This window comes from Crocodylus siamensis, chromosome 11, assembly GCF_052110815.1.
Source record: "Crocodylus siamensis isolate JL-2025a chromosome 11, ASM5211081v1, whole genome shotgun sequence".
NCBI lineage: Eukaryota > Metazoa > Chordata > Crocodylia > Crocodylidae > Crocodylus > Crocodylus siamensis.
The window spans coordinates 12095777-12213084 of NC_143405.1; the positions used below are offsets into that span (position 1 = coordinate 12095777).

The window sequence follows — 117308 nt, forward strand, 5'->3', positions numbered from 1 at the left end:
AGAGCTTGCTGCTGGCTACTGCCAAGCTATGTCAGTTCCAAAGATTGAACACAAGGTGCGAGTCTGGCATCGTGGCAACTGAATATTGAAAATGACAGTGCTCTATAGAAAAGATTTGGGCTGGTGTATAAGCCCCCATGGAGAATGGGTCCAACCTGTCCCAGCAACACAAAGCTGCAAGGATAGGAAGAAGGTGGAATAGGAAATAACGCTTGATGGCATCCTCTCAACTAAAATTCTGTTTAAAGTCCCACCCACCTGTCAGAGCACGACAGCAAATGAGGAGTCTGGCAAGGAGAAGTGCCAGTGCTAACATGTACAGTCATCTCTGGGTAGCTGAGGAGGAGGATGTAATTAGGCAAAGTTAATCATTATTAGTAGTAGCATACATATGCAGGCACCAGCCGAGGATCAGGACCCATTGCAGTAGGAGCTGTATAGATGCACAGTAAGGGACTGTACTTGCCTCAGTAAGATTACAATCAAAATAGAGAAAGGCAGGCTGGTTGCCTTGTATGGAGAGCTGAGACAGAGAGGGATGAAATAACTTACTGCAGCCACACAGAAATGGAGGAGCTAGTAAAAGAACTTGGACTTTCTTGAGGTTATTCCAGGGTCTTACCTGGCAGGCTTCCTTTCTAATCAGGGAGAAAATTTGAATGAGAACATAGACATTGGGGGAGAAAAATCTTTGCTGATTTTTTTTTCTTTCCGATGAAAAGCAGGCTCAGTTTTTGAATAAAAAATACCCTTTTTAGTTTTACTTTCTTCCTGTTTTCTTGCCAGCTCCAGAACTGTCTGGGAAGATATGCCAGTGAAACATAGAAGTTTTCTTTTAAGAAAAAATAATGGAGAAAAAGTTGGACCAGCTCCAAATACTAATTAATATGAAAAATAATAATTCTGCATTCTTTTTTATAGTGCTTTCTATTCAAGGTCATCAAAGCACCTTGAAAGGTAGGTGAATATTCACATCTCCATCTTACAAAAAAATCCTAATTTAACCATCCATACCTAGCAAATAAAGTGTTAAAGCACGTAAGAGGCATTAGGTGGTATCTTAGAGTTCCTGGCCTTGTAGTGGGGGGCAAATCATCCCCCCCGCCCCAGTATGTTCCCATCCACTTATATTGATTTTGGCTATGACACTAAGATCTTTGAGACCTGGGCTGTGTCTCCCTATGTGCAGTGTGGAATTTAGTGCAATGGGATTCTGGTCCCTAGGGACTTTTGCAATACCAATACTAATAAGGTGCTCAAGTTCCATTGACTTCTGTTTAGTGCTTGGCTGAATAGGAGCCAGAGAGTTTGCCAGAGATCTTTTGCTAGGAATAGTACAGAGCAAGAAACCAGACTAGTTTTCAAATGAAATTGGCTCAGTTTAGGTGGGTTATATGGGTTTAAAGGGATTAAATGAAATGGGTGCTTACTATAGCAGAGGATGATTTGATGTACCTGTGTAAGTCATGCAGCAAGTCAGGATGAAGTTACACGTTACACTTAGACCATACTAAATCTGGAACGCTAAGCAGTGTTAACATTAGAATGAGCTGTTGCACATTAGGGGTTAATACCATTTCTTGCTTGCACAGCTCTGATTTGCTTCTAGAGGGCTGGTGAGCAGGAGTATGCCTAGAAACAAAGACATCTGGGCTCTATCTCTGTTCTGGTTGAGGGGTGGGCTGGGAGTGGTGCATCCTGGGATGCTGGAGGATTGCAAATTGCTAGTTTTATATCTGTGGAACAGGCAGAAGTAACCTTAACATGAGGTACGTAATACAGCCCAGTTATCCCTCACTGGAAGTGGCATAACTATGAGATGTTCAAAGGACACTTTGCATGAGTTAATATGCTTTAATGTGTGGCCGTACATGTTTTAAGTCAGCGTTTCTCAACCTGTGAGTTGCAAAGATACATGAAAGGGTCTCAACTTTAAAAATGGATCAGCAATCTTTAAAAATGGATTCTCCTTTAAGGGAGAAAAACATGGAAAACCATAGGTTTTTCTCCCAGGCACCATATTTACACATGCACCCGGGACCATAGCATTTTGGGCTGGGTCAGAGCAGCCCTGGCTGGCAGGGGGCTCCATGGGTTCAGCCTGCCAGCCGGGGGATGCTCCCCCCAACTCAGTGTGCTGCAGAGGGGCTGGTTGGGGCACAACAGTGCTTCAGCATGGGGCTAGTCAGCAAGCCACACCCCCACTGAAGCACCCTCTTGCCCCAGCCAGCCAGGGCAGCATCTATGGGCTTTTTTACACATGCACGCATTGCAGTGCCAGGTGCTTTGAAAAGCACCTGGCACTGCAATGCATACAGTCGTGTAAGTGGTGAAATGAGCATCAATGATGCAAAAACGGTGTGGCAGCACGCTTTTCAACTAAAACACCTCAGAGGTGCTTTAGTTAAAAAATGCACCACTGCCATTTTCTGCATGCCGACACGCATCTCACTGCTTATATAACTGCACGTGGTGCAGTGCAGCCAACAAGGGGTTGCTTGGGGCCCTTCATGCCCTAGACATCCATCCCCTGCCCTACACACTGGGGAGCTGGGGTTCGGGGCAGTCAGTCAAGGGTGAGGGGCACTGAGTCGGGACTGGCCACTGGTGTTTGCAAATGGGCCTTGGTACAAAAAAGGTTGAGAACCACTTTTGTAAGTGCCCTTAGTATGGGCTAAGTGTACCATGTAGCCTCAGCCTCAGTGGCAGAACCACAGAACCCAAGAGTCCTAATTCACCCTCTTGCCTGCTCTAACCAGTATCCTGTATTGTCTGAGGGCATGTTTGTAAAGAGCTATTTGTAAAGCAGTAGGCATATGCTTCTCAACAGAGCTCCCAGAAATTGATCATGTCAACATTTTTTCCTTAACTAGATGAAAAGTCACCATTGTATGCATGGAATAGTTCTGCCCAGGGCATATGGTTACTGCACATTAACAATAACCATACTTCTCAGGGTGCTGGTATGCTTTAGCTATCAACCTTGTGACTCACTGCAGACCTGAGGCAAACTGCAGTTATCTCAGAGTAACAGCAAGCTCTGAAACATGTCCTTCCACAGTTATATTCAAATTTGTTTCAAATAATAAATAACACCAGAGAAAAATGTTATATTTTCTCCTTTCTCCTGTTTTCAACTATTCCCAGGTATATTGGTTTGTGGGAGGGTAATGATGCTAGTTAGTTGTTAGCTACATAGTTGACATTGAAAAATTGCATGGATTGCAACTCTGGCTTTATAAACCTCAGAGTTTATTTAGTCCTCGTGCAATACTAAACTGGCAGCCCTGGAGACTCAGATCCTCTGTCTGCAGGAGCTGAAATTCATTCCTCTGCAGTGGACTGGAATAAGGCCTCAGTACCATTTAAACTTCATTTAAGTCCTGCTTTGAAGGATCAAATAGGACTTACATGCTCATGGCTCTTGGCACCCAGGTGAATTTTACCCACAACAGTTACAACATAACTGTTACAGGGTACATCGACATGTGCATATTAATGCGATGCAATAAACTCAGGCTCTTATCACACTGGAGTTTATTAGAGCAACCCCAGCTGGCAGGAAGCCCCATGCGGTCAGCCTGCCAGCCCAGGGATGCTCCTCCCAGCTCAGTGGGCTGCAGAGGGACTGGCTGGGGCATAAGGGTGCTTCAGCATGGGGCTAGTTAGCAAGCAGCACCTGCACTGAAGCACCCTTGTGCTCCAGCCAGCCAGGGCAGCATCTATGGGCATTTTTCCACATGCATGCGTCACAGTGCTGGGTGCTTTGAAAAGCACCAGGCACTGAGTTGCATACAGTTGTATAAGTAGTGGAATGAGTGCCAGCACTGAGGAAATGGCAGCGGCACACTTCTGAATCAAAACACCTTGGAGGTGTTTTAGTTCAAAAGCACACCACCGCCATTTTCTGCATGCACCGCTTGTACAACTGGATGCGGGTATCTCTAAGTGTATGTGAGTATTTGAACTTGGATTCAAGGTGCTAGCATAATGCTGGCAGTACAAGTAAGAAGAGCAGCACCGATGTCAACTTTTTGACTCTGAAAACCACCTATTACGATTCTACCAACTTGTCACATAGATCAAAGCAGACCCATCAAATGGTCATGGCAGTACATAAGTTACCACATACCAGGCTTGGAATTAGTCTAGAGAGAAAAGTCTCCATAAGCCAATCGCACCCTCTCCCCCCTGCAGCCACAGTCAAACCATGGCATACTCCCTCTCTTTTGCCTTCTTTATAAACATAAATAGAGTTACGTGCTCTGCCTCTTTCTTTGCAGGGAAAATTTTTGGTCTTTGGAAGATATGAAGCAGATGCAAGAGCACAGATATGGCAGAGTGAGCAAAAAAACGACTGAAAATTCATGTCCCCAAGTGTAGCTGAGCAAGGGTTTCATCTACCAACTTCTTTGAGTGGTCTGAAGTGATGAGTGATTGCTGATAGAGGCAGAGTGAGGCTTGAAACCTTCTATTCAGTCAGTGTACAGCTTATGAATGGTTTGGGAGTTACATGTAGTTTCCATTTAAAAGCCAGTGTCCAAGTGCAGAAGGAAACTAAGTTGCAGAGTATGTTGTATGCTGATGATTGGTGCTTTTATCAGGCAACAGTAACAACAGTGAATATTAATAATACTAAATATTGCCAATAGAAAGAGAGAGTAGGGTTGTGATTAAGATTTCTAATAAGGAGATCCCAATTTAGTTCCCAACTCTGCTATACTTTCCTTGTGTGACTTGGGTAAATGACTTAGGACAGATTTAACTCCCTTTGACTTTGATGGGCTTTGGATCAGAAACTTGAAGTTCTTTGTGCCTTGGTTCTGTATTTTTAAGTGAGGGAAACAACATCCCTTCCTTTCACCTTAGTCTGTCTTATCTATCTATCTATCTAGCCATCCAAAAAACAGTCAGGGCAGGGACTGTCTTTTCCTGTGTTTCTGCAAAAGGCAATCTGAAAAAGTCTCCAGAACAAGACCTGGCCACAGTTGGAGTCTGTTGGTGCTACTACTAATAAACTAACGATAAAATTATGGACTGCAATTTAAAAGATTTTTTTCACAACTCAGATCACAAAACAAAGTGGACCAGATCCTCAACTTGTGTCACTCGCTGATCTACATCAGCTGGGGGTGCAACCCAACAGCATTATATTTGTCTTAAGTTGCATGAAACTCTTGGGTAAGTTGAATGTAAATCAACAGCTATGTATTGAATCAACTGGAGCTGCCAGTCCTCTTCATTGTGGCTGAAGTTTCACTGCAGCTAAGTTTATAGCTGCATTTCTCTTTAGGTATACTTTATACAGAACACACCAGAAATCAATGAAACCTACGGCTTCTGGCATGGAAAAAATAGTTTGCAAAAGCAAGCAGATAGGATCCTTCCTTCTTTCTACCACCAAACTTTGCACCTTCATAGAACTGACCTGGTGCCCTCTTGAAGGGCATCATGTGTTAAAACTTCTTTCTTTCTTTTGCATTCACACCTTGGCATAGAACCAGCAACTGAAATGCCAGGATTTTCATCAGGAAAGTCTGTTCTCACAAGATGTGATTTTGTGGCCTCATAAATTCGTAATAACTCACCAATAGCAGCCAAAATGTTAGGGTTGATACAAAGTGAAGATGAAGCCTGAATCCACGGAGTTTCATCCACCACTGGCTGGACTATCTAGAAAGAGATCCATTCCAAATATCAGACCAACATTAATTTAAGAGTAGAGAAGTGATGGTACCCTGCTGAAGACTTTGACAACCTCAATCTTCCATACCATCCATGTTGATTTGTAAATGGCTGTGATCCCCATCTGCATTTGTGGGGACTCAACCAGCAAATAAATATGAGCAGTCCTTGGAAGACTGATAGCTATCCGATGAGCACAGCGCACAGCCTAAATAAGATCACTAGTTAGCGTGGCATTGTTTGCTGAGGAGAAAGAGGAAACACATTTCACAAGAGACTGGGAGAGCACCAGAATATCAATACAGCACTTACAAAGCATGTTTAATCCATTTTTAGCCTGTTATAAACAATGAGAGCTGAAAAACCTTGACAATAATACATTCCACATCCTTCAGGAGTGCAGCACAAGAGGGTATATGGAAAATGGAAGGTTTCATGATAGCAAATGAGAAGAACTTGGGGATAGGTCTGATTATATTCACTGACCCATGGGACTCAGCTGTGCTTTGCTGTTGAATCTCAAATTAAAATAAAGCGTATATAGTTTATAGAGTGCAGTCTCCCTTACATGTCTCTCTTAGAGTTTTAAAATAGAACTTAAAGTGTGCAATCTGCCCAGTCCCATCTGCCCAGCTTCCTTCCTCAGCTGTTTTGTGAACAATGTGGAGATTCTTTCTGATCTCTGGATCCTCCCTGTTTTATACTGTGTCCTTCTAATGCAAAGAACAAAAGATTTCTTTTTCCCATTATTTTTTCTTTCCCCTGCTGCTTGCAAATAGGAGAAACTATTAAGTGTGCTTTGTGCATTCATATCCCCATGTACTTCTGTTGATCAACCGCTTTCCATTTTCCCCAGGGAGAGAGGGAGAGAGAGAGAGAGAGAGACAGACAGACAGACAGACTGAGATTCCTTCCATAGGTTTTCTATAGCACAGAAAGAAGAGATCTACAAACTATTTAAGTACCCACTGGTATGTTGTGCTGTGTATATTTTAGTATAATTCTTAAAGCCAGGCTATGAACGTATCTGAATAAAACTCTGCAGACCTTGATGGCAAAAGAAAAGACTGTACTGTTCAAAATTATTGAGGTTTCAGAAACAAGCACTGAAGTAGACATTCCTGGCCAGCAGAGCTATGCTGATTTTTACACTTGCTGAGGATCTGGCCCTTCTTATTGCAGAGAGAAGGTGAATTGAAATCACACTAAGGCTAAAGAGGAGGTTCCATTGAAAGGATGAAACTACTGGAGTGAAATAATTTTGTTTTTAAAACTTGCATCTAGAAACCTTATCTTTGACACATAAGAAGAGACATAGAGCTAAATAAGCTATAACCTGCTTAGATTTCCAAAGCAGCAAATGAAACCAGTGGACTATGCACTGAGTGACCATTCAGATGAGCAAAGCTCATTGAACACAACAATGCTGTAAGAGAACAAGTTGAAGAGTCACTGCACCAAATAATCTGCTTTTGATGCATGCACAGTGGAAACTTTTTTGCAGGGATTCAGGCAAGGTAGTCCAACATTTTGGTGAAGGCCATGTGGGGCATGAACAAACTGTGGAATCCACTTTCTGTTTATCTGCATTTGTGCATGCTTGACTCCCATTTTTCCATACAGAAGTGATGGCTAATAAATAAGATTTTGTGCACCAATGTGGCTCCAAAAGTTTTCTTCTGTCCTTTTGGAAGTGGGATGGTAACTTACAGGGAACATTGGTGTGATGGTAATGGCATCTCTTTGCTTGTCATGTGAGGCCTTTAGTAGTGTTGATGTTGGATCATAGAATCACAGACAACTAGGGTTGGTAGGGACCACAGGAGGTCATCTGGTTCAACCCCCTGCTCAAAGCAGGACCAGCCCCAACTAGGTCATCCTAGCCAAGGCTTTGTCTAGCCACCTCCACCAGCCCTCTGGATAACCTGTTCAAGTGTTTTACTACCATCCTAGTGAGAAAGTTTTTCTAATATCTAACCTAAATTTCCCTTGCTACAACTTGACACCATAGCTTGTTGTTCATCTGCCACCACTGAGAATGGTTTAGCTCAGGGGCAGGCAATTATTTCAGATAGAGAGCCACTTACTGAGTTTTAGCAAGGTGTCAAGGGCTGCATGGGTAGCCCCACCCCGTGACAGGTGCCCCAACCCTTGGTCACCATCTTTTGACTAGAAGTACCACACCCTAACCCCTGAGCTTTGCCATCAGAAATTCCCTCCCCTTGCCCTCTAAAAGTACTAATTTCAGCAAGGGGTTTTGCCATCTCAGAAGCAGAAAAATACCAAATTATATTCTAAAAATCAAACATCTACACCATTCATTAACTTGATTTCAAAATATATTTTTGTCCTGATTTACATGTGTTTGTGTAGTGTATGCAGAGGTGATTGCACAATAGCTTAAATGAAATCTTACTTTTGTATATTTTGGTGGGGATGGGAGTAGAAGGAGGTGGGTATAGGTTTGTGGGGGGCTGTGGGGATGTGGGGGAAGGTGTGTGTGGGGGGTTGTGGGCAGGATAGATGTAAGGGGTGTGGGATGGGGTAAGGGAGTATGTAGGTGTGTGTGGATATGTGGGGTGTGGGTGGGTATAGGGATGTGTGTGGGGGAAGGGTGGATGGGGTGTGTGAGGGAGTGCAAGTGTCTGAATGTATGGCAGTGTGATGGAGGTGTGGGTGCATGTGTATGGTGGAGTGTGCATGCACCCTATGAACACACACACACACACACACACACACACCCCCGCACCCGGACGCGTGCTGCCATTTCCATGCTTTCCTGGCTGCTGCCGGCCACTTTGGCACCTTGTGGTTCCTGGCTGGATGGCTGCGACCACAGGACTCAGTATGAGCCACCCTGCCTGGCCCCAAGGACTGGGGTGATTGCCTGTAACCCTTCCCCACTCCCCCTGCCACATTCTTTTCTGAGTTTCCTTCTCTGGTGGAGGGAGGTGGGAACAGCCCCATGGCCCCAGGCCAAAAGGCTCTGCTGGGCATGGGCTTTTGGTTGGCGGGGGCAGTGGTAGGAGGGGGGTTGGGCTGGGAGTGGGGCAGGGCCAGGCAGGCATCACTGCTGCGCTGCAGAGTCCTGCTGCTGGCTTCCCCTGGGTCCTAATGCCTCCGACTCCTGTCATCTTTGACAGGCAGTCAGGAGCAGATAAATATTAATATTCTAATTTTTTAGGGGCCCCACAGGCTAGATAGTATGGCCTGGTGGGCTGGATCCAGCTCACAGGCCATATTTTGCTCACCCCTAGTCCATCTCCATCCTCCTTGGAACCACACTTCAAGTAATTGAAGGCTGCTATTAAATCCCCTCTCAGTCTTCTCTCTTCCAGACTGAATAAGCCCAGTTTCCTTAGCCTCTTCTCAGAAATCATGTTCCCCAGTCTCCTAACCAGTTTCATTAGCCTGAACTGGACTTTCTCTAATCTGTCCTTATCCTTTCTGTATTGGGGGGCTGAAAACTAGACACAGTACTCCAGATGTGGCCTTACCAGTGCTGAGAAGAGAGGAATAATCACTTCCCTTGATCTACTGGCAATGCTCCTACTAAAGCAGCCCAGTATGCCATTAGCCTTCTTGGCAACAAGGGCACACTGCTGGCCTATATTCAGCTTATTGTCCACTGTAACCCCCCAAGTCCTTTTCTGCAGAGCTGCTGCTTAGCTGGTCAGTCACCAGCCTGTACCAGTACATGGGATTATTCCATCCTAAGTGCAGGACTTTGCACTTCTCCTTATTGAACCTCAGTAAGGATCCTTTCTGGCAGCCCCAGTTCACCTCACGGTGACTCTGTGTTTTCACTCTTCCAGAGCCCAGAGAGAAATGAAATTCTGAGCTAAGAATTTTCAGCCATCTCTAAGGCTCAACCAGCAAAGGGCCTTCCATTGTACAGGTGGGTAATACATCCTGTCTAGTTCCCCAACCAAAAGAGCAAATCCTAAGTCATTGCTGCTAGTGAGAAGGTACCTAAAGGGATCCTCATCTTAATCTGAAGCAACTAACCATTAGGCATAAATTGGAGTCACAAGTCAAAAAATAAAATAGTCACGCCCATGGGCATTTCATTTTTCTTTCTTTCAAATGAATGCTCTGTAGATACACAACTTGTGTAGGATTTGATCTAGCAACTCTTCCTCCAACTGAGTAGTAATCCTGGGTAGACTACCCTGGGTCTTCCTGTGAGATTGGGGGAAGTCATTTAATAGATTTATGCAACTCAGTACTGAGCATGTCTGCACATGCACATTAAAGAGTCCCAGAAAACTATGCGCTTTCAGTAATGTGCATTTAAATAGGCTGATGTGCCTTTTACTAGCACCTCATAATGGAGGTACTGAATTTAATATGCATTAGCAAAAGCGCATTAATGGATGTGTAGATGTGCCCAATATGGCAGAATGAGGGACTGTTTATTAGAAAATGAGCTTTGCAGAGAGACAGCCATGGGGGGTGGGGGTGGGGTTAAAACTTTGGAGCTTTTGGCACTTTGGGAATGAGATAAGCTAAGCCTCCATCCTAGCAGATCAGCCTGGAGTTTGACCATCAAGCTGCCAGTTTCTCTCAGGAAAGATTTGCAGAAGATGTAGTTTAAGACAATGTTTTGGTGCTGGTGGGGATGGCACTAGTGAAGGTTAGAACAGCTTGTCCTTGAGTGCTGGGGAGGGTGGGGGTGTGACAGATTCCCTGCCCATATACCCTTTGCCACAGTGTGCTGAGCTGGCTGTCAGTGTGAGAGGTCACTAGGCATGAACTTTCCACAGGGATCACTAATGGCTCTTTATCAGCTGAGTAGGCTTTGCCAGACAGTGTAATATTCACAGGGACCTTCGGGGCGCATCCTGGATCCAAAGCACCAGGACGAGGTAGGTGATCTCCCCTTTGTCCTGTCTTATCTCGTTATTTTTATTTTGTTTCAATGCGGGCTAAATGGCCAAGTCCCGTTGTGCTGCTCTGAGGCTGAGAAACGCTATGAGAGAGGGAGAGAGACACCCAGAGAGAGGCAGAGACCCCCCCCCCTCCCCGCCCCAACCTCCCCAGCTCCAGCAGCTGGACTTTCGCCCAACCTTGCGAGATTGATCATGAAAGCAGACAAGCCAGAAGGCAGCAGGATTGCGGCTCAGCCTCCTGGATGCCGCTCGGCTCCGTCGCTTCGAGTACAGCAAATCTCCATCCCCAGTCGGCTGCTGTTGCCTGATGCTGCCCAAAGAGGCAGGGCTGAGCCGGAGAAGAGGCACCAGGCGGCGGCCGGCAGGCTCGGGAGGAGCCGGCGCCGGGCTGGGCGAGCCTTCAAGGCGGAGCGGGGAGCGGAGACGGCGGCGGAGCGGGCCGGCCCGGCGGCGCTGTCCGCGGTGCTGAACCGGGAGCGCCGCCGGGCCGCCGGCCGGGCTGGCTTCCCGCGTGGGCGCAGCCCCCGCCCGGAGTCGAGCCTGGGGGAGGAGGGGGTCTCTCCGTGGCAATTCGCCCCCCTGCGCCCCCTCCCCTCCCCACCCAATGCCGAGGCACCGTGGCAGCCCTGCGCCCCCCCGCCGGCCGCCGGCCAAAGCACTTCTCCGAATAAGATGCGCGGGCCGGGGCTCCGCCCTCGCCTCTCCCGGCTCCCCTTGTCCCCATTCATTTTCTCCAGGCTGCCCGAAGCCCCTCCCCCGGCCCGGGAAGCCCAGCCTCTCCGCTCCCCTCCCGGAGCCCTTCTCATTTGGATTGCAGCCCCGCTCCATTCCGCCGGCTGCCGCCGCTTCCCCCGTGGCTATGGACTGATCGGCACAGGAGAGGGGGGAGAGAGGCGGAAGGGGGAGAAAGAAAGAACGAAAGAAAGAAAAGGAAAAAAAAAAAAAAGAGAGAAAAGGGGGGAAGGATTTGGGGTTTTTTTTTTCTTTCCTATTTCTTTTTTTTTTTTTTTTTGCCTCTGCCCTTCATGCCTGCAAGCCGCATCCAGGGAAGGGATTTTCTGTCTGAGCATGAAAAGGACTGCTAGAGCCCCAGTCTTTCCACGCCTGCATCCTCAGCACAGCACCCAGTATGCGAGCTGGACACAGAAGCTCTCTCACAAGTTCCTACCGAGCCGAATAAAAGCCACGGGCGAGCCGATCTCCGCCGAAGAGGAACATTAACATCAGGTAAGGGGGAGACTGCGTTTCCTCTGCATCGACACCCCCCGCCCCCCACCCTCTTCCACCATGTCCTCCTGCCCGGCTGCGTGCACCTACGGGTCTGATTTGCAACGGATTTTTAGACCTGTGGGCAGTTGCATTCCCTCAAGCCTGGAGTCAGGGGCATTGCAAGCACGCACACACGCTCACACACACATGCACCCCCCCTCCCTCCACACACCCAACCAGATACACACACACACACACACACACACACACACACACACACTCCCCCTTGCATCCCCCCACCAGACACACACACACATACACCCCACACCCCCATTGCACCCACCCACCAACACACACACGTTTGTCTTACAGGTTCTGTGTCCCACCCCCTTCTGGGATAGCATGGAGTTCATATGGGGAGTCCATGACAAAAGTCCGGTAACCTATTGGGGGGGGGTGCGTGCATGTGTGTGCGTGCAACTAGCTTGTGGCTATGCAGGGAATTTGCACATGAAGGCAAGGGGGGGGGTTGTGGATTGGGGATGTCTCACGCAATGGCATCACGTAGCTCATGCAAGGTATGTTGTCTAATGCATGGAAAGATAGGTGCAGCCTCCTAGCTGGGTAAGGAAGCTAAATGCATGGCTCTATATATATATGTCAGAGTATTGATACAGCCCAAGACAATGTCCCCAAGGAGATGGTGTCATCTCCACTTAATCCACTGTTCCATTTGTGCAAGTGACAGGCAAATCCTGGAGGAAAAGGAGAGTCTGTCGCTTTAAATCCCACACTGGGTTGATTGCCTCTACTTCTAATGGGAATGGGAAGAAACTGAAATAGAGCAAGGAACAGAGGGAGTTGTGGAGGGGGAGGCGGTGTTGAGGGTAATGGTGATGGTGAAGGGGGAGAGTCACAGATCGGAGATCTTCAGGAGGAACTGGAGACTGATGAGAGGCTCAGCTGTGAGGCTGCTTGCTAGCTTCTGGGTAAGGAGCTCAACTTTGCCTTTCCCAGCCCATAGGGAATTAGGGGAGGTAAGGTGAGAGAGCACATCCACCCCCATTACATCATCACCTAGAGGTCCAGCACAGCTTGCATCGGTATGGAAGAGTCAAGACTGGGTTGTGTTTTGGGGGGTAAGGGGGGAAGCGGGGAAGAAGCGAAGGTGTCTGCCTGCAAATTATTTTGGGGGCTTACTTTTCAGAGGCAGAAGCATTAGAGGAAGGAAAGAAGCTGCAGACAAAATGCTGACAATCTTAATGTATAGATTTAGCCCTGTGATTGACATCTGGAGCTGATGCACTGGGCAGAACAGAATGATTCCCTGTGTTTTAGCCCAGTTAATATAATATTAATTCATTAATGGTAGTTGAGCTGCTTTTGGAAGAGTTGCAAGAGAAGTCTCAGGTTCTGCAAGTAAAGAGGAGATGAGCAAGGCTTTGGTGCAAATGTACAGATTTATTTTTCTTTTTAAAGATAGATCTGGTCTGCTAGTGACTTTGATCCCCTTAGCCTCACACACAAGATACACGGGCATAAAATATCTTGCTTTCTCTCTCTTTCTCTTACATGCAGACATACACCACACAATTATGGACACATGCAGTTCCCCCTATGAATGCACACATAATTCTCTCTCGCACGCACGCTCTCTCTCTTTCTCATACACACACACACACACACACACACACACCAACCAATTCTGGACTCTTACAATTCTCCCTATGTCCTCTCACACAGTTTTGGTCTTTCACATGCGCATTGCACATACATACACTACCAAGAACTATATTGTCATTCTCATGGTGCAGATCAAATTGAGAAGCAGTGTTTCTCTCCATCCTTCCTCCTCCCCTGCTGTTTGCAGGCCTCTAGATATGTAGTTTTCTTCCATGGCATAGATTGGGCTTTGTTTTCAGTTCTAGTCATGGGTCTGCCTCCAAAGTCCTTTGCTACACAGCATAAAATGCTTGCACCCCCTCCCCTTTTACTGCTCTTTCCATGACCTCAGCACTCAGCAATTACTTTGCTACAGGAAAGGCAGAAGAGCTTCAGCCATAGGTGTAGAGTGAATTGCACCTGAGAGGCAACAATCCCGCACCCTATAGGCTCCCGGGTAGAGCTGGAGTCTGTGGGAATGGTGAACAGGTATCTCACGTGCTCTGCTCTACTTGTGTTGCATTTGTTTTTGACTCAGCATGTGGGGATGAGAGAGAATCTGTGAGAACATTTCAGTGTGTGCATAACATACCTGCACTCAAGTTGCAGGGTCCCACTGAGCTCAAGGCAAAACCCCTGCAGCCCATCAGAGTTCACTTAGGCACTCCCCATCCCACCCTAGTTCAGGGATGAACTCACTGGTCAGGTATTTGCAGGGAAGATGATGTCACTGGTTTAAGATACACTAACCACCATCTCCCTCCCTCCCCCTCCTTTGCCTACTATTCCAAGGACCTAGTTAAGAGGTTGTGTAATCCCCCCAGGGCAGGAATCTAATGAGCCAGCTGACTGCCCTGTTAAAATTTAGGATTTCATGGATGCACTAAGACATACATTGCTGCAACTAAGAGCTGCTCCCAAGAGAGATTGAGAAGGGTTTATCCATGCTCTCCCCTACCCCCACTCATCCAGTGTTTAATATCTTGGAGGTACTCATATGGCCTAGCACGGCAGCGATGGTGAATGGTGGGTGGCACGGAACATGTCCATGAATAGTTATTATTGATTACTGGTTATTATCTTTCCTGTGCTTTATGGTCTATAAAACACAGGGTCAAATGCTGTTGTCTTTGCTCAGGCAAAACTCCCATCACCATCACCATGAGCACCACTTGAGCATTGCAGGAATTGGCTCAGACAAAAAAGCATACGTGCTCATGTGTGCCTATGTCCAGAAATAGATTTGGATTTCTAGAGTTTATCTGGGCATGTGCGTACATTGGGTATTTACATCTGATGCAACAGGGCTGAGAAATGTATGCTGAAAGAACAACAAAAAATGGATTTCTATAAAACGTCAAAAGAGGCTGTCAAGGGAGGAGAAGTGCACACAAACAAACCCCCATGCAAAAATCAAAGTTTCTACAGTCAAATAAAATAAAATAAAAATCAAGGAGCTAGCCAATATTCAGGGCAGAAAAAAAGAAAAAGAAAAAAAAAAAGCACTCAGCAGCATATATGGATCTAATTTCCCGTATGTGTGGATGGGAGGCACAAGTCTATTTGCAATGCAAAATCTTTCTGGTATTACTGAAAATGTTTGCCAGCTCAGAGCCCCTGCACCGGTATCTTCATTTGTACCAGGAGGCTGTGTCACACGATAGGATTGTGACTCCCAGAAGGGGGAGCTCTGACTCCATTCCAGTTGGTCAGGGCCTGCTTTGCAAAGCAGGAGTTCAGCTGGCTGCAAAGCAGTGAAGCTCTCATTTAGTTTAGACAGTGCAGCACTTCCCCAGAAGGGATCTGGTGTGATGCAGGCAAAGAGCTGCATACATTGCCCTTCTCTCAGTGGAACATTAACTCCTGGTATCGTTGCAGCCAATAGTCAACAACAATATTGGTGACTGATAATAGTAAATAACAGCATACCTCTCGACTCAAAGGATCCCAGGTGCACTTAGCAGGCCCCGAGCCAGGTCCTTAGCTGGTATAAATCAGCAGAGCTCAAAAGTAGGTAATGGAGGTCTGTTGAGGATCCGGACCTATACTGAAATCCCTCACCCAGTGATGAAATGTAGCCACTTCTGGGAGGGAGCTCAGCAGGTCTTCTGTGCCACGGATTTTAAAAGGGGAAGTGGAAAATAGCATCTTACATTGGAAGTACAGAGATGAAGTTAGGCAAGCAGGATGTAATTATCCACTGTTAGCTATGGTGAGTGCCCTGGGGCTTGATTAGCAGGCCTAAGCTTGCCAGAGTGCTGTGGGCCCTTAAAATCTGGGGGACTGTGCCCCAGAGCATCCCAGACCATGCAGAAAGGCCTCCTGAGGGTTTAGCAGTTAAGCCTGCCTTTTGCTGGAAAGGGAAAAGGTCTTTGCATGGCAAGTCTTGGCCCTGAATGGATTTATAGGCCACAATCTGCTCTTGTGGTTTTATACTTTTGAAAAATGGCCCCTCCTCCAAGTATTATATTGATCCATTGATCAGTTCAGAGGAAAGAGCACCTCCTGTGTCATGCCAGCTATTTTTCTACAGTGCTCTGAGTTTTCCACTGAGGTCGCCAACATGGCTATCTACCAGACTCAGTGTTGCTCTGCTTGTGAGGTCTGACAAGAACACAGGTCACTCTGGCAGGCCAAGGGGTTGTAACTTTGGCAAAAAACCAAAACCCTGTCAGCAGGGTCTGGGAAAGGACATCGGCCTTATCCCTTGGCTTCCTCTGCTGAGACTGAATTGGGTGTCTACAGAATTAGTCTGAGTTAAGCTGATGACTTCAGCCTGGCATATGAGAACCAGAGAGAAATAGCTGCTGACGTCATCTCCAGACATGATGGTCTGGGCTGTGCCCTTTCAGTTGAGGATGAATGCCAGTATAACTGGAAAAGAGAATAAGGAGATGATTCAAGGCCCATTAAAGTCAATGGGAAGATTCCCATTTGGTTCACTTGTCCCTGGAACAGAAGTTAACAGGCTGGAATAAATTGTGACATATTTCTATGAAGAGTAGATGGGAATATGGACTGGGGTTTCCTTGATATGTGGGCTGATACAGCCTACCTACATCTTTGCACTCTGGCCTTGGATGCTATTTCAGGAGATCCCTGCCCCACACTATTTCCAAGGAGAGAGGGGCCTGTTGTTTTTTATTCCAGTAGGCTGCTTGGACTAGGTGGATCTCACTGCTTCCTGCAAGGTGCAGAAGGCAGATGATAAAGCTTGCACTTGGAATGGTGTTGTGTTTGCTGTGCTCATAGGGCAGTTCAGAGGGGAGCATTGGGTGATGTTGCCAGACTCATACCACACCACGACTGGGTACTGATTCTGGGACTTACCAGAACCCTACCGAATTCTGTTGTTAGGACAATAGCTGAGACATCACTAGGGGCTGCTTCTAAAGTCTGGCACCTGAACTCTTATTCACATGATTGATTCTCTTCACTTCAGAGGAACTGCTAATTGTATTGACATCCAAATATCTGTAATAAGACCACTAGGTGCTGATTGCAGGGTTGGTCTCTAGACAGTGACTGATGATGGAGTCATGCTGTGTATCCTTTTCCAGATTTATGATGTAAGGTGCCCAGGTATCAGGAGTGCCCCTACTGCTTGTTATTCCAAAGGCAAGGACTATGTGCTTTTATTTGGGCAGGGCCTAGCAGTGGATGATGTTTGCTGGGGCTCTGTGTCCTAGTTAGAGGGGCAGGTAATAGTAATAATACCTTTCTTTCCAAAGGATTGCAAGATGCCTCACAAAGCATATCACTCATACCTGGAGTGTCACAAAGCCAGCTCTGGGGTGGAACATAGTGCATGCTTAGCAGCTACTCAACAGCTTGATGCCAGAAGCAAAAGAGGTCTCTATACATAAGCAAAATCCTACAAATACAAACCAGCAATTTCATTTGGCTCGGGGTAATAACAACAGGTGATAATAAGGTGATAACACTTAAACAGAGAGAGAAACCATGTCACAATCCATACACGTGTGCTCTCTTGCTGTCTACAGTGAAGATGTTCAGGCTATAGTCATCATGCCAGGCAGAGAGTCTCACAGGTCATGCAGCACTCAGAAAACCAAAAGGTCTTCTCAGTCCTCTGCCATCTCTCCTTTGCTACCAGGCAGAGGAAGAGAAACAGTCACCATGCGGTAGCAGCATTTGATTCTGTCCTTCTAGGTGCACTGTATTTGGTGGTATGCATTGGTGAATGTGTTCGATCTGTTTATTCTGAACTAAAGTAAGACAGAGCCTGGTGTTTTTGACATGTATTAGCAGTATTGGCTGCACCCTTATAACATGAAACAGGACAGCCAATACATGTAGTAGAGAGAATGAATATGAAAGAGCTAGATCCTTATTTGCTGTCAATCAGCATAAACTCATTGAAGCTAATGGAGCTAAGCCTACTTATACCAGAGGAGGAGCCATCCCTTAGGGTGCAATTTTGAACAACTAGTAATTTGGCCTCTATTCTGGAATCTGCTGTTTTGTGATGCTTAACGATTATGGGTGCAGTTTTGGCCTGCAGTGGTGCATGGACACAACTGATACCATTTAGACATCTTTCTGCTCAGCAGCAGCTGCATATGAGGCAGTTAGACATACCCCAGACATTAGGTACCTTTGCAGTTATTTCTACCTGCAGTTATAGGTGCTCAGATATGAAGCGAGTTGGGGGATGTTAGATATAAAAAGAAACATTCCCCACCTGTGTCCTAACAGGTGTGGCCTGTGTGCTTCAGTCACAGTTGCCAAAGTCTGCAAGAACAAACCGGGGTAGTCTGTACAGTAACTTTGAGGGTTAGTTAGGAAGACACATGGAACAGAAGCTTATCAAAAAGTGTTTAGGGAGCTGAACTGTAATACAAGTGTGAATTCAGGGACTACCGGACAGGTGGGGAGAAGGGGAACAGCTGTTGTAATGATGCAAGCATAGGACGGTTAAGATTAGTAGAATCAACATCAGGAAGGCTATGAATACTGGAGTAACAGCATCATTATCAACACATTTTTTAGAACATGTAAATGTTGCGAGAACATAAGTGAGATATCAGAAGCAAAGCAAAAGAGATGTATACATGGGTATAGACTCACAGGGTTCAGACTACTTGCTGGCATGGAGTAAAAGGGTGCTGAGGATGTATATTAGTTACAGTGATTTGTACTGTTCTATACTACGGTAGATGTACGCAGGGGCTTTTTATTCTGCAATCAGAGATGGTAACTGCAGAGGCTGAAGAGTGCACGCGACAGTCTAAGAAAGTCAAGGGCAATAAATAAAACAGATCAGATCTTGTTCATGTGAAGGGAAATAACATATAAAATAGCAGCAGTGCTGATGAGGGTGTATAATGTATCCTTAAGACAAACAGCTGTTTCTGGAGCTGCTTACGCAGAGACATATTCTTCCAATTTGCTTATGCAAAAAGTCCCCTGGGTTTCATTGTTCTGTTCACGGGAACCATGGAAGCATATCACCCAGGTGTCCTTTCACCTAAAAGGAATAAGAAGCTATGGGAAATTGCAGAGTGGAGAATCATACTCAAATGCTTGGCAAACTGACTTTTGAGTACTTTTAAAGATAAAATAACCCAGCTTTGGGTAAGTTGAAAAGATATGATTCTGACCCATACCCTGGTAAAGGGTAAGTCATACCATTGATCCTTGTTAGAAATCTTTGACAATGTTAATAAAAATAGTGGATAAAAGGAACTTGGTGATTATAATTTATTTGAGGTCTCCTAAATTTGTTGCTAAGTTCCATTTTTAGAGACATTAAAGAGAAAAATACCTGAACCCCTCCCATGAATTAAAAGGTAGCCAAGTAGAGCAGTAGAATTTAAAGAATCATCAAAAGTGCTGAAGATCAGAGGAGAGGGAAGTTAACAATGAGGAAATCAAGTGATCAATATTGGATCAACATTTCTCAGTATTTTACTTTGCGATGTGGAAGAGGGTATGACCAGAAAAGGGGGAGAAATGTGCTGCTGATGGAACAAAATCCAGTCTAGTTCCAAGTGGGAGGACTAGGAGCAATTGACAAAAGATCTAATCAGATAGAGAATCAGACCATGACACTTAATTTGTAGAAATATAAAGTTATTGCACATTGGGAAAAATAATCTTAATTGGTATGATCCTCTGTGGAGAAGCCTTGTGTCCAAGGCTAATAGCAGACCCTTAAATCAAGGTTCTGACACTATGGAGTACAGCGTAACGGTAAGTGTTATTGATAATGTCTTCACTACATGAATATTCACACAGGCCCTGGTTCAAAGTATGCAGGCAGATGCTCGAATCCATTTTTATGTATTAACATCATTAAGACATAGGCTTAATTGTAGGCATGGACTTAAATCTCCCTGACTTCAATGTGCACTAAGAGTTTGGATGAGTTGGGTCTACACTGTTCTCATGGGCTCTGATCTTGGAGTCCAAATCATGGAGGCGCATCTCTGCAGCCATCCAGAGTCTTGTAGAGCTCATAAGGGTCTGATTACAGCATGGAGGCTTGGACTCCTTAGAATGCAGCATATGTATACTTTGGGCCAGGGTGGAAAGATCCATTGGAGTTTGGTGTCTTTGTTCCTCAGTCTTGACTGAGGAAGAGGGAGGGCTATTCTCCAGGAATATTATAAAGGCTTAGATGTCATCTTACATAGAATCAATGGGGATGGATGGCAGATGATGGAAGAAATACTTGAGACTTTAAAAGGCATAGTAGAAAATAGCAGAAAAATACATTACATTTGAATTTCATAATATATCTTCAAATCAGTTTATGAATAGTAAGTAAAGAAAGAAGCCATAAATAAATAAAAAGATTATATAGCCTAGAAAAGAAGACTAAGCAGGGACATTCAGGTACCCGATACAAAATTATTTGAAGGATAGAGTAAAAAATGTTCAGAAACATTTTTACTTTATTTGATGGCACAAGAACAAGGGGACACACATCAAAATTAAAGGGCATGGCTTTTAAAGCAAATTAAAATGAAATATTTCTTTCTGCAGTGTATCATCAAGCTTCACAATTCTCTGCTGTGGGATGACATTGAGATTAAAGTGCAGCTGAATTTGAAATGTGAAGACGGCATAACTTTATGTCAATTAATGGCATTTGCAACTCTGCAATCTAGGAAAATGATAATCAAATTTCAGGCTTCAGAGCATAAGCTGACTATTTTCTGTGGTCAGGAAGGAATTTATCCTTCTGCCTAGCTAGACTATAACATGATTAGCTAGTGACTTGTCTAGCTGTAGGTTGGGTGTGCTAGGAAGCGCTCTACCCACCGTCACCAGGCAGGATACCAGACCACATGAACCAACAATCTGATCTGACAGGACAATTCCTACATTGCTCTGCGAGACACTCGCAAAGAATTGAACAGGCATTGACTCAGACCCTAAAATGAGACAGCTTGTAAATAGTTGAAATGAAGCTGAGCTGCCAATTTCAGATTTCCATGGTTAGGTATATTAGAACAAGAGAGGTCAGCGTAAAAGTGAATTATGGGACTTCCCCAAGGTTACGTGACAGGGAGTCTGTGGTAGAGGCAAGACTCAAACCTGTAATTCCAGTCTCAGTCCCGCTGCCTTTCCCATCAGAGCCAAAACTCAAGGCACTCAGAGCTCAAATCACATTCTACCCTTGTCACTGCAACTTTTTTTTTGAAGGCAAATGTGAATACTGCCACTGTCAAGATGGCACCAAGCATGGGGCATAGAAAGGAGCTACAAAGGAGATATGCAATCAGCAGTAGAGACAGATACAGCTGTGAGTGAAACAGGTAAGAGTAGAGGGTTACTTTTCAGAACAGGTGGAAAGGATGAAAGCGAAGTGGCTGCAAAGAAGGCAGCAAGCACAATCAGCCAGTAAGAGAAGTGTGATCAGGGGGATCTGACAGGCAGGAACACAGTTCATCGGCAAGGCAGGTGTAAACATTGAGATAAGCTGCCTTTTAGGGTTGAATTGACTACTCAGCGTATAGGGTAGGAAACAAGGGGGAGATGTGATGGGCAGAAACAAATCCTTGCTGTCCAGATGTGAATGATTCCTGGGTTTATAGGCCTGGCTGGAAGGATGAGGTCTAACTCAAGAAGGCTTTCTTCATTCAAAGTGTATCAGATTGGGGTGAGAAACCTGGGATTTGGTAGATTGCAGATGACCTGCATTATGAAGTGTCTTTAGTGATGAAGGGGTAAATGAGAACTGGTGAGGGTAACAATGTAAAGGCAGCCAGAATGGGCCTGTGTGCTTTACAAGTATAATCATGGAGCTGTTTTCTCAAAGGACCAGTACAGTTGTAGTGACCCCAAACCATGGGGCTAGATTCTCATTTCAGTCCTATAGGTGTAACACGGTAATAAAACTTCAGTGGAGTTATCCCAGATTTTCCTCAGGTAAATGAAAGCAGAACTCTTCCTCACTTTCTAGTAGCTTGAGTGGTTTAAGAATGAAGAGAGTGAATGTTAAATATCCAAAAGGCACGTGACTGGCAGGAATCTGCAAGGGGAGGAGGATTTTCTAGGGTTGGAAAATTCAAGTATCCATGGAACTACAGTAAAGGCTTTGATCCCGCAGCAGGTGCCCAAAAGAAATTTACTGATATATTTTGAATCGCAAGACCTGGGATAGACATGGCCATTGAAATGCTATATAATTCAAAGGTAGAAAGCACAGCTAGGGCACTGTAGTTGTGTTAGAAGACTGCGTCATTATGTAATTAAAGCGAGAGACAAGTCCATTCTGTCCTGCATGTGACCAGCAATGGGCTGTATGTAACCTGGGCAAGGTATACGATGAAGCTTAAATCTTTCACAACAGTTTCTCTAACAGTTTGTGCTTCCAGTTTTGGGTACTAAAGTTCAGGTGTCTAGAAACAGTTTCCAAAAGAGCTTAGAAGCAGTTCTCCAAGATCTCAAGACCTGTTATTATACTTATATTACTACATGAGCTCAGCTTAAATTTAGGTCCTGAACAAAGTTCCAGTGTTCAGAAAGGCTCATGACCTTCACACAGTTGTGTTGATCTCTTTTGAAACTTGGACTCCTATGACCCGATTTTTAGAACAGATGATCATTCCCAACCCCAGCAGAAACAGTGGGAGCTGAGTGTTTCCCAGGTCTATGAAAGGCAGACCAATAGTATTTTGAGTTGGCTATCCACAAATAAATAAGGACATTTTTGAAAGACTGTGCTAAGTTAATGCAGTGGCATAATGGCAGCAGAGATGAATTCCTTCACCTTTGGGGCTGAGTCGGAGCATCTGTGGAATAGGTATCCTCATTGTTACCACTCTGTCATGCATGTAGGGTTGTGAATCTTCACTAATTAATGTACAAAAAGAAAAAAAGAAAAGAAAAATGTGCTTTGAGATCCCTGGATGAAAACTGTCATGTAAGCACCAAATATTAGTATTATTTTAATGATCAGTAATAGTAGTAAATAATTAGTTAAAAGCTTCCTAAATTGAAAAAGCTATCTCTGTAAATATAGATATAGATACACACACACACACACACAAAGATTACTATATATATCTATAGTTATATGTAGCTATAGATATATTTCCTTCTGCTATAGGATTTTATTGCTGATTTATTTTATTGTGGACATTTTAATTGCCCTATTCACATTACTTTGTCTTTCCAGGCTACAAACATTGATGAGCCTTATAATTTTTAGCTTGGATAACTAAATTGGTTGAAGGAACTCAAATAAGTTGAAGGTAGCTGTACTGCCTAGCAACTAAAAGTAAGGTTTGGGCATCTATTATGATCAGCCTGTCACAAAATAAACCTGTCTGGGGCAGCTTACACTCTAAAAAGACAAGACACTACAGGTAATGGGTGGGAGGTGAGACAGAAGCAAAGTGACTCACCCGAGGTCACACAGCTGGTCGGTGGCCAAGAGATATACAGCTCAGTCCTGTTGATTTGTATTCCAGGACCAAAGGCTAATTAACAGCCCCTTTCCTATTTTTCATAGATTTTTTCACTCCTTCTCTTGCTCGCTCAGCCCATCTATTCCATCTGTCCTCAGCTCACTTCATCCCCCTGCTCTCATTCCCTTTCATCCATTTCCCTTTTAGCTCTCTTTTCTGCTCTCTCCTCCTCCTGTGGGTGCTCATTAATGCTCGAGCATGTGTTAATAAAGACCCTTACAAAGAAGGATAAAAGAAGGAGCAAGGTGGGTGGAGGGAAAGTGTAGGAGAGAGGGAGGGGATGTAGGAGGAGAAGGAAATGGATCTGTTGATGGCTTTTAACTTATTTCAGTGTCTACCATTAGATTCCACCTGAGGATTCACAGTAAAATGCAGAGCCCCGTTTTGTGAGCAGCCACAGCATAGCACCCTGCTCACTATGTTGGTGGACACAGCAGGTAACAGAAGTGTAATTAGAAGATTTATGGACTATAACCCTAGAAGGCTGGGGATTTATCCCTGGGAGTAGATAAAGGACAAAACAGATAAAAGGGTTCAAAGGAAGCGTGAGGGGATTCAAAGCTTTATATATTTTTTTTTGGTAGAGGAGGACATGGCGAGAAAAAAAAGAACCAGAAGATTCATTATTATGCAGTGAAAGGATCTAGAACTTGGCCACATTGTAAGTCTATGGGATTTTATTCGTCTGGATGAGTTTCTGCATGGGGACTTCTTCCAACGCTCAAGTAAAATCAGATGCGAGTGTGAATATTCAATCAGACAAGGGTTACGGGCGCTCTCTGCACACTGGGCTTTGCATGCTGGCAGGGATTAGACTACCATCTGGTTTGTACAATGTACATCAAAGGATTAGTACCTGCATCCAAGATGCTACTGGAACTCCTGCCGACTTTCTGAAGTTCTTAAAAATGACAATTTTAAAATAATTGTTATTCTTTGGACAATAGATGGATGCAGACAAAAAGATCTGGGTGCTGGGATGAGGGGCATTTATGGGTCAGACCAATGAAGTGGCTGAAAGATGGAGGTATTTTAAAACTCAGATTGTGTGCATTGGGGTTTTGCTTATAGCTGCGTGTAAAAATGTCATGGTTGCCAGGGGGAAGACTGGAGCTAAATTCCTGGTTTCGTGCTTATACAGCGGGAATAAAGGTATTGTCCAGACAAGAATTACAGGTGTGTAAACAGAAAAAAAGGACAAAGCTGTTAGGTGTATGTCAGGAGGAGGCTTTTATCTATGGGATAGATGGTCTGTGATCCCTTGCACCACTCTATAGATGGCTTTGTAAGATACAATAAGCAAAACTGTCCTTATCTACTGGCACAGTAACTCAGCCCATTTTCCTTGGGGTATTGACAAGAGATGCACATGCGAGAAGCCTAGTGACAAAGTCATGTTCTCAGTCTGATTCATCCCATCATAAAAGAATTATTTTAGTCTTATGTTATGGCTGTGATTGGAGGAGAAGGACTTTTTTCTTCTTGGTTGTGTCTACAATTCTTGCCTGCCCAGCCTAGGACTGTCATTGAGGAAATTAGCCCCAGCAGTCACATCTGCTCAGTCCATGACCAAGCCCACAAATTTGGCTGTATATATGATTCGAAGCAAAATTTATTACGTGTCACCAGACATGTTCAGCCTCTTCGTCTCTCCTCCTTGGGGCCATGAATGGGAGCAAGTGGGTGGAACTATGCTTCTTAATGATGGTCCCCATTTAGCAGGGAGGCATCTGTAGACATGGCCTCATTTTTTAAGTTTCATCACAGGCTGAATGGGAATGAACTGGGGGGAAGTGATTGGTCAGTATTTATCTGCAGCTCAACAGGAAAGCAGCACAGATATACTTTTCATTACTGATAGAAGATGACTCCCTCTCCTTTCAATAGGACAAGGCACCAGTTTAATGTAGTGGTCTCTGGGCCATAGGACTGGAAGTGCTTCCTGGCTCAAGAAGACCAGTTTCCTTTATGGCAGGCACCACATTTATCCTCTGCTTCATAAACTTATTGCGGTTCATCTAACCGGCCCCACTACTCCCTTTGAAAGGCTGTTCAAGAACGAATTTGGGTCCTTTTCTTATTGCCAGTCTAAATTCATTTTTCTGCTTGTGCCAACATTGACCTCTAGCTTACGTTCTTTTTCCTTCCTGGTGTGTATCTCCCTAATGTATGAGGGGCGTGTGGGTGGGGGAGAGTGGTGATTTTTTTTTTAGCCTTTGTTTTTCTAGGTTAGATAAGCCATTTTTTCTACCAGGCTCTCCATTCCCCTGATCACTCTAGTAGGTTTTCTCTGCCCATGTTTCATTCATCTTTTTGGAAGATGGGTGACCAGAACTGCACACAATATTTCACTGATACTTTCCTATCTCTGCTGGACATGCCTCTCCTGATTCATCCTTGGACTGCACTTACCCTTCTTTATAGTGGCATCATACTGAGACTGACTTGCACACCCAAGCCTTCTCCATCTCATTCATTTCCAGCTGATGAGGTCCCAAGCGTATGTAGCAGGAGATTCTATTATTAAGCCCCAAGTGCATGACCTTGCATTTTGTGCTATTGTATTTCACTCCATTGCCATTAATCTAGTCCTCAAATTCATCCAGGTCTTTTTGTATGATACCCCAATCCTCCTCTATATTGACAATGCCACCTAATGTTGTGTCATCAGCAAATTTCATCAATACACTCCTAGTATCCATGCCAGGGCCATTAATGAAACATTAAAAGGAAGATTGCTCCCAAGGCTGATTCCCTGAGTAACTCCTTTAGTAGCATCTCTCCAGCCTGAAATATCCCCTTTCAACATTACACATTTCCATCTCCCTCTGAGCTCATTTTTTGCCTACTGTACATTTCCACCATTAACCCTCATCTTCTCCAGCTTAACTAGAAGTTTTCTGTGTGGCTTTGTATCACATTGGCAGTGTTACATGTTCTTGTTTTGTGCCTGATCTACAGGCTAAGTAAATCTGTTCCAGCACACAACATAGACTCTTGCTCTTTAGCTCATGCTGTAGAAAACATGCTCTTAAGGCCCCTGATTCAGTTCATTACTGTGTTGATGAGGGAGTGATTGTGAGGACCTTGCTCAGAAATAATTTTTAGATGCTGATAGTCAAGCAAATCAGTCTCCTGTTACTAATCTTCTTTGCGAGGGAAGGTTATTGAAAAGGTTGTGCTAAAGCAGTACCATTTCCATTGTGGAGTTTCTCAGCCTTCTCTGACCCCTCTCCTTTGAGTCTGGGCACAGTATAGGATGTTTCCTGCTCTTTGTGGTCAACAATTTCCTCCTGGCAATGGAGAAAAGGTCAAGTGTCCATGCTGATTCTTTTTGATCTGTCAGCAGCTTATGAGGGGTCAATGATTTGTAGCATCTGGTAGGGATGGACAGCACGGTCTTGCGGCAGTTTTGTTCTCTCCCGGAGGGCACCACAGGATGGTAATGAGTAATAGTTCAATTGTCTTTAAGACTCTCTTCTACAGGGACATCATATTCAGCTGATTACATGCATGAGTGCTATTGACAATGGTAGAGGATCAGAGCTGCTGTGTCATTAAGATACTAATGGAAGAGAATGCAATCAGAACACAAGTAAATAAGAAACTTTATCATCAAAACATATTATTTCCTTATATATTTACCATTCTTTAGGACTCAAGGAAAAAAAAAAGGATTGATGGATTTTGTTCAAACTTTCCTATTATGATTCCCTTAGGCCTGAAGCCAAGCATTCAATGTTTCAACTGAAGAGGGGAATTTGTTTTGGAAAGTTACAAGCAAGTAGAAACATTAGGGTCTAAAGGGACTCCTAGTATAAAACTTAACTACAGTGGCATTCATCATTGGGGGGAAAACTGTAATCTAGAATGACAGGCCAACTAAAGCCTGAGTTGATCAAGTGGGGAACTGTGCCTGCAAAGACAAAGTATGAGCAGCTCTCTGGGGTGATTTACAAGTGATTGGCACCTCCCCAAACCATGTTTCCCTTTTAAGACCCAAGCATGCAGGGAGTTAGTACTCCAAAACTTTCAAGGGCTTATTCCATCCGTTCTAAAGGATAAGCAGTCAGGGACAGATATGGCTGACCCCATGGCTCAGAGAGGTCACCAGCCAATTCATCCATCCCTTCTAAAAATGTACAGGTGTAGACAGAGGTTTAGGGTGGGATGTGGGCCCCCTCTGTGACAAAGGCAAACATGCTGGCAGCTTAAAGACAGCCATTATCGTATCTTTAACCCTTCTAGTGCTGAGGTGCGGGGTGGGGGAGGAGGGTGGCCATAGCAGCAACATGTCCCTGAACAGGCACGGCCATCCGTCCTCAGTACCATTGCCTCCCCTGCTTCCCCCAGCCCGGAGATTGTAGTGCCAGAGATCTCATGGCTGCTGCTATGTGTGTTGAGAAGAAGGGATGCTCTGTATCCTTTCTTCCTGCTAATACATCCACACAGTGCCATGCACAATTTAGCCCTTCATGTTGTATTAACACCCTCTCTTTTGTATACATTGTACAGTACACTTACATTTAAAATGGACTCCTTGTCTGCGCACAATTCAAGCCCTGCACACAGATGCTGGCAGCACTATAGAGCAGAGATCCCAGTACCAAGACCCTGGTGCCCTCAATCTCTTATTGAACTGCAGTAAACGCACAGGAGCTGTTGGGGACATATTCATCTCTGAAATGAAGGATCAATATAGTCGCCTCATTACAACCTCTGCTCGGAGTTTGCAGCTCTCTCCTTCCCTTTTACTTCTCTGCTGTCCTTTTTTCCAGCTCTGCTTTCACCTCCACCTACGCAGACAGGACAATGTAAACTCACTTGCATCAATGTGCCTGTGCTGAGAAGCAGAATCATGGTGTGGAAATTAAACCAAAAAGATGCAGGGTACAATTTTCAGAAGTGCCTAAGTGATTGAGAAGTCTTCTCAGTGAAAGTCAATGGGACTTAGAATCCTTAATCACTTCGACTTATGAAAGTTTTACCCACATATAGATTCTCCCCCATATAACCATGAATACTTTTTACTGAGCAATCAAGCATGTTTCATTCTGTACAAAAGATGATGAGGATGCTGTAAGCTCCTAGATCAGGAACAATAAGGGATGCTTGGAAAACGGAGCGCCTGTTTCACAGGAAAGTCTGTTGGTTTTGATATCTTGTTTGTATCCTGAATCAGAAAAGTCAAAAGTTTCCTATGAAATTAAAATTCCAAAATAAAGTATTCAAGACCATCAACGTATCCCATGTAATAACCTTGAAACTATCATAGTGCCTTTAATATACCTTTGACTTTAAAAAAGTTATATTATGTATAAAATCTAATTATATTTATACTAGAACTATTGTATAGAATATATAGAATATATTTAAAATATATTATCAAGTGGAATTAATATTCAGTACAATAGCAAAGTCAAAACAGAATGAAATGAAATGATAACGTTGAAAAAAAATCTTTTTACTGTATCAAAATGAAACATTTCAGCTTTATTGAAATGGAAAGAGAAAAAAAAAATCAAAATGATTTGTTTTGACTTTCTTTCATCGGAGATTTTTTCAAAATTTGCATATTCCCAGGGAATGTTTTGATTTCAATGGAAGTGCTTTTTTCCAGTGGAAAACTGTCCTCTGAAAAAAAAAACTGACCGCAAATGTAACTCGGCAAGTTGCACAGTTCAGGTATTGAATTACACCAAGTGGCCAGAAGATGGATTCATCACAGAGCAGAGCAAGTTCAAAGAAGAAAACAAATTAAAATCACAGCTAACAATGGGCCTATTATTTGGGTATCAAAACAGTCTAAAGATTAGGCATGTTCAGTTCTGGCTGATTTGGGTCCTGATCAAGAAGTGTAGAAAGGGCTGCACACCTTCTATTACTACACAATCCACATTACAGGATCAGTTCTCTAGTTTGGGCCATTATAAAGAGGGGGGACTTGCTGTGGGATGTGGATTCCTATTCAGATTCTGAATATCCTCAGGTTTTTTTCAGATCATTCACATCTTGTCTTTCATTTGGAGCTTGTTTCATACCAAATTTCCTTTGTTAGATTTGTATTGATAAGTAAAAGGCCAAATGTTTTTCTATATGTCCTTCCTTCGAGGTCCATAACCCATACGCTGGCCCTTAAAAGGCAAAGATGAATGAGGCTTGCCGGATAGATTGGACACCGGCTTCTTGGAGTAATGAAATTACGGCCACCATGGTCAGAAAGTCTCCCATCTCCCCACCTTTTTAACCTGTTCATCCTTTCAGGTGCATAGAAAATGTAGCAGCTGCTTTTTTTCCTCCTAGTAATTAAATAACCCTTTTAAGTCCCGAATTAATCTGAGCTTTTAATTTAATGCGCAGTTCAGTTTTAAGGGTTAACATGATATTGTACTAGACATTTGCAATTAGACCTAAACCGAGTCTTATTGATTTCAATGGGCCTTAAATCAGAGCATGTAATACTGAAAGCAGTAATTTAAGCAGTGTGGGCCTGTGGTTAGAAAAGGAAACTGGCCGTCAGGATTTCTGGCTTCTATTTCAGGCTCTGCTGCCGCAGCGGTGTTATTTTGTACAAGTCATTAAGGCCCAGCTCTTCAGACTGGCGTGATTAACACCAGGCACCTCTGTCAGTATATAGGCACGTAAGTGAATGACTTGAACTCCACAGATGTCAAGGATTCGTATCTCCCAGAGAAGCAAATGTTGTAGAGGAATCTTTATCTACTTTATTTACTTCATTATGATTATTCATATGAGTAAGTGCTCACCAATGAGAAATGGCTCCCCACTGTAGTCCTCTGCATTACTATATCTTTGTCTACAAAATGAAGCTTCATACTACTTGTATGTTCAGGTAGACGGATATTTTTCCCCCAGCAAATTGTAAATGTGCCCCCAAAAAATGAAAGGTCAGTAATTCTAAAATGATATGCAAATGATGGTTGCCTATGTCAAAATTTCCAGATGGGAAAAATAAGGGAGAGGATATATTAAAAAGGGGATGGTTGTAGTTTTCTCCTTCTTCCCCCAAATGCTCAGAGCGAGAGAACTCACCGAAGTCTAGACAACTGTGGTTCAAGTACCCTTGTCTGGTTGACAGAATTTGACCCATGTCTCCTCCTATATAGGAAAGTGCCTTAACCAGCTTCATACGGGGTCTTCTCTGATGGGGCTACCTCAGTCCCGCCCTGGTGGAGCTGTTCCACTTTGTATAAAATATGTAGTCTTTCACTCAGAGACTGAGAAAGAAGGTCCCTTTAGCTTGGTAGTTTGGCAGCTCTCGTGGAAGGTGGACATCCAGGCTCCATGTTCCAGTGAATGTTTGCTTATAAAACTAATGGGAGGGACTGAGAGTGATTCCCCACCCCAGAATATACTATAGCCTGGTGATTAGGTACTGTGCTGAAATGTGGAAGATAGCGGCTCATATCTCCTCAGAGAAGGGAAGGATTTGAACCATGGGGTTGACCTGAGCTTTGGGTGCAGGAGGAGGAATTCTCCTTGTCTGGCAGTGTTGTGAACTTAGATTTTGTTTCTTTTATTTTTTCTTCCTGGTGCTTGAAGTGACAATACTTTGTTCAGGGGTTGAATGGAATGTTTGCAGTTGAATTACCTGTAATTTTGGGGGGTTTTCTGAAGGTAAAATATTTTCTGTTCTATTTTACCTGAGCAGATTGTTTTTTTTTTTTTCATTAAAGCTGCTGCACTATGAAATTGGTGCACAGCTGTACTTGCATGGTCTCCATTACTGTACTATCCAAGCGCCTTACAGTCTTTAACACAGTTAGCTGTACAGTACCCTTCTGAGGGAGGGGAGGGCAATGTTTTCCTTTTACAGATGAGAATTAAAGTACAGAGAGGATATTGCCTAGGGCCATATAGGAAACTTGTGACCCAGTAAGGGGTTTAACTGAGGTCTCCTGAGTCCTAGCCCAAAGGCCTATCCATTACTCCATTGTACCTAAACACCAACAGTATTTCTATATAGAAGCGTTGCAGCCCTTGATGTAAAATACACGATGCCTGTTGCAGTGAATCAATGCTGATCAATACCCCCTGGAATATTGAGTGTGGGCCCAAAACACTTCATTGCCTAGTCCACATGGACTAAAATATGCCTGTGCTCCTTCTGTGGAAGGTCTCAATTAAAAAAAAGAATTTAAAATTCCTCATCTCATTTCATGAATGACTGACAAAACTATTGAATAAAGGTAGTGGCTGCAGTAGTCCTTGAGTCTAAATGCATATGGAAACTTCATAGCCATTGCAAATTATTCAGTCATTTCCTGTGGATCAGCCCTGGGCCAGAACTTGCACCAGACAACAAAATCAGGCTCTTTCTCTCCACCTCTCCTCATCTGCTTTTGGATCTGTTTGCATTGTCCAGCATGAATGGTGACAGAACCTGGTACTGTCAGGAAGTGTTGAGTTAAATGAGGCTTTTCATCCTGGCAGCCAGGGCTGTCATTATCCAAGCAGCAGTAGCTTTGCCTGGAGAAGCAATGGGCCATATATTTTTAACCCCTTGTTCTTCTCTTACCAGAAGAAGAACCAGAGAAGAACAAGCCAGTCCATTTTTTAGCAGTAATACCCCCTTTCCCACCCCCATCCCTCCGTTACCATCCAGCCTGACTTTCTAAAGGTTTTGACATCTTTAAATACATTGGTGAAAAATGTCAAAGCTACTTCGTTTTGAAACATCAGAGTGAAATGTTTACTACTTCCAATTTGTTTTCAGCACAAGTGAGTGGAACAGAGTGTGCGAAAGAGGTTAGTGTTCCTGCATCTGCATGTTGCAGTCCCATGTATAATTTTTTTTTAAAAATCCAGAAAAAAACCTTCTCCCCTCTTATTACTGGTTCAACATTGCAAAGCTGCATGGATAGTAGAATTGTTGTGATTTTTTTAACACTCACCCCTCACCATGTGAAACTCTTGAATGGTGCTATTTTCATCTTCTGCTTCTAGAAGGTGACAAATTGAGAGTCTCCGGAGACTTCACATTTGTAACACGGCATGGCCGCTCTTAGATTCAACGCAACAGCTGGATTGCAACTTCCTTCCTTCTATTGTAGATCTTACCAGTTGACCTATATGGTCATCTTTGGTAACTTATTTATTCTTTAGGACACAGAGTTGGGCAGCTCTAATTGCAGCCAGGAGCAAGGGAGTGTTCATTGAGGGTTCAGTTTTACAAGGTGAGCACACACCTAACTTTAAGCATGCAAGTAGTTTAATGGAATTTTACTTGGATTCTTTCCAGGATTAAAGTTAAGCATGGATTTAGAGATCTTGACTGAAATGAGGTCAGAGTGCTCAACACTTGGCAAGGCTAAACCCTAAACTAACATGAGCTGTCTCATCTCTCCCTTGACACTTCTGTCCTTTACTAATTCATCAGCATCTTAAAGCAGGTTGTGAAGCTGCCGCAGCACAAAAGCGTTTCAGATACAAATAGCAATTGTTCGCCTCTCCCCTCTGGTAAACTGCAGCGAGCAAAAACCTCTTGCAACCTGCCAAGAATCAAATGTGGGACGCAGGAAAGAATTATTGGTGCATGAAGCTTAAAGAGATAGGGGACTCATTTCTTTGCTGCAAATAATGTGCTCTGTAATTTCTCTTTCCTGAGTCTGCATTTCTGATGGAAATAGTTTACAGCGATGAGCCTGAAAAAACATCGGGCCTGGTGAGATAAATTTGAATCTAATATAAGGGATAAATGTGAGGTGTTGAGGTTAGAACAGAGGTCTTGTTGAAAGTCCCAAAAGGGCGAGGGTAGTATAGTATTTAAAACAGACAGCTTGGAGTCAGGATTCCTGGATTCTACTTCTCTCTCTGCAGTTGATTTAGAGCAAGTCAATTTTTTGCTCTACACAAAATAATATTGCTCTGCCTATCTTACACTGAGATTCATCTCTCACATCTTACAGCGATTCTCTTTTGAGTGGCCAAGTCCAGACCTAACTCTTCCTTATGTTCCAGAAATAAAGGGAAATTGTGGTGCTTACCTACCTCACTGGGGTGGGAAGAGCTTTAATTAATGTTTGTAACAATCTGAACTCCTGGATAACAGGTGTGCCTTATGGCAATGTAAGTATTGCCCAAATTATGTATTAATAGCTCATGGATATCAGCCACGGTGAAATGAAGTGTACATTCAACTATACATCATTTGTACTTAAAGGCAAAGTATTTGCATAGTTTTGCTTCTAAAACCCAGAATTCCAAAAGAATTAAAAGGCAAGGAATATTGTGACAAATCTTCATTTACACTAAATGTAGATCTATATTTACACCTTTGTTAAGATCCCTTATGTGGTCAAATTGGTAAAAAGGGACAAGCATAAGTGAGAGTCAGTCCCGCAACTTTGCTGTCCATCTGGTGATTACTTGTTAACTCTAATTCTGGCCCATCTCCCCAGCTCACCTCTGATTCAGGTTTGTTAAAGAACATGATGTCGACACGTTGTGCATGTTCCAATTTAACAATATGAACTCACAACGCACTGGATCAATGCACCTTGATATCTTCTATAGGATGCACCTGACGGATACTGGATTTGTTAATATTTCTACTGTAGTATTATAAACAAGGGATCACCCCTTGCTTGTGCTAGTTATTATTGTGCCCATAATTCAGAATTCATACTAAGTTAGTGCCTAGAGATCCCAGTCAATATAGTAATGTGGTTTACTATGTGTTGTACAAACACAGAGACCCAGGAGTTCGAATAGACCAATCAAGTAAAGGGTGGGAGAAGGGAAATGATGTTATCTCCAGGATACAGATGGGGGATGGAGACTTTTTATGTGACTTGGCCCACCAAGTGTCTGTGGAAGAACTGGAAACTGAATCCTATGTGTTGAATCCCTTTCCAGTACTTAAAATGAATAATTACCCTCCATCCTAAGACTGTTCTTGTGCCAGGTGTGGTGGACTGTTGTATTATTTGGGACTCCAAGACAGGGATAGACATCTGCAAATCTCCTGCCCCTTATCTCACCCTTTTCTCCCCTTTGCAGACTTTCTTGGAACATCCTCAGCATCAGTGCAGCTCCAGAATGCCGTAACAGAGTAATTCGAAATGTGCGGCTGTTAGCCATTGGATTTAATAGACCTCGCAATATTGCCTTAAACACAAAATAATCCCACTTAGTAGGTTTTACAGGTTCCACGGGGACTAGCCTTGTGGTATATATTAATGTTTAATGACAAGCAACATCTCCGCAGCAGTTATGGGCTGGGGGGAGACAGTAATAAAAAATGTAACTTGATCGTGATATAGTTGTCCAGGCTGGTAGTGGAAGTCCTGTTTTCTCTCCTTTTGACCCAAGTGCTGCTTCCGCTCTTCCCACTTGTACTTCCAGTCCATTTTCAAAGCCAAGACATCTGCTTCTTCTGACCATCTGGAATATAGCTCCTATGCTGATTAGTTTGGAAGTGATGACTGGATGGGCTTATGGATGCATGTTTAGGAATTTGGGGGGGCTAAGGGTGGCTCTTTAGGAGTGCCATCTTTGGTGAACAGAGGCTGTCAACACCATCCTTATGTGAGATCATAGACTGGTGATTTTGCTAAGACCTATTATATTCATCCCACTTAGTGTTTCAGAGAACAATTGAACTGGACAGGGAATTGGAGGTAAGGCATTGCTCTACCTTGCTACTTAACGCCATTGTCTCCTTACAATAGGAATTCAATAGAAGTCAGCATGCTTAAAGGAAAACTGATTCAGGACAGCTAATGAGGGTGGCAATTACTAAGGGGTCTAATGAACAGACAAAAGGGATACTTGGGACTGTGTGTGCAGTACAGCTGATCGTTATTGGACTCTAATGCATATACTCAACTAATGGAGAGGGAAAGTGCTGTACATAGTCTCAGAGCACAACATGAAGAAACAGAGATCTGTGCTGTACACAGGCCCAGCTGCTTTATGCTTCTGAGCTCTGATCCTGATTCTGACCCCTGGGCCAAAAGATAGTAAGGAATGCCTAAATTCTTCTCATCCACTCCCCAACATTTAATCCCACTATGCCATGGGACAACTTGTTCATTTTTCTTTTGATTCTTATTGTGGTCAGTGCTCAAAGGACCCACACTGGGTGCTGTAGGAAGATGAGACTCCTGCCTGAAGATGCATTATTAGCAGGGTTAGCAGGAACAGTGAAACAAGGATGGGGAAAGGGAATATTTTGCAAAAGAGTCAACAATATTTTGCCAAAGTTCATCAACATTTAGCAGCAATACTGACCAGCTTTATCTACAAGCTGGAAAGAGAAGTGATGGGACCAAAGAAGATAAGTGAGAGGAGAACAGGAAAACACAAGTTAAAAGACCATGTTTCGGTGATGTCTGGAGGGTACAGTATGTCTTGCTGGGATGGGAGGGATCCCCTATTATGCTGTTTGCTTTGATAATAGCTACAGTCTTTCTATTTGCTTTTTTGTTTAAGCTTCACTTATTTTCATTTTTTTAAATCAAGCATTTCCCTGCAATTGTTCCCTTATACTTTATCTGAACTGACGATTGTTTCCTGTTAACGTATGTCTACATAGCTGTATGCATAAACAGATGGTCTCTAAGTGTGGTAGCCATTGACAGCCACTGCTCCCCCACCTCTGTTTCTCCATCTGTCTTGATTTTTTAACAATCATCTATGTCACAGAGCAGTCATGTTTAGCAAGTGTTTGAAAGATCATACATAATCATACATGAGACCAAAACTGTATTTCCAACTCTGTCACCATTCTTCTGTGTGACCTCTAACAAGTCACTTCACCGCTCTCTGCCTCTGCTTCCCTACCTACCCTTTCTGTGGCCCATTTATATAGTTTGCAGTCTCTTTGGCATGTGGACTGTCCTGCAACATGTTTTTAGCATGCCTGACAGTCTAAGTACTTATAAGGTCCTCATCACTGTAGTATTATACTGTTTCACATTTAACATCATGGAGCAGGGAAAGGGATGACTTCAAGGTCAAACAATGAGGCAGTGGAACCATCAGGAATTAAATGCAGGTCTCCAGTCCAGTAACTTAAACAGTACAGAGGGCTTCCTCTTCCTTCAGGTCCCTAAGTGCTATATAATAAAATTGTTCCATTCCAGCTACTTGAAGGAGATCCATACCTGTCCAGCAAAGAAATCTATCTGGGGACAATATTAATTGCATTTCATGTAATTCCGATTTTCCTCTAAAAGCTGATTGAAAAAGGTTGAAACAATTAGATTTTTGAACGTGCTTCTAAGCTCACTATAGAAATGCAAACACATGCTGTGCACACGTGCAGACACCCACATGCTCCAGCGCACACACACACCAACACATCAACTGGCAGTCACACTCTGTATATTCATACACCCTCACAAAACACGTGTATGCTCACAATCACATGCCATAGCCTCCTCTCACTCACACAAACACCTTTATGATCTCATAAATCTGGACTCACATGTACATAGTACACAGGCACTTTGGATCTTACAAGCACAGTCACACGAGGCAGATAGACAACAGCACATGCACACTGATCTTGTAAATGTGTGGGGCACACATAAAAGAGCCCCAAGCACAATCATACACATCTAGCTACAGGCACACCCAAATACATCTTGCTTCCACAAGACCCTGTTCATCTGGGATACAAGGAATTTGATTTCTTCTACACTGAAGTCATAGAAACCAGTGAAGTACAGTGTAATGTAGAGTAGGAGTAGGAATCTGTCTATGGTGATACAGATGTTAGTGTGCCCTATCTCACCTGTTTTAAAGCTAGGTCAAGTACAGTATCTAGTACTGTCATTGCAGCATAGACAAATATTTAGGTAGTGATAGTATAGTTTGGTATTCAACTCTACACTCTTTCTTGTATATTTATCATAAAACAGAAGGGTTAAAACTGTGCTAGCAATGGGCTGATAACTCCATTCATCTTCTATCAATGTACTTGCTCAGCATCCTTCAAAAGGGAGCCTTGCCAAAGCAGTGTATAGCTATGAAAGCAGAATTAGCTAGTGACTGGGGCATTGGCTTAGGAGTCATGAGATCGGGGTCCCTTTCCATGCTCTTTTACTTGTCTGCTGTGTAACTCTTGGCAAGTTACTTCATTCACTTTCCCTTCTCATTCAAGAAGGGCAAGTCTACTCCAAAGGACTATATAATAGGGAAGCACAACAGACCTGCCCTGTCTGCTATACCCTAGGATGTAAAATAGTGCATGTCAGGTAAAGAGCTTATTGGTGGACACCCAGCACCATACTACAGATGCCCAAATAATCTTATTTTGGAGTGTCAGGCCCACGTGCTGAGGAAACGTATACAATTCACTGCAGTGCTACTTAGTGTGGCTCAGTGCTACTTAGTGATGCTCAGTGGGCGCATCTACACATACAGTTAATGTGCCTGAATTTGCTGCGCAGAAAGTTCGGGCACATTAAACTGTGTCTCTGCACACATCTGAACATGCACCTGATGGGAACAGTTCACTCTAGAGGTGCTCCTGCCCTTCTCTGCCCCCCTGCAGCAGCCAGGAGGATCTCCAGGTTCCCGTGTGCCAGCCCCAGGGCTGTCACGGGGCGTGGGGCCTGGTTCCGATCTTCACGGGGCTGGGAGACAGATGCCTGGCTGCCGGGACAGCACGCTCAGCCCTGTGGAGATCAGGAGGGGCCCAGTCTCCAAAGGGCTGGAGCTGGGACAGTTCTACCTACCCCTGTGGCCCACTTCTGCCTAGACTGACCGGGAACAATTTGCCCCTGGCCAGCAACTACACGTGCACTTTGGTGCATTAGTGTAATGTGGTGATTTCTAGTGTCTGTATCTACTAGAAAATGGCATATTAGACTAATCTACTGCATATGTGTAGACAGTGACACTTAACTGTGCATTAGATTAGTCTAATGCTCATTAAAACATCTCATGTAGATGCACCCTATGTCTTGTCTATTTAGTCTTTAAGCTCTTTAGGAGAGAAACCATCTCTCTGCAAGCCTAGTGTCTAATGCAATAAGGCCACAACCTCTAGGTAATACTGCAATACAAATAACAATAACAGTAGCATTCCCTTCACTCCCACCCATTAAGGCCTATTCTGTCAAACTAGTTGTTTAGTATATTTATCCTTCAAAGTTCTGTAGGATTTTTCTTTTCTCCTGCAAACTGGATAATTATTTTAATATCTTTCTTTTTTTGGCAACCCTTTAAAGTAAGAGCTGGGTCTTTATAGATTGCTCAGATTGCATGGAGTATGGATTACAGATCAGAGAGACATGAAAGCAGAAGACACATTTATCTGGCACAACATTAAAAGGCCAATAAATGGGTAATTGAAGCCTGGGGCACGGCCACCTTGTGCGCCCAGCCTCCTCGCTCCTCTGCAGCATTGTGGAGCACTTCCTTAGTGAAGTCATTGGGAAGTCAGGGTGTGGCGTGCCTGGGTTGTGGCCTCGTTGTTTCAGAGGGCAATGCATGCTCTGACAGAAGAGATGAAAGCCCCATAGACTCACAGATCCCTGCAAGAATGAAACATGACCAGATACCCTGAACCATAGTATAAATAGACTGAAGGCATCCAAACCCTGTTTTTAAATTTATTTTGATGTTGTGCCAGGTTTTGAAATAATTAAAAGAAAACCCTAAAACTTTTCCATGATTCAATGTTTACCCAGTACTTCTTTCTCTCTTTCTTTCTTCTTCCCTCCCTTTCCTTTTTTTTTTCCCCCTCCTCCTCCTTCCTCTCTTTCTTTACAGGACTCCACAGAATGGAGCAAGAATGAGAGGAAAAAGGCAGACAGAAAAGCATGAACTGGAGGCTTGTTGAGTTCCTCTACTTCCTGTTTATATGGGACCATATAATAATACAGCCCTCCCAGCAGGAACCAGCTGTTACCAACCAACATGTCTCCAAGGAATTTGATTGGCTTATTTCAGACAGGGGGCCTTTCCACCACTCGCGGAGCTACTTATCCTTTGTGGAAAGACATCGTCAAGGATTTACAACCAGATATAAAATATACAGGTATGTTGATTTCATGTTGTGTGTATAGCTTTGCAGTCAGGGTGAGCTTTAATATGTCCCCTGCAGTTCAGATATTTTCTAATAATTAGTTTATAACCTCCATTGTCCTCATTGAGCCTGAAAGCGTTTGATTATCTGCCGCCTTTGGTTCATGACAATTGCTTCAAAAGATTTAGGTATAGTTGATGTAAAGCTCTGATGTGAGAGATGGAGGCATTCAGGTACCATGGTGATATACAATCAAGATAGAGCAAGAGGAGCTCTGTGTGTGTGTGTGTGTGTGTGTGTGTGTGTGTGTGTGTGTGAGAATAAGTGAGTGAGTTAGTGAGAGGGGGAGAGAGAGAGAGAGAGAGAGAGAGAGAGAGAGAGAGAGTGTTATTTAATCTACCGGAAAAGATCATCAACATTAATCTACGAGCACACAAACCTAAGTAAAAATCTATGGTTGTGCACAGACTTCTCTTGTCTATTTATACATGCAAAAGCTGATATCTGTACATGTGTAGACAAATACCAGTACTCTGGGTGTCACACAGCAATATACACACATACTGATATTTACCTCTAGCAGTATTGCCTTGCCAATGCGTACAAAACCCACAAATCAGTTTCTTGCCTGCAAAATCATGAGATTAGCTTAAAGATCATGATATTAAATACCATAACAGTAGATGTTGGGCTTCTTCCTTTTTGCTTCCTGATTTGCAAGGCTGTACACGTCACATTTGCAAGAACTTCTTTGCAGACAGATGGCTATAAAGTTAGGGGTTTTTTTGTTTTGTTTTGTTTTGTTTTTTAACATGAAAGCTGAAATTCTTGTGCAATCTTTTGATTGCAGCAGCTGGGGCAGTAGGGGAAAAACGACCAAATCCCATAAAACTTTTTTTAAAAAAGCATGCTAGATGGCAATGCTTCTAAACACTGGCATATCCACCACATACCTGTGTAAGCCTTAGCATACCACTAAGTACAACACCTTTAAGCACGCCTATACAAACAAATAAGTAGGAATGCAACACTGACACAAGGATGGTTCAATGGCTCATTTTAACTGTGTATGCACAAAGAGGATTTTTTTTTAAAGGAGTGCATACAGGAACTGTTTTGTAACAGGCACAGATCCAGAGACATCTGCAGATCTATAGTAACATGAACACACTTTCTAAATATACATGAATGTATGGATGTTGGCTGAGCTTGCTTGCTGTGCTTCCAGGAACTACAGCAGGAAAAAAGGCGCAGCTCACAGCAGGGTGGAAGCTCAGATAGCTTTAAGATATACTTCTGCCCTTTCTACTTGGCACTTGTGTTGGAGGAAGAAACAGGACCAGCTCCTCCATTGTATGTCATCCCATGCCCCCTTTATAACCTTCCCTATATATTTCTTTCCTGCTCCTGGAACACCTTCAACTCCCTTAAATTCATCAGGACCCACAACGGAGAACCTATATATGTCCCCAGCAGTCTTTCCTGCCAAGTGCAGGAGGGCTGGACCCGATGATCTGTAAGGTCCCTTCCAGCCCCTAGCAACTATGAAACTATGTCCAGTGCAGTACTCTATGCCAGGGAAATTCTCCCCTGACCAGGTAAGAAGACTTTATGGCCCTCTGCACTACAGACTGGCTTATAGAGGCTATAGCAGGAAGGAGAATGCATCCCACTGTGCATGTGATGCCTCTGCTCACTCACACATATGCACATGCATACCTGTAATAAATACACAGACCCGTTCAGTAGAAATATGCAGTGCAAATCAGATACGTGTTATTCAGGAAGTGACTCATGAAATTAAATAATGTAAAATGAAAAAAGAAGTAGTAATGGGGACAGCATTAAAAGGTTTCTCGAGAATATGTGAGTTACATAATCAGATCATATATGAGATGAGGTAGAAATCCACTGAAGGACATAGGAAGAGATGAGAGGACTTTTGTGATGGGAAGAGCTGCAATGGAGAAGAATTTTGTCCCGAGAACAGACCAGTTGTGAATGAAACGATTGGAAATAGCAGGAAGGAGAATTGCAAGAGAAATCAAATCTGTAGGAGACACCACAAGTCCACATATGGTTAACAAAAGTGAGATACCGGCATTTCAAACAAGCTCTTAAAAGGAGTAGGTGAGGAGCGGTAATAGATTTGCTTGTCTTTCTGTCTATGATATCTTTAAAGCATTTATGACAGCAGTATCTAGCAGAATAAAATTGATATTGCCCTGCCTCTTTGTACCAATGAGCAACAACATTGTGGCCAGACTGGAGCTTGGAGGCCACAGTCAAGCCAGCTGTGAGGAGATGGAGACCCAGATGAACACTTTAATTGAGGAGCATGTGAAACAAAGCCACAGAGGGGTAGTTAGGGAGATCCGGATTCACAGGCTCAGGAAACATGAGACAAAGTGCTCAGAGTTGAGGTTGATGCCAAAGTTTTGTTCAGTGAAGGTCATGAGTCAAGAAAAGATGTACAAAGTTTGGAGGTATATTTGTGGATTCTCCGCTTGGCCATATATCCTGCCTTGATCCCCAGGACATATATATATAATCTTATGGGCAAGTTTTCAGAATGAGTAACCAGAGCACACCAAATCATAGGTCCAGGTTTTCATGTGTCTGTGATACAGGTATCTAGGAAGGAACTGAGCTTTTTTTTTGACAATCCAGTCACGTGCCAGATGGAGCTGCTGGAAGCTGAGCAGTTTTTAAAGTTTGCTTCCTTTGGACTGGATTCGGTGCCCATTCAAGTCAGTAGAAGGAAAAAAAAAGCCCTATTGATTTTCATGGAAGAGGACAAAGACAGTATTTAAGCGTGCAGACAGAAGTGACAATTTTTGCCCAATCTGGCCACAGAAAGCAGTCTATATCTGTGACCAAACACAAGTGCATGGCTGCAAACAGCTTTAAAAATGGCTGATCCCACGAAATCTGAACTCCATTATATGACAGGTGAGATGCAGACGCTTCAAAACAGAATGTCTTCTGTAACTTCTGTCTTCTTGCCTGCCAGCCTCTAGCTATTTTCCAAATGGGAGGGGGGAAAGGGAGTGCAAGGAGTTTAGTCTAGGGGTTTTTTCAGCCCCTCCTGGAGCATGGGGTGGGTGTATTGGAGACCTCCCATCTCAGGGGGTCTCCAATACACCCACCCACCCTCCAGCAGGGGTTGAAAGACCCCCAGACTGAACCCCCTCCACTCCCTTTCCCCTCGTCCCATTCTGAAAACTTTGCAGCCCTGCAGGGTGGAGGGGCCATTGCTATGGGAAATGGGTGGCAGGCTGCAGCTAGATTCCCCTCCCCCTAGAACAAACAGTGAACTTCTGGTCGGTCTGGGGGATTGCTGTAACTCAGAACGCTTCCTGCGAAGCGCGCTTACAGAAGTGCAGTTACAGCAGGGAGCTGCACTTCTGTCTGCACCAGTGCTTGGCTGGGTGCTGAGCTGTGTTTGAAAAGGTGGCCTCAACAGCAGGTGCTGATCAGAAAGGAAATTCTGGCCCACGTTGCTACATCTTCAAGTAGCGTAAGGCAGCATAGTGTTCTTGAAATTGTGGAGTCTTGCCAGTCTGTACCGGCTAAGGATCTGACTCACAGCCCTCAAGCCACCCAGAACATTTTGCTTTGCTGGAATTTTGGGTGGAATTATGCTGTTTTGTGGGCTCAGCATATGACTTCCAAGCTAGCTGAAGTTTGCCTATTATTTAATTGCTATTTAAAGCTAACTTTTCTCTCAAAGGACAACCCTCTATTACCCATACTCATGTAGCTTCAGGGGGATGCCAGTGCTCTGAGTTAAACGTAGAAGACCCTCCCTTAGAAGTTAGGCTGAGCTGGCATGGTGGGGTGGGGGGCAGTGTGGCTCATGCAAATCTTACCTCTTTGTACTTCTTGTTTCCGGGGGGTGGGAGAGGGGGGAGCTGGTCCCCCCCCCCGCCCCAATCTCTGTTGCCTTTGTCATCAGGTGTGACACCACTGCTCCTTTCTCTACAGCTTCACCAAAGCCAGATAATGTTAGAATTTGAATCAGTCATTGCATCTTGTGAACTTTGAATGGATTTGGAATTAGGCAAAAGGACCTCACCCATCCCTAATTGGAACACTGTAACTTGTTTAGTGGTGATTTCCCCAGAGTGTCTTGCTGTGAGGAAACATGGACACAGCACATTACAACCGTGTCATTTACATTAAAAACCCGCAGCGATAAAGCCACTGCCAATGTTACACAGCAACATACAGTAAAATACAGCATTTTCAAGTGTTTGCAACCAGCCTTACAAAAACAACTCTTCCGCCTCTTTCTTTCTGCCACAGCTGAAGTTCACACATCCATTGGCAGAAGGCTAAACGCCTTACTCCTTTTCCATTGAGTGCTTTCACTAACCAAAGTATTTACTCATGGAGGATTATGCAAAAACAGAATAACTGCTGATACCATTTAAACTAGGCTCCTGCATCCATGGGGATATAATTCCCTATGATATTCTATAGGTTGGGAGAATGGTTTTCTCTTTACTACAGTCCAGAAGATTTTAGGGTGATTTTCCCAGAACACTGAAATGATTCTTTTGCTTTATGCCTCTCAGTTCAGGTTTGCCATAGACATGGTCTTAGGTGATAGCAAGAAGCAGGGGGGAAATGGATAGCATTGATAAAGTCAGTAGATGAAGAATGAGCATTTATCAGACTTGCCTCATGATCATGAAACTGCTTTATAGTAGGGTTTGGAGGTAGGAAACCCTGTAAGACATGATCCCTGTCTTACGCACTGTGATTGTAATAGAGATGAGATGATGGGTACTGTGGGCTGCCTGGATATTACAATTATTACTATTGTTGTTGATATGATTACTGTTGCTATTAATTTTTGCACCTAGGAGTCATCATCTTGGCTCCAGATTGGGGAATAAAAGGAAATAATGAGACAATATTCTTCAAGACAATATATGATGAACTTAACATGCCCACAGCCTAACCATGAAGAAAGTATAGTCAGTATGGTGAAAGGAAACCTGGCATAAAGTTAAATTCTAAGACTAGAAGAAATATAGGTTCTCATGCATAGTTGTGTCACAGACTTACAGTATTGCCTTTGGCCAAGTCGTTTGATTTCTTTGTGACTCAGTTTCTATTTCTGTAAAAAGGAGATAACAATAGTTGCCTAGAATTATGAGACTTAATTCATTACTTTCCCATAAGTTGCTCTGAGATCCTTGGATATGTGGTTCTGTAGTGGCCCAGGAAGAGATAGTCACTTTAAGTGACCATAGCTCACCATCCACCTTGGCCAATATAGATCTCTGTGCCAATGGACAGAATTACTATAGAGAATCTCACCTGTCCTTAGTGGTTATAGTGAGAATAGCTGTGATTTTAGAAACCACAGGATAAATTCCTGTTCTAGGTTAAGAGGACAAATGAAAAACCTTGAGGTGTGAGATGTGTCTAGCTCTAGCTAACTTGCAGTTCTGAGCTGATACACACTTTTTAAACATGTCGTTCCCCCTGGCAATAGAGAATTACAGTGAAAGAATGATCTTTATTGTTCATGTAGCATGGGCTCCAATTGACTTAGAAATATATAGATTTTATACTTAAATTTCCCTTGGAGGAAACAAAATGAAACAGGGCTGGGCTTATTGAAAGGGGGAATAAGACTTCAGTTTGTCTCTCTTGAGGCACATCTACATGAAACATTTACTGCACAGCTGACTAATTATGTGTGCAGTAAACATCTCAGCATCTACACGTGTGTCCCTATTATGGCACACAAAACCGATACACTGCATAGCAGGGTAGTATTTGTACCTTGCTGTGAGGAAACTTGTAAATGCGAGTACTATCCTGCTGCAGAGTTTTTTCACACACAGTGGTACAGGTGTAGATACTGGCCTGCTGGCTGGGGCACAAGGGTGCTTCAGTGCAGGAGCTGCAGACTGGCTAGCCCCATGTTGAAGCACCCTTGTGCCCCAGCCAGCCCCTCTGCAGCGTGTTGAGCCCAACTGGAGTGGCCCTGGGCTGGCAGGCTGACCCCTGGGGCCCCAGGCAGCCATGGCTGTCCTAACTGGGCTCCACAGGCCCATCAATGAAGTCCAGAGCTAATTTTTGAAACAGTATACCTGGGAGTAAAAAACTCCAGAGCTTATTCATGTGCACTAATTGCACATGTAGATCCATGCACTGTGTAGAAAAAAAAAGCATCTCACAAAAGTTTAAGTGGTTTGACAAATCACAAATGGGTAGCCACAAGCTGGACACACACGCCATGCATCACAAGCCATGTGTCACATTGATTTAACTATTGACACTCATCTCAATGCTCTAGGGCTTCCAAAGAGTAAAACCACACTGAGAGGCAGGTGAGAGAGTGGCCAACACTTCCCAGGATGGTAGCCCAGGTAGTTTGATGGGAGCGTGGCACGTGCTCAGTATTTCTGCAATTGGATAGGAACTTGGATCCCTGGCCTGACTATTTTGGTCAGTGCATGAGAGTGTCTGGAAAAAAAAAATACTGAGTCCTACTCACAATTTTGCCAACTTTTTGATCCATTCATATTTGTCATGTCTCTACTTTTAGAAACTCTTTTCTGGTTCTCTTGAATGCACCCAATTTAAACTCTGGGTCATCACTTGTAACTATTCACCAATATTTAAATGAACTGGCAAAGAGCAGTGGTCTTCTTGAAATGACTTTTTTTTTTGAAGATAGGCAAAGAAACTATTTACCAAAAGTGTCACATGGCTTCTACCTCTTTGATGGAGAAATGTCCAGGAGCCTATTGGTGTATCAGGATTAAGGCATGCCAGTTTCTGTAGACCACATGCGGCTAGACTTTGACTATCCATCCTGAAGGACCAAGTGCTCCTTTTACAGCTGGGCTTATTGAAAGGGGGAATAAGACTTCAGTTTGTCTCTCTTGAGGTATAACAAGTCCCCTTTACTGCTCTGACAACACAGTCATGTGCTCATCGTGAACAAATCTTAACCTCTCTAGTGTTCAGCTTCCTGTTGCTCCCCCAGCCCCCTGTAGTCCATCACTTCCAGCCTTTCTGAGTCTAGTGATGTGATGTCTATACTGCAGACACTTGCCAGTGCAGCTGCAGCAGTTGTAGTATGAAGCATGATCTCTACCTGATCTAGCTGCGCAAGCAGAAGCCCGCAGCTAAGACCAGTGACACTGTGTTTTAACTAACATAGCTCATTGGGGTGGGTGTTTTCAGTGCTTTCAGTATACTTATATGAAAAGTATTCCTAGTGCAGGCATGGCTTAATGTCCCTGTTCATCCATTTCATCCCTGTATGCACATGCATGATGTGACATACCCAAACTCATCCCCAAAGCCCTTCTCTCCTCTTCAATCTTTCCTTAAACCTGCTTCTACTGTGCTGTCTATAGTTGCTGATTTGCCCAGAAAAAAATCCTTGTTATTGTTCCTCTTCTCTCACCTCTGCCTATTTGCCTGTCCATCCATCTTTAGTCACAAGTTCCTCATGACAGTGGCTGTCCTTTCTTATATGTCAGAAAGTCTAGCACAACACGGATTTTACTGCAAATAGAACAAAAAAATTGACGATCTATTGTAAGTAATGCTAAGTGAGTCACCTTACTGCTCTGTGCCTCATGTTTCCTATCCATATGTAGCATGCTGCCAGTCCATGAGGCACTCCATCTGCCTCTAGCGGTAACAGGACCACAGAGAGAGGTTGACAAAAAACCTACTACCACTTTTATCTCAAGCAGTAGAAGTGCATGCTTTTCAAAGTGTAAGATGTAGATTCATCCTCCATTGCTGACAGACCATCTAAGAGCATGGTCTGGCACATTGAAGAGTTAATGATACCCAGCTTTGTAAAACAATGGGAATTTTTTGCCTGAAAGGTGCCACATGGGGATAAGGCAATTCTGTCCTTAATTTGCAGTGTCAAGCATGGACTTGGGAAGTATGTGGATGTCTAGGATAGGAGAGCAACGACCCATTCAAGTAGTCAGCTTTGTGTCCTTTCATAGAGATAAGCATCAGAGCACCAAGAACTTGATTCACATGTAAAGTCAGACCCTTCTATGTCCTCCTGGCACTGCAAAAGGTTCATAACACAGGGGAAATATAGTCTACTTCCCTTATGAGTGTCAGGGTAGTGTAAAAGGGCCTCAGTATAAATAAGAATTGAGCATCATTTTTTCACATGGGTTATGGGTGAGTGATAGAGTGAACTGAAGCCAAAGCTACAGCTCTGTCCTGTCAGAGCGTGCCCATTCCCCACTCCACCATAGGTTTCATTTTCACTCCTGTACACAAACCATCTGGATTTGCAAGAGTCATTAAAGGGTGACTATAAAATGCAGACTCTGCTCTGCTGAGAATATACACACCCCAGGCAAGTCTGCAAGATAATGCTTGTCAGTTCAGACACCTTCCCCCCCCCCCGCCTTTTTTTTTTTTTTGGTCACTTCCCTGTCACATGAGTGCCTGTAGCATTGCTGCTCCCTGAACAAGCTGCAGGAAGGATAACACTGTCATTCTTCAATAGTAACGTTTGACACCAACAACACCCCAGGCTCCTGCCCATGCCTAAATAACCACATCTCACCCTGAGGTCTGTCCTGTTCCATGTTCCTGACCTCATCAATTCCTCATCCACTGCAGCACAGCACAAGGCAATGGGAGGGATTCAGAGATGTTGAAAAGAAGTGGACTTTACTTTGATCTGAAACTCCAGGACAAAAGTTTGGACCCTCTCAAACTGGTAGGTTAGAAAGTACCCCATACCTACCTACCTCATTGGCTCCCTTGTCCTGTTACAGGTTGAGAGTTGGATGCAGTTCCTACTTTGACACTACCTGAAAGTCTCATCCCCAGCTGCCATGTCCTATCTTAGGGTATGTTTATACCACTTAGACATTCCTGGGCTTTAACCCATATTCTAGACTTATCTCGCTCCAATGGTCTAAACAGAGCCTCTGACCTCTGAAGTGTTTAAACACAACTAGCTTCCCTAGCTGGGGCAGAGGTTGGTGTCTGGACTCTACTTTAACTTGGCTTAGAACTTGCTGGCTTTGCAGGCTAAACTCCTCCTCTGAGTTCTGGTGGTCCTCCACAACCCTCCCCACATTGCATCTAGAGACACAGACGTGTTCCTTGCAACAGACACAAAGAACCATAGGTCCTTCACAACAGAGTTGTGGGCGCTGGTTCCTCTATGGCATGCAAGGAAGCCCAGTAATGATGAGGGCACAGCAATGCAAGCACATCTTTGCTGTGAGGATGCTCACATTCAGCCAAAACTACTTGGATGGCCAAGATTGGCACTTGCCAATCACATGGAGTAACTGTGCAGGACAGTTACTGTGTCATGTCCTCCCCACAAGGTTTCTGTCTGCTGTAGCAGGTTAGATGCTGTCCACCTCCAAAGATATATTGTGAACTATAGTATTAAAAAGACCATTTCCTGGTATGAATGGATAGGCTCAGTTTGGTTTTTTAGTCTTTGCTTTGCTTCAGCTTTTTAGTTCTGCTGAAATTCTGACAAAGAATAGGTTTTCATATTAAGGTTTTACTCTACCTGTTTAAAGGGGACATCAACCTTTATGTTTCTTAGTCAGAGCTGAGGCTTTTTAGAAGAGGTAATATAGCAGTTGAAGGACAGAGGGAGAAGAGATGAAAAGAGGTTCTTGTTGACTCTGTGTAGAATAAGTAATGGGAATCCGCATAGCACTGCATGTGAAAAAATGAAATTTCCATAGTTTACATTATGCATGTAAACTAGCAGTGTACATTGGTTTGTAATCAGTAAACACCTTGTAAATAAGTGTGTGTAAACCAAAAAATTTAAATCAGTTTACATAATGCATGTAAACAATGAAACCTCCCAGTGTTCTCTTCCATGTAAATGCTAATCTAAAAATGACATTCATACAAGTTGACGTAACTTTACGAGGGAACCTCGATTTACATTCCTGTCTCACCGGCTCTAACACTGCAGCTTGGCAAATGCTACGCATTCAAGAGATGGGCGTAAACCAGCCAATTACATCACGTAGACGCTCATTTATCCACAACCTTCATTCTTTATGCAGTTCAGGGACCAATGTTGTTACATTCTCCGCATAATGTATTCCCATGCATATGGATATCCTTTAATGTATTTGCATAGAGAGAACAAAGGAGGGGGTGGCAAATGGTGGGACCTTCTCTGGCCTGCATAAAATTCTGCAAAATCCTGGTGATTGATGGGTTGCACAGTTGAAGAGCTTGGCCTTCATCTGGGCTTGACAAACAGCTGTTCTGGCTATGTTTGGATTTAGATGCCAAGAGTTTCCGAACATCAGTGGCAGCTGCAGTATCTGACAGAAAGTTACAGTCCTCCTCCTCTTTTATATTCTTGAGCCTAGAGGATGATTAATGGATAATTTGGGATGAAAAGTGATCGGTTTAAAATGGTTCCAGGCTAAAATCTTGGATCTGAACATCCTGCCCAACTTTGGGGGAAATCATTCTTCATCTGAACTTTGCAGCCTGTGATGGTGCCAGAGGGGGCATGATAGAAACATCGTAGATAAGACATGTTAATCCTTGAACACTTCAAAGAGAAGCACGTGTTCTTGGGCAGAATTCTCCACATCACCCCCGGCAGGAAACACCTTCTAACGGCGAAACGGGAGATCCGTTCTCCTCCATGTGTATTGTGTTTTGGGCTTCTCTATGCTTCTCTAGCTACCAGTCTTCTCCCTACCATTCCTAAGTAGACTTCTCCAGCATGTGTGCTGGACTGTGCACATCTCAGCAAGTCCACTCACTTGCTTGAACATTTGAAGGGCTAACAAGCCAAAGCGAAGCTGTCACTCAACTGTACGAGTAGCTTTTTAATTCTGCTTTTAGGACAGGCAGATGCTTACTTCTTCAGAAGCAGTTATGTAAAAAAAAAAAAAAAGAGGGAGAGAGAGAGAGAGTCATCCTATTCCCAATGCAAGGAATAATTCTGTTCTGGCACCAGTGGTGCACTGAGGGATGTCATGACTATACCTATTATAGTTGTTTTCTATTTCTGGATTCCCATATAATTTCTCTCTCCCGTGTTCCAACATTTACTTTTTTTGGCTCACTACCACCTACCAGCTACTGCAAGTGGAGGAAGATGAGCCCCACAGAAACGACTGAACGCATTCAAGCTGGTTTTCTTATGGGCCCACAACTGGACAACACAGATTCAGTCAGAACAAAGACACATGTCTCTTGGAAAGCAGGAATGGGGACTCAGCCCCACCTGAAGTCAGAGCTGAATGGGAGAAGTTTTTTTAAGCCATCCTTCAGCAAAGAAGCACTGGCACTACTTATGTGAAATGGCATCTAGGCAGCAATAGGAGGAACCGTCACTCCATATTGGTACTGCTTGCATATCTACTAAGGAGCTGATTATGGTTTCTGTTGAAGGTATGGGCAGGGGTATTATATGGCAAGTATCTTGTGCCAGTGTTCTGTATTAGGACCTTTGTTAGCTACTGACCAAGGCCTGTATAACTGAACGTGCCCTGCCAGCTGTCTGTCGCCAGCACTCGGACACAATTTCACATGCATCTTGCTTCAAAGAGTTTCACACCAACACAGTCATTTACAATACAATATTTTTAAGAGGCTGCAATGACGCTGACTTCACCAGGGAGTCATTTTTGCTGGTTAAATAAATCCCATCAGGTGAGAAATGTTGACTGGGGGGGGGGAGAGAGTCAGAGCTGGCAGATCTGAGCCCATTTGCATTCCCTGAGCCTGCCTCATATGGAAGCAGACTGCAGTGCAGTGCAGACTGCAGGAGGCTGCTGGGTCCTTCTCCCTACCAACCTCTTTGTAGCTGTCCTGGCTGAGATGCCAGCCAGGGTGTTTAACAGAGAGGCAGTTACTCCATTTTTGCCCTGTATAGGAGAATTCTCTTTTTCCCTGACCTAATAGAGGTCTCTCTTGTTAGGTGATTCTCATGGCCTGGCATAAAGTAGGTGTGAGCAAGGCTGGTTTAAGGTACGGGATTTGTAAAAAAGCCTAAATGATTTACAACCACAAGCATGACTGAAAACAGAAAACAATGAGTATTTGCTTAATGACCCTGTTTAGAGTTGTGTGATGACATCAGACTGAGTTTTCATTAAACCGCCACAGAATAACAACAAACCCTATTTGTAGCCCTGAGGATTCAAAGGGAAGCACGGAGGCATGACCCAGTTGTAACTAATGGACCATGCGTCTGAGTTTGCAGATGGCTTTCAGCGGTGGAAGGGACAGCAGGTTTTGGAACCAAGGAGGAAACATTATGTCCATCCACCACTTGAACAAGCCTCCTCCCTGGGAAGAAATGGGAACCTTTTGGCAGATGCTGAAGCGGGAGGGAGTTTCTGCCATAGGTTCACCCTTATCTGGGAATCCCAGATACAGATGTGTCTTCCTCCTCCTACAGGTACATACCATACCTGTCTTTGAGGAGGAGAATTAAGCCAGTGAAAATGCATGCTGAATATTTGGCAAGGAAATCAAGTAAGAAAAGAAGTCCTTTTCCCACCGAACAGCAGTATTAGGGGGTAGAAGTCATCCTGGAGAACAGTCATTGGGAGAACAGAGTTTAGCAACAATCCTGCCTCGGCCAAGTTGTGATGAATGAAGTTTATATTCCAACTGGCCTTTCCATCTTGAACCCGTCTGATTTGTAATCTTCAATAAAACAGATTCTATAATTGTGTGCGACTGCCTCCCATGAGCTTTCCTTCCGCAGCTGGCCCAGAGTGACTCCAGGATCTATGCTCAGTCAGCCAGGGTGGGTGTCTTTGCTGCACACCAAACACTGCTAAATCATTCAGCCACTAATCACCAAAATACCAGGCCTTCCTCCCCTGCTGTACATGACTCACAAGTTGCCTTGGTGGCCCACAGGACTTCTGATAATATAGCTTGGGTAAGAGCTCAGCAATTAGTTAGCGATACCAAGCATTGGTTTCCTACTAATACATTCTTCAAGGCAATAGGCTGGTTAGATAGAGACCATTATAAACAGGGGTGTGGAAATGCACTGTTTCAGAGGGAAGAAGTGGGAAAAGCAGCTTTTCTGGAGTTAGCTAGCTCAGGAAAGGAGATGAATTTGCTCTGCCTTTTTATGGCTGGAGCATACACCCCTCACCACTTCTACTGGCTGGTGTTCAGAGAGCTGATGGACCCGTACCTAGGCAAACACCGGGAAACAGCAAGGCATTTCCAAGAGGGACTAGCGAGATAACACTCCCTGCATTCTTGCAAGCTCAAAGGGACAGGACAGGACTTCTGTAAGAGACAGAGAGGCTCCACCGTCTTGGATGGCACACCAAGTACTGAACTGGGAACCTCCAAAGATAAAACCATCAGCAATTAAAATTTCATCTAAAGACCCAGACCCCATAGCTGGTGGCTGACTGTAGTAGATTCATCCTCTGTGGGTCAAGCACAGGAGACAGCCCTATACCATGACCACTAGGTTACACTTATTCCTTCCCTCCAGTCTCTCTCACAACAACCATGATTCAGTGTTGAGTTGAGGTGGAGGGGCAGGAAGAAAAGGGAGCATGAATTTGGCCAAGAGATCTAATCCCACATGCAGCACAGCACATTCCCTTTTTATCTCCCTTTCCTACTGGTTCCTTTCCACTCAGCAATTGAGAACCTGCCAATTGAGTAACCAGCATTAAATATTTCAATATTAGCTTCCAGCTCTTGAGCAAAAAACAGAAAGAACATTACTTTTTACTCTCCTCCAAATGTCTGGGCTCTCCCTTGGGAGTTCAGCCTTACAGTCTGAGCAACACTAATAAGAGAGCTTTGTGTAGAGAGGGAAATGTGTTGTGTGGTTGAGAGTGAGGTGGAGAGGCTGAGAAAGAGAAGGCGGTTGTTAGCTTTGTCCCTGGTAAAGCTGAAAGAATAATCCCTAGCCAAAATAAAACACACTCCTTGCCTTTTGCCTTTTTTTCTCTCCGTGAGCAGAATATGAAATTGTCAGATTTATTCACTAAGCAAAATGACAAGCCAGTTTCTTTCCAGTTCTTTTCCCCTCCATGAAAGACTTCTAATAGTTCATTGTTAGCATCTAACATTTGAAATCTGCTCTGTGGTGGTTCACTCTACCAGCCAAGCCAACTCTCTTAATTTCATTGAGATTTGCATAGTTGATGTCTTCACTGAAGCCCCAGCTCAGGGGAGTTCTGTAATTATGTGAGACTCTAAACTCTTATTATTTTTTTTCCAAGTAACTTAAAAGAACTTGTATTTGCAGAGAAACAATTTGAAAATGTGACCTTTACAGTCTCTGAAACCAAATGGCAAATAAGATCTCAGGATGTGTTATCTTTTAAAAGTCTCCTGAATGTTAAGGCACTCTCTTAATTTTTTAGATCCTGACTTATGATTAGTTTTGAACACTTGAGGTTGATCATAATGCTGCAAAGATTACCTAACAAGGTAAAAATAACCCAACCTCATAATTTTTATAAACCAGCTTTTTTATAAGCTTCATAAAAAAAAAGAAGCTTCCTTTGAGTTTTGGGATTTCTTCCTACCCCAAATTCCAAATAGCGATGCAAGGAGACAAAAGATAGTTGGGGGTATAGTTCAAAGATAGTTGAAATTTTGTCCAAATATTCTGTTTGTAATCAGTAAAAAGTGTCATGGAGATATGTTGTTTCCAACAAGTTGCCATCAGAATGGGGTTTTGAAACCCTGGGCTCTCCAGTCACTCTTAACTGGAGGGGGGAGAGGGAGAGGGGAGGGGGAGAGAGAGAGTGTGCGAGCAGACACGCACGTGAGCAAGAGCACATGAATGTGTTTCAAAAAGCATCGTTTTGACACAATTCATTAAGTGGAAGCTTTTAAATTTCTGTTCTCATCCCAATGCGAGGCCAAAACAGATATGAAAACCCAGGAAAAATGCTGCAAAATGGGATGCTCATAGCCCGGACAGCTTTGCTCACAACTTAGATTTGCCTTCTTCTGAATGTCCAGGTTGCAAGCTTTCACTAACTCTGGGAACAGGCAACAATGAGGTCCTATGTACCCACAGACTTGTTGCCATAAAAGGCATTGAGGAGAGAGGCATGAAGGGGCTGGGAATAAAGAAGCAGCCAGCATGTATAGTAGAGGTTTTTAGTGGCTCACCACTGCCTCCAATTCTTCTTGCGCCAGTGGAAATCTCTCTGAACGTGGCATTTTATATTTGATTTTTAAGAGCCCTCCATTTTTTATTTAGGAAGGAAAATTGGAGCTGCTTCCAACCTGCAATCAATCAGTCTGCCTTTGCAGAAAAGCTACAAGGAAGCTCACATGCTCTGAGGGTCCTTTATCTTCTCTGTGAACTCACAGAAGTTATTATATTTCTGAATGGAAAGAGGAGCAGGGGGAGGAACAGAAGGAGCGAATGTGCAGCCAACTCGGTGCTGAACTAAACATTTCAAACTCTTGTTGTTAAAGGTGACCTACACAACCAGTTCAGAAGAGCAGCAAACACTACACGCCACCCAACAAGATGTGGTTTAAATGGAGTAAGAGCCAGTTTTAAAAGATATCTGCAGACATAACAGCTCATATAGGTGCCTACTGAGATTTTCAGTGGTGCCCAAAAGCCAAGAATTACTGATTTCAATGGGAGTTAAGCACCTGAGCACTTCTGAAAATTGTGCCGGGCACCTTTCTCAATGGCCTGGTAAAAGAATAAGGACTAGAACCAGAGTTTGACAAGCTTATGGTTTCTGATAAGGGTTGATAAGGTCATGGAAGCAATAGTGTGAGAGGCTAGGGGTGGTGGAGTAGTAACTGGACTACATTATACGTGGCTTTGTGAGTTTTCTATACTCATGAATGGAATGATTTTTTTTTTTTAAATACTCCCTACGTGACCTCCAGGAAGACTGCTTGCATGTCACAGGTGCCTGGTAATCCCACACTTCAGGGTTTTGCTGGTCAACTGCTGTGACAAGAAGGAGAAATCCTCCTCCCCCCTCTTTAATCCATTGCTGTTTTTTTATGGCCCTTTACCATCTCTGATACACTGGTATTGGCTTGGGTTTGCTGGTGCTCCTAATGATACTGGTCTTGCTGGTGGATACTTCTTAAACACTCAGGGTTGAACTTCTCACCAGGTTTGGGGTCAGGAATGAGTTTTCCTCCATCATGGCTTGACAAGGACTAGTGGGGAGGATATGTTTCATGGAAGCATGGGGTGAGGCCCAGTTCCTAGGATTATCGAAGCATATTGCATACTGCACCTGAGTATATAATCAAATTCGACATTGGAGGTGTCTCTCCTGTTCACTTCTTGCAGTACAAAGTATGGTCCTTTCTATCAGGTGCTTGCTGGTTGTGATGTGCAGCAGGGGCTGGAGGGGATGGTCTTGTGGACTCCTTTGAAGGGATTTGGACTTGATAGGTTGGAAATTCCCTTATTCCTATATAGCCCAGTGAAGCATTTCAGTCCCTTCCAGCTGGAGATTGTCTTCATTCTGTTTCTGTACAGCACCTGTAATGACGGCACGCCCATCTCAAAATGGGTCTTTTGGATGCTACCGTAATATAAGTATTTATCACTGTTAATACCAATTAATCACCGGTGACACACACACAGAAAGGAATAATGAAGGCATTTTATGGCATCTTTCATCTGAAGATCTCAAAGCACTTAACAAATGTTAATTATGGTTCCTTATGATAGCTGAGGGAAGAATTTTTTTAATGAATAATTTATTAGTAAAATATAATGTGATTCATCAGATTTATTATTCACAAATATATTTGTCAATGTAGCAATTTGGCTCCGTAGCTGGGCAAATAATTTATAATGTGCATATATTCAAATGTTTTATTGCAAAAATATTTTGGCTCTTAGAAAATAGGTTATTCACTGTAGATTACAGGCCAGTTTATTCTACAGTTCCCAGTTAGGCAGGACACTACCAGATGATTGTTTTCTTCAAGGGGCTAGGATTACATCATGTTATGTCTTTATACAGCACTTAGGAAAGAAAGATCCTGATCTATGATTGGCTCTTCCCAGCCACTGCCAGTGTACTAACAATAAATATTACTAATAATTCCCATTTTACATGAGATTCAACAGAGAAAGGTCAAATGACCTTTCCAAGGTCATACAGCAATTTAGCAGCAGAACAAGGAGAAGGGTTGAAGCAGCCTTGCTCTTACTGCCAGGCCACACTACCTGTATGGAGTCAGGAAAAGAACCCAGCACTTTGCCCACCTGGCATCTATTAAAGTCCCTATACACATGCAGGGAGGCTGCTCCAACAGCACGTTGGGGCAGACTTGATTAATCGAGTCTGCTGGAGCATAGCAATTACTGTGCTCCAACAGACTCCAGTGTCACTTGTATCAGTGTCCCTCCACCGACAAATGGTGGTAGGGCACTTTGAGCTAAAGCTCATCAGACGAGTTTTAGTTCAAAGCACCCCGCCGCCATTTTCCGGTGTGGGGATGTGATGCTCAAGGTGCTATTAATTAGTATGGCTCTCAGAGCTATGCTAATTAAAGCCCCCTTCCTCCCCCTTTGAGTATGTCTGTAATCACCCACAGAGCAAGGACGAGACCCTGGAAAGCAAATTCCCACAGCCCGCCTCTAATTACCAGATCACACTCTTTTCGGTATAGGGAAGAGAACCAAGGAGTTCTCATATTCAGGCCCCATCTAGTTCCCTTTTCTTTGAGAGGACATTTCTATGAGCTGGTAGCATTCAAAAGGCTCATCAGCAATGAGAAATTACAAGACTGATGCTTCTGCTGACTTCCACTGTCATTCGTGACCAGCATCCCCGAAGACTGCAGCTCCTTCCTTGCCTTTTATTGGTGTCAAACATTGCAGCCTCTCCCTCGGGTTTTATTAGGAAAGCTGATGCCAAATCACCCAGCTTCCTCCTACTCGATAAAAAATGTTTATAACCCTGTAAATTCCAACATATCAGCAGCTTGTTATGGAGAAAAAAGGTCATTGGGAGGGGGGGGGAAAAAAGGGTGTCGTTCCATCGGAAATTCTGGCTTAATATATATGAGGGAGTCGGTGCCAGGAAGATATCTTTTGATACGATAAAGTCTCATAATAGAAAACGTTGCTGCAATACAGGGCTCATTTCTTCAGATAAATATTTAATATAGATCACTAAAGATTAATCGAGTACAGAAAATAATCTCTCCTATGGTTGGTGTAAAGAAAACATCTTCTCGTTAATTTATTATGGACCCTGAAATGAGAAAAAATCCTATAGAGAGAAACACAAGTTACGGTTTCCATAGAGAAAGAGAGCATCACACTAGAATTTATTTAGTGTGTAGGCAGAGGCCTTCCCATGACCAGCTGCAGCAGAGTTTGCATGACAAAAAATCCCAGTGTAGGAAGAAGTGGGTAGGGAGAAAATCTCACTTAATAGACTAATATGATTTTATTGGGAGTAATTTGATTCCTGAAGACACCTAGTTTTCTAGAAGTAGGAAACTACTAGAGGGAAAAATCTTACCAAAGTAGTCCAGGTACAGTCTAATGTAATGGTGTTTCTAGTTCATTTGAGTCTTCACATAGTTATGCCATAAGAATGGGTTTCAGTCCAGAATGACAAGGGTGGTAGATGGGAGAAGTCATCAGCGTCTCTCCCTATTTGTGCATTCATGGTATTAGGAGCAACAATTTCTGAGCTGGGGGTGGCCAAAGCAGTGGACCGTGTTAAAAATGCCTCTCCAGTGGGGCCTGAAATTGTTCAGACCATGCGGTCTACAAGTTTTGGCGTTCACGATCCATCTTGATCCCAGTGGCCCCAAGACACCATACAATGGAATATATGGAATTTATAGCAATTAGCTTTTCTCCTGGACTTTGTGCCAAGTTGCTCGCAAAACTCGCTTGGGCAAAGTTCGGGCACCTTGCTCCGCTCCCTGAGGCACAGGGAATTATTCTTGTCAGACTTACAAAGCAGCAAAGGCCAGCTGGCAGGGAAAGGGGTCTCAGTCTGATCTTAAAGACTTGTTTTGGTTTTAGACTGAGGTCTATACAAGCTTTTTACTGGCAGTTTCTTCAGGGAGTTGTGTACAATGTGTGGGGCTCATTTCATTCAAGGCTGCACTCTCTGGAGTCTTCCTGACCTTCTTGGGCTACAAAAGAAAAATCCAGTGCCCTGAGGCTTGAGGGGTAGCAAGCTTTTTGTGTAACATAGAACAGGTCTGAGTTCAGTCAGCCCCACTGTGATAGATACAAGACAATAGCACTGTACTTTTCTATAGCATCTTTCATACCAACTGCATCCATGAACACTTCACAGCATTAAATAGGGTTGTTACAGAGATAAATCATAAATAAGAGCAGAGGGAGCGCGAGGGAGAAAATAAGAGGTGCAGGCAAGGGAGCAGAAAGATATGATTTCAGCTGAGATTGAAACAGGATGATGAGTCCATGAGACTCAGAAATACATGAAAGCTGTTTTGGGAGGCCAGACTTGGCTCCCCAAACAGCCAGGTGACTGCTTTTGTAGCAACAGTGTATACCAGGGGCAAGCAATTATTTGGGGCAGATGGCCACTTACTGAGTTTTGGCAAGCCATCGAGGGCCACATGACAGGTAGTCGGGGCAGATAAATATTAATTTTCTAAATTTTTTAGGGGCCCCATGGGCTGGATAGAATGGCCTGGCGGGCCGCATCCAGCCCACCCCTGGTGTATACCATGGGAGTGAAGAGGGAGACAGCTGGTACTTATATGAGTAATACACGTGGGGGTGGAGGGGGGGCAGGGAGGACCCCGTGTCTTGAACATGTATGCCTTGGAGATTAGAATCAGCTTTCTGGAGTGAGACTCTGCCAGGACAACCCCACCTTCCCATGGGACTGTTGGCTTATTAGGTGCTGCTTCCTCCCCTCCCTTGACTCGGTTTGCCCACTGGACAGCCTGTCGTTTTGGGGAGTGCATATGCCAGATGCTCCACAGAATACTCACCTCCATCCGCATGTTACTTGTATTGCTCAGAGCTTTACTGGAAGGGTCACAAGCACTGTGATGATGGGGAAAATATGAGCACATGAACAGAAGAAATGCATGGATAGTTGCAACGCCCAGATTTTGTCATAGGGTAACATCCTGCTTGTGGCACTGCAGTCCATATGTCAATGGTGTTTCAGCAGCAGTAGCAGATATGTGAAGGATTTGGTCATCCCAGTTCCCACCACTGATTACATAATCCTTGATTAGCCATGGATCTTCTTCTGTCATGACCATCCAAGTGCCTCTGCCATACTGCCTCTATGACTAGAGCTCCTTTCCTCTTTGGATTAAGTCAGGAGAGTATGAAACAAGTTTTTTTTTCTTTTTTGTGAACTTGGCAAGTTCTTTCCCAGGCTCTTGCCCGAGGTCCTGTTCCTGAAAAACATAACAGTGCAGGTGGGCTGCTGTACCTGAATAGAGGTCCATTGTCTTCAGTGGAGCTTAGAGTGTCATAGATGATACATTTGCTGCCATTTGCAAGAGAGAGATCCTAAACTGGCAACTCTTGCAGGCTAGGAAAAGGTACTGTGCTGTGCAGATAATGCCTGCCATGCTGTTAGCAGCATACAAATAAGCATGTGATAACAGCATGCCTTACCCCAACTACAGGAGTTGAGTCTGATTGCAGGAGTGACTGAATGCAATTTGGTTGCCTGGATTCAGCAAAAGTCTCTCAATACCTATTAATCTACAAGTAACAGGTTCTGGGGAATACATTGATATGTGGATGCCCATAAGCCTAGGATGATATGATACCAAGAGACTGATACCTGTTTTCAGCCTATGGGTACTGTAGCAGATCTCTGGGATAGTAACACAGTCTGACCCAGTTAAATACAGCATCATGCTGCTGCCTCTAACCCCTTGACCGTGTGTTAGTCCTCTTACCCTTTCACTTTGCTATGACGTGTTCTTGCCTTTGCCGTCCTCACTCCCACTGGAGTGAGTCACAAATATAATCTACGGAACATGGAAATTATTTTATAATAAGTTTTCTATGCAGCCAGGATAACATGCCAAACAAAATCAGAAAACAGTCAGTCAAAGAAACTCAATACAGTTGAGGAACGTGTGGGTTGCAGTGGTTCAGCAAGCAGGGAGATTAAAAGCTCTAAATACAGCCACTCCTTGCCTTTGCACATACCATGACATGAAGAGGAGAAGAGACAGACAGACAGACATATGGAAAGGTGAGACAGCCGGGTGTAATATCTGACCCTGCTCCTTCTGAAAGTTAGTGTGTATCTGCCATTATCTATAATGGGAGTAGACTGAGTGCTAGAAAGGCACTCAGGACAAAACACCCAGGTTTTTTTATAACACAGCAATGGCTGGAGAGGATGGACTACCTTAGTAGCTGGATTTGCTAAGTATTTATTTAGTTGCCAGGAGTGGGAAATCTGATATTTAAATTGCAGCTGGAATGAGATAATGTTCTTACGCTGGGAGCCAGCAGATGGTGCTGTCACACAGGGTCTTACCACTTTTTTTTTTAACCTTGCAAGCGATATAGATAAGTTTTATGATGCTATTTCTTGCCCCGGGAGCCATTGCAAGCAGGATGAGAGTTTGATCTCTGCCTTAATCCCCTTAAGGTACAGCCAGTTCTTAAGGCAAAGTAGTTCCCTGGAAACAAGGTGTGTTTTAGCAAAGGTTCTTGAGAAGCAAATGACAGCATGCTGTTGTGGTCACCTTTGTTCGAGGACTGGTGCATACTGTGTACCTGAAGCAAGCTCATTAAGATCATACCTAGAGTCCACATCGATTTGTTCATTCTGTAGCAGGAAGCAGGTCAGTAAGGCGCCCACAACTGTACCACTCAGCAGAAGGAGTCAAAAATGACATGTGATGAGAAGAAGGAGCAAGTCCAATATAGCATCGTCACAAGATGAGGGAAACGAGAGAAGAGAATTGAAATGACTGTTTTAGGGTTGGTGGGAACGTGAAAAATCATAGCAACTCAGTAGCTCTCATTTATTCTAGTATCTCCTCGCTAATGGCAGCCTGCAGCAGATATTTCAGGAGAAGGTGCAACACCCTCTAGACACTACTTAACTCTTGTCATTAATTAGAAGGACGCTGTGATGAGACTATGAATTTCCCTCTTCCCCCATTCTCACTGGCCCACTTCCAAATACACAGAACCATGTGGTTTCCAATGAGTCTCTAGAAGGTTAGACTGCCTGATATAGCCCATACAATTCATAGCATTGCTGCCTCCCCCCTTTTTATTGTGTGGCTCATGAGATTTAATGGGATTATTTTTTTTAAAGCTCCAGCTCCTGGGAGTCATGTGATTATGCAAGAACTTTAGTTTTTCTTTTAAAAAAATAAAATAAAATCTGTCCCTTACGGTTGCAGAAAGAGCCTGAAAATATGAACCCTAAACTCCCCCAACCTGTAAAGCAAACAACACCCCCCCCCCACAATTTATTACAGACAATTTTTTTTAGGATTTCATGAATTTTGGGGGCCTGACTCATCATTGTTGACCACTAAAGGTTACGTCTACTGTGTATACTACCCTTTGTTCAACCAGCCAGCTGCACATTGGTGTGTGGGCAGTAGTAGACAATACCACAATTCTGTGCTTGTTCTTCTATACCCTCTTGTGGCCTCAGCAGGAATCTCTGCTGGGTAGTTAGTTAATAGTTATTAAGGCTACCTTCCTGTCAGAGAGATTGCACTTAACCTTAGTACTCGTGTAGCATCTTGTTCTACAGGTCACATTCCCAAAGCCTCAATACAAGCACAAAGGACCCGTTGCTTTACTGGGAGAACATAATGGTAAGAAACAGGCTGCAGGGAGAGAGGGGGAGAAACAATGTCCCTTAAAGGCTCAAGCCTAACACAGCAGGATGCTCTTGAGCCAAAGTGAAGGCAGAGGAAGTGGTTCACTCGAGCTGAGCTCAAACGAAATGTCTGGAAAGAATGATTCCCCCCACCGTAAGCCCAGCTGTGTCCTCCTAACCATCATTTCTCACTGGCAAATGCAACCAGCAGCACCATCTAATATAGTGTGCTGGATTCATTGATTCCTCACAGCTGGCCCAACCCTACTCACAGTCTGACAAAATTCCAGTAATCAGGGCAGGTAACTGTGCTCCATCTAGCAGAGGGAGAGAACTAATTCCCATCCTGGAAAACCTCTGCACCTTACCACTATGAATACACAAGCAGCCCAGAGCCCCATTGCACTGTTTGGATGTCTGTGTTTGCATACCTGGGGACTAATCCTCACCCCGCTGAAGTCAAGGAGAGGTTACCACTTATTTTACTGGAGCCAGGATTTCATGCCTGGATATTAGTATATGCATGCATTTCCCTTTTCCCTCCAGTGATTACGGTGGTTTGTATAGATGGATGCCTAGCCTGATGACTTGCATTTTGCATGTGTGGCAATCTTTCGGCAACAAGTGATGGAACCTCTCTGTGCCTCAGTTTCCCCACCTGCAAAAGGAGCACAGTAGTGTTTTTCTGCCATCCTAGAGATGCTGGGGGAGTCAGTTGGTTAATGAAGTCCTTTGTAATCTCAGACAAACAGACACCTGTGAAGATTAAAATATGAATATTATAGCAATGTATTCATACATAAGATGGACAGACACAAATAGAAATGACTGTACATCCATATAATATAGCATCCATGTATCTAGAAACCACTCTTCCTATTACCCTGCATGACAGAAAATCTCATCCAACCCTTTTGCCTACATTCATGAACAGAACGGGCTTCACAACCAGCAAAGCACCTCAAAGGAAGGGACTTGCATGTCATTTGATTGATTCCCCCATTTCTGGAAGCACATTACCTTGTGGTAAATAAATGATGTGGTACATGTGCAGACTCTCTCTCCCACTCATGGAAGAACAAATCCAAGACATTTCCATTGGCCAGACTCCAGCAGACTCTGCTTCACAGCCTTCCACAGCATGTGTAGTGCTGACTTACCCTCCCAGAAGTACTGGGCTTTTTGAATAACAGTTGCATGGTGGTCTTAAAGGGACACTATTACAGGTCTCATCTGCCTCTGCCCTCCATTAGTGTCACTGAGTTATATCATCATTATTCCCAGCTCTGTGAATCAGATGAAGGTAGCAATGTGAGCTGAGGAATAGGGCATTGCATTGGGACCTAGGTGGGTTCTATTTCTGGCTTTGCTATAGTCTGTGTTACCTGGACAAATGGCTTCAATTCTTTGTCTCTTAGTTTCCCTCTATGAAAAATAGACTTAATGCTGCTTCCTTTTTAGAGCAATTTGAATTTTATGGATTAAAATTGTAACATAATCATTTTGAAATGGCTGAGCACCTGGTCCAAATATCAGGACTCTATAAGGTATTTCCAATTGTTCACACAAAACTGAGGCATTCCTCCCCCCCATTTTTCACCCTCGTTCCTTGGATCAAAAAGACAGGATTATGCCCTATGCAATTTTGCAAGAGAAGACTAGCTTTGCTGCAAGCCATGTTGCAGTGTGCAGAACATGGCCCTACTAACAATGCTTGTTTTTATTGACTTCTTTGCACCAAAACTTGCAAAATTTTGAAATAAAAAATGTTATGGCTCTTAATTCAGGCAACTGACCTTTGCTAAAAGAAAAATATGGTTTGAGAAATATGGGGAATGCCAAGTTCTCCTTGCTAGAAATATGACTCTGTTTCTGAGTGAAGCCGAGCCAAATTTTTCCCAACAAACATCTCTTCGTTCATGTTGGGAGTCTGAAATTTCACAGAATTCTTGGGGCTGTTTCCCAAACATGAACTATATGCAGACACCTGTGATGGCAAATGACTTGAACCCTGTTGCACATATTCCTCAGAACCTATTCTGCCCATTATGCATCATGCCATTGCCTACAGCTAGTAATTTCAGACACAGCTGTCGAAATTCCATGCCAGGAGGAGATGACCTATATGTGCAGACTTCATTCTTTGTTCACCGAAGGCATTTAGATTGATCACTTATCTCTGTGGCACTGGTCCCTCTTGAATCTTGGAAGGGACTGTCTTCAGGGCAAAGGGCCTGAAAATGGAGTGAGAGAAGTCCTGGCACATGCACACATATACATCAGCCACTCTCCACGTTGTGGTCTTCTTGGTTCATAGGCACAAAATCTGGTTTTCCAGTACCCCTGATTTTTCAGGAAAAACCTTTTCCCTCCTAACTTCGCTCTCTTCACAAATATACCTGCATGGCCCCAGCAGAAAACTCTGTGTGGAACCTCATTGGTTGTGCCCTTGGTGGCCTTTCCATAGCAGGATTAACCAAGCTCACCATCTAAATTATCCAGCATAGAATCCCTTGAGCATGTCTTGAATCACCAGCTCCCTGACTCAAGCAGGTGACTCTGCCAGTTGGCTTTTTGAAGCATCAAAGCCATGTGCAAAGCCTGCTTTGTAGATGTGCTAGTTTCTCTGTCACCTCTGAATGACTCAGAAGTCATGGGGGTGGTGGTTACAGGGGGGCAGGCTTGTTGTCACGATATGCATGCTGCTGCCAAGCTTGTGGGGTGGGTATGCCCAGATGGCTTGGCATGCTTGTTTTTGCAGGCACAGCTGGGAGGAGGAGAGAGAAGGGAGGATGGGGAGCACTACAGGCAGGACTTAGCAACATCCATGACGTGGTCTTTAAAAATGCAGTCTCTGCTAAGTGGAAGCGTACAAGTGTAAACAACTGGCAGATTAATAAAGGTTGACCAGAAGAGCCTTGGTAAGGTGCACAACAACTCTGGAGGTTTCAAAACCTGATTTTATTCTTCATTGGAATAGATCAAAACTCTCCTAACGTGTTTATAAACACGGAGCTGTGGCAAAGATTCCAAGTTGGGGTCAAAACACAAGTTTCTTGAGTCGGGAAGGTGTCTTCAAGCCAGATATACTGCCCTGAGAGGCGGCATTCAAGACCCTACTTGGTCTGCATCAAAGAAAGATTTTCATTATCTATCCTGGGAGTCGTGAAGGAAAGGAGCTTGAACTTGGGTCTCTTCTACTGCAGACCAAAGGCCTAACCAGCAGGCTCTGGAGAGAGATACTCTTCAAATACCTTCCTAAGATTGGTTCTGCTCTCACAAAATGAAATTTGCTCTTCCGCTTAACTTTTTTGTGACCCTTGGCTAATGACGTTGCCCTCAAGAGCAAACAAAAGGTTCCTGATGGTGCACTCCTAATGTCATATGTTTCAGCATGGGGTGGGGAAGCCCTGGCTCTATGAATAACAGACTCCTTGACTAAAGAGAAGTTACTTGCAAGATAAGGGGGTTTTCACTGGGTGGAAGCATCCAGCCCTGGAAAAAACACTGGATGCTGCAAAAATTAACTTTCTGCCAGAAATTAATGGTCTGCGTGGTTTCCCCTCCATACTTTTTCATACACAATGTATTGAACAACAGAAATACTTTCAAATACCATTAAGACACATGAGGATGGATTTGAGTGAAGCCCTAATCATCTGACCCACCTTTGATTTGCCTATTTAGACTCTTTGAAGCATGGGCTTTCTCTTATTCTGTGTGTGCATATGCTTGTGCCTTTGGAGTGTATGTTTGTGTGTGTGTGTTGACAGTACCTAGCAACATAGTACTTCTAGGTGCAATAATACCTTGGATTTACCAAAGCCAGAAGAAGGACGGGGTTATGGACCAAGCAATCACAGGTTATTCTGCCACATATATTTTAACCAAGCACTCTTTGGCTGCTTCTGGTGTGATTTTCATTGCACAAATTCCTTTGTTGGAGGAATTTTGTGTATTGTTTATTCCCTCTTTCTTGGAGCTGGAATGGCACACCTAAAAATGCATCATAATATCACCAATAGCTTAATAAACCCTGTGTACATAATAAAATTGGCTAATACTAGTTTAGTTGCAAGAGTACCAGCAATGCTGGGAGCCCTGGTGTACATATCATTCTAGCTTCTACCAGCAACTTGCACCAGTTCAGAGCAAATGCAATCAGCATTTTGCTGAAGAGACATGAAATGGTGTTAGCACTGATGGCGACCATTTACAGTCTTTCTCTAATGCAGACACAGATAGAGTGAAGCTTAGAGTTACAAAGGGCAAACCCAGGGTCCAGCATTTGTGTTGCTGGGGATGAAATGTGCTTAAAGAACAATGCCGGAAAAACTTCTGAGCCAAGTTGACAGAAGAAAATATCTTTTTAGAAAATCTTATTATGGTTATATAGTCCTGGTGAGAGGGAATGAATTCTGGTTGAATTTGTTTAACACAGTGTGAGAGTGCCAATAATAAAAGCTCAGAAAGTATAAGTCAAAGAGACCACTGTGTGTCTACACTGTAGTTGTAGTGTGTCTTTCTGGAATACTCCCCGCCAGCCCACTGCAACTAGGACAACTCAAATCCTGATATGTCTTAGTGAAGCAGCGCCAGGGAGGTCCCTGTGGTTGTTTTTGAGACCTTAGTTTCTAGTGTATTTGAGAAAAGTTGCTGGGAATGTCATCAGTAGCGTATTTCTGGGTTTGAAGAAATGTCCCATGATGGAGAATCTGCTGCAACCTTGGTAAGTTGTTTCTGTAGCTAATTACTCTCTATATTGAAAATCTGTCCATGGATTCTACTTTGAATTTGTCTAGCTTCCACTTCCAGCCATTGGAGCCTGTTCTGCCTTTATCTGCTAGATGGAGGAGGCCTCTATTATTGAAGTTTCTGTTCCCCAGACAGGGTACTTTCAGACTGTGATGATGCCCCCTGTGAGTTTCCCATGTTAAACGAGACACACTGAGCTCCTTGTGTTTCACAATGAGGCATATTTTCCAATCTTTTCATCACTCTTACAGCTCTTCTCTAAATCCTCTTAAAATTATCAACAGCCTTCTGCAATGGACTTAATGCACCAGAACTAGACAAGTAATACGCCGTGAGTAATCCAGAATTGTGCTTTCTCTTGCTTGTCCTAAAAAATAAAACAATACTAAAAACAATACAAATGAAAAGATCAATTCCTGTATTGTGTAAATCGTTGTACCTTCCTTGGCTAGTGGATCTGATGACCTGTTCCTTCAGAATCTAGCAAAATCTGTTCATATCTATGAATGAAACATTTTCACTCCCATGATGCAGCATACCCCGGTCTTTGCAAATCCTGTCAAGCAAAAATGAGGAATCAGGCATGTTACAACATATTTTATCTAACTTTTAAAACTAAACAGCTGCATTTTTAAAAGTGGCTTTTCTGATTATTGGATTTTTCACAATGCATGTGCTCCCAGTTTAAGATAATGCATGGGTTCCCATTTACAGAGTCTCTGATCGCTCAATGACTTCAGTGTGACTTTTGGATAGCTGGCAGGTTTGGACAGTCCTGTCTGAATGTCTCAAGTGGTTCACCTGCCTCCCAGTCTCCTCTTCCCCGCCCCCCCCTTCCCCTTCCCTGAAACTGAGGTGCACAGTTTTGAAAACAAATGGGATCTTTGCTGTTGCCTTCAACTGAAATCTGGCTCCATGATGAAGTCTCGAGGATCTGGGATCTGCTTCTGCAAGGTTCTGAGTATCTCATCATGAATTACGAGCCAAAATCTAAGGGACTAACAATTTACCTTGTGAGGTATAAGGATCTCATCATTGTAGAAGCTAAGATCCTGAACATAAAAAATCAGTTTTAGCCTGGCCGTACCCTTATCATTATGGCTAGGGACAGACATTTAAAAAGCCTGAGCCTGAATTGATTCAATCTTTGCAGGTTAGTCTGACCTGGTTTGAAACTGGACAGATATTCTCTCTGGACTGAGGAAATTCAGGCACATGCCTGCAGTGGCTCAAGCTAGAAGCCGGGGAGCGCTAGAGCAGTCCTCCTTTCCGTTCTTCAGGGAGCTGAGCCGAGGGAGGCATGGCCAAGCCCTGGCAGGACTCTTTCATTAGGGAGCTCTGCCTGCACAGTCCCAGGTTTTTCCCTACTGGCTGCTCAAGGGGCGGGAGTGTTGCCACCCCCCAGCCCCGGGCCAGCACTCTGAGGCAAGGCAGGGGAAGGCAGTGAATGCCTCTGTTGATAGTACAGAGCTTTTCAATCTCCCTCCCTGCTTCATCATACTGTCTGCAGCAAACTGACAGGCAAGCAAGCCAGCTGGGGGGCTGGTAACAGTCTTTATCACCCGATTAGAAAAACAATAGCCTCTCTCCATTACTTCAGACTTCTTAAACAGCTTACTGGCTGACCTGTTGATTAGCTCCAAAAGCTCTAAGCAGTCACTGTTCTGTCTGCCTGTCCCAGTGAAATTGGAGACACGCACACATAGACACCTCTCAGCATTAGCTAGCATACCATATGCTGGCTATGGTCTCTGCTGCGGCAGAGAGGAAGAAGGGATCTCTAAAGCAGTGAGAGGTGGGGCGTGGGGGATGGGATAGGGGGCACAGGGAAGCCAGCAGAACCTGCTGTGCCTGCAAGTCTGTGCTGAGCTGAAGTCAGGGAGCAGAGGGGAGGGGCCGGCTCTGCTGTGGAGCAGTGAGGCCCACCCAGCCCAGAGAGCATGCCGGGATGCTGGGGGTATCTGGTTTATCTTAAACGAGCAAGGGGTCTGCGACAGACATTGCATAAACTGGTTTGAGCCAAATCAGTTAAGTCTGATACCACATTTAACCAGCTTTATCTCAAACTGGTTTCGGCCATTTTCAGACTGGTTTATATGCACTGAACATCTGTTCTGTTACAGGGTTAAACCAGTTTCTGATCACTTAAACCTATTTATGTGTAATGTCTGTCCCTAGCCAAGTTGGTTCACCTCTCTCTCACTCTCCTCTTCAAAACTGAGGTGCACCATTTTGAAAACAAACGGGATCCTTGCTGTTGCCTTCAACTGAAGGCAGGCTCCATGATGAATCCCTGAGGATCTGGGATCTGCTTCTGCAAGGTTCTGAATACCTCATTATGAAATACGAGCCAAAATCTAAGGGACTAACAATTTACCTTGTGAGGAATAAGGGTCTCATCATTGTAGAAGCCAAGATCCTTAAAATAAATAATTGATTTGAGCTTGGCTGTACCCCTTTCATTATAACGGCATCTGCCTGTCATTTTACAGATGAGATAGGGAAGTACAGAAGAGGTTAAATGACCTACTTTAGGTCGCTAGGAAATCTGAGTTGGCAATCAAACCCACTTATTCTAACTCCAAATCCAGTGACCTTTCTATTACAGTTAATTGATCTACCCACCCAATAATTAGGTCTCACTCATAAACAGAGGTAGACAGAGTCTGATCCTAATAGACAGCACTAGACTCAGAGTCATGTTTGTTTGATTGGTTTTTAATTCAGTGCTGGAACAATCTACTTACTGAGATACTCTCAAGGTCACATGAAATCCACCTAAGTTTTGAAGCAATTTCTTCGTAAGCGCTGTTTACAAAGCTGTTTTCATTCTTTGTGCTTCCTCCCCTGCTCTTCTTCTATCAGAACAAATACTGGTTTTCAGCAAAACTTTGGGAAGATGAAAACAAAAACAAAACAAAAAGGCTCTTTGTAGTGATGCAACCAAGAAACATGGGAGCAATCACTCAGGGAAGTAGGAGGTCTTCTTACTTAAAATACTTAAAGTGAGGCAAGGAGAATGGAGAATGGAACACAGGAAACCACCTACCACTAGCTATGGGGCTGGGGGCATGACGGTGTCATCTGGAAAGTGTCTATTTCACATACTGATGATTTTTTGGAATTGTTCTAAACCTTGTGTACAGTGTGAACACCCCTACAGTAACAAGCCAGTCTACTGCTCTACCTTGATCAATCTAGAGTGAACCTATCTTCCTTACCAGCATACTAGTTGTTACCAGTATGCTTGTCTGTCTGTCTGCTAGACAGGTAGTAAATTAAATCTATCTGTCTACAATTTGAGGCTGATCAGTACGGGCTGTTTAACTAGGTGCTAGGTGGAGGCTGTGGACTAGAATGTCAATAGGAGAGAAAGAGAGAGAGGTGCCCATTTACTATGGACACCTAATTCCCTTAGACTCCTTTGGGAACCTTGGCCATAAACAGCAAACTGCATCATGCTGACATAGAAGGGGAGAGGACACAGGGCAGAGGAAATCCCTTGAGGAACATTATAGTGTTCAGCTTGAATTCTTTCTGGGGGAATCAGTAGCTGAGAAGAGGATCTCTGCAACCTTAGAAAGGGGGCAAGGAGGCTTCTTCATTCTGTGTTAGGTCAACTTTGCTTGTGGGTCTTATATGGCACAGGACTCTTAGCTGCCTCTCAGGACACCTTTTAGGGCTACCTAGTGCATGCATCCATTTGGAAGAGTCTGCATACTCTAGACTTAGGCCAGCCATGGTTGTATCTAGCCCCTCACCAGGAACAATGGCTGGAGAAAGGATGAATGCTTTGGCTGTGGAAGCATGCATAGGGACACAGGAAACCTTTTGGTTTCACTCCTTGCTTCTGCCACGGATTCTGCCCACGACCTTAGGTAGGTCAAAGACTCTCTTCATGCCTCAGCTTCCCATTAATATCAGCGGACCAGTAATACTTCCCTACATCACAGGGTCTCCATGTTGATATATTAATTTGCTCTGTGGTACCGTGGTAATGAATGCTGGCTAAGATCTAGATAGAAGTCTCCTGCTCCTACATGAACAAAGCAAGCCACAATTCTGCAGAAGAGAAGATTGTTGAAGAAGGGTGGTTGTCTCATCCTCCAGATGGCACTGACCTCACTCGGTCAGTTATTGAAGCTGTGGAAATGTTAGGTATGGAATGTGTTGGAGTTTGTGGAGGGGCAAGGAGTCATGACTAATAGACCTTTGTTAAATTTGGGAGGCATGGGGGAGGCACTGGCTGATGATCTATTGGCTGGGGGCAGCACAGAGGAGGTGATAGCTTCTGAGCTGAGGTCTAAAAATGGATGGCGGAGTTAAAGAGCCAGAAAGGATGTGGCAAGTATAAATGGTTTTATTTGGGCAGCTCCAGAGGAGTCACTCTACCCTTTAGACCCCAGTTCATGGAGTGTAGGTCATTCTTGGGATCCAGTTGCTGTACTGCAGGACCTATAAGCACCAACTTGCACTGTGGATGGAAAATAGAGCAGCGAGGGCCTAGTTAACTTAGCATTTCTGGCCTTCACTCAGAATCTTCCTACTTTTCCCCCCCTATCATACTGTCTCATTCCTTGTTTAATGCATTTAATTTCTCTTTGGTTTCAAGCAACAGCCCCTGAGGTCTGTACTGAACTTGTTTCTTCACTGATATCTTTTGGTAGTCTTGGCAGTTTGAAGATGGAGAATTTAATTTGCTCTGATAGCCTCTTTAAATCCTTCAGTCCCTGGATAGAGGTGTACATGCCCTTGGATTCTCTGAGCCTCCATACCAACTTAGTGGGAGCTCTGAGTAGAGTCCCTGTTCCATGCTTTCATCCCACCCTCCCTCCTTAGCAATTTTCCCTTCTGTGTTTCCCCTTGGGGGAAGGTACCGCTAATGAGCATTGAGACAGTGACTCCCTCCATCCCCAGTGACTCCCTCCATCTCTCTGACATGCGCAGCTTTGACGGCTTGCTCGTTAGTGATACCTTAGAAGGGGTGCAGCCTCCCACAGATATATCACTCACAGATTATTTTTATATATATCCTGTTACTGTGACAGAGAAGAAGGTCTAACTCATGAGCTTCTGCCTTCCCCTAGGCTGTAGCACGTAGGCTGTCCGTCTCTACTAATTCTTCTCACTATGTCCCTGTCAGGAATTAAAATCTAAACTTCCCCTACCTCTTCTGGCTATTAAAGTGTTGACTCTTCAGTCCTTTCATCAGACATTAAAGGCAGATTTCCTTCCCTGTGACCTGGCAGGCATTTTTCCTGCACGCACATTAATGTGGTCTGTCTTGTATGGCCAGATATTCTTGTGTAAACAGCTTCTCCCCATTCTGAAACCTAAGGTGATAATTTGTTCTTATCCCCATCTGGCTGTAGGCATTACAGAGAGAACCTGCTCTCAAAATAATTCTTTCTTAACCTTTAGTACTCAAAGAGTGGCTAAAGTCCTGACATGGGAGGGTTTATATGCCTACCAAAACTCATTGTTTTGTAGAATAGCTATAATAAATCTGGATGTATTTATTATCTGTACTAATGCAAATCCTTTTCCTGAATCCTGCCAAGCTCTTGTCCTCATTAGTATCTTGTGGCAATGAGTTCCACCAGCCCATTGCATATTGGATAAAAAGTACTACTATTTACGAGATGGGGAGGTGGCTGGGAAATGCACAAAAATGTTCATGGAAAGCCAATTCTGAAGTCATATGTGCAGGCATTGAGGAAACCAAGCTTTACATTTGGATATAAAAGTGTTGATTCTTGTTCATCAATGAATAGAAGCAGTATCATATGACTTATCTGAGCAAACCCAACTAAGCAGATCTTGAAAAGCAGATACTAAATCCCACACCAAGTAATATGAAGAATTGGAGACATATAACCAAGTAAATTCAAGTAATGCATAAATTAGAGGAAATTGCAACTGGCTCATGGATATTCTATGAGCTGAAGATAAACATCTAAGTTAGTTGTATAAATTATTCATGGTAAAGTATTTGTTCAGCTTTATTCATCAGTATTTGAAAGCCGTGCATGGAGACATGTGGGGAGGCAAATAGAGACATGGCTTTCACTTCCAGTGCGATACTTTGGAATCTGAGGCCTCTGGGGAGATATAAAATGCAAAATGATCAGTTGGAGCCAACTCTCCTACTGGAGCCAACCCTCCTATACTTTGATCACTGTCATTTTGGATGAGAGCATGGGTTCTCATGGGGCCCTCACTGTCATGCCACTGGGACCTGTAATAACCCCTTTCCTATCTTAACTTGCCAAACCAGTGAAATCAGGGCACCATTTTTTTCCTCATTATTCAGCTTGTCCCCATCATGGGAACCCAGCCATTGCTTCGCTTTGGTCTGTGGGGTTCTAAACTTAATCCCAAACACATATTGGCAGGGGTTTTTTCTACTGCATTTGATTTGAAGCAGGATCCTTGCTGTTGGCTCAAACAAAGGACTTACCCTAGAGGGACATGGTGAGATCTCCAGAGAGACTGATAAAACCCTTAGTCCCTTCCAAAGGAGATTAGCTTGTGTGAGTAGTTCACTGTACAGAGCAGGAGTTGGATATATGATTCATCTTCCTTCACTATGTTGGGTCACAAAGGCAATGGATGCAGGTGTCGCTGTGGAGGTAGTCTTTCCAGACTTCAGCAAGGCCTTTGACACCGTCTCCCACCCCATCTTCATTAAAAAACTAGGTGACTGTGGCACTGATGCCTACACAGTCAGATGGATTGCAGATTGGCTCAAGGGTTGTACTCAGAGGGTGGTGGTGGACAGGTCATATTCAACCTGGGGGAAGTGGGCAGTGGAGTCCTCCAGGGCTCAGTCCTTGGGCCTGTGCTGTTCAATTTCTTTATCAGTGATTTGGACGATGGGGTGAAATGCAACCTGTTTAAATTTGCTGATGATACCAAAATTTGGGGTGAGGTGAGCATGCTAGTAGGGAGGGAAAGATTGCAGCAAGATCTGGATAGGTTACAGGAGTGGGCTAACATAAACAGGATGCGTTTCAATATTGACAAGTGCAGGATCCTGCACTTGGGCAATAGAAACCAGCAGCACACTTATAGAATGGGAAACTCCCTTCTTCAGAGCATGGAGGCAGAAAGGGATCTTGAAGTCATTATTGACTCCAAGATGAACATGGGCTGACAATGCGAGGTCACGGTTGGCAGGGCTAACCAGACCTTGTCGTGCATCCACAGGTGCATCTCAAGTAGAGCCAGGGAGGTGATCCTCCCCCTCTATGCGACGCTGGTCAGGCCAGAGCTGGAGTACTGCTTCTAGTTCTGTGCACCCCATTTCAGGAGGGATGTGGACGACATTGAAAGGGTCCAGAGGGGGGCCACCCGCATGATCCGGGGACAACAGGGCAGACCCTACAATGAAAGACTGCGGGACCTAAACCTGTTCAGCCTTCACAAGAGAAGGCTGAGGGGGGACCTGGTGACTGTCTATAAACTCACTAGGGGGGACCAGAAAGGTTTAGGGGAGACCTTGTTTCCCCTAGCGCCCCCTGGCATGACAAGGAACAATGGACACAAATTATTAGAGAGTAGGTTTAGATTAGACATCCACAAGAACTACTTCATAGTTAGGGTGGCTAGGAGCTGGACCCAACTTCCTAGGGAAGTGGTGCTGGCTCCTACCATGGGGATCTTTAAGAAGAGGCTCGATGACTACCTGGCTGGACTCATTTGAGTCCAGTCATTTCTCCCGCCCAGGCGGGGGGGTCGGACTTGAAGATCTACAAGGTCCCTTCGACCCGACTTCTATGATTCTATGAAAGACAAGATAGCAAATCCCATAAGTACATAGACCCAGAACTTGGGTCTTGTTGCCAGGCTTGTTGCCTTTTGGAGATACAATTTTGGAGATACAATTAAAACTAAGAATATAAGTAATGAGATGAAATGTAACTGCTGTGTGATCCATTGTCCCCTCTCCCTATCCATAGTTCTTTGAGGGAGAACTATAGATGGCTGCCATAGATCATGTGGTTAGCTAGAGGCCCATGGGATTGGGGAGTAGGATTTTCTTTATTCTCCTAATATAGGGGAAGGTTTTGCTTGTACCCCTTCAAGGGTGGATATGCCTTTGAGGATGAATTTCCTGATGTGTTTTGCAGCACTGGGGTCAATCTGGTCATGGCAACCTGTAGGCTGGCCCAAAAGATGAGGCTATTTCTCTGTAAGAGGATCTTTTCAACACTTCCCTCAGGACCAGTTGGCTTTGAAAAAGACTCAGACAGCTCAACTATCTGACCTCCTGTTGTGAAAGCCTTGAGAGTATTGGAGAACATATTGCACCTGTAGAACAGCCTCAGAACGGCTGATCCAAAGCTCACTGAAATCACTGAGCTCAGATTAGGTCTCATGCTTACAGCACAACACACCTGTATCCCAAATTATGCGCCCTGTGCATGTCAGCTTTGCAATCCATCTTGTATGAGCAAATGACACCCAGACTTCCTGCTGTGTTCGATGAGCACCTGTCTATTTCTGGAGGCAATTCTTGGTGCTCACTGTGATCTGCCGAGGAGTCTTGGAGCCAATAATTCAACTCTGTGTGTGTCCCTGCATGGCTCTTAGGATCCATTGCTTTGTTCTCATTGTTTACTCCCAAGGAAGATACTCTGAGATTGGAGGCAGAGTATTTTTGGTGCAAAGTCCCTAATTTTGGGATCTGTTACCCTAACATGTGAATTTAGTGAGTTTTATGGCACAGTGGAGGGTTGGGTGTTACTTTTACTTAGATTTTTGCAAACTGTTGGGTAAAGAGTGAGGGTTAGTTCTGGAACAGGAATTTTAAGATGAAAGGTTGGTAGGTTGATGTTTTGATTGATGTTAGTACCATCAGGCACCCTAGTGAGTGGTGATGGGATCCAATCAAAATAAATGCATGCATAATTACATTAATTAAAATAATTTAACAGGCAGAAACATGTAATGGATATAGAACCAGACTGGGAGCAAAGAGATATGGGTTCTGATGCTGGCTTTACCACTGTTTTGTTCTGTGCCCTAAATCTTTGTGGGTGTCGTTTTCTTCACCATAAACTGAGGCTGCCCGTGTTTATCAATGCACCCTGATGAAAATTTCTGTGTAAGCCCTGGCTATTGTTATTGCCATTATTAAAACTCATGTTTTATCTGATTTACGGGAATGGAGAAATAAAAAGGAACAGAGGCTTGAGACTTGATTAGACATGCAGTTGCTGAAGACAGTACCGTGTTTATTGCAAGAAAATTGTTTTCAGTGTTGGCTGCCCTCTTAGGGATGCTCAGTCAGGATTTTTCTGAAGATGCCCAGGATTTTGTATGACAGTTTTTGGTGCCCAATTCAAAATGTCTTAAGAACCCTGGTTTCTAAAGAGGATGTGCTCAGGACTTTCTTAAAACAGTTCCCTTCAAGGTATCTCGAAGTGAGACCATAAATTCACTAGATGCTCTTGAAAAACTTAGCCTGTATTTTTTCCAACTTGCTGCCTAGTTCAGAGTTGAAATTTGGGACCCACATTGCATAAGATCAAGGAAAACAACCTGCATTTTCACCCAGGACAAAATCAATCTTTTCAGCAGGTTCAGGAAAAGTTGCTCTTATTTTTCCTATGCTGTTTTTCTATGTTCACATTCAACTGCACTCTCTAGGGATTGGTGAAAACTTGTTCTTCTGAACCCTGTTTGGCAGAACTACAGGCTTTGTGTGCTACGGAAATAAAAAGACATTGGAACATAGTAATCAGACACAAGGCCTGTGTAGTCCGGTGTATTGGCTGTGGCAGGTCCCCAAACCACCTGTTTTAGAGGAACATGGACGAACAGTGCACTAGGCAACTCTGGGATAAGCTACCCTCTACAGAGGTAGGGCATGCATAGTTCTGGAAGCTTATCTGAGATTTACCTATGCATTGCATATGTGGAGGTTAATCCACCTGTTGCTCAGACCCTGGTCCTTAAGGTGCTGTGGTATTGTGCAGTAATATCTCCCCTGTTTCCTCTTCTTCCCCTTAGATCTAGCCTCTGAGTTTCATCTGTGTATCCATTTAAGGGCACCCTATATCATTTTCCTCTTTTCTCTCATCTTGCCCTTTCCTCAGTGGTCCTCCCCCCCGTCCAAACTCAGAGCCTTACCCCCATTGTGTTCCTGTGTTGTCTCATAGGGAGTTTGCCCGTTGGAAGGTGAGGAACACAGCCATCGAACGGAGAGACCTACTCCGCAATCCAGTGCCCCTGATGCCTGAATTTCAAAGAAGCATCCGCCTGCTGGGCAGGAGACCCACCACGCAGCAGTTCATTGATACCATCATCAAAAAGTACGGCACCCACATCCTCATCTCTGCTACCCTGGGAGGTAGGTGACAACCAGGACTATTTTTTTATGCAGGTACCTGTGACGTGGAAGTGTGGGGATGAAACATGCTCTTCGTGTCCTCTGCCATTTGGTTTGTATGGTGGTGAACCACAGCTGCTGATTTTCCCCCATGGAGTCCTTGATGTCCTGTTGGTCTTTTGAGAAGCCCAGACTAACTATACACGAGCTCCTTGGCCTAACAGTGGAATATGTGAACATGGTGTTTGTATGATGTGCACGTACCTGTTCTTTGTTTTACAATGGCATGTGTGTCAGTACGTTTTGTGTGAAGTGCGCATAGCCATAATTGGTTTGACAATAGAGTGCATGTATTGTGATAAGGCATGCGTGTGCACACCTGCATTTATCAGCGTTTGGATGTATGAAGAAGGTTTGTGTGCTTGTATGTGTTTGTGTGCATGTGAAGGTGTGTACACACCCACTGAGTTTTGGCCTGCAAGGCCTAGGAGATATTTAACCATCTTGGCTGGGTCTGAATTGAGCCTGAATAGCACTTTATACCATAGAGTGGGTCTATTGATCTTAATGGCAGCACATCCTTGGGAAGCGCAGCTACGCAAGCATCGCAGTGTGGGTGCGTGATTCTGGGAGTGTGCAAACACCAGTATCTGAGTGAGCGAGCATGTTTTAGATAGTACAGGGATGCTAAATGTTGAACGTATATGTGTGCACCTATGTGTACAACTTCTACATCATGCTACACTTTCCATGTGAACTATTTAAAGAATCCCAAGGAAGTGTTCAGGGAGCCCTAAGCAGTTTGAAGGAGCGGGGTGTGGGGAATGAAAACACCCACCAACAGAAAAAGAAATCACGTGAGCTGAATATTCAGCTGGAGGTTTCGTCACTCAGGGACAGGAACAGTGGACTTGTTGGTTAAAAGTCTACCGTGTTACCCACACCTTAGCTTCACCCTCTGCCTTGTTTCTTGCAGCTAGATGCTCTCTTCTTTTTCCTGTCTCTGAAGCCAAACTGAATTCAGGAGGAAAGCCGGCTTCTCCCACAAAGCAATGTCACCAGACACGGAAGAATCTAAAATGTTTCATAAAGAAGACTAAGGAATTAGATAATGGTGGGAGCAGCAATTGAGAGGAGTTAGGGGGGAGAGGGGAGGCAGAAAGTCCCAAATTGAATGCAGCAGTGAAAACAATATTATAGGGCATGTTTTTGTTGAGGGAAAATAATTAGTTAAATTAAATGCAAGATATTATATGCAGGGACTGCAGACAGATCCATGTGTGGGCAGAATATGGTTGACTAAAGGATTGCAGGGGGCAGTCAGTCATTTGTATGAAGAGCTACTGGTGCTGCATGGAAAATTTCAAATGATTTGAAAGTGAATAATGGAAAAGCATTTCCAGTGGAAATATTGTTTTTTTCCCCCTCTTCTCCCACATTCCTTCCTCCCTTCCCTCTTACCAGCTCTACTTGTTACCCATTTGGGGCATGCAGTTGAATAGCTTTTATGGCAAACAGTGGTATTTGTTCTGAAAATATTGCACAGACAAACAAGGCAGCTTATCTCAGGGCTTTGTGCTGCTGCCTATCGCCGTGCTATCTGAGTGCCTTGCACATGAAATAGGTTTGCAGCATTGAAGTCCATAGTGACTTTTTGGCTATGCTTCCTATTCAGGTTGTAGAAAACTCCCTAAACCTCTTGTACATGATCAGATATGGGGGTGAGATCAGACTGACTTGCATCTCTGCAAACATTTCTGGCATGTGCAACTTTGGTGCCAGATAAACGTATATAGCGCTGCTGAAATTAAGTGCCCGTGCCTATTATTGAATTCAGACTGAAAGACTCCAAAATCCTTAACTGCCTATTCAATCCATCTGTCAAACACCATCAATGCTTAAATCTATCGTTTAATAGGAGTGGTTTGTTGAATCAGGGTCTAAATGAATCCTTTGCAGACAGTACTCTTCTCTGTTGAGGGAACATCTCCTGGGGATCACATTTTACCCGGCACAAGACAACAAAGTAAGCAGCCATGGAGGTGAACAGAGTTTTGTTTGTGGTTTTATTTTTCCCCTCCACTGACAGCCTTTCTCCCTTCTTTCTTCCTTTCAAATAACAAAGACCTTCAGTGGTGAAATATATTTTTAATTTCACCCGGGCGAGGTTGTGAATTATTCACGGTGGCTTGTTCCTTTTCCTGTTTTTACAACACAACATTTTTAAATATGCAGAGGCTTGTAACAAGAGCTGCTGGTGGAGAGAATACTAAACGTTCAGTCAGTTCAGATAGTGGGGAGTGTCCAGATTTGAGGGGAGGGGAATAAAGGCTCCATCTTCATGATGAACATGATAAAGACGATGCAGACAAAGCGACTGTGGAGCAGGCATTGTGCATGGAGTGGGACATATTCCAGGAAGAGTTTTCAGGCCAATCTGGATGCTTGTGGTATCAAACAGAGGTTCTCCTAGTAGTCACTGGGTGCATCTACATGAGAGGTTAACTGCACAGTAGCGCCTCGCAGCACAAACAGCACTAATATGCTACTGCACAGTATTATTAGGCTACTGCGCAGTAGCGACACTAGTGCCAGTGCAGTAATGCCCATTACTATACACTCATTTAGCACTTGATTATATAAGTACTCAACTTAATGCACAGTAACTACACTGCATTAATGAACATGTAGATGCGCCCACTGTCTCCCTAACTCTCTCTAGACCTCAGGCCTCATCAGAAAACTTTTATCCAGAAAACATCGCTTTTAACTAATTTAAATCTCTATGTGATTTATGACCAGTTGAGGAATGAAAGAACAACATGGGCACCACCCTTTGTTTGTACTTGCTGTTGTACGGAGTTCAGGGAGCCTGTGAGATGAGCCAGTCTGGTACAACTGTTGTCTTTTGCACCCGTCAGCGTTTCAGCTGCTTTTCAGTTACAGATCAGCTCCTTCCCCCTGGAGCCCAATAAAGAGCGAGCCCTGATGCTCCAGTTTAGTTCTGACAAAGGGATTGGTGCAGGGTCATTTCTAGGGCATACTTGCTCAGGGACAGAGAACACAGAGCTGAGAGCTAATTTGCAGGGAAAGCCCTGAAGGGAAGACAACTTTGAACATGGCATTCACTTAATAAACGAGAAATTAAGACTTAATAATGCAGCAAAATCTATTAACCCCTCTTGATCTAAGGGTTGCTTTGACGCACTCTTTTTCTGTGGGGATGCTGTGCTTTTGCTAGTCTCATGCACACAGAGGAGATTTCTAGCAGTGCATGCCCCCCCTGCCACCGTCATTCATCTCTCAGGAATGATGCTCATCTCTCAAGGCATGTGCTGAAGCTCATAGACTTTTTTCAGATTTTTTCCCCCTCCTCCTCCCAGTGGTGAGATCCCAACACTTAACAAAGGGAAAAATAGCAACAACTTTGGGGGCAGAATACAGATCTCCAGGCACCCTAAAAACTTTGGTTTCTTGTAACTCTGCCTGGGGACACCACCAGCTTCGCAAAGTTTACTTAACAGGGTATATCTGGGGCTATCCTTCCAACCCTCAGCTGGGCTGGTGACTGAAATCCTGGTTTTCTACCACCTGGATTTCTGTTTACTGCCTGGTTTTTGTCTAAATGTTCTCTGCTTTGACAACATTGAGTGGAGACCTGGACAAGCACCCTTTATGTCTGTGTATGGACAATATAAATGAGGGCATGGGACTTTCTGAAGAATTTAAGCGAGGTGTGAGTTTGATAAAATCCAGGTGCCTACCTCTCTCATGGTTGTTGAATATCTCATGCAGGAAATACAGTTCAAGTCCCTCCTGGGCCATACTGCACTACACATAGCAGCCTAGTCTGGAAATGGACACAAAGCAGCTAATTTATCTCAGGCGTATCCCTAGGAGGTGCAGTGCATTCATTTCAATGACAAATTTAACCCCAAAATACAACCTGTATTTCTGATTCATCCCATCTTCCCAGAAATATCTGTGCTCTTCCTTCCCTGCTTCCACTTATGCCTGGGAGGAGCTCCCTTGCAAAAATATCCACAAAGCCCAATGCATTTTCCTCCTTCAAATCTATTTTTAAAACTCACCTGTGCCATGAAACCTGCAAAGCACTCAACAATGGCCAGGCAGCTGGTATGCTATATGACCGCTGCTTATCCCGCTAATCATAATCAGCTCATTACCTTGTGCTTCTTCCGTCTGTTTGTTGTCTACACCTGTTGTCTCTCATCATATACTTAGATTGTAAACCCTTTGGGCCAGAAAACATCTTTCTGCTATTTGCGACTGTAGTGCTTAATGCCATGGATCCCTGGATCCCTGGCAGAGGTCTCTTGACACTACTGTCAACATTATTCTGGTCAGAAAACAAGTTATTTTACAGCATCCATGAAGCAAATGAAGAGATTTAAATTAACTTGTTGTTGGTTCCCCCCCTCCTTCCCCCCCCCCCCAAAAAAAAGAAAAAGGATGATTCTGCCTTGGAAAATGTCTTTTTTTCTATGAGGCAAATGATCCAAACCCCAAATATTTATCTGTAAAACAAACAAATCAAAGCAAAATATTCCATGACATTTTTTGTTTTCAGGAATTTGGCTTTTAGATAAAGAAACAAAGGAAAGCTTCCACAGAAAGTAGATTTTTGGTGAAGTTTTGATTTTAACTAACCGGGGGGGGGGGGGGTGTTCCACAAAAAAATGTCAGCTTTCCTTTTCTTCATTTAAAAAAAAAATGCTCAAAATGCAAAGTATTTATTTATCAGAAAACTGTTTGGATACATTTGTGACCAGACCTGTTATTATCATCCTCATCAGCAGCATATTTATTAATGGCTCTCCCATGGAATTACAGCAGGTGTCACTTACTTCTTCGCTAATTAAAGTTCAGTCTCCTCTTAAAGCTAGCGATATAGAAATGGGATCTTCTTACTCTGAGGATCTGCTCTCTGTGTATATCTAGAATTAGATTTCTTGGTGTTAGTGCTGAAAATAGTTGCTTCTACTCTTTATTTTTTTCAGCCTGCCAAGCCAGCACCGGTACCAGAGAGCGAGATGGATTTCTTTGTGGTTCATATGTCATTAATACAATTTTTAAGCAAACTCCACTTGTAAACTTGGCAGTCTCTGTTTTTCATCTTTCTTTTCTTTGGCTACAAAATTTAGCAAATATTCCTTAATATTTGTTGCTGCTGATGGAACTTGAACTTGCCAACACCCCTGTTCACTATGACTTCTGGGGAGGTGAAGCTCTCATTAATATGGATTCTGATTCCTTGGTATTGCACTGCACCTTTTGCTCACACAATTTTAGGCACCTGAGCTCAGCAGAAAGAGCAGATTGGGTACGGGCTGGTGGTTTATCCTGCTTCTTCCTATAATCCCAATATGCACGTTCCTCCTCGGCCGCTAATTTTTGCAAGGAGACTGGAGGAGAAATAGATGCAAATACTAATCTTTTTATCCTTTACACCCAGCTATTCATTCTATGTATTGAGCTAGATTAAGGCTTCTATGAAGTGACCTATCCCTATTGACTTTGGTGACACTATGCTGATGTACGCCAGCTGGAAATCTGGCTTATTGATTTCAGTGAAGCTGATTTACACCATTTATTGACTGCAATATAGCATGGCCAATTTATACCAGATCAAGGATCTGCCCCATTATGCTGATGAACGGAAACAGCTTTGTTAAACTACAGAGCTCCAGGAGTGATCGGTGAGACAGGCTCTTATGCATATCACAGTGTATGGCATTAAGTCTTTGGGAGCGGGCAGTGACAACCTATCTTCTTTTCTTTGCAGGGGAGGAGGCATTGACCATGTACATGGACAAAAGCCGACTTGACAGGAAGTCAGGGAATGCAACTCAGAGTGTTGAAGCGTTGCACCAGCTTGCTTCCTCCTACTTTGTAGACCGTGATGGCACTATGAGGAGACTCCACGAGATCCAGATCTCTACCGGAGCAATCAAAGTATGGTTTGTGCAGCTAAGGAGAGCCTAAGAAGGGAAGCAAAGCAGAGCAAGGCAGCTATTCCAACACAGTAGTGATATGGGACCGTTTCATGTGGTGTTGCTGTTGGATTAGCAGCAACATGTCACCTTTGCAGATCAAAAAATAAGTCATTCCCTTTTGGTCCTGAAGTTAGATGGGACAAGTAGTCCTGCTGTACCAGTCATAGGTCCTTCCAGTGTGGCAGTGATATTTGGATGGGCATGGTCCATCTAGTATGAGAGTAACTGTGGAAAGGGGATGACCACTGTAGAGTGGCTGTGATGCTGAAGAGATGTAGAAGTAGTCAGTGCAGTGTGATGGCAAGGTTGAAGAAGGGATTGCTGTTCCAGGCTGTGTGATCGGGCATAGGCAGGCAATTCTCCACTGGCAGAAATATTGGACATCATGCCACCCTTGAATATTTTCCTGTTACAGGCATTGCTGTGGTGGCTGTTGAGCAGCTCTCAGGTGAATTAACTACAAGGGAGTGAGAAAAGCCCACAGTGAGGCATTACAAAGGCATCTGAAATGAAATGGATAGCGATAGAGAGCTGGGAGTTGGGGCGGTGGGGAGGGGAACTACTGGCAGCATACAAAGGAGAGAAAATGGATCCACAAACAAAGACCTCTTCCTCTGAAAGCCATCAGCCTATATTGGGGAGGGATTTGACTGTCACGGAGTTCACTCCAGGGAAGAGAAACGGGATGAAGACATCAATACTAGCCACTTCTGAAAGGCTGCGGCTTCTGTTATTATACCATGGTGTCTTCTGGCTGAGCCTGTTCCCTCATGGACAGGATGCCAGATTGAGATACTGAAGCAGTGACAGAAAATAATTGCCCTTTGTGAATTTAGGAAGGGCAGCTCTCCTCCAGAGCTGGAAACCTCCATTCACAAAAACGGCCACACTGCAGGGGGAGGAGGATTTTCTGTCTCCCTCTAGCTAGAATATTTATAGGCTTGCTCATGTGGCTTGGGAGCATTAAGCATCACCACTGATCCATCTCCTCACTTAGGTTTCCATGCAGAGATGCCAGGGAATTATTCCTTTCTTGGCTTCTGGTCTGGTCCAACAGAGATTCCCCTATCGACTGCATCAGTGTATAGGTCCAGATTTACATGTAGCTGTATAGAAAAAGGGAAAGATCAAAGCCAGACTGGGTGTGATGGGTGGATCTTTTATCAAGTTGCTTGAATTTCAGACTTGACCACATCTGTACACTGGGGGATATTTTATTCTCAGCCATACAACATAGCCTACATCAGGTAGGATGTACTTTGGTGCATAGAGCTGGGTGCACCTGCTAGCAGAGACAGGGCGACAGGCCTGGGACTGCCTGGGAACATTGCTATTGTTGTTTTTTTTCTCTTTTGGTACAGGTAACAGAAACTCGGACTGGCCCTCTGGGCTGTAACAGCTATGACAATCTGGACTCTGTGAGTTCTGTCCTTCTGCAAAGCACTGAGAGCAAACTTCATCTGCAAGGTAGGGACAGGAAAAAGGGAATGAAGAATGTGAACGGGGGGAAGGAGAAAATTAAACCCTTTTCTCCGTCACTCTCCCTACTTGTCTCCTACTGTTTGCTGCAATCCCTTCCTCATCTTCAATTGCATTGTAAGGTCCTGGGGATGGGGACAGTGATGTCCTAAACATTTGTGCAGCGTCCAACACAATGGCATCCTAACTGTGATGGTTGGGCAGAATTGAAGAAGCATTTAGGCTTGTAAAAATGCCTTCATTCACTTTGTGTGTTACAAAAGTGCCTGAGAGAATTAGGTGTCCAACCACAACTAATTTTCAGTAGAAACTGCTTTTTATTTTTATATATGTATCACCATAAATGAACATAATAATTTCTAATGGTATTTGAGGAAGACATTAGCTAAGTATATGTATCCCTTTCTAACGCATGATCCATATAAGATACTTAGAGAGGGCAAATACTAAGTGTTAGCTCCTAGCTAGTGGACATCATCTTTTAGTGTTAGAGGGCTGTATCTTGGACCTGAAAGTCATGGGTTCAAACCCCATTGATGAGCAACTCTGGAGACTGATAGTTTAATTAGAAGAATTAATTAATTCATTAAATGTCAAATACTGATTTCATAGGGGTCAATAGGAGTCTTTCCGCTGACTTCAGTGGGAGTAGGAAATTAATTGGGCATGAAATTCATTGCAATTATTCCCATTTTCGGCAAACAGGGAAATATGAGCTTTCTTCATTTTGTCCCTATTGCCTTATTTTTGGAATACATGTACTGCAAAAACCTTAATGATTCAGATTAATGGACTACGTTACAGCTTGGCATTCCTATTTTAATTTTGCTTTCACAGAAATTGAGTTTTGATTACCAAATTGAATGGTAGATTTTTAAGATTACTTTCTTTAAAAATAAGAATATGCTATTGTAAGTCTGTTGGTGATCACCGGAATGATCCCACCCATAATTTGTATATCGAGGAATTGACTGTTTGTTTTTTTAATATACTATGGTGATCAGCACTAATCAAACCCCTCATTTGATAGGTTTAAGAGACTGATCCCTAACTGAATGGACAGAAAGGCTTTCCTGACTTCAATGGATTTTAAACCTGGTCCCAACAGATCATTTTTAAAGCTATACTTTAAAAGAAAAAGTTTTGGAAAGAAATAAAGAGAAAGCAGAGAAGTGAGGTACCTGGTCTGGAGAGTCTTCTGGGAGGCTCGGGAAATGCTTAGGCTGTTTAAACAGGAACAGCCAAGGGGAGAGGCGGGAGGCAGGAGAAGGAGGGGTAATAACAGAAGGCACACCACAAGTTTACATGATATCCCCAACACTGGTCAGCCCAGAGCACAAGGAAAGGCTGGACAGCAGGCCCGAGGGAATGATCTCCTCTTCATAAATCAAAGTGACCTTTAAAGCTATGTCTTAAGGTTATCCACCCGATCTGGAGGGTGGTTCTTGGAATAATTATCTGGGATCCTTACTCTCCTCTTCAGCTGCCTTGCGAGACCTCATTAAGAATTAGTCACAGGTAATGGATCGTGACTTAGCCTCCTCTCATCTGATTAGCAGTCGAGCATGAACTGCTGATAGAAATCCATGTTCCTGCCTTCATGTCACTCTGGTTGGGAGGCCAGTTCAATAAAAGAGCAGCATCTTCATGGCAGGAAGGATTTCTGATTCCAAACCTACCTGCCACAGCCAGATCTTAGGGACAACTTGAAAAGCGAGGGCACCTTATTTGCAAGCAAGTGCCTGAGCCAAAGTGCAGAGAGGCCCAGACCCAAAGTCCGTATCCAGAATTTGAGTGGGCCCATTCTAGGAGATAAGGGTCAGCAGGCAGATGTAATGCCAGGCCTGAGACTGTCTGCAACTCCAGTAGATAGAAACATTCAGTAGCGAAGGAGTGCACAAGGGGACCTGTATGTGTGACTATATGTATGCATGCTGATATGTCTATGCTGGGTTTTTCATGTGTGCACTCATTTGCCTTCCATGGCTTCTCATATCTGTCGTCTTCTCTTGACGTTCTAGTTCACTTCCTCAGCAGCTGTCTACTGACTGAATATCCTGCCTCTCAGAAATGAATTGTTGCTGGGATTGGGTTGCCATGTTTGTAAAGCTGGAAGTTGTAGGTAAAGCTTCCTGGCAACTGAAATTTCTGTTTCAAGGGAAATTCTGACACTGAAGTTTGTTTTCGCTTCAAACCAGAAAAAAAAGCTGAAATGTTGGAATGTTTTGTTTAAATTAAAATACTGGGTTGGGGAGTGGTGGGGGGGGGGCACAAAAAAACTTAGATATATTGAAATCTTCCTTTTGGATAATGTCAATCTGGTTTTGTTTTCATAAGGAGAAAGCTTTCTGTTGAAACTTTACAGTAGAAAACATTAAGTACTACAAACACAAAATGTACAAATTAAATATAAGGGACGTGAACATATTGACGCCGATGTCTTAACATAATGTAACATTCTCATCAAAATCAAGTGAAACAATAAAAGCAAGACTAAATACTTTAATGTTAATGGAAAAATAAAAGAGAGTGTCTACCATCAAGAACCCCATTGAAGTCAACCTGTTCCTGCAAAATTTTTAATTTAACTGAAACCGAAGGGCAATTTAAAGGTGCTTCTAATAATACAGTAGGTTTTCAAGCACCTCTCCATCAATAGCTGTCTTTCCAGATCAACTTGGAACGTAAACCCTTGCCGGCTGCCATATATCCTGCCTGCCCCTACCTCAGCTTCATCACTAGGTACCCCTAACTGCAGTGTATCAGATGCTCATAATGGACTGGATGCTGACCAATGAATTAGAGTACTCAGGAATGTCTGGTGTCTCCAAGAAGCACGTTGGGTGTAAGAGCACAGGTGTGGTATTGCTAACTGTGTGTGTTTTGTGTGATGGTATGCGCTGAAATGTAAATATGAATATAAGCCTAGGCAAGGTGGTTATAGTTGAACAACATTAGTATTTGGCCTGAAAGGGAATCCCTAGCCTGGAGGGTGAGCTCTTTACATACCATGGAGTTCCTGGAGGAAAAAAACAAATAAAAACCAGGACATTCCCCTTTTTCAGTGTATGTGGGATTTTCAAGGTGTAGGGCTGCATTTATTGGCTATACCTCCGTGTTCGTATGAGCATGCGAGTGTCTGGGCACGTGTAAAGCTGAGTGCTATATTTCTGATACAGCAAAGCAGTCAAACCCATGCTTATTTAAGCACAACAATATATAGGCGGAAGTCAATGGGGCTGCTTGTGTAGCTGAAGTTAAATATATGAATAAATACTTTGCTGGATTGGAGCTTTGTAAATAAATACTTCAATGTTAATGGAAAAATAAAAGAGAGTGTCTACCATCAAGAACCTTGATTATGAAGGCTAGAGGCCTTCTATATTGCACTGCCAATGAGAGGAGGTCTGAAAGTGAGCACAAGGGAGTTACTGTTGAGGGATCCTGGTGCCTGTGAGATTTAGGACCTATATGTGAGCATCTGTCTGGATACACATATTTATATAGATGAGCATGCATGCTTTTGGTTTGGCTGAGGAGGGAGTGTTTGTTTGAAATGTGTTTCTGCAATATGTTGGGCCATGCAGCATATGTTCTTGTTTACATGCATGGGTGTGTGCATGAATGGTCAGGAATCTGTATGTACAAGTGTAAACACACAATCATAAGGCTGTGTGCGAGTGTGAGTGTCTGTGTGTGACAAAAATAGGATGCCAAATCGGAGTGTTTTCCATATGTACAGCTAGGCCTGTCCAAGTAGGTTACCTGTGTTGTTATACATGAAACATAGTCACCATCATGTAGCAACAACTTGGAAGCACATCAACTAAATTACCATCCAGCTGAACGGAAAACTTGGTGAGCTGAAAGGAAGATAAATATTTTTAAATGTTGAAGAGGCTCTCAGGTGTCATGGTTAGCCATTTTCTAAGGCAGTGATTCTCAACCAGGTTGCTGAGGCACCCTGGGATACCTTAAGCATCTTTTAAGGGTGTCACAGGGTGCCGCACATTAAAACTGTTAGTCATGCTAATATAATTCACAAGATAAACCCAGAGGTTTCACATAGGGGTCTAAAACACTCTGACCTGCTGTGTTCTGAGTTCTTTACAACCAAAAATTTGTTCTTATTATTTTTCTGTAGTCAAAAAAAATGAGTGAAACCTAAGAGCTGCCATTTTCCAAGACTGCCTTGCGTCAAGCAAGGGGTGTCTTCAGTCGAGTAAGAGGTGCCTTGAGTCTCAAAAGGTGTAAAAGGGTTCACTGCTCTAGATGAAAGCAAAGGATAAAGTTGACTCTAAGGAACCCGGACCTTAGCGCTGGTCGTTCGGACCAAATTTGTGCAAAGTGCAGAGTCCAGCTCATTGCCTTCTACCGCCTCATAATCTTAGTACGTTTATGAACCTTCAGGGCCCTCGGGCTTATTTTCTAGGTATTTTTTAAGTCTCAAAATCCTCAACAGCTCACTTTCTATTGTCAAGGCAAGTAGCTTAAAGTCTTGGGAACTGGCAGCTGGAGGTCTTCACCTTACCTCCGTATTAAGGTTTGAAAAAGAAATGTCACTCTAAGATAGTCACCTAGGGCAAAAGCCTGCAAGAAGCTCAGTACCTGCAATCCTTGTAGTTGAAAGGAGGCACCTTGAGATTTTTATTGTGACCCATTTTAAGAAGCATCAGCGGGACTCATCTCTTGTATTTATTTAGCCTGCTGTTTTACGGAGCTCTCATCAACACCGACTTGTATTATTGAAGAGAAATGTGCATGAGGAACGCTGAATTTTCTGGGAGTTGTGGGTTCTCCACATCTGAAAATCTGAGAGGGCTAGGCGTGCTCTATGCCGCAGAAAATTTGGCCTGCGATCCATCCTCATGCATGTCACAGATATTCCCGCCAGTGGTAAACGGCACTGTATTCTCTCTGCCTGGCAGCTGCCTCCATTCTGTGCTTGGTGGAGAACTAGGTCAGACAACCGGGCAGCTCACAGCCCGTGGGCCTACTGTTCAGCAGAGACCATGCCTCATGCACAAGGGAGACAGGAGAGGTGGTCCAGCGCACCCCTGCTATACTGGCGATACCCTCATACCTGAGCAACTCCTTTGCGTGCCGCGGAAAGGACAGGCATCCTCTAAAACAAGCAGCCAGGTGGGCCCTTGGAAGCCCCCCACTGCCTTTCTATTGCCTGAAGTGCAAATGACCCATCACAGAGATGGGGGCTGAACTCCTGAATGAGATCGCAGCCCTCCTGCCCTTTCTGCACAGTTTCACCCTGTGAATTATTGTCTTATTTTCATTCCACTCCAATGAGCTGTCAGCGATGGATACTGTAATTCAGAGCAATAGAAACACAAACAGATGGGTAATTGACCCGCATGCCTTCATTACACTGGAGTTCAGCGCCGCTGTTCAAGCCATAAACTCCTTTATCTGCCAGTCTGAAATCCCTGGGCCTTTTATGAGGAAGGCGATCGGGCCAGGCTTCTTGCAAAAGGTTCACTCGTAGTTACTGTTCTCTCTGCCGCGTGCGCTTCAGAAGCTGACGGAGTCTGACAAGCAGAACTTATCAGGTACAAGGAAACAGCTGTGAATCCTAAAGGGCCCTGGGCCGTCTGCGGGGAGCCCACAGACCCGGGCTTCACCGGGAGAGCGCAGGAAAATATGTACAGCGTGTATGGGGGCAACACTTAGCCTGCCGCTCATATCCTCTTCACACACGAGCCCTCATGCCCACACCAGCACTTATGCTTATCTATCAATCAATGTGGGAAGGCTCATTCTGGTGTATATCTTCATATTTCCATTTTAGTCAGTGGAACGAAGCCAGTTTGCACCCTCGTAGGACCTGACACATAAACCATACACTGGGGATTTACAAATGAGCTGAAAGGAATCACATACTCCATTCCTGTTGAAATTCAGTGGGAATTAGGTGCATAACTCTCCTAGGCATCAGTGCAAATCTTTCTCTCCCTCTCTCTCTTTTCCCCTGAATAGTTCCTGTGTTTCTCCAGTATGCGAGCTATTTAATCTTCTATGAAATAAATTAGAATAGCCTAATACATTTCACAGACATTAGGGCTGGAAGGGACCTTGTAAGATCATTGGGTGCAGCCCCCTGCCAAAGGGGCAGGAAGTCAGCTAGGGACAAAGGACCCCAGCTGACAAGCATCCAAATGTTTCTTTAAAATGTCCAGAGTAGATGCTTGCACCACTTCTGAGGGGAGTCTATTCCAGGCCTTGGGGGTTCGGACAGTAAAGAAGTTTTTCCTTATGTCCAGCCTAAAATGGTCTTGGAGGGGTTTGTGACCATTGGATCTTGTCATCCTCTGGGGTGCTCTGGTGAACAGGCGTTCCCCCAGATCCTGATGCACATCCCTTATGTACTTATAGGCTGCCTACCTAACTACTTGCTCACTTGTAATGAAATTACACATACAACAGTATAAGTGATTGGAAACCAATTCAAATCTGTAACACGACAGATGAATGAATATTACATCTGAACAAGTAATGTCACTGAAAAAGCCACCGTATGTGGGAGACACTGGGAATAAGGAGCCCAAAGACTGTCTTCATCCCAGTGCGGGGCAAAACAAGCTGTGGAGGAATATAAAGACAAAGGCCACCTTTTCTAATGTAATGGTTATGGATTCCTAGCACCTGACAGTACAACAATGTACATTTTAAGGGACTCACACCTAATATCTCCATTCATTTTTCATATGCTGATGTATTTTCTAAGTCTCACGGGATGGTGTTTTGTGCCATAACCTCCGGAAGGCTAGCAGATGAGATCCAATCTCAGCTCGTCGGCTGTGCCGCACCTGAGGCATAAAACTCGCACCCCAAATTCCTTGCTCATCACAGTTAAGGAAGAAATCTGATAACAGCACTTAATTCCTTTGTGTCACTTTCCCAAGCTGTTAATGAAACAAGTTTTAAAAAAAGAACAGCAACCCAAACTGCTTATTTTCACGTTCCCTCCTCTTGTCTCCCTGCCAGGTCTCCAGATCATTTTCCCTCAGTATTTACAGGAGAAATTTGTCCAGTCTGCACTGAGTTACATCATGTGCAATGGAGAGGGAGAGTACGTGTGTCGGAACAGCCAGTGTAGCTGCCAGTGTGCTGAAGAATTCCCACAATGCAACTGTCCCATCACCGACATTCAGATCATGGAGTACACACTGGCAAACATGGCCAAGTCCTGGACTGAAGCCTATAAAGATCTGGAGAATTCAGGTAACTAGGCAAAAAGGCTCTGTTCTAGCTATAACTATGGCATATATATATATATATATATATATATATATATATATATGGAAACCTAGTGATAATGGTAAGAACAGCTTGGAAAAAATGGGTTTCTTTTCCGCAGAAATGTTTCTCTTCTCCTCCCCCCCCAGTTTTTTATTTTAGTGAGAGGGGAGGAATTTTTGGCAAACAAATGCTTTTGTTTTTCTGTGCATGTGTGTGTGGACAATGAAAAATGCCCATGGAAAGCAGATATTTTGTACAAAAAAAGGCTGTTTTGTCAAAAAGCCAATGTTCCATCCTCCGAGTACCTGTGTCTGATGGGTTTAAGGATGATTTTTTTAAAAGAAAAATCCTTGCCTGGACAAGGCATTTCTGCAGTAGAAATCATGAATGACAGTACTAGCCAGTCCCCTGCTACATGCACTGTGTAGTGCTTGTGGCTAAATTGTATTTGCCTCTGACATGGGAATATAAGTAGTTAGGAAGGGGCTGTCTTATCAGGTTTGTTTTGGGTTTTTTATTGGAGCTCTGTGGAAATATATGCACCCAAAGGAAAGCTGAGACACGTTTGACATTTTGCCAGTTTTGCTGTGGTTTTAAAATTAATGATTTTTTGCACAATTTTGGTCTTTAAAAGAAAAGTTTTCTGTTCAGGCCTTTGTCCAATGGGGAAACAGTGTGGCCTTAGACACACTTACAGGAAATTCTGCTGGGAGGCCTTTGCAATGTATTTTCAAACTGGTCTTTTATTGCTCATTGGTTCATAGGCCCCTGACTCCTTGTGGGGTAAGTGTAGGTGCTGCAGTGTCCCTGTGGGCTAGGGACAGAAATTACACATACAACAGTATAAGTGATTGGAAACCAATTCAAATCTGTAACACAATACATGCTCACTGCCCCATAAACCACTTTCAAAATGGCTGAAACCAGTTTAAGATAAACCTAGACAGATGTAATATCACACTTAATTGGTTTAGGTTAAATCACTTTATTGAATTTCTGTCCCAGATCCCCTCCAGATTCAAATTAACTCACAGTCCCCCAGCGTCCCAGGATGTTTTGCACCACCCTGCAAACCCCCTGCTCCCCTCACGGGGTGGGTGGGCTAGCCTTGGCCCATGCTGTCTACTCCAGTCAAGCACGGAGGCATGCTGTAGCACCCCTGGCTTCTAGCCTGGGCCACTGCAGGCGTGTGGCTGCATTTCTGGAATCAAAAGTGAATGTCTGTTCACTTGCTTATCGGTTCAATCTACACAGCTTAGACTTACCTGCCAAGACCAAGTCAATTCAGCCTTGGGCTTTTTTGGCTGTCTGTGCTTAGCCCTAGTGATCTACAGAGAATTGCCCTTTATTTCAGTGCATGGAAATGGTATTCAGTGCTGCCATGAGTGTTTCTGCTTTCACACTGGTTTTCAACCTGTGCCACTCCACCGAGCCATATCCTCAGCTGATGCATCTCAATATAGTCAATGGAAATGCGTCCGTTACATTTCCTGAGAACCTACCCATGACCTAGATGGAATAACTCCTACTGGACAGTGGTGCAAAGCAGAGGCATACTCTCATATCCTAACCACTCTTGCTCTTAAAGATCCCATGCAGTATTTCCCAGTATTACCCGGGATATGACGATAGACTAATCCCCCCATTCCCAGGTAATTATAATCTGTCTCCCTAAAACTCCCTTGTAGTTTCTTCAGCATATGCTGTTATGTGGCCGTGAACAGATAAGATGCTGCTACATCCAACGCTAGGGGAGGATGCATCTCCATAGTAGATAAAGTGAGCCCTGTGTGTAAATTGTATTTACATGTCTTACATAATAATCAATTTCTCTCAATAATCAATTTGTCACATAAAGTACCTTTGAAGTGAAAGATGCTATAGCTATCATTCACATTTTACTTCTTTATTTTAATAATAATAATAATAATAATAATAATGCTGTCTCCTGATTATTTCAGTATTCATTCAGTTTTCCTACATGGAAGAGGGCATTATGGGAAATTTCATTGTTACTCTATAGAGTTCTTCTGGGTGAAAAGCAGCTGAGAGAGTGGCCCTGTGTTTAGACTGACTTGAGGCATTTGATCATGACTCAAAAGATTTAAGTTCAGGTCTTGGTCTGCCAGACTTGTGTGTGACCTTCAGAAAATGACATCAGAGCAGATTATGAACTAGTATCATTTGGGGCTACTTCTTTTACAGTCATTGATTCTACAATGATTTGCCCCTGCTCTGGATCTGTACTTTAATCTCTCATGTTTACTTCCCTGTCTGGAAAGCTGGTTTAATAACACTGCCTATTTCTGCCTTGCCCTTTTGTAGGGCTCAGCAAATGTATCGCATCAGAACTGGTTTTGGCTGGAAAATTGAATTTTGAATTAAATGTAAATTTTTTGCATTAGTGTCTGCTTCCTGATGGACATTTTAAACTTTTTTATGGGATATCAAATGCCCCCAAAGAAACAAACAAATAAATAAATATCTGCAAAAATAAAAATGTGTACTTGAAAGCACTCCCAGAATGTCTCACTGAAATGGTCATTGAGGTACCTCGGTACATCAGGCATTGTCTTCCATGGGCTGGACACCCCAACCAGACTACATCTACTATAATGATCCACAATTTTTAGACTCGCATGACATGTTGGATGTCACAGCAAGAAGGCAAACTCTAGTATGTTCGAAGAGATATAGTCAAAGCAATTTCATCATGTTCTATATCACAAAAAAAAAAAAAAAAATCTATCCAGCCTCACTGCTTAGTGTTTAAGCTGTCTAGGATATAAGAGTCTTAGGTTATAATGCCAAAGCACAATGGGACCCTAATTTCAACTGCAGCCTATAAATGCTATTGTCGTATAGATAAACTAAGAAACTGCTTTTCTTGAAGTGCCACCATGGGTTTTGGAACTAACACCATGCAGCTGTTATTTTGCTGGCTGGGTTTATGCCCAAGGTTACACTATTGGTATCCAAATGCATATGTTGCACTGAAATTTCACCCTGTCGTTTCTACGAAATTGTGGCACATTCATCATCAAAGAAAAAAAGCGCTTGTTCTTTTGCACAAACAGGCTTTGGAGGAAATTGATTTATAAGGGGCGGGAAGCAAACACAGGGCTTTTATTGCTAAAAGGTACTAGGAATAATCAGCATGGTCAACAAAAGCAATTATATGCGATGATAGATTCAGAGGGCCAGGGAACAGGAGAGAATCATTTTTGGGGAGGAGGGACGGAGGGCTTTAAGCGACATTATAAATTGAGTTGAAACCTGAGAGATGATTCAAGATGATTAAAAAAAAAAAAAAATCTCCCAGCTGCCTTTGGGAGGACAGAGAAAACCAGATGTCCTGTGGGCCTTTATAGCGTGGTGACGATAATTATGTTTTTATTAGGTGCTCAGATTCCCTAGTTATGAGTGCAGAACGCCTATCTATCCATCCATCTATCTGGATGGCTAATACACAGATTTTCTCTGCTAAGGAGTTAGAAATGAACCAGAGCTAATTGAATGGTAGGCACTATTTTGTGAAACGGTAGGCAATCTTTTGAAACTTTCCATGACAATTTAAAATTTATTAAATGTTTATTTTTAATTATTTTGGTACTTTTCCTGTTTTCCCCTAGTTTTGTTGTTGTTGTTCCTTTTCAACTAAAAAAGAAGAATGAAAAAGGAGAAAGCATTTGTAGGGAAAATAAAACAAGAATGAGGGGAAAGTGACTATCTTTTCATTTTCCAGCCTGGTGATTTTTATGGGGCAAAAATGGAAGATTTCAAATCAGTAACTTTTTTCATGAAAATTTCCAATTTTGAACTTACTGCTGTTTTCAATGGAAACAGCTCCCAGACTTTTCCCTTTTGGGATACCTCTCCTTTGTAACTCAAGTGTAGCCTTTCCTTTTAGCAGGATCATAAGGTTGCAAATAGAACTTGATAGAAACCAAATGCCCTATTTTGGGAAATAACGTGATTTCTGCCCGTTTCCCCTGCAGTCTTAAATAAAAGGAAACAAAACAACAACTGACATTTCTCACGTGCCTTTTTTTGGGTTAGAAAAAAATATTTTCTAAATTATTTTCGAATTTTCTAGATTATTTTGTTTATGTCCTGTGTATAATTAAAGGATAACACCTCAGTCCTCATATGCTTTGGTTTTAATTTCCCCATACAGTAGCATAAACAAGCAAGGGAGGAGGGGGTAATGACAAAACTCAGGATTAACAACCGCCAGCTTCCCTTAGCTGGTCATTAATAACCGACTGCACCACAATCCTTATTGCTTCTCTATCCCACTAGTGTGGCACACTTAAGTTTCAGGACAGTGAGAATCTTTCCATGTGTTGTGCATTTACAGATGAGTTTAAATCCTTCATGAAAAGGCTACCTAACAACCATTTCCTGACCATCGGGAGCATCCACCAGCACTGGGGTAACGACTGGGATCTTCAGAACCGATACAAGCTCCTCCAGAGCTCCTTGGAGGCGCAGCGTCAGAAGATCCAGCGCACTGCCCGCAAACTCTTTGGCCTCAGTGTCCGGTGCCGGCACAACCCTAACCACCAGCTGCCTAGAGAAAGGTACTTGAATCCCCACCTCCTGTGCTCAGAATGGTCCTGTGCCTCTTTGAGAAGCATTATGAGAGATATGTTGTCTCTTTCTTTTACAAAGGTCAGAGAAAAATGGAGAGATACTGTGGGCCTGGAGCAAATAGGACCCTAGTGATACAGCTATAAAGGAGGCAGAGGGAAAGCGGCATTCGCAGAGTTAGTGAATAAGTGGTTTCCCATTACGGCTAAAGCAGCTGTTGACATTATATAGTGACTTCTCGCTGGCTTCTACATGGCAGGATTTAGATCTGCTTCCACCCATTTTTGGAGTTTGGTCTCTGTGGATTTAATGAACAACCTTTTTTTTTTTTTTTTGCCATATCCCAGCACTTGTCTGAGATTGAGGAGTGACTCAGGAACCTTGGAAATAATGAGCCAAGCTCCTCCTCTTCTCAGCCTCGCTGGAAGCAGCAGGGCCAAGTTAGCATTTGTAGAGGAACTGATTTCCTTCGCCAGCTTGATCAGCAGAATGTTCTACTTTGGGAGAGAATTAATTGGCTAACTTAGAGGCTCTCGTTATCTTCTGATCCATAGGGCAATGAGCATTATGAGTTTTCAGTTAGCCATACATGGCTGACGTAATGCTTCCTGCTCCTCAAGGTCTCTTTAATTTAGAGAGCGTTTTTGTGTAGGTAGACAAAATCCCAGTGGGGGTATGAAGGACAAGGGAAATATCCACTTGGTTCAAATTTAATTTGTTGGGTTTTTGTTTGTTTGTTTGTTTTTTTATTCGGGAGAGCATTTAGAAGTTGGCTCACATAGCCACTTGGCTAAGTTGTTCTTAAAAATCCTGACTGATCCCCCAGTGACAAACACATACACATATGATTTCGAAGCACAAAACAACAACAACAACAAAGCAAGCAGCACCTAGCAGATATCCAGCCAAGCATGCCGTTGCAAAGCTTTTAGATAAATATGTCTTTAGCAGTTTGCTTCTGTTTTAAAAAGCCAGCCAGGCAGAAAGGGAGCCTCCAACAAGCACTATAAAATCTGGGTGAAGGAGAATGAAATGGATGCTGGCAGCTGGGTTTTTAACTGACTGATGTGCCTGATTTGTTTAAGTCAACACCACCAGGCATATTATCATTTCCACTCTTATTTGTCATTCTACATTTGTAGCAAGAAGGGGGACTGGCTCAGTAGACAGATACGGAGAGAGAGGTATTTATTTCAACTATCTTTTCACTGGGGCTAGGACATAGTCTAATTTCCTAATTGTATATATTATAGAAAGGCAGATGCTTATCGTGCATGCCACAGGCCTTGAAAGGATGCAGAGGTTATATTGAGAGCAAGTCTCTCTTAGATACAAAAGCGTAGAATAAATAGTACATTCTATATTCAGTAGTAACCTAAAAGAGAGAAACGGGATTGTTATTCATTGCCCTCCAGTTAAAAGGAGAGGTAATGGGTCCGAGAGAAAGGGAGGGTAGAGATTTTTATAATTAGAATGATACTACATCACCTTTAGCAGTAACCAAGAAAGAAGGATTTTTTAAAGATCAGCAGTGAGTTGCTGGTGCTTAAAAATACATTGACATAGTCAAGTTGGTAGATTTAAAAAGAACTGACTCTTTAATTATTGTTGCTGAAATGAACTTAGTTATTTATGGCTTCTAAAATTTTAACCTACGTCTCCAGACCCTCACTTGGTGTTCAAATTTAAATCAATGAATAAACAACACACATAGAAGAACAGCTATTCTAGCCTCATTGGCATCAGTTAAGAATACATTTCACAATTCTTACAAATGAAAATAAAACAGCACATTTGTCACCTCGCGAGACTGAAAAACCTAAGGCTTTGAAACATCATAGCAGTTCGAGCCGTTTGAAAAAAGGAGGGGATGTTTTGCAAAACAAAAAGAAAAAAAAAATGTTAACGTCTTCCCTTTTTAGAGAGATTTGAAAGAAAATTGGTAACCTAATCACTTACTACCCACATCAAAGTGTGGGTCCTTCAATTTTACCTCAACCTGCCTTGCAAAATGATCATGAATTCAGGAGGCTAATACATCTGAATGATTGCAAATCAAGGAGAGAGAAGAATTATTCTCCCGTCAAAGGCCTCTCTCAGTTAATGCACTGCCTCATTCAGAGCCGAGACATGAGCCTGGCTGTTTTGGTGCGCTGATGAGGGCCCTACCCTTCAAGGTACCGGCTGCTCTGAGCTTGTTCTCTTGTTTTCACCACAAATTCCTCCCTGGACCTGAGAAACTTTTTTTTTTTTTAATCAAATCTGATCCATTCTGGACAAAAATCTGCTTTGTTGCACAGTCCCGACCTACTCTGATTTATCCTGTTGCAGAGACTTGTTTTAATCTAACAAGCAGCCACAACAAACCACTGAAATTTAACCCTGCCTTTTAATCACAGCAGGATGTCACCTGCTTTCTTTTTAGCTTGGAATATCAAACCGAAATGGTAGAGAATAAAATTGCTTGGCAGTGACCTTTGAAGACATAGGCTCCTTTTCTTTTATAGTTCCCTTTCAACTACTTTTGAGTTTTGACTGGCAGGGGCACCAGGCACAATGGAACGTAACTTTTGCAATGATGTACATCCTTCAAAAGCCACAATGAAGTTTTGGGGTGGGGGTGATTTTTGTAGCTGGGAAACACTCCTCCAAGAACTATACATTAACTCTGCTACTTGCTTTGAAATGTTATGTTGTCTTTCTCTGTTCCTTCTGCTTTTACATCTTTTTCCCTCCCTCCCTCCATCATCTCCCACTTTGCTTTCTGTCAAATCTGTCGCTTGGTCCTAGCTCTGCCCTGGGCTTCGCTTCTTATTTTTCTGATTTAATGTATTGCCACCATGAGCAGATGGCAGGTGTTGTTTTTTTTCTGTCCTGGTTGCATCTCTGGAGAGTGCTGAGGCATGGAATACAGTGTACCATCCTCTTCTCTCTGCCCATTTTCACTTGAAAATGCTGATTTGGGGAGCAGGAAAATTACTGGTTTCCAGATCTCAGCTGAGATGCCTTTCCTTTTCTTCACTGCCTCCTGGGTGTTGAGATATCCAAGGAAAGAGTAGGGGGGGAAAAGAGCAGTTCTGCATCTCTAGGATCCAACAAGCATCTGGCCTAGACTAAGACATGGCATAATTTCCATTTTGTTAAATTGCTGTATATTTTAGCATGTCAGCCCTTGCTAAACTGGCTTATTTCTGTTTACCTTCTGTGTATGGCAGCTATAAATGTTTCCCCCCCTCCCCCCAGAATGAGATATTGGCAGCCTACACAAATGCCCATGTAGATTTGCTTTTGTAATGTGCACGGTCACATGTAACAAACATCCACCCCCTGCCATTTCACACACCCACATAGGGTGTGTAAAAGTAGCCTAACTCCACTGACTTCAGTGTAGTTATTCCTCATTTATACTGGTTGAAGCAAGCTTGAAACTAGACATAGAGGGCCCAATTCTGCACTCAGCTCCACCAGCTCTCTACTGCTCTAAATCTCCTGAAATCAATGGCATGCTCTCAGTATCAACTCAGTCTAAAGGAGCAGAGAATCAGGACAATAGCATGCAAATATATTTGCATACACAGGAAATCATTTTATGCATGAATGCGCATCAGAAGCTAAATTCAGCCCTGATGTAAAAAAATGAGTAGAGTTCTAGCTGCTTATGCCAGGCTGAAACTCCTCCCTGATATTCAGGACTATGCAGATGATAGTTGTTAAGGCGTCTTTGCATCTAGGTACCCACGATTTACATCAGAGATTGTGCATGGCTATTTACATCTATGTGCAGTTTGCATGCATGTGTGTGTGCATGTTGCATGTAATCTACTCATACTAGTATGCGTGTATATGAGCTCATATTGCACCCAGGTGTACCCGCATCTGCACTCTTAGCTACCCAGTCAAATTTGCAGCACACCTCACCTGTATGAGCCTATGCCTGCTGCATAAACAGCATTCACTTGCAGAGGATGGTTCGTGGGCTGACATATATACTTTCACCCTCTCAATTCCTCTTGGATGTTCATGTATTAGCAGCCCAAGCGGCACTTTTGTAGTCTGTTGGTGGCAAAGGCTAGAGCTGGGGAGTCACCAGAACTCAGCCTTAGCCTCTTATTCCTCTCCCCATGTTAACATTCTCCTTTTAATGCTCAGATCAAATTCATTCAGCTACTTGCACTTTTATGACTTTGTAAGAGACTGCTTTTAGCTTCTTCTCCCAATGGGCACATTTCTGCCTACTCTGTAGGGCTGAGGGGGCTGTCACAGCAAGGGTCATTCCACTGCCCTCCCTTAGAGCAGATCAGAAGAGAACATAATAATAGTAATAGGTCTCAGGTGGATCAAGAGTGAACCACATGGTCCTTAGCGGTTCCCTGTGGATAGCTTCAGTCACCTCTAGTGGGAATGAGGGCCCCAAACAAATAGCATTTAAAGAAGGCTGCTTCTTCTCCCAAGGTGGGGTCGAAGCAAAGGAAAAATGGTTTTATTTGTTTTTCTAGAGCATGAAGCATGCAAAGGTTATTCTTTCAGCGACACATACATGCTAGAATCATTCCACCCTCTTATTATTATTAGTGCTATTAATGTTGCTAACAACTGCATAGCAACATTAAGGAGGACCCAGCAAGATCAAAGGAGTAAAGACAGGAGGCAATAACAGTTGCGAAGGACGTGGAGGGTGTTGTGCGTATGGTTCCTGCAACCAAAGCACAAAGGTCTCCAGAAATGAGTGCGACCCTTAAATCGTGACAGGTCAGATTTTTCCCTCCTTGCATGCGAGACTCGTGTAGCATCAGAAGGGAGTCACCTGGCACCATCACAAGGGTACAGAATCACTAGGTATGAGATCACTCCAGCTACAGCCTGGTCCTGTCCTGCTTTAGGGACTCCTGCAGAAGGGAGTACAGAGCTGCAGAGGCCAGCTGCGTGTCTGACACCGAGTCCCCCCCTTAGAGGTGAGAATTCCCTGGCAATATGTCGATGGCTGCCCTGTGATCCTTTTGTGCCAGCCCAGCTAGCACAAACCTGCTGTCAGACAATTACCAATGAGACTCCATAGCCATGAATCCATAGGGATGCCCGCAACCCTCACTAAGCTCCTGCTGTCCTGTCCCAAGATGTACTGGCCTCAATGTTAAACCTGTGGAGTACCCTCTTTCCTTTGATTGTCCTATCCTTAGGTCTTGCGGAGCTGTAGCACCGCACAGGGACATGACTACTACAGTTCAGTGCTGAGGCCAAAAGCACACCATCTTCTTACTTCGGTACTTAATGGGCACCAATTCCTGTCCCAAAAACATGTAGCCTCAGAGCAAGCTAAGGAAAGAATATCTCTCTGTACACACAGGGAACTGAGACAGATTATATGACAGGGGCAGGAATTGAACCCAAGCCTCTCAACTCCCAACCCTATGCCTCATCCCTACAGCCCACCCTTCCTTCCTGCTATATTTGTCATGGTGAAAATTACAGTGTAGGTGGAAGCTCGGAACATCTCTTTAAGAGACAAACGCTGTTATATTTGCGGCAAGCTGTGACTCCACATTGTTGTCACCGAGTCTCGGCATGGGAAGAAGAAACTTTAGGAAGCCTTGTGCTTCACCAGTGATCCTTTCACCCATGCAGGCAAGAACTGGTTTGACAGATGGGAGTTTCTTTCTCCCCCCTCCCCCATGCACCTGTTCATAATCCTGCAGCTTTATATTTAGATTCCTGTGAACAGCAGGAGCATTGAGTTGTGCTTCCCCGTAGAGGAAGGTGACCCCTCTATGTGATGGTCAGGGAGCATAGTGTTTTCTGCACTTCAGCAAGCTGACTTCTTTCCTACCTCAGTGTCTTGCTTTCTGGGCAGGAGTCACAGGGCTCCAGCTGGAGAGGAAATACCTTCACTGCAGCAGAGCAGAGCTGAGATTCACCCACAAGCAGAAGGCGAATTAGATCTCAGGGGAATCATTCTGAAACTCCTTGTTGCCTTCAGCAACCTGTTTTGCAGTAAAACTGTGCTGCCTCCTCCTCCCTGTCCCTCCCCTGCAGAGCAAAGCTGTCCTATTAACCAGGAGGTGTCCTGTGCACTGTTCCTAGGGCCCAGGCAGAGCTGTCGCTGTCTACGTCTGCAACTGATACTTGTGGAAGTTGGTGCTTGGTTCCCAACCTCCCTGGCCTTTCTGGGCCCTTTCCAGTCGCAGGAGTCCTCCACTTCACTGTGAACGGGGCAGCTCCAGACCCAGTGAGGAATGTGCTAATGATCCCGTCACACTTCCCAGCCCTCCCTGTTTCCCTGTTCATTCAACTTTCTTTTCTCACTCTGTCCTTCTTACTGCATTTCTTTCTGTTTTCTCTCTTCCCTCTGCTCTATGGCTTCTCCTTTCCTCCCCACCAGTTTCCTTTTTCATGCCCCTTTCCCTCTCCCTCTCTCGTTCTTTTGGCTGTTTTATTTTTCTCTCTCTCTCTCTCTCAGGACTTCTTGTTCCCTGCATGTCTTCCTTTCACCTCTCCCTCCTTCCAGCTCTTCATCCTATTTTTCCCTCTTCTTTCCTAGTTTCCTTATTTATTTCTTCTTTTCCATTTCCCTCCCTCCCTTGCTCTGCTCTGCTCTGCTCTGCTCTGCTCTGCTCTGCTCTGCTCTGCTCCCTCCCTCTAGTCATCTTGCTGTTCTTCATTTAATGCCTTCTTTGATACAACTCGCAGCTTAATGATTATTCGGAGGTCAGGCTATGCAGGTGCCATGAATTTCACTAATCCAGCTCTGAGAGCCTCTGTCCATAATCACTCCTCCTGTTCTACAGGGACTGAATCCTAATTTGTCATTAGCCAGCCCTCTCACTGCAGCACTACCAAGAAGTTTTTGCCCAGAGGAAACAATGAAGTATTCATTAGCTGGTGGGGAGAGGAGGCTGTAAAAAGGACTTCTGGGGAGGGCTGGTTAGAAAAGAAATGCTGTACAGAGGTTTGAAGGGGTGGCCAGTAACATTGCCAGGGTGTTGTATTTATGGGCTTATAGTGTTAGCCATTAAGGGGAGTACTAGGGGTAAAATGTATGGAGGGGTGTTGTAGATATCTAACATAGTCAGAAAGAAGGCTGCCTTGTGGGTACTAGTAATTAGTTGCATGGTGAGGGTGTTGTTAGAGGTTTATAGCAGCAGTCACTTAAAAGGAGTACTCCTATAACAAGAAGCAGCAGTTTATTCCAGAAGGATCACATACCCAAGCCTCCATGTTCTTTCAGCCTTGACTGACCCACGTGCTGTCAGCTGATCATGGTTCCTGAGGGTTTCAGTTCATTACATCCTAGGCTAAGTATTTTTAAAGAGAAGCTCTCATGGAGCTGGTGAGGATTCCCAAATTCAGTGCTCGGTCCCAGCCTAGGAGTTGTTATAACCTGCAACAGCTGGTAATGAATATCAAGGGACCACTTGCTAGGTGGGAATGGCCTGTGTAACCTCGCTTTGCAATCCCCTGCTTTGGTTTTGCCAACTCTACTCTCAGTAGAGACTTACCCCTTCGAGCTCATGCCACTCCTAGCCAAAGGGTGTGTAAGCCAGTGTTTCCTTTGCATGATGTGAAGAGTGCAAAGGAGTGAAGTGAGAGACGGTGCATACCCCATGGTTGCTTCCAAGCAGGGCATTTCCTCTGCAGTGAAGGAGGGAGCAGTGACTCTAAAACTCTGGCAGGGGGCTGGAATAGGATGAACCAAATGCTGAGCATAAGAGCAGGCTGGTTCGGCAAACTTCACACACGCCTAAACATATCTGAGCAATAACAAACTGACCTCCAGCTTCCCCTGTAACTAAGAGCCTGTCTCTATGCTTGGTGCTAAAGCCTTTCTTTTCCTCTTTGCAGGACGATACAGGATTGGCTCTCCCGCGTCCAGTCCTTGCTCTATTGCAATGAGAATGGGTTCTGGGGGACCTTCCTGGAGAGCCAACGGAGCTGCGTATGCCATGGGGGCACCAGCCTGTGTCAGCGCCCCATTCCCTGCATCATCGGGGGCAACAACAGCTGCGCCATGTGCAGCCTAGCCAACATCTCCCTCTGTGGTTCATGCAACAAGGGCTATAAGCTTTACAGGGGTCGCTGTGAGCCGCAGAATGTGGACTCGGAGCGCAGCGAGCAGTTCATCAGCTTTGAGACAGACTTGGACTTCCAGGATCTGGAGCTGAAATATCTGCTGCAGAAAATGGATTCCCGGCTGTACGTGCACACCACCTTTATCAGCAACGAGATCCGCCTGGACACCTTCTTCGACCCCAGGTGGCGCAAGCGCATGTCCCTCACCTTGAAGAGCAACAAGAACCGGATGGACTTCATCCACATGGTGATCGGCATCTCCATGCGCATCTGCCAAATGCGCAACAGCAGCCTGGACCCTATGTTCTTTGTCTATGTCAACCCCTTCAGTGGGAGTCACTCAGAGGGCTGGAACATGCCCTTTGGGGAGTATGGCTACCCACGCTGGGAGAAAATCCGCCTCCAGAACAGCCAGTGCTACAACTGGACCTTGCTCCTGGGCAACCGGTGGAAAACCTTTTTCGAGACTGTCCACATCTACCTACGCAGCCGGACTCGGCTGCCCTCCCTGCTGCGCAATGAGACCGGCCAAGGGCCTGTGGACCTCTCGGACCCCACCAAGCGTCAGTTCTACATCAAGATCTCAGATGTGCAGGTGTACGGCTACAGCTTGCGCTTTAACGCTGACTTGCTGCGCAGTGCCGTACAGCAGGTCAACCAGTCGTACACGCAAGGCGGGCAGTTCTATTCCTCCTCCTCCGTCATGCTCTTGCTGCTGGATATTCGGGACCGAATCAATAGACTGGCGCCTCCCGTGGCACCAGGGAAGCCGCAGCTGGATCTGTTCTCCTGTATGCTCAAACACCGCCTGAAACTGACCAACAGCGAGATCATCCGTGTGAACCATGCGCTGGATCTCTACAACACCGAGATCCTCAAACAGTCGGACCAGATGACAGCCAAACTCTGCTAACCCGGACTTTTCAGTGGACACATCAAAGACTGATCCTTTTGCTGTACAAAAAAAAAAATGGAAAAAAAGAAAGGAAGAAAAATTAAAGGAAGGAAAGAAAGAAAAAATGAAAGAAAGGAGAAAAAAAAGAAAAAAGAAAGGGAAAGAAAAACAAAATTTGTAACGTGTAATTAATATACAAAAAAAGAGGAGAAAAAAAAAAAAAAGGAAATTCTTCATTTGTTGGAAACTAAACCCGTTCTAGCAGCTGTATAAAACTGTCAGGCATGTTTGTTATTTCTATAATCCGTCATAAAAGGGTCACACCTAACTCTCTCTTGACCTTAAGGGTGTTGCTTGTTAGGCCTCAGGTGCGGCAAAAAGATATAAAAAGGAGGAGCAGAGGGGGACAAATTTCTGTAATGAACTGTAAAGATTTCTGCTATGCAGGTGCCAAGACAAAGAAAACAAAAAAGAATTATATGTAAATGTAAAAGAACTGCCATTATTCCTAGTGGGAGTAAATGGTCAAAGATAAAAACTATTTCTTCTGTTGAGATTTATGCCAGCTTTATGTTCAATTATTCACCCATCCTGTGATGAGTTTTGTCACTGGTAAGGAGGTGATGGCAGTCCTTTGAGAGTCATATTTTTGCTTTGTCTGTAAGAAGCACAGAGAAGAAGGTGTGAAGGATTACTTTTCCCAAAGAAAGTTCCCATTTGGGATGTTTCAATTTTTAGGTGCCTAATTTAAGAGACTTTTTAGGTAGGTGCTCAGCAATTTCTCAAAGTGAAGTTCCTTGTGTGACCAAAAACTCTATTGGACAGATGCTCAGCTAGTGCAAGCTGGTATGGTTCATTGGCTAAAGTTCCCCCGTTAACTCCAAACTCTACTGTCTGCAATAGAGCTATGACCAGTTAGTTGCTGTAGTTGAGGTTTTGAACCTATGAGTTTTACCTTCTCCAAGGAGACCCAATCAACTGAAGCAACCCAAAATCACTAGTCACTTTGGAAAAATCCAGGTCTTAGACAGGAACAGTACAAAGCTTTTGTCACCTTAAGAAAAGCCAGATACATGGAAGTGTATTCACTTTATTTTTTGAGGGGGGAAAAAGTTGTTTTTGCCATTTTCACCATAAACGAAACCCAGGGTTCTCCTGAAATAAAAGCCTCTTTGCCTCAAAGGAAAAGAAAAAAAAAATCGTTGTTGCAAAATGTCATCAAAATGGCCACAAAATTAACAACACTGAAAACAATTGGCCAACTTTCCCCAAATTTGTAACCACAGAACAAGAAGAAATTTGGTCCAATGGTCAAAAATGTAATTAACCTGCAAAAGATTTTATGCTATGGATACATTTTTTGTTGGATTTTTTAAATTATCACAGAGTGTATCATTACCTGCTCAGCCCAGCTTTAGGGTAACCCCCTCAAAGACAATATGTGGGCTGTGTTTCTCTTTATTTCAGTTTGTTTGGGACTTAGTAAAGAGCTGCTAAGGACAAAGTGTAGAGCCTAACAAGAAATACAATTCTTTAGCCTGCCTGCTTTCAGAGAAGAAGCATTACCCTGGCCACAAGCTGTGACTAGTCACCAGAGAGAAACCTGAACCAAACCACTAAATTCAGATCTGATTTGATCAAGCTTGGATCTGATTGTTGAATTCTTAAGCTGTTTGGATCCAAGTTTTTGGTTTGGCCATTGTAGAGACCTAGGCTATTGTAGAGCCTGGGGTTTAAATGCTGAGACTTAGGCACCTAAATTCCTTAGATTTATTTTTTTTTGAAACTATGCCTATGGAGCCAAAAGTATTGTGCTGTTCTTTTTTTGACAGTAGTCAACTGGGGCAATTAAATCTGGATTTAGACTCAGATTTCAGTGGAAGACTGATTCAGGCCCACCTCTACTGTGTATCAACAGTGAGAGGAAAGAATTAGATACCTTTAAAGGCATACGCTTACTAAGAGAAATCCATGAATAAATTAGTTAGGGAGGGTATAGCCAGGCTATACTGAACTGATTTCAGGAGAGAGCAAAGCGCCTTCCACATTCAGAAGTGTATGCATCAGATCTACCATGAAAGTCACAAATATCAGTCAAAGTGAAGGGAAGTGCTCGTGTCATTGGTGGAGATGGGTGAATATTGCAATTCTTTTTTTCCTTGGCCATCTGTCCATTCCAATGTTTAAGCAAATCCATTTTGTATTTGTGTAACTGACTTTGAGGTCTTTTTGTCCACCTCTTGTGGCTGGCCCACATAAGAGGTTTCTGGGTCTGTTACTGTTTAATGGGTGTATCCTTTTTAAGTTCAAGTGCTAGAGGCTCTTGGTTGTAAAGCTGACAGTTCAAGTTCAAACCCTGCTGTTGGCCCTAGGGGGCTATTTGCATTTGTGACCCTTCTGTGTTGGCTTTCTGTAAACATTCCAGCAAGCAAATTCCCTGGCAGGAATATGCATGGAAACAGTTAGTTTTAAGCTAAAACTGGAGAATATTCATGGGAAGTAAATTTCAAATTTGTAGCTATGAGTATTCATAGGGGAAACCATTTTTCTAAGAGTTAAATCCATCCATTCAGGGACCAGACTTATGCCATGTAAAATACCCAACTGACCAAAAGAGCTGACATTTAAACTTGCTACTATTGCTACTGACAATATTAATATTTTTTAAAATATCAGACTTTATTCTTGAACAAATAGACAGAAATGCATTATGCATTCACTGAAATTATTTGGTGAATAATCTGAAACAGTGAATTTGCTAATGCAAAAAAAAGGAATGGAATTCATCAGATGAATAATTTCTTACGAATTATTTGTCCAGTTCTAGTCACCAGCAGCAAAAGGAATTGCCATCCAACCATAAATCCTATGGGTCATCAGCAGATGCATTTTCTAAGTTCTGCCCTGTGTTTGCAGGACAGGACCCATTTATCTAACTAACTACGTTCATGTGTCTCCCTTTGACTTAATGGGATAGTTAAACTCAATGGCTTTAGTTACATTAGACTTCAGCTGGTGACAGTAACAGGGGGACTTTTAGCTTAGACAAGGCACAAATAACCACCAGAATTTTAACCAACTGTCGCCAAGAAATGACCCAAGTTGCTTTCGACAGCAGATGGGTTAAAATGCCAGTGGCTGAAGTTCACTCCCATTCCAGCAGTCACTATCACTGGAGAAGATTTTCTTTCCCACATAGAAAGCAAAAGTGGGAAATCTGAGGGTTAAAGGTTTAGTATAGACACCCTCCTTGTGTCTGAAATTTATTTCAGGAGTTCATGATATTGTGACGTAGCATCAATATGCAATGTCACATCAACACGGTGATGTGGAGTCTTCATGTAGTGTCAATGTGTGATGATGTTGCAACACAACAGGATATCATTGCATCATGATATGAAGACAAAATGTTGTGGATCAATTATTTTGTCCTTCAGGGGGAAAAAAGAATGCAACTATCTGGCGTCTAGCTGAGATGCTGGGCTCAAACTGAATGTCAGACTCCCCAAAAGAAAAGACAAATAAACATGGCCTGTACCATGTTCTGTTCTCCAAGTGCAACTGGGAAAGAAACCAGCAGATGCATTTTATGCAGCAAAGATGTCATGCTGTGAATGGGATATGTGCACATACTGTGTGCAGCAGTTTGCATTCTGCTTTCACAGTTCAATTTCATCGCCTCCATTAAGGACCTGTAGCAGCCTGGTTCTGAATATGAGGGGTGGAAAATTGTATTCACCCAGACTGCGGGTCTTTGTTTTGCAGGCTGGGAAAGTTATAGAGGCTTCCATCTCCTCTGGGATCCCTCTCTAGAGGGATGTGAATCTTTATTCATGGCAATATTGATAGGCTTTAGTGATATTTATGTTCAGCACCCACTCTTTGGCCAAAGAAGGGTCATTATGTTACAAAGCTGAAGGTGACTAATGGAGAAGAATTAGAGAAAGTTCACATGGTTCCCAAAACTTAAAGCACCTAACATCAGAGTTTTATAAAGTTTAAGACCAGAAAGGACTATAGTTTTCCTTCTTTGACGTACTTAAAGCACTAGTTGACCAAATGACTGAGACACTGATATTAGCCCAAACCCAACTACCTGTCCATTTACAGCAGGGAATCATGGAATAAGCTTTCAGGCCATACCTAGTCCCTTGCCTTCAGCTAATGCAGTGATGTGTGTCAGTGTCCATCAAAAGACAGACCCTCTGGCTTTGTCTTTCCTTGGTTTAAATTAGGAATTAGAATAATGATATAACTGGAAAATAGCACATAAAAACACAAGAAAAAGTATCTCTTCCAAATGGCAAAGCATTGTTGGGAATAAGCTTGATGGGCCTTTGTTACGGACACCCCTTGCCTCTAATAATGGAAGATGGGGGTGACAAGAGCTCTCTGGGGTCCACTGCGCCCATACCAGGGGAGGGGAGCCCTGAACTTACTCTGCAATTTCCTTCCCCCCCGCAATGCAATTACAATGTTACCAGCTCAGTGTGGCAGCAAGTAAATAATGCCAGCACGTCCAATTAATATGCTGATGCTAAGAAAGTGGAAGTGTACAGAATGCCCATTTGGATCAAGGCTAAGCACAAAGCATGGGGTTGCCATGGAAACAAGGGGAGGGCATTAATTAGCTATCAAATGAAATCATCAAACAGAATCTGGACCCTGGCATCTCTGCACTCGTGAGACTTGAGAGGCACAGCCTAGGCAACCCTGCTAACCAGCCTCCTTTCAGTGACTCCAAGGTCAATCAAAGCAAGAGGCATGTCCTGGCACAAAACAGTGTCTTGAAGAAGTAGGGCCAGGGTAAACATGGATGGCTCAGGAGGAGGAATGAAGGGAGGGCAATAGAGGACGCAAGCAATATCCCCAGGGAACAATTTGTTGCAAAATGTGAATGTGGAGCCTGCTGCTGCTGAGCAAATCAATGGAAGATTTGCCAGTGACTTCAGTGGGGTAAGGAGGAGGCACTGGATCCCTAGTAACAAATTAAGGATCTTGCTGCTTGTGCCTGAGATGAACCCAATGTCTGCTGTTGCTGTAGCTTCCAGATTTCCTGGCTACTATTTCACACCTCTGAGCCACAGAAAGACTTCCTTTTCTCCGGAGGGTTTAGGAAATATGGCAGAAGGATAACTGGTGGCTGTATTTTTGGCACCTTTCATTCTGACCTCCTGAGCAGTTATCTACCTCCAGCCCAGGCTGTTTTTACATGTCTTTGAGTTAGCTGCACTGGTCTTAAGTCCCACATTTCTCTACTGTCTTGGACAAGAGCATTTCTCTGGTGTTGAACACCACTTACACAAGCACCTGGTGTACCACAGTCCATCAGGAACGCCTAACTCCCACTCTCAACTCCCACTACTAGCAAGGAAATGCTGCAGCATTGATTCAAGCTGTTTACTCCTGTCTCAGACTAATGCATTTTCCTTGATGAATCCGCCCCTTGGCGCTTGGTAAAAAGGAAAAATGGCACAGGCATTAGGCACTGCACATTGTTGTCTGAAAGAGGAGAAACATGAGGGCTGATCTCCCCTGGAATCTGCCCCGGTTGAAGTGGGGAGCTTGGGGGTGGGGAGTGGGATAGATGGAAATATATGAAGAAACAATTCCAGGAAATGCCAATGATGTTTCTATTTTACATGGTTGGAAACGGAACCATTTCCTCCTTTCCCTGACACTTCCTGCACCATCCTTTGGCACTAGTATTTTTCAGTTTTCCTTTTTTTTCCTGATCTCGAATTGTATTATCTTAATTAATACCATTTTTTTCAGTAAATTATATATAGATGAAAAGTTTGATGAAAGAAATATCAGAGAAAATCCCGACACCCCCCAAAAGAAAACTCATCATAACCAGAACATTTGTAATTCACATGTATGGGTGTGTATATATATAACCACACAGAAACAGACACACGTGTTTGTGTGTGTGTTTGCAAAGGCTTGGCAAAAATATTTGAAAACTCATGGCGCTCAGGTGAAGTACCTGAAGACTGGAAGAAAGCCAATGTGGTACCCATCTTCAAGAAAGGGCAGAAAGTAGATCCCAGGAATTACAGGCCAACCAGCTGACCTCAATCCCTGGTAAGATTCTGGAGGAAATTATCAAAGAGACCCTTCTGGATAAGCTGACTGAGGGCAACAACCTGAGGGACACCCAGCACGGGTTTGTCACAGGTAGGTCTTGCCTGAACAATCTCATATCCTTCTATGACCAGGTGACATACCACTTGGACAAGTGAGAAGAGATTGATGTCATATATCTGCACTTTAAAAAAGCCTTTGATCTGGTGTCCCATGACTTTGTCATGACCTTCTCATGGAAAAATTGGCCAAGTGTGGCCTCAGCTGCTCCACAGTCCGATGGCTGGGAAATTGACTCCGAGGTCGGACCCAAAGAGTAGTGGTCTGTGGTAGTGAATCATTATGGTGATCTGTGACCAGTGGCATCCCTCAAGGCTCTGTCTTTGAATTGGTTTTCTTTAACATCTTTATCAATGATTTCATAGACATTAGGGCTGGAAGGGACCTCGGAAAATCATCGAGTCCAGCTCCACGCCGGAAGGGCAGGAAGTCAGCTGGGGTCATAGGATCCTAGCAAGATAAGCATCCAATTTACTCTTGAAGGTGTTCAATGTAGGTGCTTGAACCACCTCCGATGGCAGGCTGTTTCAGACCTTGGGGGCTCGGACAGTAAAGACATTCTTCCTTATGACCAGCCTGAAACGATCTTGCAGGAGTTTATGACCATTCGACCTTGTCATACCTTGGGGTGCTCTGGTGAACAAACGTTCCCCCAGGTACTGGTGGTCACCCCTGATAAACTTATAGGTGGCCATCAGATCACCCCTGAGCTTGCGCTTTTCTAGGCTAAAGAGCCCCATGGCTCTCAGCCTGTCGTCGTAAGATCTGTTTTCCTGACCTCTGATCATGCACGTGGCTCTTCTCTGGACTCTCTCAAGCTTCTCCACATCCTTTTTGAATTGTGGAGCCCAAAACTGGACACAGTACTCCAGCTGCAGCCTCACCAAGGCCAAGTACAAGAGGAGAATGATGTCCTGGGATTTGCTTGAGAGGCATCTAAGGATGCAAGCCAGCATTTTGGGTTGCTTTACTAGTCTCAGCATCACACTGCAGGCTCATGTTCATCTTGTGGTCAGTGATGACCTCCAAGTCTCTTTCTTTCATAGTGCTACCCAGTGTAGCACTGCCAAGCCTATAAGGATGCTGCAGGTTTTTCCTCCCAAGGTGGAGAACCTTGCATTTTTCAGTGTTAAACACCATCAGGTTCTTGTCCTCCCACTTGCTGAGCCTGTCCAGGTCAGCCTGGATTGCCCTCCTGTCTTCAGGTGTGGATGCTTTGCCCCAAAGTTTGGTGTCATCGGTGAACTTGGCCAGTCTGCTTCTGACTCCAATGTGCACATCATTAATGAAGATGTTGAACAATATGGGTCCAAGGACAGAGACTTGGGGGACCCTGCTGGTCACAGGGCACCATGATGTTTGACTTCCATCAATTACTACCCTCTGGGTCCAACCACAGAGCCAATTTCCCAGCCAGTGGACCCTGGTAGACCCAAGGCCACAACTGGTCAGTTTAGCCAAGAAGTGATCATGGGATACCAGATCAAAGGCTTTTTTGAAGTCAAGATATATGATATCAACCTCTTTTCCCTTGTCCCAGTGATAGGTCACCTGGTCGTAGAAGGAAATGAGATTGGTCAAGCAAGAACTACCCGCAACAAACCCATGCTGGCTATCCCTGGCTAACCATGTGGACACTGATGTCAGAAGTGCACTGGCTAAGTTTGCCAACAACACAAAACTTTGGGGCATAGCGTCCACACCTGAGGACAGGCTAGTGATCCAAGCTGACTTGGATAAACTTAGTAAGTCGGTGGATATAAACCTGATGACATTCAATACCAATAAATGTAAGTTACTCTACCTTGGGGGAAAAAAAAAAAACAACCCTTAGCATGCTTATAGGCTTGGCAGTGCTACACTTGCTAGCACCGCTGCTGAAAGACACTGACCACAAGATGAACATGAGCCACCGATGCAATGTCCCAGCTGGTAAAGCTAACCAAACTCTTGCATCCATAGATGCTTCTCAAGTAAATCCCAGGATGTCATCTTCCCACTGTACTCGGCCTTGGTGAGGCCGCAGCTGGAGGATTGCATCCAAGTCTGGGATCCTCAATTCAAGAAGGATGTGGAGAAGCTAAAGAGAGTCCAGAGGAGAGCCACATGCATGATCAGAGGGCAAGAGAATAGGTCTTATGAAGAAAGGCTGAGAGCCGTGGGACTCTTCAGCCTGGAAAAACGCAGGCTCAGTGGGGACCTGGTAACTGCCTATAAGTACATAAGGGAAGTATATGAGGATCTGGGAGAACATCTGTTCACCACAGCACCCCAAGGTAGAACAAGAACCTACAGTCATGAACTTCTCCAAGACCATTTCAGGCTGGACATAAGAAAAAAAATTCTTTACTGTCCGAGCTCCCAAGACCTGGAATACGCTCCCTCCAGAACGCATGCAGGTACATACTCTGGACTCTTTCAAGCAACATTTGGATGCTTATCTTGCTGGGATCCTTTCACCCCAAGTGACTTCCTGCCTCTGGGGCAGGGGGCTGGACTTGATGACCTTCAAGGTCCCTTCCAGCCCTAACATCTATGAATCTATGAATTTTGGCCAGAATATGTAAAACATCTGGTCAGGTCTGTTAGGGAAACTGAATCAGCATGCCCTGCCTCCCCCCACACTTCCTTGAATATCTGGAATGCATTTTTAGGAAGGAGAGTACAGTCTTATACAGGTATCCAAGTCAAGCCACACTCTTGTTTTCTGAAGGGATTCTGTGCTGATAGAGGACACTGCCTTGACTAAAGCCAGTGTCTACTACCCTCTCCTTAGAAGACTTTCTGATTGGACCACAGGAATAGCCAACTTCCCACATGTCTGAATCCTGACCTGGCCCTGACCTGACCTACAAGGGTACAAGAGGTGGTCAGTCACTATATTCCATTTGATCCTTGGCTTCTCAGCTAACTGTCAGTAAGGGTACAAGTTAGTCCCAGCCATGACAATGGGTTTTATATGAACGGCTCTCCATTAAATGCTGGATTGAGATTACTAGGTTATTACAAGAGAGTCTTCAATAATTGGTACATGCCAATAACTTCTAGTCCCTTTCAAATTGGGTTGGACTCACACCTGGAAGAAATGGAGGTGTGTGGGATTATACACCCCACCCACACACCTGCCTACACCCAGTGAACACTGACTTCCTCATAAAAGCCTTCAGTCACAGACTTCCCATGATCAAAGGAGCCATGTAATGACAAGGGAACACATTCTGTTCTTACTTCAGTAGGACCAGGATTAGCCCATGAGCTTTTTGATTTCCGGGACTGAAACCCAGCACATGTCATGGGGAGAGAAGCTGTGTGTATACAATAGGGGTGTGCAAAATGGGCCTTATTTGATTTGCATTTGGATTCAGCCCAAATTAGGGACAGTGATTCGATGCCTTGATTCAGATCACTGTCCCGGATTTGATTTGGCCAAATCTGAATTTGAAGATTCGACGCTGATTCAGAGAATCATTGAGTTGGACACAGGCACAGCTTTAAAAGTTTCTTCTACAGACCTTGAGGTAGCATAGCACTAGTATACATTGTGTTTAATGCACAGCATCCAGTTCAGTGCGTGGAAAGAGTTACTGTCTCCAGAGCAGGATTTTTTCTCTCTGTATAGTCCAATCCCATGCACATATTTGTGTAAGAGTTTTCATTGTTTAGACTTATACTGTTTTAGGCAAGTCATTTTGTCTCAGTACGCAGGTCACAGAAATGAACCCATCCTATTTTCCTTTTTTCTTCTATAGTCTCTTCCTTTTCCCAACTCTCTCTCTCTTTTCCTGTTTTTCTAAGGCTGGCTCTTCCATAAACACAGACAGCGGTTGGCACTCATGCTACGGCTCTGTGCCATCCGATTAGCTCATTAGAGTGCTCGATATGTAGGCTGGCTCAGCAAGGTGCTCTTGTCATTTCAGCTGCTACATTTTATGGGGCCATCTGCCTGTTGGGCAACTCCTAGAGTTTGATGGGGAAATAGCTTGACATCTTTGAAAATGGTCTGCTTTCCTGCAGATATGTGTGCCGGGGAGTCAGCCAATAAGAACGATATATAAATATATACATCATCCTTACACACACACACACACACACACACTTGCAGTTATGGGGTTTAGGTAGCACCAAGGCATCCTGAGCACATTACAAAGGAATGTAAGGGTAAGGCAACGGATGGTGTAAAATGAAGTTAACTTCCTTCTCTCTGCTGAAGTTAAGAGTGATTTATCCCAGCTCAGGATCTGGCCCTAGAGTTACTTTCAGCAGCAGCCTAGGCTCTGTTCTATTTTGTCAGCATGTAATAGTGTTTCTGGAGTGTGGAAGTGTTGGCCCACCATACCAGGAACATAATAATAATTTGAACTTCTGCAGCTCTTTCCACCAATTAGCTTCAGATCCCTTCAGTGACCTGTTCCTGGCTAAGCGCTTAATTTTCTGAGGGGCCAATCACATCCAAATCTAGCTGCAGCCAATAATCCTTAAGAAATAAGGCCATCTCATCCCTCTCACAGTCTTTAACCAGGAGGCTCACTCCCTTCTCCTTAGCACTTGTCTTCCCTTTGTGGTCATAATCCCATTCTCTTCTTACCTTTTTTAACCACTCCTTGGGACTTCAACTTCCCTCTGCCTTTCCTGGCAGGAGGCTCTTAGGAAGGGAGAAGACCTGATACCTATTAACACATTGAGACAGAGAACCTCACGCTGCCTGATTGGGACATCCTTGACCACACCAGTTTTTGTCTGACATAGACCTCTCATGTAAAAGTGGTCAAAGAGAATGTCCCATGAGGATCTGCAGTGCACCTTCAACTCAGAAGATAAGAGGCTGGATGTGGGGAGATTACCCCTTAAGTGAAGCTGCACCAAGGCTCCTGGTGGCTCTTCACAAGAAACAAGCAAGATACTCCATAAAACAAGACTCACAATGATGGGATCCATGGGGGGATACACAGAGGATATAGCGCGTGGTCACAGGATTGCTCCATAGAAGGGTGGAGACCTGGCACTTAAGTGAATGGAAGTAGTACTGCCCAGGTCTGTCCCCATAGCTTCAGTTAGCAGCCTTTCCTTCAAAACCTACCCTATCTCTAGCTTGGGTAAGCAGCTACATCTCCTAATGCACCATCTGCAACTCCTCATAGCTCCCTGTCATCAGCTTTGTTGAAAAGCACTCCCCTTCCCCTTGGGCTGATGCACTGAGACCTCTACTATAACCACTGGTTTTGTTCATGTGTGTTTGCTCTTTTCTGGGAAGACTGGGTACATTGACACATAAAATTAATGTGCCTGAATAAACTCTGATGCAGTTCATGCTGGAGTTTATTGGTCCCAGGCATAGCATTTTCATGTGTGCCTGGCACTCCGGCATATTAAGCTGGGATGCAGCAGGGAGCCCGGGGGCGGTGGGGGAGGGTGCAGTCTGCCAGTCTGGAGCTGCTCTGCAGAGGGGCAGGTTGGGGCACGAGGTTACTACAATGTGGGTTTAGATAGCAGGCAGCCCCTGCACTGTAGCACCCTTGTGCCCAAGCCAGCCAGGTCAGCTTCTACACTTGTATTGTGGAAGAG

General features: G+C 43.8%; 1 protein-coding gene across 1 annotated transcript; it reads left to right on the forward strand.

The window, feature by feature from the left end:
- The first annotated feature begins 11389 nt into the window (after positions 1-11389).
- On the forward strand, positions 11390-105932 carry BRINP1 (BMP/retinoic acid inducible neural specific 1). The gene is made up of 8 exons (XM_090021961.1): positions 11390-11804; positions 39140-39407; positions 77128-77318; positions 83104-83273; positions 84676-84781; positions 91793-92029; positions 96408-96630; positions 104477-105932. The coding sequence occupies exons 2-8, from the start codon at positions 39190-39192 to the stop codon at positions 105615-105617; spliced, it is 2286 nt and encodes a 761-aa protein (XP_089878087.1). The 5' UTR covers positions 11390-11804; positions 39140-39189; the 3' UTR covers positions 105618-105932.
- The last annotated feature ends 11376 nt before the right edge of the window (positions 105933-117308 follow it).

Coding starts and splice junctions, on each gene's coding strand:
- BRINP1 (XM_090021961.1), top strand. CDS start 39,190: ATGAACTGGAGGCTTGTTGAGTTCCTCTACTTCCTGTTTATATGGGAC. Junction 39,408..77,127: donor ACCAGATATAAAATATACAG/GTATGTTGATTT, acceptor GTTGTCTCATAG/GGAGTTTGCCCGTTGGAAGG. Junction 84,782..91,792: donor GAGCAAACTTCATCTGCAAG/GTAGGGACAGGA, acceptor TCTCCCTGCCAG/GTCTCCAGATCATTTTCCCT.